Raw genomic sequence first — 144,179 nt, 5'->3', positions numbered from 1 at the left:
TAAGAGAGTTAATGCTTAGATCCCAAGTACCTACCGGTTATCATAACATTCATCATCAATCTGAGGTATTGATTAGACTAAAATATGTATTTGCTAAAATGAAAAATGAAATCTGTATATTATATTAATGGCAGTTAATATATATGAGCGATAGAGTATTGATATTAATTTCACGCACCCCACGATTTTAGTCTAATCGATACCTCTAACTGATGACGAATATCATGATGATTTGTAGGCACATGGAAATTCGATCAAGATAAATGTTTTTGAAGAGTGAAATGTGAAATGATCAAAATGAGTTCTCTAAAACGTTCATAGATATTTTTCATTTGTTGTTAAATAGAGATTGAACTGAAGAAAATATCAAGTTATGTAAAATAGAGAACGGCAATAAAATATCATGACCAATTTCGAAGATATGATTAAATTATGAAATGAAAATGTAAGTAGTTCTTGAACCCCAGTAGTATCAAGATTATTTTGAAAACAAATATATATAAGTATAAACAATACGTATGTCCCATGAAAATGTTCAATATGATGAAATAAGCAGATATTTTGAGTTTTACGTTTACGAGATAATTAGACTGAACTGAAGAACTCTGGAATCGAGAATTTCGGAAAGATTCGAAGCCCTAAATGAATTCGATTAGTTTAAAAATAATACATTTCGAGTATTTCGCAGCACAGAAAACAAGAAACAAAAAACGGGACTATGTGTATGACCAACAATTTTGGAAAATTGGCAAAACAATAGAATTATTTACTCCCATTTTGGAAACCGGACGCATCGGCACAGCGACGAAATTGGAAACCATTAGTCCAATTCACGTTGCCTCGATCCGATGCGGTGGTATTTCACCGGGCGATGCGAGTGGGTCACATCTACCACATCAATGGAGGATGAAAAGGAAATAATGGTATTGAAAAACACTCCGTAGAAAATTGGAAATTTCGAAATATGACAATTTATATGATATCCTGAAAACATGAATGAATAATAAAGAGAATTTTTTGTTTGCAGCACAGAAAAAAAAATGGTTATTTACGGTTTGCGTTCGTAAATCTGTTTTTATGAAATTATTTATTATATGTGATATTTTTGTGTTTAATTAGAAAATCCTTTCTCTTCAGTTTTACCAATTATATAATACACAACAGTGAATGAATGTTTTTTGACATTAAATCCCTCGATTTATCGGTATATAATAATCTCTGAAATGATGGAACAAATAATAAGAAATACTGAGAATCATAAATCTACTCTACTCTACTTATTTCTACTCTATTCTATTCTACTAACAAAAAAAACCAAAGTGGCAATCGTGTCCCCTAACTAGTCTCACCTATCCTGTACGGAGTGTGTACGAAAGTGAAGACCACATTCCAGTACGAAGTATATGCGAATGACAAGAATTTAAAATAATACAGGGTGTAGCTAGAAATTAGATACCAATGATTAATGTAGATGAATGAGGAATGAAACCACTCCTTGGGGACATGGGACACGATAGACGAATCAAAACAAAAAAATCTGAATTAATTGGAATGAAAAGATAAAATTATTCAGCTGAATGTTTGATCGAGAGGAAAGATGTAGTGCAGGTGATGGATGAAAAGCAGGTATAATCGGTGAAACCCCAGGTCCTAAGCTTCACAAAACTACCTCATCTATATAGTTCTTTTGATCAGACTAAAAAATGAGTCGTGGGGCGCGTGAAATTTCTATCAACAATCCCTTCCGCTCGTATATATTAACTGCTACTTTTAATTTTACGCCGATGTCCATTTTTAGTCTTTTCAAAAGGCTCTAAGATCGATGAGAGAGAAGTGTAAAACATAATACCTAGGACCAATTATCCATATTGCTTTTGTTACATCAATCCTACACGAATCACCAATCCGTATTCCCGATAAAAACAATCAACGTGAATATAATGGAGAAAATTTTGGGATTTACGTACTGGAAACGAATGAAAGATGATTTGAGGTGACCCACCAACACAATTGGTTTCAATATAATAGAGGAAATCTTGTGTTTTCCGCATGAGAAAAAAAGAGAGAAAAACAAACCTTAATTAACTACGTAAGTGAATAAGAAATTGAACCACTCCTAGGGACACAAATGACGAATCAAAGCGAGAAACAAACAACACCCTTAGTTGACTGCGTAGATGAATGAGAATGGAATCACTCCTAGACGACACAAAAGAGGGATCGAAACAGGAATGTTTGAATTAATTGAAGGGGAAATAGGAAAATTATTCAGCTGAATGTCTGATCGAGAGGAAAGATGTAGTGCAGGTGATGGATGAAAAGCAGGTATAATCGGTGAAACCCCAGGTATTAAGCCTCACAAAACTATCTCATCAATCGAGTTCTTTTGATCAGACTAAAAAATGAATCGTGGGGCGCGTGAAATTTCTATCAACAATCCCTTCCGCTCATATATATTAACTGCTATTTTTTTTTATTTTACGCCGAATTTTATTTTTAGTCTTTTCAAAAGGCTCTAAGATCGATGAAAGAGAAGTGTTAAACATAATACCTAGGACCAATTACCCATATTGCTTTTGTTACATCAATCCTACACGAATCACCAATCCTTTATCCCCATGGAAACGTTCAACGTGAATATAGAAGATGTTTTGAGTTCACTCCTCGGGGACACAAAAGACGAATCAAAACGAGAAACAATGAGAGAGAACAACCCTAAATTGACTTCGAAGATGAATGAGAAATTTAATCGCTCCTAAAGGACACAGAAGGCCTATCGCAACAGGAAAGTTTGAATTAATTGAAGTGAAAAGAAAAATATTCAGCTGAATGTTTAATCGAGAGGAAAGATATAGTGCAGGTGATGGATGAAAAGCAGGTATAATCGGTGAAACCCCAGGTATTAAGCCTCACAAAACTATCTCATCAATCGAGTTCTTTTGATCAGACTAAAAAATGAGTCGTGGGGCGCGTGAAGTTTCTATCAACAATCCCTTCCGCTCATATATATTAACTGCTATTTTTTATTTTACGCCGAATCTCATTTTTAGTCTTCAAAATCCTTGATTGATGGAAAGAAGTGTAAAACATAATACCTAGGACCAATTACCCATATTGCTTTTGTTACATCAATCCTACACGAAGCACCAATCCGTATTCCCGATAAAAACAATCAACGTGAATATAATGGAGAAAAATTTGGGATTTACGTACTGGGAACGAATGTCAAAGATGATTTGAGGTGACCCACCAACACAATTGGTTTCAATATAATAGAGAAAATCTTGTGTTTTCCGCACGAGAAAAGCAGAGAGGAAACAACCCTTAATTAACTGCATAGGTGAATAAGAAATTGAACCACTCCTTAAGGACACAAATGACGAATCAAAACGAGAAACAATGAGAGAGAACAACACCCTTAGTTGACTGCGTAGATTGATGAGAAATGGAATCACACCTAGAGGACACAAAAAACGAATCGAGACAGGAAAGTTTGAATTAATTAATGTGAATAGAAAAATTATTCAGCTGATTGTTTGATCGAGAGGAAAGATATAGTGCAGGTGATGGATGAAAAGCAGGTATAATCGGTGAAACCCCAGGTATTAAGCCTCACAAAACTATCTCATCAATCGAGTTCTTTTGATCAGACTAAAAAATGAATCGTGGGGCGCGTGAAATTTCTATCAACAATCCCTTCCGCTCATATATATTAACTGCTATTTTTTTTTATTTTACGCCGAATTTTATTTTTAGTCTTTTCAAAAGGCTCTAAGATCGATGAAAGAGAAGTGTTAAACATAATACCTAGGACCAATTACCCATATTGCTTTTGTTACATCAATCCTACACGAATCACCAATCCTTTATCCCGATGGAAACGTTCAACGTGAATATAGAAGATGTTTTGAGTTCACTCCTCGGGGACACAAAAGACGAATCAAAACCAGAAACAATGAGAGAGAACAACAACCCTAAATTGACTTCGAAGATGAATGAGAAATTTAATCGCTCCTAAAGGACACAGAAGGCCTATCGCAACAGGAAAGTTTGAATTATTTGAAGTAAAAAGAAAAATATTCAGCTGAATGCTCAATCGAGAGGAAAGATGTAGTGCAGGTGATGGATGAAAAGCAGGTATAATCGGTGAAACCCCAGGTACTAAGCCTCACAAAACTATCTCATCAATCGAGTTCTTTTGATCAGACTAAAAAATGAGTCGTGAGGCGCGTGAAATTTCTATCAACAATTCCTTCCGCTCATATATATTAACTGCTATTTTTTTTATTTTACGCCGAATTTCATTTTTAGTCTTTTCAAAATCCTTGATTGATGGAAAGAAGTGTGAATAATAGTACCTAGGACCAATTACCCATATTGCTTTTGTTACATCAATCCTACACGGATCACCAATCCGTATTCCCGATAAAAACAATCAACGTGAATATAATGGAGAAAACTTTGGGATTTACGTATTGGAAACTAATGTCAAAGATGATTTGAGGAGACCCACCAACACAATTGGTTTCAATAAAGAAAAACTTGTATTTTGTGTATGAGAAAAAGAGGTAGAACTACAACGCTTAGTTGACCGCGTAGGTGAATAAGAAATTGAACCACTCCTAGGGGACACAAATAACGAATCAAAACCAGAAACAATGAGAGAGAGAGCAAACAAAACCCTTAGTTGACTGCGTAGATGATTGAGAAATGGAATCACTCCTAGAGTGACACAAAACAGTGATCGAAACAGGAATGTTTCGAATTAATTGAACTGAAAAGAAAAATTATTCAGTTGAATGTTTGATCGAGAGGAAAGATGTAGTGCAGGTGATGGATGAAAAGCAGGTATAATCGGTGAAACCCCAGGTACTAAGCCTCACAAAACTATCTCATCAATCGAGTTCTTTTGATCAGACTAAAAAATGAGTCGTGGGGCGCGTGAAATTTCTATCAACAATCCCTTCCGCTCATATATATTAACTGCTATTTTTTATTTTACGCCGAATCTCATTTTTAGTCTTTTCAAAATCCTTGATTGATGGAAAGAAGTGTAAAACATAATACCTAGGACCAATTACCCATATTGCTTTTGTTACATCAGTCCTACACGAATCACCAATCCGTATTCCCGATAAAAACAATCAACGTGAATATAATGGACAAAATTTTGAGATTTTCTTACTGGAAAAGAATGTCAAAGATGATTTGAAGAGACACACCAACAATTGGTTCCAATATAATAGAGGAGATCTTTTGTTTTCCGCACCAGAAAAGCAGAGAGAAAAACAACCCTCAATTAACTACGTACGTGAATAAGAAATTGAACCACTCCTAGGGAACACAAATGAAGTAAAATGAGAAACAATGAGAGAGAACATTCTCAGGTGACTGAATGAGGAATGGAATCACTCCTAGTGGACACAAAAGAGGGAACGAAACAGGAATGTTTGAATTAATTGATGTGAAAAGAAAAATTATTCAGCTGAATGTTTGATCGAGAGGAAAGATGTAGTGCAGGTGATGGATGAAAAGCAGGTATAATCGGTAAAACCCCAGGTACTAAGGCTCACAAAACTATCTCATCAATCGAGTTGTTTTGATCAGACTAAAAAATGAATCGTGGGGCGCGTGAAATTTCTATCAACAATCCCTTCCGCTCATATATATTAACTGCTATTTTTTTTATTTTACGCCGAATTTCATTTTTAGTCTTTTCAAAAGGCTCTAAGATCGATGAAAGAGAAGTGTTAAACATAATACCTAGGACCAATTACCCATATTGCTTTTGTTACATCAATCCTACACGAATCACCAATCCTTTATCCCGATGGAAACGTTCAACGTGAATATAGAAGATGTTTTGAGTTCACTCCTCGGGGACACAAAAGACGAATCAAAACGAGAAACAATGAGAGAGAACAACAACCCTAAATTGACTTCGAAGATGAATGAGAAATTTAATCGCTCCTAAAGGACACAGAAGGCCTATCGCAACAGGAAAGTTTGAATTATTTGAAGTAAAAAGAAAAATATTCAGCTGAATGTTTAATCGAAAGGAAAGATGTAGTGCAGGTGATGGATGAAAAGCAGGTATAATCGGTAAAACCCCAGGTACTAAGGCTCACAAAACTATCTCATCAATCGAGTTCTTTTGATCAGACTAAAAAATGAATCGTGGGGCGCGTGAAATTTCTATCAACAATCCCTTCCGCTCATATATATTAACTGCTTTTTTTTTAATTTACGCCGAATTTCATTTTTAGTCTTTTCAAAATCCTTGATTGATGGAAAGAAGTGTAAAGCATAATACCTAGGACCAATTACCCATATTGCTTTTGTTACATCAATCCTACACGAATCACCAATCCGTATTCCCGATAAAAACAATCAACGTGAATATAATGGAGAAAATTTTGGGATTTTCGTACTGGAAACGAATGTCAAAGATGATTTGAGGTGACCCGCCAACAATTGGTTTCAATATAATGAAGAAAAACTTGTATTTTGCGTATGAGAAAAGGAGGGAGAACTACAACCCTTAATTGACTGCGTAGATTAATGAGAAATGAAATCACTCATAGAGGACACAAAAGAGGAGTCGAAAAAAAAAGTTTAGAATGTGAGACCCTGAATTTATCAGTAGTTTGATTCCTTATTTTTGACAATTCAATTACTGTACATATACAAATAATAAAGTTGAAGCAGGAAATTTCAAATAAATAAAAGTTGAAAGATAAACAAATCCGTTTGTTCAGACTAAAAATTTGTCTTTTGGCGCGTTATAATTTCATCATTCTGACCGCTCATAATATGAGTAAGTCATTTTTCATTTTATCGTAAGCCTAAATGGTGAAAAAAATATTGAAGGGTAGTACAAAGGACTAACTACCCATACATATTGCTTCTCTTTATTGACTATACATTAAAAAATTACCTGGTAGTTTTCCAATAATTTCAAGTGAAATGACGACGCATTTCTATTGAGAAGAAAAATCATTTTATTGAGTAATTAGTTCTGTAGATTCTACCTACCAATTTTGAAAATTTGATTACATACAATATATAATAAAATTCCAAGTCATTATTCTTAAACCCTAGTACTTAGTATTTAAATTATTTCGTATACATGTTTATTGACATTACTACAATCATCAATCATCCATATATTTCAAAGAATTGCTGTGATAATAATAATCAAGAATATTTTACCCTCAAATTAATAATTGAATATTTTTTATATGGTATTTGTAGTAGACTATTCACTGAAATTTAAATAATTACGTATTTGCTAGCTTTCGAATTTCATGAAGAAAAATTTCATGTTGTGATGAATTTGTTAATGACATTTTTTGGCATAAAATGCCTAATCCATTGATATTGTCTGAAATGTCGTTATTCAAATCGAGAGGTCCATATGAATTTTCAAAATATAATAACTGAAAATTAAGTGAAATTCCGTGGATATTGTTATCTAATGCATAAAAAAATAACTTGAAATTGTTCATTTTTTTTAAAATAGAGTAATTGAACAAAGATATTCCCTAGGTCCCGAGTGGGTACCTACCTACCGGTTATCATACCACTCAACATCAATTTAGGGTATTGATTAGACCAAAATATGAATTGGTTGAAATAAATAATGAAATCTGTGTATTATATAAATGGCAGTTAATATATATGAGCGATAAAATATTGATATTAATTTCACGCACCCCACCCCAGTCTAATCGATACCCCAAATTGATGACGAGTATTGTGATAACTTAGAATAGAATATCTATCAAGATTAGTTAGATATTAGATAAGTTTTTGAAGAAAAAAATGAACATAAGGGGCTAGCTAAAACTTTTATAGAAATTATTTTATTGGTTGTTGACTTAGAGAGATGGAGATGTAGGAAAAAATTTTTTTTCGACTGTACAAAAATTTGATAATTCAAAACAGTTTTCTATTGAGAAGAAAAATAATTTTATCGAGCAAAAAGATAATAGTTGGGTAAACTCTACGTGAGTACTAATGGCATGACTAATTTAGGAAATTTGATTAGAATATGAAATCCAAAATTTTTGCAAGTCGTTCTTCTTCACCACTACCATCCAAATTATTTTTAGTACTAATACTAATGTATATAATATTTTAATAGAATATCACGTGACTCTAGTGTTTAATTTTTAGTCTGATCGAAACGATGATTGTTATGAATGATTAAATACAATCCCCTTCCTTTCGATGATATACCTCTGGTGCTTTCATGTTTTTCTTGTTGTTCCTGCTGGTGTTTTCTTGTTTTTCTCACTGTTAATGCCACTAAACTACTTAAAATATCTACTAATTACCTTCCAGCTTTTAAATTTTAGGCTTGTGATTGGATGCTATTAACATCTGTATTCAAATTATGTGTATTACATTACATAGACGTAAATTATCAACTAAACCAACAATTAAAAGTTCAAAAATAGAGAAAATTATAAAAGAGTTAATTTTATTGAATAGAAAGTAGGATGTCGATTCAATTCTCAATTTTATAAAAAATTTGTTCAAGAGATTTTGGATTAATTAATTTTTATGAAGATTGATATTTTGTTTTCATAAGAAATTATTAGAATACAATGGTTAAAACTGAAAAAAGTGCACAACAGAAGATTATTGAACTTGATGTTGAAGTTGATTAATAATATTGGAAACCTGTCAATAATATTTTAAAAGCCAGAAAGTAATTTAATCCTAGCTACCAGTAATCATTAATCTTAAAATCTGAACTAAAAATTCATATCATGTGTGATAATAATTCTTAAATACTGTTGATATGTATATATATGATTTTATATGTGTGGATTGGCACACCGCGATTTATTTCTAATAGATGCCGGTTATTAGATTACTAATAACTAGGATTTAACTAATTTCCCAAGTTCAGCCAATTTCTGATAACACAAAGTTTTCATTTTTTATTTAATTGGTATAACTAATTGCACGTTAGCATTTTATTTTCAGGAGAAAGTTAAAGAAAACTACTTGTAGTCCAACGAATATAAGATGGAGGAAAATAAATAATTTCTGTAAATAAAATTAGCAAAAACAAAACGGAGGATTCTAATTGAAAAGCAAGACAAAAAGGATGTATAAAATAATGTGATAAATTCGAGAAAAAAATAAAAGTATATATGACCGTTTCATAGTTGATAGAATTTCCAAATTTCCCACGATTTAATTTATTGCCCTTATTAATGCATTGGAATGATTATGGGTATTTTCCAAAGAAATTTTGTTGATAGAGCTAAAAATTTCCAAGAATATTTTATTAACCGTAAGTTGTGTGTATGGGTATTGTATGGTTGTATGTAAAAAGAAAACTATAAAAATTAGTTAGAGAAAAAATAGAATTGAGCGGCTCTCTCTTTAAAATAATCATGTAGAAAGATAATAGTTTATTATTCGTTATCACTTATCTCATCACTCCTCATCAATCTAGCATATTGATTAGATTAAAATATGAAAAAGTCTTTATTATGGATTTTCAGCACAAATAATAAAGGAAAATGATGTTTTTCATAGAGTTGACAACTAATTATTATTAATTGAGAATAATTTGAAATATTTTATATAAATGGCAGTTAATATATACGAGCGATAGAGTATTGATATCAATTTCACGCACCCCACCCCATTTTAGTCTAATCAATACCCTAAATTGATGGGAGCATTGTGATAATTCGTATAACTGATTGATATTATCCAAATTAATGGACGCGAATAAAAGAAATTATTTATTCATTTTAAGATACACAACAACAAAAATTATTTAATTATATTGGCTTTTGTCTTGGAAACTATCAGATAGAGAGCTGTCCTTGCTATATATGAGCATAGGGATAGATAAGAAAAGAAACCCAAACAATTGAAACTTTTCTATATAAAAGGAGGATATAATGGACCAAATTAAATGAATATGAGACATTGATTCTTAATAGGAATTTCACGCCACCCCGACCCTGAAAATAATTGGTAGATATCTATCTATTACCTACGATTATGGTATGGCTGGAACTTGGGAAGTGTTGTGATGACTGATACCTAAGATTTACCTAATCATTTTCCAACTTTTAAATTTAGTAATATATATAAGTCTACGTAATTTTAAAGTTTTAACTAATTCGAGCTATTTTTAACAAGACAAGTCGGTTGACTTTTGTTTTTGATATAAAGTGGCTAGATCTAGTTATTTCTTAACGTTTTTGAGCGAATAAATATTCACTAATAATATTCATCTACATATTTAAGAAATATGCTATGCTTTCTAATAAAAAACTATTAAAATTAAACAGGTGAAAAGAATATAATAAAATAATATTAATTTCAAGTCAGAATATACTTGATTACCTTCTAGGTACTGATCATACCACGTCAACCTAAGGCATTGATTGGACAAAAAATAAAATGGCATTGAAATTTGAATATAAATCAAAAAAATGTAAATAGCAGTTAATTTGATATGAGCGTTTTTTTTCTTTCATGTAAAAATCAAGCACAAGAGGATAAACCCCATTACACTCGAGTAGTTCGAGTGTGGTGCGCGCCTCTCTTGTAGAGCTGATATTGGTTTGAATTTTAATGTAAATTGTATTATTCGGAAAAACGTGCCTTAGTAGCTGATTCCTCAGGCTTGCACTTCTCCAAAGAAATGAGCTCCGTTAAATTCCAAAGTTCCGGGCGTCTGCAGACGAGCTCGATATTCACGAGCCGCGTCCGTCGTCTTCTTCTTATCCAGTTTGATTATTGATAGAAATTTCACGCACCCAACGAATTATTTCAAGTCTAATTGATGTCTTGGATTGAGTGGTACAATGATGCAATTACTCAGAGATACAAACAGAGCCAAACCGTAATAAACTGCGAATAAATTTTTAAAAGAAAATACCCAATTGAATATCAATGATTGGATAATGTTAAACTTGAAAATATAACAAAGTGTCAAATCTATTGAAAAGAGGACAATCATTATGTAGATAATATACGGACGTTGGAAAATAATTAGCTAGCATTCAAGTACCAGTCTCATAAACAACAATGTATGATTCTATTTTATTCATAAAAAAATTATAAAGTTACCTAAAAAGTATTTTCCCGTTTTACAAAGAGGATGTGTTGAGAAGCAAAGGGAAAGGAGCCATTTCTCAATACGATAGAAAATATTGATAATGTCTCATAAATAATGTCCGTATCCAATATTCATTTCGTTTGTTAATAAATCATACTAAAAGAAAGCCTTAGTATTCAAAATTAGAGCCAATCGTACCTACTCTATGGTTTTAACCCAACATTCAGCAGGATCCTTGAGAACTTAACATAAAACCTCATACTCTTGAATCAGCTGTCCACTATATACCTCGGCATAGATAACTCCGCCGTCTGGAATAATTTCAAAGTACACTTATCATCTTTCATAATTCCATCAAACATACAACAAGGCTATTCGCTTGAATCGATCTCTTTCTCCAGCGGGATCTGGTAATTTTCCTTTGTCTAACCACTGATTTTCACGTTTTGGTTGTTTCGATAAATCCATTTTTCAATCGCAAGAGCAATGTGTCTAAATCTTTTGCCAAGATAAGGAGCTGTTTATACACATCTATTCGAAGTTTAGCTTGAATATCGGTTATACCTGTAGCATTATTCAATAACTTTCATAGATCCTAGCCAATGATTTCAAATGACGATATATGATACTAGCTTAATTTTCTCCTGCTTCTCTTGTAACCAGAATATTCCACGCAAGTGTACAACCTGAGCGCGATCCGATCGATCTTCAAGTATAAAATCGCCAATAAACAAAGAGAGAGTTATGGAAAAAACAAAAGTCGCATTTTTAAAAACTGTAACGTAGGAATTTTGATAAATGAAAACAGACTGACTACTGCCATTGGTCTGGTCCACTGGTCCATTTGTTACTATACTGACTAGAGCTTCCGGAGTTTGCCAATAGAAAGAAAATCAGGCCAGGCCTTACACCAGCATCCAAAATTAATCATTTGTTGCGTCGTATCGTATCAAATCGTACAGCCATGATACTGCAAAGTCTGACAAAAGACTCAATGTACAAAATAAAATCTCGTCGAAAATCATGACCTCAAATTTATTCCCACTCCGTCTCTGATATAAAAATAAATGTCCACAAATATCCAAGATAAGAAATGAAAGCGCCTATGTGCTTACATAGAGGAGAAGGGCAAAATACTTTTTAGATGACTTTATACATTTTTTCATAATCATGCGGATAACTCAAAAAAACTTACCTTTTGATCGGACTGCTAATATACGCCGTTGATATTCCTACTGACACATGTTGATCACGATAGTGTTCGCGGCACAACACTTAGTTCGATTACTCATTCACTCGATTGTGAATGAATCATGACCGGTACGCGGGTTGTAACTTATTATTTTGTTTTCCAATTTTATATAAATTATGTTGGTACCTACTTCATCAGATCTCCTCAATTATAATCAAGGTTTCAATTTATGTATGTCAAATAAGTTAAATGTTTATATCCAATTTTATTACATCTTGGAAAAGTGATCGATTTGCATTTCGTGTACAAATTTTCTAGAAAAATTTTTTTACCCCGAAAACTTGAAAATATAATCAACAGAAGAATGTTTGTTAACTTTATCAACTGAAAAATAGTGAAAATACTCCAACCTTGGTATCAGTTTTTACCTGAATTTATTTCCCAATGATTAAATAATGTCAAGTTTTTATATAATTTTGAAGTATTAAATGTTTGTGTATCCATGTGTAGCTAATTAAAAACCTAACTCGACCTAATAAAAAATGAATAGAGAAGACTAAATATATCAATAATTATATTATTGGTCAATTGTTACTAATTCCTAATCTGACTGATAAAATGGTGTACCCCACGATTCAATTTTTTGCCTTTATTCATGCACTAGAATGATGATGGATATTTTCCAAAGAAATTCTGTTGTGATTATAAAAAGTACTTGAATTGAGCGGCTCTCTCTTTAAAAGAATCATGTAGAAAGATAATAGTTTATTATTCGTTATCACTTATCTCATCACTCCTCATCAATCAAGGATATTGATTAGATTAAAATATGAAAAAGTCTTGGTTATGGATTTACAGCACAAAAAATGAACAAAAATAATGTTTTTCAGAGAGTTGTTGATAGATTGAAAAGGTACAATCTACAATAATAACAACTTATTATTATTAATTAAGAATAATTTGAAATATTTTATATAAATGGCAGTTAATATATACGAGCGATAGAGTATTGATATTAATTTCACGCACCCCACCCCATTTTAGTCTAATCAATACCCTAAATTGATGAGGAGTATTGTGATAATTCGTATAACCGATTAATATTATCCAATTAAATCGTCGCGAATAAAAGAAATTAATTATTTATTGTGAGGTGAACGAATAAAATTTTATTTATCGAGAGACACAATTAGATTCACCTTATCTTGGATGTTGTCAGATAGAGAACTTTGCTTGCTGTATGGATTCTGGGTATTGGAATTGATAAAGATAGAAACCTTAAAAATTGACCTTTTCTATTTAAAAGAGGGATATAATGGACCAAATTGAATAAATATGAATAAAAATTTCACGCCCCCAAGTCTAATACTATTGATAATGTGATTTTACTCCAAGATGCGTGTGACTATTACCTACAACTTGATTGAGCAGAGTGTCTTGAAATGTTAGGAATGAAAACCCCAATAAATTCAGATAAAAAGTGATAATTAATCTGAGATTCTTCAAATAATTAAGTAGTAGGTCATCATGAATTCTGATTACTATGTAAATAACAATGTGACCATAGGAACGGTCGACGACTACGCCCGAATAAACTTTCTGTTTCATTTCTACTATAAATCAAATCTTGAAATTCAATGTTTAATAAAGATAATTTAATTTATCCCTCCTTAGTGTCTGTATAATATTATCTTGTGTGTGTGTTTGTGTTGTTGGAGTTGAAACCTTACCACCTAACAAATTTTTAAAGAGTACGATTCATTACAAAAATTTATTAAGCGATCATATTTCCATGCCTTGAAAATATAAGGAAAAACTGAAAAGTTCCATTGAAAATAGAAAATAATCATGATGTGAAAAATGTGATGAAAGCCAGATAATAATTGAGTAGAAAGTAGATACAGTAAGTTTTCATAAATGCGACAGAGCATTAATAAATCTGTTTCAAGTCAAGAAATAGTTCTTTATAAAAATCTTTTTATTTATTTATAAATTTTTAGCTGCAAAATTTTCCATAGTGTGTTTAGTTCGATATCTAGCATCTAACCAATTATTTCTCGGTGAATGAATGTCTTGTGTACGAATCTTAAAAACTTGAATAAAATGATTTGAATTATTTAAGAATTATGTAAGAAACATATCGAGGTTGAAAAATAATTAGCTAGGGCCTAAGTAACTAGTCGAAATTTAACCCTTGATTAGACTAAACCGTAAGATAGTGCATATTTATTTAATATATATATGTATGCAGTTATTGAGGCCTCAAATTGAATATTGTAATTAATTATCATAACTGTATAGTTTTGCCATTGGTTGCTTCAGTGACAGATCCTAATGCCTTCTGAGTATATATTCCAATTCCATCAATTAATGGTTGTGTAATAATAAAATAATAATAAAAGTTTTGAAAATTAAAAATGAAAGATTAAATTTGCCAAATCTCTTGAAAAAGATAATTTTGATAATCAATAATAATCAATATTAACGAAATAGTAGGTCATAAAGAAATCTGTGTGTACTGTGTAAAAAATACCGGTGTGACCTAATACGAGCGGTTGGATTGTTGATAGAAATTTCATGCACCCCACGATTTATTCGTAGTCTAATCAAAGTCTTGATTGGAAAATTAGTGCAATGATTATTTATTACCAAAAGCAAACTACTAATTTGCCAAGTTGTTGAACATGTATTAGTTTTGGAAGGAACAACATTAACAAATATTACTCTGTCGCAATTATAAATATAGTGCGTGCATAAAAATATAGGACGTGCATCATTTATGATCTTTGTGAATATAAAACAAATTTTCATATTTATTTCAACATAATTTGAGAGGTTAATTGTTGATAGAAATTTAATCTGTCTAATATAAATCCCAAATTTCTCCAATATTTGAATTTATTTATCACTATTTATCGTCTTTATCTAATCTTTTAATTAATTCATTATCCTCATTTATATGAAAATTCGCGTAAAAAATGAATTAAACAGGTACACCCACCCTCACTCACGACATTTTTCATCCTTCGACCGTTTTCCAGTTTTTATTCCAAGATCCTAGTCACGTTTTTCACGCCCCGACATAATAAAAAACTCGTTTCACATGCTATGCCCTACGATAAATGTTACGAAAAATGATGATAAAAAAACTTCCATCATCTTCAAGTCCGCACAATAGAAAAATGGAAACTATAGACCGGCTGAAAACTGCTAACCGTCGAAACGAGACGTCACCAGACACAATTACCCGACTATGCACCTACAAATCAAACAAGTACCAGCACCAGCAGCTCAAAATCCAGAACGGCCTGTCAGTAAAGAAACGCAGTCAATGAACTTTTTTGCAGAGTATGATGCACCAGCCCAACCACAACAAGATGTCACCATTTTTTTCTCCAATATTTGAATAGCAAGTTCAGTTTTTTTTTAACGATAGATGGTTGTTTTTACTGCGATCCGTCATATTTCGTCCAAAGTTAATTCTCGGATTAATTTATCACAAGCCGCTATTTATCGTCATTATCTAGCCTTTTAATTAATTCATTCATTCATTCATTTATATAAAAATAAAACTTACTGCACCCCAATATTTTATGATATATCCCTAAATTTTTTATGTATAATAAAAATGGTTGACAAGAATTTCATAACACAAGTGAGACATTAATTTTTAAAATGGAAATACTAATCTAATAATAAAAAAAATATTCATTAATTCATAATACCTAGGACTTTTCAATAGTTCAATTATCCTTATTTTTATTGGCTAGCAGGTAGGTAATTTTATAAAGAAGCGGATAAAATCGGTAAATTTTATGGCCGAAAAAGTACCTGTACTATATTATTCAGAATAATAAACATAAAAATAACATTAAAAATTAGTATTTTGTTGAGTTTCGTAGTAAGCGGTTCTCTTCTGTTCCTAATGCAAAAAGGGAATATAAAGACGAAAGTGTCGAGTCAAACGCGCCACAGTTCATTTATGGTTAGGTTAGGTTAGATTTAAAAAACGTGAAATTATTTTTTTCAATAAATATTTTACAAATGAATATGATTCTGAAAATGTAACTTAAAAACTTAACTTAACTTAACGTAACTTAAATGTTACTATTATTTATTTTTTTCATATTTTCCATTTTGTCACAATATGCAATTCATTCTTGTGTTACTTCAAAAACATATTTTTTGTCGACCATTCTAATTATTCATATTCAGATAAATTTTAAACATTAGTAGAAAATAGAAACTATAGAAATTAAACTCAATATAGGGAATTTTTTTACCAATTAATCTTGGACGGAGAAAACTATAAAAATCAAATTTAACGTTTCTATAATAACCACCTCTCAAAAATAAAAAAAAAGATATTAAACATGCAGTATGAGACAATTACTGAATTATGAGAAAATTTTGAATTTGTGAATTTACTTCTGGATTTGGATACAAGAAAATAATAAATTTTAATAAACTCGAATGATGGTTTAGAAATTAAGAAATTTCATACAAATATTATAATGAAAAAAATTGTAAGAACTCAAAACGAAGATGACAAGATCTACGGCAAATAAAATTTATGCAAGAATACAGTAACAATGAAAAACTAATTTCAGAGTAACAATTGAAAATCTGGAATAATTATACAGTGAAAATTTAACATTTATCCACAAAATTACACTTGAAATTTAAAATATAAGAAAATAATTTAAGATTGAAAAAAAAATTAAAGAAGAAAAAAACAATTTTAAAATATCACAATTTCAGAAATGAAAAATGAAATGAGTCCAAAAGATAAAAATATACCCAGAATATAATTTGAAAAATAAATTAAAAAATAAAAATAAATAAATTTTATATTCACAAAAATATTAAACATCAATAAAACAAAAATGAAAATAGAAAAGACAGAAATTACTTACATTTGTAAATGATGCACTTCACAATTCACAAAACTATTCAAAAGGATTTTGAATAATAAGTTACAACGTAAGATAAGCGCCGCGAAAATCTAAAACGGTATGACCTATAACTGAGAGAAACGACGTATTTATAAGAGAGGCCCTTCTTCCTTCACCCAACTTTGTTCTCGGCCAATCGAAACAAGGGTTCGAAAGATGTAGCCAATCCCAACAAAGCGATCAGAACATGTGGGGTGGGGCATTTTTCATTCTTCTTAGTATTTTTGTGGTGAAAGGTTCAAAATTCTGAACACCAAGACCGTTTGTCCCAAAAATTAATAGAGAATATTAAAATTCTAACTTTCAAAAATTGACAAAAACAGTGTATAATAATTTTATCATTCAATTAAATGTTTTGGAGTTTACGATATTTATCATATGATTTTATATCTTCAAATTTCAATTTTTCAAGTCGATAACGGAAAAGAAGTATGAAAATTTATACAAATGAAGTAGCTGTCGATATGAAGATTGGGAAACTTAATTTTTCACACAAGTTAGCTTCCTATTTGATGGACTTTGGAAAATTTCCATTTCGCGAAAGGTATTTATTATTATTACATACATACTTTCTTCTGTTAAGTTCACCAGAGAATATTAAAAATGAATAGATTCAGTGTTTTTTTAATGATGAAAATTTTTCCAAGTGGCTCAATTAATAAAATAATCCAGAAAATGATTTTTGTTCAAATGATTATTAAAAACATGGAATTTTAGTTTCGAAAAATTCAATTTTATCAATTTCTGCATAAGAACAAAATAGTGTATAATAATTTTATCATTCAATTATTATCAAAGTAATTCACAGATCCGAAGTTTACAACATTTTATATTTTTAAATTTCAGGTCCAGTTTGGGAAAGAAAAACGAAAATTTATAACAAATGAAGTAGCCATCGATATGAAGATTGCAAAACGGAATTTTTTACACACGCATACAAGATACAATAATTATCACACACATACTTTCAATTTACTTAACTGAAAATACCAAACATAAAAAGACAAATTCATACGAATATTATTTTCCAGATATCTATAATTTTTTTTATATTTGTAAATTTAATTTGTTAAAAATTTAATTTGTTAAAAATTTATTACATAAGAATTTTTTTTTCAGACAGTTTAAGTTTTGGAAAGAAACGTGACACAGAAAAACGATAATAGAAAATAGAATTTTACATGTATTTATATATTCCTTATGCAGTAGCATTTCCAATTTAGAAACACATATATTTGTAGTTTGAAATACATATTTGTTATAAAAATTGAAGAAACATGTTTTTCTGTTATTTATTCAACAATCACCTACCTTTTGGCACACCGCTTTATCGATTCGCACACTATATATTTTTATCGCGCACAAACACCTGAAACAAAAAAAAAATAAATTCAAACCTTCCATTTTTTAAAATTGATTAAAAAATAACTTGAACGAAATCAAATAATTATAATACATAGATATTATATGTTTTTATTCAAAATCTCCGTTAAGCAATTTATTTAATCTATTTCGATGGATATTACTTTTTGTCATTAAAGTTTTTGTTGTAATGTCTAGTTGAATTAAGTACAGAGCGTTCTTTTATTTACCTACGATTATCATATAAATTTACCCACACCACTCAAAAAACTAAAAAAAAACCTCATCCTCATTTTTTTAAAATTATGTTCCGCATGTTCGAAATAATTTCAAATAATGGACCTCAAAGACATCTAATAAAAAATGTTTTTGATACGTTTCAAAATGAACCCCTAATATTCTAATTTTTAGCTGCATTGGCACACCCTGTATATCAATATAATTTTATATCGGATACAAAGAGAAGTAGGCACTTAAAAAAAATGAAATTATTACTGAAAAGTAATGAAATACAACTTTTGAATAAGAGGTGGCGCTATTGGGTTTTCGACCATCATCAACAGTTTGAAGTGTTTTTCAATTTTTTGATTTTTCTATTTATATCTTTTTCATAATTAACTCATTAACTCAATAAAAAATATGTTTCTACACTTCGATACAACTTTAGTTTTAATGAAAAAATGAATTAGTGTGAAAACAGCGGACGCCATCTTCCATTCAGTTTTGTAAATAGGTGACAAAAAGTCGAGAGCCGACACATACGAAACAGTAGAAATGAATATTAAAATAAGCTCAGTATGAGCTTCTCTGTAAAGATGGCGTTGCTAGTGTTAAAAATCTAACCAAAAATTATTTCTTTAAACTTCTCATAATAAGTAATTGGTTTGTGGTTTTGAAATTATAATATAATTTCATGTATCATCGTGTAGTTTAAAATAAGTGAAAAATTCGTCCCACTCTTGCTCGCTCGCCGAAAGGAAATTTCCATGATAAATAAAACAAGAAAAATTTCAATAATTTCATTATTTCTTGACAAATAAGACAATAAGAAAATCCTGTATACAATATAAACATCATAATCATTAGAAAATAATAAGTATTCTCAATATACACCTAATAAGTAACACAAATGAAATCATTTCAATGAAAACTACGAAACTAACTGAACTTTCATTTCCCAAAATTGAACTTTTGTCAAACTGTTGATGGGATGGGTATCTCAAATTTTTATTTTGCCTTTATAATTTATAACAATTTAATTTGGTGTAGAGGTTATAAATATTTAAATCCTTTCTTGGTATTCTATTGCAAATGAAATTTTTTTTACCGTATTTTTCAAATGATAAAGCTTTGCAGTAACATTGAAAATATGAAAGATACTGAAGAAAGTTCGTATGAAAGTTTTACATAAAAGAATGTTGTTGCAATCCAAATAGAGTGATAGAATTAATTGATATTTGAAATTGTCCGAAGGAATCTTGAATATTTGAAATAATTTAACTTCACCAAAGAATTTCTTATAGAATAACCATTGTTTTTCTGAACATATACCTATTGGCTAAAATTACTAATCAGTGAATAGGATTTCATATTATTACATTCATATTAATACATCTTGCGGGATTTTTTGAAAAAATTGAGAGAATGGAGCACGAAGAGTAAGTAACATTGGTGTTGCAGAATATACAGGATGATTAGCAATTATATTTCAAAACATAATAGTAAAAGAATGACAGTATAATGTGCTTTGAAAATTTTTCAAAAATATCATGTGGTCCTCGTCCCTATCTTAGTATCAGAAAAAAAAGTTTTCGCATCGTTTTTCTTTCAATAACTTACGAAAATATGGTAAAATTGTTCGAAAGACATTTATTGGGTCGACATGTATATTGGAAAATATCTGTAACAATTTTCATAAACGTGAATTTTCCGTGAAGCTCGTTTTAGTTGATTACCACTAAGATTACACCAAATTTGTTTTTCGCCCTACGCCGTATTTGAAACATCATAATGGGTTTCAGTTTTTATAAGTGAATTTACATTCAAATTATAGAAAAGGAAATGGTCATTGCAAATAGGAGAAAATAGATATTTTCCATATTAATGATTAGGGAAATTTGAGGAAACCCCGATTTACATCAAACTTTATCGGTATTGTTTGTACTTTAATATCTTAATTTTTCCTACTACTTTGTATTAAAGCCTTATTTTCAATTAATGATTACAAGTAATTTCAAATAAAGATATTATTTGCTTGGTGAAGTAGAATTTAGACACATTAGTATCGGGCTGTTATCGTTCTTAAATAACGATTGAGAGGATATAAAATTTTGTAAAATAATAAACATGAAAGGATCAAAAAGGTTCCATCGAACGTGATGTTTCTAGAAAATATATAATTTTACATTTCGGCAACAATAAAAGTATAATAAAGCTACATTCCCTCAAAATAATAAAAAGGAAGTCCATCATAAAATATTAAATTCTTTTAACTAAATACCGACATCTATAGAACGAACCTACCCGTATACTAAAAATAATTTTGGGTATTTTTGCAAACTGTGAAACGTGTATTTTTGAATAGGAAATTTTGTAAAATAATAAACATGAAAGGATCAAAAAAGGTTCCATTGAACGTAATGTTCCTCGAAAATAAATAATTTTACATTTGGGCAACAATAAAAGTATAATAAAGCTGCAATCCCTCAAAATAATAAAAAGGAAGTCCATCATAAAATATTAAATTCTTTTAACTAAATACCGACATCGATAGAATGAACCTATCGGTATACTAAAAATAATTTTGGGTATTTTTGCAAACTCTGAAATGTGTATTTTTGAAAAAAATGTACTTTTATTAAGGACTATTGAGAAATACCATTACTTGATCGTAATAAGAATACTTTTATTATTGATTTATTGGCAATTAATTTGATTTGATATGGACATTTTGGACAGCAGATCATGTGTATAGGGTGAGTTACATGTTATAATTCAGTTGTTTCTAGTGCACAAACTGTGTACAAATTCAGAGTTTATTCATAATACGGTATATACCAAAATTAGTTGAACAAATGAAACATATGAATCACATTTTTGAATTTTACACGGAAACTAAAGTCAACTTTGAGAAAAGTTTCATTTACCATCAAGTTTAAAAACAAAGAATTAAGAAATTTTTACCAATAGAACAAAAAAATCACGAGAGGACACAGTTAATTACAGAGTACTTTATATCAGGGACAACGAAAGAAGAGTCCTTAATTGATTCACAAGAAAAATTAAAAGATGGGCTAAATACTTTGAAGAAATTTTGAATGGAACAGGAAGAACATTGTGGATCTCGTGATGGAAACAACAATAAAGACATACCAGTGTGTGCAGTAGTACAGAAAAGAATAACATTCTAGCAGAAAAATAGCTAAGATGTGGTGGAATATGTCCAATATTAAAGAAGAAAGAAACCAGGTGTGATGAAACCGAATTTTCATTAATAGAAATATTCGAATAGTTGTTTAGCTGATATGCTCCACTCTTTGAATACAGAGTGTCCTTGTATGGACAATAATTAGAAGTTCAATGCTGCAATATACAAGAATTTTTGTTTCGAGATTACTTCTATTACTAATAACATTCATTATTTCAGCCATTCCAAAGTTTATCGTCACCCTGCAAATCTAAATAACCGACATATTTTCTAATTTATTCTAATATCGTATAACCAAGTTATCCTAGTTGTAAATAAGGCATACCTATCTCTCAATCGATACTCCCTGTATATCTATATTATCATTGTATGGAAAAAATCATTAATAAAACAATATAAAGCAAGAGATTTCTTAAATAATATTTCAAACGACGTTTTAAATAATTAGTGATAATTAATACTTATACTATTAAATGGCTATATAAGGAAATGTTTTGAGCAGTAAAGAATAGTAATTTCTTTTTAAAACAGTATGTATATTCTTTTAATTTTCCTACGACATATCTTCGTTTTTGGAATTAGTAAGTAAAAAAAGAACATAGAATTTATACAGTGTTAAATTTATTTCAAGTTTCAAAATTTCTGTTTCATTTTCTACGCAGTAATACATAAAGCTAAATTGCTAAATTTTGGATACATTTAGAATAGGAATAACAAAAGGAAACATCTAGAAGAGGTATATCAGTTTGCTTAAATAAACAAAAAAGGGTGGTTGGTTTTCGAAGAAATCTAATACCTAATTTCACTATCAATCCTTGGAACAAATAAAAAGTAGGTAGTAGAGGGTTATTTTTCAATAACACATTTATATTCTTGATATAACAAATGTAGCAAAAAAAAGTAAATTCTTTGAAGGATAAAGAAAGGGTCTGAGGGTCTGAGAAGGTTTCACAATTTATCAAAATATCAATCGTAAATATTACATTTGGATCATAAAATAAACATAAAATTTTAAAAATATCCCTCGAAAGATATTGAAATATCAACCCTAAAAACTATCTTCTACCTACCTACGAATTATTGTATCCCGAGGAACTCATACAAGAAATTAAATAATTAAAAAGTGAATATTGAAAGTTTTGACTGAACAGTTTTCAAAATGCAAATCAGTCACCTGAAAAACATTCTTGAAAACTTCATTAGCTCAAAATTTTTTCTATTTGAAAAAGATTGAAGCAGCTAAGCACTAAATTCAAACAACAAATTATTTTCTCTTTCCTATACCCACGAATTATTGAACAAGAGGAACAAATACCAAAAAAAAAATATTTGGAACCTTCACTCGGAAAGTTTTCTATGAAACAGAAAACTCAATTATTAGTTTAGTTACAATCCTTTAGCTAATTATGTATTGAGTATCTATCATTAAATACAAATATCTGAAAAACGATTAGATTAAGTTTGTTTTATTAAAAGATCCCCAGTTTAATGCACTTGAAATTTCAAAGTTCCAAAAGAAAGGCCGCATATTACCGATATATAAAAGAAAATAGTTTTCACTCCATAATCTGAGACCAAATGACAAGAAATATTTTAGGTAGTAAATTTAAAATCAAATTAATAAGACAAAAAATCACTCACCAATTCACAAATGAGGAAATGACCATCTTGGTAGTTAAGAATGTTCCGGGTATCCATAATTTTCACAACACAATATTGTATTAAAACACGGAAAATTCTTTATCGGATTGTTGTAAACACGCCACGAACACGAACATCGATCCGTTTCACGAAAATTTTAAAATAAAAACTATTTTCTATGGATATACTGAAAATTTCCAAAGTTTCCAATAAAAATTTTCAACATTAGTCACATTTTTAAAACTAGAAATCGAAAGATTTTTTTGTCGTTATTAAACAGATCCGGTATCTCTGTATTTTATTTATCTAATAATAACTATTTTGTACTACAATCAAAATAAGGTGTTTTAATATTAATATCTATATATATTTTTATATGAAAAAACACATTACAATTGAAAAGATTTGACGTGAACAATAATTGCGTCGACCTACAAAGATGGCCGACATGCTGTCCAGACAAACAAGGATAAACGAACTTTTTGATGCTATATTTTAGATTATCGTTTGTTTAATGTTTATAAGTAAATTAATGATTCACACAATTTCAAATTATCTGAAGAAAATGCTTAATTTTAATTACTTTGACAATATTAAAAAAAAAAAATTAATAAAACCTAAGCTTTCCATAAAATGTAATACACTGAATTCGTTCATTTTTCTGGAAACTTTAATTGGACAAATCTTGTTAATTATTACATAAAGACAATTATATCTTACCTATATCAATAAGAAAATAGTTTTCACTTCACAATCGAAAACAAAATTACACGAAATTTTACGAATAGAAAATTTAGCATCAAATATGTCTGCCCGAATTTGTAATACTGTCAAAGTTTCATTATCTAAATAATTAAATGCATTGTTTAAAGCTTGTGACTTCAACATTCACAGTGCGCAAGTCAAAAACAAGTCTAGACATTCGCAAAGAATTCGAAAGGGGTCAATGAACTGAGAAGATGTAAAGTTTTGATTTATTAAATAATAAGTAATTAAATATTACATATTTTGTTATATGATTTCCATATTGAATAAAATAGTGTTTTCAAAGATAAAATAAATAAAGCAATATAAAGCAAGATATATTTTTAATAATATTTCTAAGAAAGTTTTAAATAATTAGTGATAATAGATGTAATACATGGCATAGATTTAATTATTACAGTTCACAATAACTTTTTATTAAATGGCTATATAAGCAGAGGTTATGGGCAGCAAATAATAGTAATTTCCTTTTGGGAATCTGTATACTTTTAATGTTTTACGACATACCTTCGTTTTTCGAATTAGTACTTTCATTAGTGATTACAGGTACGATATCAGAAAATATTCTATTGAACGTTATTTTTCTCATGAATATCAAAAATAAATTCGAAATGTGAAGTAAATAAGAAATTCTTCCAACTATCGATTATTTATGTAGAATACTGTGATTTTAAAATTTCTCATAGTGTAGGGTGGTCCTTATCTCTCTAAGAATTTTGTTGAACGTAATCTCGTAAATATAAAAAAATATATATTCGAAACAAACAATTCTTGGAACAAAGACAAAGGCATCCAAGAAGTGGCTGCATGGTCAATTTTCGTTATCGGTATTAAACCCTCCATATAATGTAAACAAACTATTCTACAAACAGATAAAAAATGTCCCTAAACTGCACCGCACGTGTTGTTTTTCAAATATATTATACCTCTTGTAAATTCTCGATAACCAATGTAGAAAAATAAATGAAGGATACTTTTAACAAAAAAAAGGTCTAATAATGGTCAATAACAGAATATAATATAAACGAAAGATTTCTAAGATAAACACACCAGAATCCATTGTAAACCATTAAAAATATTGAATTATAAACACTCTACAAACACCATAACAATTTCTTATAGAATAACCATTGTTTTTCTGAACATATATTGGCTAAAATTACTAATCAGTGAAAAGGAATTCATTCAGATTATAAAAATCCTTTAGTAATTTTTTGAAACAATTGATGTATTATATAGGTTATCAATTATATATTTATTTCATAGCTATCCCGCCACCTTTGTACGAGTCAATTAATTGGCTCAACAGGCATGGGGGGTTGAGGCCAGTGTTTTGGACATGAGAAAAGAAGATTCCAATACGCGGCTTTTGTTAACAGGTTCTAATAAATACAAGTGGTGTTACATTAACAGATTAGTTTTATTTTAACAAAATAGCTCGGATCATGGAATAATACATGGTGTCAGGTGTAAAAACTTGATATAAAAGTTTGAGTAAATTTCGTACATTCGTACTTAGATATTAGTAAGCTGGACTTTGCTGCGTGATATAAGTAGAAGCCAATAGCAATGGAATCATACTTCAAAACTCCAGATCCATTGAAGGAAGCCTAGCTGATAACTGGCAAAAATTTGAACAAAAATTCCAAAATTTTCTGACTGCTACAAGTTTAAGCAATGAAAATGATGAAAAAAAGGTTGCAATTCTATTGAACTTAGTTTGTGATGATGGTCTTGATTTATTTAACTCTTTTGATCCGTTACCGGAGACCCAGAAAACTCTTGATAATGTCTTGAAAAAATTTAGAGATCACTATGAACCAAAGAGAAATGTTATATATGAAAGGTTCTTATTTAACAGTATAACACAAAAAGAGGGACAAAGTTTCGATAGTTTTCTGACAGAATTAAGAACAGCAGGAAAAACAACTGGTTATGGTAATTTATTAGAAGAATTCATAAGAGATAGGATAGTGATGGGCATCTACAATCAAAGCACTAGAGAAGAATTGTTAAGAAAATCTGATCTAAAGTTGACACAAGCAATAGACATCTGTAGAACAAGAGAAGTTAGTCAAAAACAGCTGAAGGCTTTGCAGAATGAAGCTAGTGTAAGATCTGTAAAATCTAAGCCTTTTTTGAAAGAAAAAAAAGAACATCGAGAGAAAAATTCATGTCCTGCTTGGAATAAAACGTGCGCAAAATGTCAGGAACTCAATCATTTTGCGAATGTGTGTAAAAAAGAGTATAATATTAATCAGTCTGAGAAGAAATGGGAAAAAAAAGAAGAGCTATAGAAGATCGGGCAGAAGAAAAGTGAATAAAGTAGAAACTGAAACTTTCAGTGATAGTGAATCAGAAAATATTGAGTGTGAGAGCAGTTCAAATGAGTTATATGTTCAGTCTATAAGAAAAGTTGGTTCTGTTAGTAGCGTAAAGAAACCATTGTTATGGTTGAAGAAAATTATTGTAGAAGGTCATAAGGTAACATTTAAGCTAGATACAGGATGCGAAGTAAGCATTTTGACTTTAAATATTGTTAAAAAACTAGGGCTTCTTGATAAAATGCAAAAATCTAAAGTCAAACTAGCTCTGTATGGCATTCGTGATTATGTATTCGCTCCATTAGGAGAAATCACTTTAAAATGTCAAGTTAATGACAATGTTAGAAACATATTCTTTGCAGTTTGTGATAATAACGAATTGCCACTACTGAGTTGTGCTGATTGCATTGATTTAAACTTAGTAAAAAGAGTAGACTCAATTGTTGACGATTCTGGTCAATTTATATCACTCGATCATGTTGTTAAAAGATACCCAGTAGTTTTTGAGGGTCTTGGTTCTTTTCCTAGAGAACATCACATTACTTTAAAAGAAGGTACAGTTTCGGTAGTTCAACCACTTAGACGGATTCCAATTGCACTGCATGATTGTTTAAAACTTAAGCTTGATGATCTTGAAAAACAAGGTATTATAAGGAAAATTGATAGGCCGACTGAATGGTTGAATCCTCTGGTGATAGTTGAAAAGAAAAACAAGGATTTACGCTTGTGTCTTGACCCAAAATATTTGAATTTAGCAATAAAACAAGAAAGATTTTTAATTCTTTCAACCGAGGTAATAGCTGTTAAACTTAATAATAAAGAATATTTCAGTTTTAGATATGAAAGACGGGTACTTTCAAATTCGAATTGATGAACAAAGTCAAGAATATTGTGTCTTTGGAACACCCTTTGGAAGGTATGCATTTTGTCGCCTACCTTTTGGAATTTGCTCAGCCCCTGAAGTCTTTCAAAAACAAAACTATGAAATATTTGGTGACATTGAAGGTATAGGTCTTTACTTTGATGATTTGATTATAACTGGCAGTAATGAAAAGGAACATGATAATAATTTACGGTTAGTTTTGGAAAGAGCACAAAAATATAATATAAAATTTAATAGAGACAAAATTCAATTTAAATCTAGAAGTGTTAAGTTTATGGGTCAAATATACTCAAAGGAAGGTGTCAAACTGATCAGAAATTATGTGAAACCGATTCTAGAGATGCCAAAACCCAAAGATAAAACTGAACTATTAAGAATATTAGGTATGGCCAAGTATTTAGGACAACATGTCGAAAATAACAGCTCCACTTAGAAATTTGACCAGGAATAATATTGATTGGCAATGGACTAAATTGCATGATGAATCTTTAACTAGACTTAAAGATACATTAACCAATACCCCAATTTTGTCATTTTTTGATTCAACAAAACCTATAGAAATAGACACTGACGCTTCCAAGGACAGTCTAGGTGCTTGTCTATCTCAAGAAGGTCACCCAATAGCTTTTGCATCCAGGAGCTTAACCCCATGCGAGCAAAAGTATGCGCAGATAGAGAAAGAGATGCTGGCGATTGTGTTTGCTACTCAAAAGTTTCATTATTTTATTTATGGATTTGATGTGAAAATCAACACTGATCATAAACCCTTGGAAGCGATCATGAAAAAAAATCCAGCATCTATTTCTTCCCGCCTCCAAAGGATGAGACTCCGCTTACTAAATTATAAAATAATTGTGAATTACAAACCTGGAAAATTTTTGTATGTGGCAGACACGCTGTCAAGAGCGTTTTTACCAGAAACTGGGCTAAAGTCTGATCAAGAATTTAATTTTGCAGTACACTCTTTATCAAAAAATTTAGCCATATCTGAGGAGCGGAAGGAACAATTCAGGCAGGAAATCGTGAAAGATGAGATTCTGAAACAAGTTATCAACTTCCATAGAAAAGGCTGGCCCAATAATAAACATCACATGTCTCCTTCTTTGAGGCATTACTTTAAAATCAAAGACAACCTCAGCTATGTTGATAAATTGCTGTTTTTTGGTGAGAAAATTGTTGTCCCATCTGCCATAAAGGGTGATATGCTCAAATTATTGCACGAGGGTCACTTTGGGATTGAAAAATGCAAAAATCGTGCAAGACGTATATTTTATTGGCCAGGGCAATCTGTTGATATTGAAGCCTACATAAAAAATGCAGTGTCTGCGAAACTTTTGCGAAGAAACAGCCAAAAGAGTCGCTATTACCATATGAATTACCGAATCGGCCATGGGAGAGATTGGGATTAGATATTTTTTCGCATGCAAACAAAATTTTTCTCATTGTGTTTGATTCATACTCCAATTGGTTGTTTCCAAGCATAGCTCTCCTAGATCTTACCTTGTGAAAGATTCCTTTGGTAATGTGATTAGGCGTAATCGCATTGACCTTAAGGAATCCCTAAATGAGTATGTGTCTAAAAGCAACGAGCCTGACATAGATGAGAGTAGTGGTGAACTTTTAGTTCAGCCTGCTGTGTCACTCAAGAATGAAAAACCTTGGCTGGAGGCTCCTCCAGAATGTTTATTATCCGGTCTAAAAGTTTTAGATCATGATATCAAAACCAGATGTGGTCGTGTGATAAAAAACCGGACAAACCAAACTTATAGGAGGATATGTATTATATAGGTTATCAATTATATATTTATTTCATAGCTATCCTGCCACCTTTGAAGGAGTCAAAAGTTACAATTAATTGGCTCAACAGGCATGGGGGGTTGAAGCCAGTGTTTTGGACTTGAGAAAAGACGATTTCAATACGCGGCTTTTGTTAACAGGTTCTAATAAATACACGTGGTGTTACATTAACAGATTAGTTTTATTTTAAAAAAATAGCTCGGATCATGGAATAATACAATTGAGAAAATGAGGTTTAATTTTACGATCTTTGAGTATAAATCTTGCTTGGATACTAATTATACAAAACGTTCATTACATTTCAATAATAATATTTGAAGATGGTAAAATTATAAAAAAAATTAGTAATTTGACTTACTTATGAAGTATATTATTGAAGTTTATAGTTTAGAGCGTAAAATGATTTGTACTCACATAACCAGGCCTAACCTAACCACAAGAAAGTTGTAAATTCAGAAATTCAGATACTTTTATATATGTATGGTTTTCAAATGATTCCTTTAATTTAAAGTTATAGATTGATTTAGAATAATCAATCTAAAGATATAATTTTTCCACACTGTCTCCTTTATATTTCGATTACATATTTCATTCCATTTCCCTAATTTTCACACGAAATTCTAATCACAACATGATCAATTCTATCGAGATTAACAACAACAAAATATTCTAATTTAACTTTATATTTTAAAAGATCCCTAAAGATTTCGAAAACATTGTTTTGTAAGTTTAATTGGATGTTTGTTAAAACTTTATGAATGTTAAAAAAGTTTTTCAAAAATAAATTCAAACTATTTTTCTTCAATAATTAAAATCTGTGAGTGTATTAATCTCAACAAAATAGTCATAGAATTCCCAAAAACACAAAAACCAACAACATCTGATCAAAGTTCTGCTCACTCAATAAATAACAAAAAAAATCATTTCAATCAAAATTTGATGCAATAATTCGGATCGAAAATTTTAGAAAAATTTGAATAAAAAGTTTTAATAACTGATTTTAGTATTTCCTTCATACGAGGTACACCCACAATGTATGTTCCTTTTCTAAGTTGCAATGAAAACCTATATTTCGAATAGTCATAGGGGATGAAATTTTGGTATCTTACGATACCCCTAAGCAAATTTCGACACCTCGACAACTCATTTCCACCGTTTGCTCCGACGTTTTGCCGCTTGATTTAGGTACATGCGTGGAAATTAAGAAACAGGGCAAACTCCGAGGATTACTGTCAAATGGTTTTTGTTTTTTTTTCACGATAATTCCCCATCTCACACTGTGTCGTGCTCCAAGAATTTGGCTGGGGTGTGTTTGATCATCCTCCGTATAGCTCGGACCTCGCTCGTAGCGACTTTCATCTCTTCTTACACCTGTAATCTTTCCTTTGATGATCAACACTTCAACTTTGACGAAGAGCTGAAAGAACATGTTACAATATGGTTCCAAACACATGCGGCAACCTTCTATGATGAAGGCATACAATAACTTGTGCTACGCCATGACAAGTGTCTCACTAAAACTAGTTAAATATTTTAAAATAAAATTCCGTCCGCTTTCGAATTCCAATTATACAAAAAATCCCTTTTTTGTTTTTTTGTATCAATACCTGATTTTATTAGTTGTTTACAACCAAAAATTTTACGATTTTTTGTTATTTAACAGAGGCTCATATTATTTTATTTCTGAAATTACTTTTATCAATTATGATATAAAAGGTTTTTCTCAACTATTTGTATTTTACAATATAAGAAAAATATTAATCATTTATATGTATCCTAGTAGTTTTCAAAAAAAATTCCTTAGAAACATTTTTTTGTAAATGCTTTGCAGATATATATATATACATATATATTTAGGTTGAGTCTTCTGTATTTGAGATTTAAAAAAATTCATTTTTGTAGCTATTTAAACATCAATTACGGTTACAATCTAAACTTATCTACAGGACGTCCCCAAAATAATCAATCAAACCAAATAGTCGATCTTTAACTAATTATTGAACCATTCTAAAAGGATTATGATATCTCATGATATCAAAGTAATTCTACCAATTCATGTATAAAACCATTTTATACCTAGTTATAACATAATATAGATGTTGAAAGAGTTACACAGAGTGTACCAAATAATAATTGATGTCATTAAAAATCATATTTTGAAATTATCTCGAACTATACAGAATATTGCAACTCCTTTACAAACCAAACATATTATTTTGTTGGATGGGAGCTCCTGTATAGTATACCGGATTGATCACATTTAAAAAAAAAATGGTAATAATTAAGGTTTACAATAAATTTTAGCAATTTTCTTATAAGTTTTCGTATAGGGAATACTAAAAAAATTTACACGAAGATAAATTACAGTGTGATACATTAGAAAGAAGAAATATAATGAGAATTTCAATTTGGGGTTCACTTTGTATATAAAATAACAAATAATTACTATTTAATCGACTACGATGATATTGCAGTCAGTTAGGTAAATTCTTTTACTTAACTTACAATAAGTTACAGAGGGTTCTTTTATTTACCTACCTCTCATATAAATTTGTATACACCTCTCAAAGGAGTCAAAAAATTTTAATCTCATTTTTACAAAATTATGTTTCGTTTGTTCGAGTTAATTTCAAAGTAAGGACTTCAAAGACCTCTAATAAAAAAATGTTTTTGACCCCCTAATACTCAACTTTTTAACAAAATTGGCGCACTCTGTATTTCAATATAATTTTCCATCGGATACAAAGAGAAGTAGGCACTTGAAAAAAAAATGTTTCCTAAAGAAATTAATACACAAAATTTATGTTATCCAGCTATTCAATAAGAGATGGCGCTATTGGGCATTCGACCATGAACCACTGTTCGAAGAGTATGGGATTCAATTTTTTAGAAGTTTCCATTCATATTTCCGTGATGGTGGACACATTATTCAATAAAAATATGTTTCTTCATTCTAACACAACTTTGGTCTCAATAAAAAAATAAATTGGTGTGAAAATAACGGACGCCATCTTCCTTTCAACTTTGTAAATAGGTGACAAAAAGTCAAGAGCTGAGACATACGAAATAGTAGAAACTAATATTGAAATGAGTTCAGTATGAGCTTCTGTACATAGATAGCGATGCTAGTACTAAAAATCTAAACCAAATTCACGTTTTGGAGTTTTTGTAAATAAAATAAGTGACGCAATTTGCTAATTTGGGTCCCGAGTAATACTATTGATTTCAAGATAAATTTGCGCCTTTCTATTTTGCAAATCCATTTTGGATTTTTTGGGTTCTTTAAAAAATCTGTAAAAGTCGTAAAAAGTAATTTATAGTCGTTTTGTGCTTTTTAAACTGTTTTATAGGTTTAATAGTTACTTCTCTCGTTCTAATTGCAGCTCTGAAGCACAGCTTAAATAGATAAAATCAGTTATTGATGAGAGTGAATTCTCTTTTCATATTGTAATCTATGGGTAGTTCTTCTTTTTTCAAAATCTCTCTCGCGATTGAACATAGAATATTGAAAAGTATAGAAATTATTCAATATTATCAAATTATCGATAATTTTATTCAAAAAACATATTAAAAATAAGCAATTGTTTTTTATTTGTATAAAAACAAACGTGGAGAACGAAATAAAAATCTTTGAGGTGAATAAATTAAGTTCATTATTCCAATTATATTTTAATCTGTGGTTAGGTATGAAATTCTTCTTTTTTAAAATCTTATGATTGAACATAGAATATTGAAAAGTATAGAAAACGATTCAGTGTACTTAATAAGCCAACTGCCTTTTATAAGAGTCATGATAATTTATAGTAGTTTGGATCAGAATTACTAATGATTTCAGTTTAAACTAGCTGCTATGATTGTTACGGGGTGTTGAAAATTTAGAAAAATAAACTTTGTCTCAGTATACCCAGCACCCAGTATAAGCCCAATTTAAAAATTGGTTAGGTCATCAAAATTTAATGAGTGGTTAGGTGCAGGAGGTTCCGTAGAAGCATCTTTGATATTGAGGCCAGTTTTTTGCCGAGATTAATGTGAAGAAGTTTCTAGATGTCGCTTTATTAATTTGTAATCTGGTTGATTGCCGGCACAAACTCGTAAAACATCACATACCCTAACGCCTTCTACATACGGAGCTACTCATTTGAAACTAATTAGAGACTGGATTCACCAACTAATCCCCGTTAAGTCACTACTAGTGTTTATAATTAGTTTCAAATGAGTAGCTACGTGCGTAAAAGAACTAAGTGCTGAAACAACTAACGTAACGAACACCTGGCATATACTGAATTAACTTCTACGAGGCTTGCTACTGAAGTTTTGAGATATGACAACACTGATTTGAATATGTGAAATTTCAAAGATTTCTTCACAGTTACATGTCATACAAATAAAACACTGAAAATTCATTTAAATCTTTCTGTATTTCAGCGAATATATTTGTTATAAGAACTGCCGGTTACTACGAGCTGCCCTGGTGGTCCTAATCTGAAATTTCTCATCGTCGACTCTTTTTTCTTCTGCACTTTCAACGGATATGTACCTCCTTTTATATAATTAGTTAAAGCTGTTTTTTTATACAATTTAATGCATTTCGGTTGTTGAAAATGGATTCCTTTCGGTTCCGACATCTTTTTTTCGTTAATCACAAACGAATCCGTATGTTTAAATAATTTTACGTCGTCGCTTTCGTCTTTGTTATCGAGAGAAATATGACTCGGTTGATCAGGGTTCAAAATTTCGGTGGATACGGAAGCAATAGGTCCATCGGCTTTCTTTGATGTTGGTTCGTTTATAGTTTCCGGTGGTTTTTCTACTTCTACGTCATCGTTCGCAATCGCAGGAAAAGATGTAATTTTTACCGTAGGCTTAGAAAATGACGTCATTTCGTATTGATTCGAAACTTCTTTCTCTTCTGTAACAAATTGTTAATAACTTTGCGTCACATACTATAAGGGAAAGGGAAGTTTCAAACACTCTTTTAAACTGTCCAATATGGCGCGCTTCACGGTTATGTTTCAAGGGTTTGCGTTTCGTTTTAGGAATCATTTTTATAACCTTTAAAAACACGTAGCTCGCTAGCTTATCTCAGAGTAACGTCTACACGCGAATTCACTTGATTAGTAGACAAAAAATATGAAATCAGCAGGCACTTATTTAGTGAGAGAAAGGGAGAGGTAAGCTATAGTTCAGATTAGTAAGAGTACGAAATATTAAACAAAAGTTTTACCTGATGCTGATCCATTGGTCGAAAAGTTTGGTTTATTGAAATACTGTATCAATTCTCCAGCTACATCCCCGTAAGGAGTATTATCCTTATCGTTTTTTTCTGTTTTTTCTTGTTTGCGATGAGTTTTGTGTGGCGTTTTCGGTTTTTCAATTTGTGCGTCTTTATTTTTGCTTTTATTCGGCTTCCAAGTAGCCCAAAACGTTTCTTCTATTCTATTCAACATTTTTCTGGGATGTTCATACTGTATAGATTTGACGAAATCATTTCTTCTAGTAACTAACCCCACGTTAACAAAATTTTCGTTAGCTACATTATTACTTGGGATTTTATTGTATTTATGTATGTATATAGGACAATCTGTATTAATTTTGGAGTCATGGTCATTTTTAAACAGATTAATACCATTGCGAATCCCGACTAATTTGCGGTAATCTGGAAAATTCTAAAAATGTATATCAATTAAAATAAAAATATATTTCATATGTTCAACTTTTGAATTTGAATTTTAATTACTTCAAAATAAATGCTGTTAACTCTCCTTTTTTTTTTGTTAATTTATAATATAATTTAAACTCACTTTATCATCTATAGGATGGTGCAACTTTTTATTCTTCTGCTCGTGGAATAAATACGCCATTACAACAAATTAATTTCTTTAAAGAGTTCTAGAAAATTAGTTGTCAAAAGATCTTGTCAAATCATTTTATTAAAATTATAAATCCACGAACCAATCCGTTCCAATGTGACTTAATGTTTTTTTAGAAATTAATCCTTCCAATAAAAAAAGAAGACGAATTATTGAAATTAAACATTGAATAAAAAGTAAAGGAAGAAGCGATAAGAAATTGGAGGGATAATGTACCCCCAAAATGGGTATTTTTGCGGTTTTAGTCAGTATAATAAAAAATACAATTCTTGTTATTATTTAATGATAATTTTATTTTACAATAAGAAAAATTGGTTAAAGTAAAATGAAAACCGAAAGAAATTAATGAAAAGTAAATCACAGACGTCGACGTTTGACTATCGTTAGACTACTCGACTCCCCAAAATCTTTTCGTAGTCTGTTAGAGTTAGAATTTCAAGCACTTAATACCAATCTTCCGATAACCGCAACCACCTGCACATCTCTTGTTATATTTGCAGGAAATTATAGAGAGAAGTGTCCGGGTATCTGGTTCTTTGGATGTAGCAACAGGATCAAAATCACACTTTGAAAGCTGCTGTTTCCAGTGGAACGGATCCACCTGATATCCCATACGTTTTCGAGCAATGCTGGTGGGCTGCTTCGGATCTTGGTGGTAAGGATGCTATGTTGTAGACTTCAGAAGGGATTTGGAAAACTGGTCAAACAGCCTCAGCATCTTCTTACACTACTTGAAGAGTGCAGACGTTGCGTCATATCCACTTATAACGAAGATTCAAATGGAATAAAGAAAAGTTCACTTTTGGCTTCATTCTACGCAGAATTTATTCCTCTTTAGCTCTTATTGTAACCACTTAATAAGGGTTGAATATTGTGTCTCATTTAAAGCAGAATTTGTTGCTGTAAAAGTTTTATAATAACCATGATTTCTACATTGCGTGTCCTTTAAGAGATATCGCGAAAATACCCCTAATGGGGGTACATTCCTTTCCATTTTAACACAACTCCGGCGAAAGGAAAAATTCTTGAGGTTTTAGGTTAAATAAAAAATCAAGCACAGTATAAAATATTTATTGGACCAAAAGATTTGATAAAAAACACTCAAAACTTAATAATTATAATATTAAATATAATGTGCGACAATAGGCATATAGAAATATTTGTTTAATTTTGGTAAAAAATATATTGAAACATTTTTATACAAAAATTATTATAAACACGCTATAATTCTAATCCCGATGTATTTAATTTTGTATATAAACAATGTATTCTTTATAAAAGTGTAATTTTTGTTTCATGAGATCCAATTGAAACATCTAGACATGTGCGCATGCTTAGAATCAAAATATTTTTTACCAAAATTCATACGTTCTCTTATATATTAAGTTCAAGGTACAAAGTTAATTTCTATATGACTATATTCATATCACAAATCAATTTTGCACGGTTACAAAACAACGTGCAAAGTCTTAGTTTCGCAATTTCTATACAATACGTAACAATTTTGAAGTTTGTTAGGCTGGGGTCACACTAGCGGTTAACGTCAATGCTCATTATTGACGATAAAAACTAGTGATTCGTTGCCAAGCATCACTACGCGTTCCACGATTAAATTATCGCGTTAAGTCGTGGCTACACCTACGGTTAATTTCTCGTTAGTGTGGTCCCAGCATTACTGATAAAATTTATTGAAATGTCCTACTAAAAATCGACATTCGAATTAAACCAAGTTGGAAAAATCATATCCCGCTCCTATATGAACAGTTGGTATGGGAAAAAAAGTCCCTACGTCGACAATATTCATTTTCTTTCTCGTTCGATATACTTTATCTATACAGCACATGCTGGAGAATGCGCGGAACCGAGCTGAAACCTCGTAAAATAAAGAGATAGTTATCATTCTGTCTTCCTTAGTCGGAACAGCTTTCAATTATAGAAACTGTGCATATTACATATATGGGAGGAATGATGAATCACAGAACTTCATTTTTCAGTAAGATAGCGTGTGCTATTTCACGTGGCATAACGATGTAATCGATTGGTTCGACGTCATTATACCCGATCACTATATTAATCGCAAAGGTCCTAATGACAGAGCTTGGTTTATATGGTTTCCACGATCACCAGATTAGACGCCGTGTGATTTCGTAGACGCAATGGCTACGAATTCATCCATTATAATAGCAACTGGGATGACATAATGCAGCTCGAAAAGTTCACCTTCTGTTGTACTGTTGAATTGTTTACTAAATCTCCAATTATCCACGTTGGTTTTCGTCATATTTACTGTCTGCCTAAACAAGAATAATTTCATTTTAAATGAACTCTTAGGCTTTCTATTGGTTACCCATGATAAGAAATGACGTCAACGTATCAAAGTTCAGTCCTTTAAAGGAAGAACTGGAATTAGTTGTTACAAATCCTGAATATGTAGTCGTTTGCAGGCAAGATTAGCGGTAGTCCATAGTTTCTTCTAATCACTTAAAGAATTGAATCAAATTTCGGATACTAGTTGCACTGGAAGTGAAACGTGGGTTTCAACAAAGGCAGAAGGAACAAAATTGGCCAAAGAAAAAATTGGTTGGCTGTAGTGTTAGAGCATTGTGGTGCAAAATGGTAACCTGTAGAAGCAGAAGACTTATGAGAAAATAGAAATGAATCGTGGGCCTTAAAGGTTTGATTTACTATTTGTGGAACCATTAAACTGAAGCCTTCCAAATTTCCAAGCCCATATCCACTTAAACGTATGAATTACCAAGACATGTCTCAACAGCCCTTAACTCGAGACCCACCAGAGGTGACAGGTTTTACAAGAGAGAAGAAAGATGCGAGATGTCAAATGACTTGTTGACGTGTTGAGGTTCTAGTTGCTATTTTGAAAAATTGGCATTAGCATATTATTGGACTGACTTTACCATTTTTGAAAAATCGATGATGACCAGTTTGGTTCATTTAACTTCTGAGTAATCTTCAGAATTCAGAATATATCTTCGTTTTGACCAAATATGTCATTTTTGACGTTTCACACTTTAGATAATATCAAAATTTGTTTCTCGGGACTCTTCTACGTTATATTTCATCTACGTACATGATAAACGATTTTACAAATAATTTTCACACTCATTTTGATTATGTTGTAACATTATAAGAGCATCTAACGAGTTATTTCAACTATTTAGGGTAGTTTTGAGGTTGTCACGGACTGGGAAATAATAAAGGACGAGACAAGATGAAGTAATTCCTTCAGGAAATATTGATCAATAGTGATTCAAATATTCGACTTGATAATAGTGTTATTTTGTCCATTGTAAATCGTATTAACTAATTTGGAAATTTATTTCCACGATTCGTTCAGCCCCCGAGATTGTTATAGTGAACTAAATCTATTTTAAAAACACCGAGATCTACCATTTCATATATATATATATATATATATATATATATATATATATATATATATATATATATATATATATATATATATAATATTCACAAAAGTACAAGATTTGTAAAAAAATATTTAAGTCATTTGTTTCACAATTGTCGAAAATACTTTCCAATTTCTTTTCTTTTTTTTTAATTTGATAATTATTTTTTTTTTGGAATTTTCGACGATTCTATATAAAAACGGTTTCTAATAGCTTCGATAAGAATTTTTTCTTCAGATACGTTTTCTCACGGACGAATAGAAAAAACCAAAAAAAAAATAGGAATCTTTATAACCGATTGCTCAATAAGTTTCGTTGTTCAATAAGAGATGACGCTATGAGATTTGTCCGAGAATAGCACGTACTCAAATTTATAGAAATATTTCGAAAATCCATTTTTATTTCAATCCATACGGAAGTTTTAGAATCATAATAAAACACGTTAATTTAGCGTTTTCGAGATGGATTAACTTCCGGTTCGATTTTACTGAATTTGATTTATAAATTAAACGAAGGTTTTTATTTTGAGGAGTTTATTTTAACGAGAGAAGGGTTTGGTTCAAAAGGAAAACCACGTACAGTAAAAAAAGGCAAAAATAATTGTTGTTCGCGTTTTTTTTTCAACTTTTACTTAATTTCGAATTGGGAACTGACTCTTGATGTTGTTAAGCAGACTGAGGAAGGGATCCATTTTCTGGTTTGGTTGGTTAGGTTAGGTATACTTTAGCTTAGATTAGATTAGGTATACTTTTCCGTGATAATTTGACTTGATTTGTCTTTTTTCTATGAAAATCACTTTTTACATGTTATTTTAAATTGATTTTCATAGAAAAAAGACCTAAAATAAAGACAAATTATCACAAAAAAACATATAAAAAGGTCTAAGAAGTAAAAAAGCTGAAGAAAAGTTAGGTATACTTTAGCTTAGGTTAGATTTACCTTATCTTCGATTAGACTAGGTTAACTTTAGTTTCTATTAGGTCAGGTTAGGTTTAGCTCCTCTTAGGTTAGGTTTACTTTAGCTTCGATCAGGTTAGGTTAACCTTAACTTACTTTAGGTTTGCTTTAGCTTTAATTTGGTTAGTTTAACTTTGGGTTACGTTGAGTGAGGGTTCGTCTAGCTTAGATTATCTTAATAGGCTGATTAGCCGGAAATTGCTGATATTTATATGGAGTGATTTATGAAGCCAATTCGAAAAACCGAACAGAAAATCATTCCAATTACTGGCAAAATTGGAAGTACTAATTTGCAACATATGGGATTTTGATAAATGGATTGTATGACATCTAAAACGTTAAATTAACGAGTTTATATGATGTAAAATCATGCTATTTACCAAAGAGTATTTTTTGGTAAGAGAAATGGCCTTGAATTTTTAATCGAATGACGAAAACTTATTGAACAAACAGGTATTATTTTTAACTTTTATTAATAAATTAAATTAGCAATGAAAATTACTAAAAAAAATATTAGAATCAACTCGAAATATCCAGTGGATATAATTTTTTTAAAAAAAAGTTATTGCTTAAATTTATAGTCACGAATCAGAATTTGTGACCAAATTTTTTTTAAACATCCATTCCGATAAAAATCAACTTTTATTATTACCTGTAATACAACCAGGATTTGATAAAAAGAAAATTATTTACAATAGAGATTTAAACAACCTACAAGTACGTTTAATCGTTAAATTTAATCGACTTTAAAAGACAAAATAACAAGTTTCAATAATGAGTTTTTTTTGTTAGTTATATTATAATCAACGTATGTTGATCAAATCAGAATTATGTATTCAATTATCAATTATAAAAATAATTTCGATAAACGGTGATCTATTAATTTGAGATAGTTTTATCGTTTACTACCATAGAAATTATAATATGAACTCCATTTTCGTATAAAACAAATATTTCCAACCAAATTTGAAATCAACTAAATTAATTTTATTTTTAACCATTGGTATAACTGATGAATCCGTTACAATTTTTTTGAATGTCATATCTGGTTGGATACTGTTGGTGATAAAGGCCAAAAATTCAACCAAGCAGTAATTCCGTCAAATTCAAATATTGCCTATTTGAATGGCTAAGAAAACAGCTGATCTACTTCAAAATGGCGACCGAGAAGTAAAGAAGTCTTCTCAAGTTTAAATTTAATTTAGGTCTGTTTTATCTACGTATGTTACGATTGGTACAACAATAAATTCCATTTCAATTTCTTTTGTGCTCAAGTACTATTAAGGTAAAGGCCAAAAATCTAAACCAAGAAGAAGTAATTCTGTCAAACAGTTATGAACAAATGGAGGAAAGTGGATAGTTTTTTCGAGTTTAAATTTGATTTCAGTTGGTTTTATCTACGTATTGGTACAAATCAATAAATTTCATTTCAATTTCTTTTGTACTTGAGTATTATTAAGGTAGAGGCCAAAAAACTAAACCATGAAGAAGTGATTCTATCAAACAGTTATGAACAAATATGGAGGAAAGTGGATATTTTTTTCAAATTTAAATTTTATTTCGGTTTGTTTTATATACGTAGTAACAGTTGGTACAACTGATCAATCCAATAATTTCATTGTTGGTGAAGTACTTCAAAAGTAGGTGCCGAACAACTAAACTAATAAATAGTAATTATGTCAATTTCATTTCGATTTCTTTTGCGCTCAAGTACCGTTAAGAAAGAGGCCAAAAAGGTAAAAAAAGAAGTAGTACTTCTGTCAAAAACAATCTATTGCGAGCTAGTAGTGAACAAACATGGAGGAAAGTATGTAATTTTTTTGTATTTGTTTTCGGTCTGTCTTTTCTATATAAGTGAATAGTGAAAATGATTTATGAAAGTTCTTGAAAGTGCTAGGTAAGTATTAGATATAGTTAATAGAATTAATACTAGAAATAAGATAAAAAAAGTAAAACGCAAAAAAAAACTAAATTTTCGAATTTTCAAATATATATGAGGAAAAAAAACATTTAAAATTCAAAAGATGAACAAACTCATAAAATATTGAACTTGTTAAACACCTTGGAAGGATCATGAAATAATAGATGTTAAAAAATAAGATTTTTCTTCAATTTTTCACTCCTTAGATAATTTTTTTTTGATAAATCGTTATAATTTGAAGTTTCTTTTGATAGAAAACAAGTTTCAGAAAACAGGTAAAAATTGACACTTTTTTTGAAACTAATTTTCTATTAAAAGGAACCTAAAATTAAGACAATTCATCAAGAAAAAATAAAATATTATTCATACTCTCAAGTTAACATTTTTACCCTTAGATGTCCCTTTAATTTATAAAATGGCAATTAAAGTATCAACCTTTTACTTAAGGAAAAATTTACGACGTTGCCAAGTTTCAAAAAAAATTCTGATTTGATGAACAAATTCATATTATTTAAATACATATATTATTAGTATAATTAATCGATTGAGATCGTTAATATGAACCCTTATTGAATCTTGTTATTATGAAAAAGTCGATTTTTTTTAAAAATTTTATATTTACATTATCAGTCATTACAAAATTTTCTAAAACTTTTTACAAAACTATATTATATAAACTTTGAAAAAATTTCGTGAAAAAAATTTGAAGAATGTTAATATCTTCTATACAACGTTCCAATTTTATACAGGATATCCCATAAAAATATTCCAATCAAACATTTTTTTCTGTACTATTTCCTATTCTCTATCTTACAAACTACCAAAGTTAGAGTTACACATTTGAGTCATTTACGTCAGTACTATCAAAATCCATCTCTATTAAACGCTCAAAACCAGTAGCAGCTCTTGATATAATTTTTTACATTTTCTAAAATGTTTCCAAATAAAGAACTTCCAAATTTTCAAAAATATCAAGAGCAATCCAGGCATTGATGGCCTATTATCCTAATTCCTTTCTCCTTACAAGGTTTTTTGGATTTTACTTTTCTTGTCCCATAAGTCTTTTGAAATTTCCAAGCCCCAACGGTCTTTAAGAAATCAGTCGCCATGGGGTGTTTCACTTGAATGTAGTAAAAGAATAAAACCTGAACTGAACCTAAGAAAACATCGACGTAGAGAAATAATCCGTTACGGAAAATACTACCAAGTATTTTCGTAAACTATCCAGAGCATTAAACACTCCAGATTAAGGTTATAGAAAAAAAATGACTCTACTAGTAGACAAAAACTCGTAAATGCATTTTACTTCATTTAACAATGATGAGGCTTACTTCCACATCAACAGGCAAAATTGTTTCTACTGTAGTATCGTAAATCGATAACGCAAACATCAAAGAATCTTACATAACCAAGAAAGTTACTTTAAACCAGTATGTTGATATTGAGTTGCAGAATTTTGCAAACTTCAATACTCGGACCTGGTTTTAATAAAATGGAGCAACTGCTCCTACCTCTAATACTATTTTCTGTCAATATTTTCTTAACAAAGTGATATCTCGAAGAAAATACATCCTCTAGCCACCATGAAGTCCGGATACGAATCCAATGGACTGTGTCTTATGGGGTTACTTTGAGACTAAAGTCTGTAATCAAATATTCTGAAACATTAGGTAAAACAAAAAGTATTTTTCAAGCAGAAACATATTATTTATGTTATCCGATACCCAAGCAACCATTAGAGCTCATAACTCCAAAGTCATAAGAGCTAGTTTGGAAATGTCTGCCTACCAACATGGTAACATTGAACATAATAGTTTTTGGGCATATTCGTTATCCCCTGTATAACGATTTTTTTGGCTCTTGCAAGAAACCAAAAATCGGCGATTATGTTACAAACGATTATATAAGCGACATATGAGATAAATAACAAAGTAACTTTGAGATATTCATCATTATACCAATCCCCACGAGTACAGTGTGATGCACGTTTCAATAACAAAAGTCAACATCTTCAGGGATTTTCTGTGTAATTATTGGTGATATGACAGAAATGACATAAAGAATGGAAAATTATTGGCCGAAATATGATTTTTATCATTATACTTGACATCCTTCAAATTTATTTTCACAATTAATGATTTATCTTTTTTTTATTTTTTCAAAAAATGTTAAATCAAATTCGTTTTATAAGAGATCTAGATATTTGTACCCGTTCAACCTACTTTTCTGATGTTTTTCCGCCTTCCTCTCCTTAAAAAAATTTTTTATTTGAACGTTAATTCTTAATACTAAAACTGTTTCGACGTCTCACTGTATATCTATTCCACCCTATTCGACACGTAAACTTTCGATAAGTTACCCTATAGAAAAACCCGTGGGTCTGTTAGTAGTTTTAGTACGGTTAAATTTATCCAATAAACTATGAAGTTGTATCGGGTCGTGAACAAGATGGAACATTGTCGACCTCTAAAGAGTATTCGGCTGAATCACAGGGCGATTTAGATCGCCCTTGAAGTTGATCTCACCAACAAAACACTGATAATTCGCCGGTATGATCGGTTGTATGACGCCATGCTGTCACAGACCTCGTCTTCATCTATAAAATAAAACATATTTATTACAAAATTATTTTTAATTATTACAATTAAAAAATTTGTGGGGATCTTCCGGTAAGCAAACGTCAAAAAGGGGGGTGCTATTTCAATCATACATATAGGGTAAAATATATTTTTAGAAAGAGGACCATCCCAGGATAGCATGGAGAGTCTTAGCCCCGATAAGATTGGTTTTGGTTTACCTCCTTGGTTATCAAAAGGAAACTTACCTGTTGCATTTTTTCGAAATCGAGGTAGGGCCTTTGGATATGTGCATGTTTCATATGTTTGGTTCTTTTTCTTGGGGAATCTTCGTAGTGTAGTAGCTTAGCGGGTGGGCTCGTCGAACGACCCTTACTTAGAACGATTGATCTTCGTTCGGGTTTAACAGCTTCCAGCGGAGGGGATGTTCGAAATTGTACAGGGGTGGTCCAAGTGTTCAAGAATTGGTGAACCTGGGAAATATCAACCGACAATTCTAATAAATTATAACCGGAAACGGACAATTATTGATTGTTGATATACAAGGCGTCCAAAAATAGCAGCGGGATTTTGGTTTTGTGTTGAAAATATGTTAAATTCCATAATTATCTGATCGCAAATGAGTCTCAAAGTATATGGATTACGTTTCTGTATTTTTCGATTGATAATCATAATGAAAACCGGTTTTGCCAATAATAGAATGAGTTGACATCTGACTGAATTTATAAATTTAATGAAAAGTTTTGTTGTGGGGGGATCTGGATTAACATTGGAGAGAAAAGTAAAAATGAGGTCAAAAATAATTGTTACTCGCGTTTTTATTTATTCAAGTTTTATTTACATTCGATTTAGGAAATGTCTATGGATGTTATCCATTTTTAGGTTCGGTTAGGTATATTTCAGCTTATGTTAGCTGTAATTAAGTTTACTATAACTTCGATTAAGTTTATTTTGGCATCGATTATATTACGTTAGGTTAGATTTGATTTGGTTTCAATTAGGTTAGGTTTACTTTACTTTGACTTCGATTAGTTTACGTTAGGTTAGGTTTACGTTGGCTTCGATTAGGTTAAGTTTACATTGGCTTCGATAAAGTTATGTTGTTTGATTTTGGCTTCGATTAGTTTACATTAGGTTAGGTTTACGTTGGATCCGATCGAGTTAGGTTGACTCTGGCTTTGATTAGGTTAGGTTTACTTTGACTTAGATTAGGTTACGTTAGGTTATATTAACTTTAGCTTCAATTAAGTTAGGTTTACAATACTTTGACTTCGCTTAAAATACGTTGGGCTAGGTTTACTTTGGCATCGATTAAGATAGGGTTGCTTTATCTTTGATTAGATTACTATAGGTTTACTTTTGTTTCAATAAGTTTAGGTTTACTCTAGTTTCAATTGGGTTCGAATTACTTTAGCACAGGTTCAGTTATCTTAATCAATTAATTAGTCAGAAATAAGATCTTCTTATAATACATAAATCTAGTTCAAAAAACCAAACCGGAAAACAACCAATCCAATTATTGATAAAACTGTCATCTAAAACTTCGATAAATGGATTCTGCGACATGGAAAACGTTAAACTAAAGGGTTTTTATTATGATTCTTATCCAGGCAGATATAGAATCTTATTCACAATTAATATTAGGTTTCTGATTATTTTCAATAATTACAGAAAGTTTATGAGTATTTCAAACCATTAAGTAACAGGAGATATTTTGTTATGCCAAAAGCCATAAGTTTGGCTGTAATGTGTAGCAGAAGACTAGATGTACAAATTTTAATCCCTTTGATTATTTTTTGTTGTATAATAACAGGAAAAAGAGGTGAAGGAAACAAAACAAAAAATTAGGTCAAAATATTACGTTGAACTAAAACCTCGATGCTTTTTTTGGACATACCGTAAAAAATGACGCATATTTAGAGTTCGAATAATGAAAGTACAGGTTATATATATCTGAAATAGAATGTTTTTGTGATTCCTATCGAATTTTAGGCTCACCTCATCGTCAGATGAACCCGAATGTTCAATAGGGTGGGCGCCGTCTTCGGAGCAGCTACAACGTTTGAGTTGATATGGCGAACATGGAGATGGTGATAAATTACTATAATGAGACATATTTTCTTCATTTTCAGGTGTATACCTGAAAAATATTGGAAAATACATTTCTAGGAAAGTGTTTTTACTATTTCAAATTAATACATCGTCGATTGTCTGCAGAGGGAGCTTTATATATTCCAAATCGATGAAAGGAGTGACTTTTTTAAAACCAAAAAACATCCAAATACTTGTCAGCAAATCAGCATTATAATGATCAATTATCGTTTCGAATTTTATGAAAGCGAGCTTTTGATAAGCATTAAGCAATCGTAGTACCCGCGAACTTTTATTCAACAATCTTTAAGTACAACGACTCGGATTTTATTAATTTTTTCTAAGTACAAATATTTCTATAGAACGAGGGCCTTTTAGTATAATATTTACGTAACTTTTACTACCGTTTTTTTACAGGAATAATTTTACAGTTTAATTAAGCTACAACCACTGTATAATCGTAAGATCTAATCTTATGGTTTTGTTTTTAAATACCTTCGATTTTGCGTGTCTCCTATTTGTGACCATTTTCTTTTTTCCGCCAAACACACGGAAGACGACCTCAAGGGTCTAGGAGGCGCCATTGATCGCCGCATTTTGCTATTGCTATTGATAACTTCCAATTCTTCTTCTGAACTATGAGCGTCGTGTTGATCGGGAGCGGGACTTTCCATCGAACATCCGGTATCTGTTGGTGATACGTTACATACTCGATCGGAGCAAGTACCTGTAATGATATTTTCTTCAGAAACAGAAAGCACCATACTACAAGAATTTGTAGCATTTGGCAATTGTATAATTGAAAGAACTAACCGCAAAGATGGCAGTATATTGAATAGTCTTAAACGACATTGGAAAGCATAGGCGAATAGCCAGAAACGAACTTGGAGTGTGAGGAACAATTCTCGCATTACATTCTACGCCATGCAGGCATCAATCTGTGTTGTACTACCTCGAATGGTACAGCAGCATTTGTTTGCTAAAAGTGACTAAAAAAATCAGAGATACCAATCGCAGATGACGAATCATTCTCCACCACGAGCTATCACATATCAATTCGAACTAAAACGTTTTTGAACAGTTCAAACTTCGAATTGATAGTTCATCCGACGTTTGGCACCTAATGATTTCTTCTTATCCTCGCAGATCAATGATAAATTGCGAGGTCAAAGTTTATCTACACCTGAAGAAGCGATTGACGCATTCAAATCACATATTTTGGAGCCTATGTACCTCAATCGGAATGGAAAAAGAGATTCGAAAATTGGTTCATACTCATGCAAAAGTTTTATCGGTGCCCCATTACCAAACACAACTATCATCCATTAATCGATCCGCGAAGTTAGTTAATACGAATTAGAAAGTGTGTAAAAAATTATTACAAATTACCGTTCACTGGGGCGTTAAATGCGAATATAAATAAATAAAATGGAAACTATGATAAATATTACTTAGCTTAAGCAATTATTATCAAGTAGGTGAAATTACAAATGCGAGAGAAAAATTTCTTAATAATACTGAACGTACACGAGCGAAAATATGACGCATCTTTAGTCACTGCCTGATTAATTTCATCGTCGCTGTTAATTATTTTACCCCTTTAACTCTGTCTTCAGCTTTGCGAACAAAAAATAGTCACAAAAGGCCAGATCAGGCCTATACGGTGGATGATCTGACCCCACATTAATGTACAGCAGTCTTGGAAAACGAAACAGTGCGAACTGGAGCATTGTCTTGGAGCAAGCGCACACCTCAGTTGATTTAGCCGCGACTTTTTTCCATAATTTTTTGACGTAACTGTCTTAGTAAGCCAGAATAATAGCCAGCGTTCATGGTTATATTTGATTCCTTAAATTCTTTTGTTTTGCTTTTAGTGACTGGTTGCGTCCATCTTCTTCCACTAATTTACGCAATGTTTTCTGGAATAATCACCGTCACAGAATCTACCGCTCGTGGATCATTTTCTAAAGAAATTTCTCAACGACTTGCTCATTTAATTAGCACTTAACTTTCCGCTTATTGTTTTTTCTCTCTGTCATATTGATTCGCTAACTTTAGTGACATCTTAATCTTATTACTTAAGTAATTTCTATCAGAGTCGAAGCGATTTCCATTTTCCTCAAAGAAGGTAATCAAGTCATATTTCTGTACAGTCGTCTTTCTGAACTTTATCTAGAGCATTTGATATTTGTTTTAAGTTTACTAACTAGTTCTGCGCATTCATTTCTAAGTTTAGATCAATAGATCTTTGATTAAATCAAAATTATTGAAAATTCAAAAAATTTGTAGGTAGTTTAAACATTTCAGTAAGGTCGCAGTATTGCGTGATGCCTTATGTATAAAATAGACACTGAATATATGATACAAATTAGAAATGGCAGTTATTCTAAAATAAGCGTTATTATTAAACTTCGATCGTGTTTTGTGCCAGGATGTAAAAATACCACGACTAATATACCTGATAGTTTTTTTTATATATAGAAAAATTTTTTTATTCATACGTAACTAATAAAAAACTGTATTATAACAGAACGCGCTACGTTGCCTGCAACGATAACCTCGTGATCATCAAGCAGACAACTGCTCAATTTTTATTAAACCTATGACGTAACAACTGAAAACCAATGAGAATTGTTTTCTTATGAAGTTGAAATTTTTGCGATTTTCAATTAAATATTTAGATATTATTTTTTCACTTTTAATTGAATATTAATGGGCACCAATTTGGTAAAAAATAATTTGTAATCATCAATTTTCTTACTTGACTGATTTTAACATGTTTTAGGCGCATTTATTTGCAAACAATTTTTAACAAAAACACTTTTTTTTTTTCATAAAAAACATTCAAAAGCCCCCTATCGACTTGGGGTCGTGGGGGTGTTAGAGGGAGGTAATTACAATATATGGAAGGTGGAATTAGCCGTCGGTCATTGTTTTTAAGTTAGGTTAGGTTTTACTCATACAACACCTTTCCTTGTTGTATTAACATGGTTACGTCAATTAACAATTACAATTGTTCATAATTCCACTGAATTAATTTCATATATTTTTCACATATTATTTTCACTATTTAGCTGTATTTTTTGTTTATATAATTTCGAATAAACTTTATAATTTGTTAACACACTTAATTCCGGAAACGTCAAATTTTTATTCTTTAACCCTCTCTATTCTTTTAACAAGGGATGACCGACGGCTGGAATATTTTTTTTTGTTTTCAGAACACTTTTCTTTATTACTCCCCACAACCTCAAGTCGATAGGGGGTGGGGGATGATTTTTAGATAATTAACTTTATTTCAATATAAAAATGATATCTTTACAAACACCCTATATAATTTAGTAAAAGTGCATATCGTATAAACTAGGATTATAAAAGAAATTCAATTGTACATGGTGTAAAAATAAAAAGTTTCTCGTCGCCTATCAATAAATTACGGAATTACCGACAATTATCACACCCTGTATATAAAAATTTCAGAATTACCATCTAGACTATAGAAAAACATTCCCGGAAATTATGGCTCACTTCTAAGGTTGAAATTAGATTAGAGATAAATATTTACGCTGAGTAATAAATTATAATAATAAAGAGCTAAGCTTACCCAGCTCTGGTTCATCAATTTCTTCATCGGATTCCGTACCTGAATCGTGGTCTTCATCGACCTATAATTAAAAAGAACTAAATAGAAAACAAAACTGACATTGATTGTTCATTGAGTAACCACCGGCAAATTTGAAATTGACAAATTTTATTATTGGATAATTATTTAGAATTCGACTCGTATATAACATAATTATATAAGATATACACACGTTACGATGATATTATAATAAATTTGTTAAATTTAACGCAAATACTAAAGCTACAACCGAAAAATTAAATTTCCTTTGTTCTCGAAGCAACACAGCAGCCATTTTTTACTTACGATGACCTTCAACGAGGTTAAAAAAAATACTATGTAATATATGTAAATAGAATATACAAACCTTTCCAACGTAATTATCTTCACTAATAGAATGAGTTCTTAGTTTATGCGTAAGAAATTTTAGCATATTTTCTTTTCGAGTTCGAGATCCCGTATATTCCGCCACTTTGAATTATGTTTTATAAACGAGTTTCACTGAAATTTATTACAAATTCACTTGTTCATGGTATAAACTTGATTAATTTTGAGAAAATATTTTTTTTTACCAACCGGTTGGTACACGAATTTGACGATGTATCTATTCCCACACCGGCTGTTCTACTACTCTTACTCGGAACTCACTACACGATGTCAGCTGAACTACACTATGGAACATCCAATTAATACTACTAGGGTGAAGTCGTTTAATTTAAAAACGAAAAATAATTCACTTCGTTATTACACACTAACAAAAATGTTTATTTTATATATTTATTCATCTGTTTAAATAAGATTTACCACAAAATACGCTGTTTATATATCAACAGTGTTAATTATTGTACATTATCGAAAGATCTTCACCCCTTGTAATCTAACGATGGACTCGTCCGCATCCCATTGATGACAAAGGAGGTAAGTCCCATGCCGTCTGTGATTGGCCCCTATACGTCTGTTATGTATTCATTCTCGCCCACCTAGGGAATCGCTATCTCACTTCAAACAGTTGCATAACTACTAGCCGTATCGCGTAGCACTTACGTATGCACGTACGTGAAAACAAATTATTGTTTTTGTACAGGGTGCTTGTCGAAAAGGTCAAGTCAAAGGTAAATCATAATCGCATTTGAGCGTTTGTGGTTATTATCTCGTTTTATTTATAAACTAGATGAATTTAAATATACAAAAACAGCTGGTAGTGAATTAATACTTTTCGATGATAAAGTTCAAGATAATTGAATTTTATATATACGAGGTTTTTTTAATGTTATGTCATCAGCGTATATTAGATTTAAATATGCAAATATAGTGTGATTAAGCGGGTGTAACCCTGAACTTCAAAAGTGTCTATACATTACAATTTCAAATTTACTTCAGTTTTATATTTATTTGACTTAATCCAAACAAAAAAATTTCAACCGATAATTTTTTTGTTTATATTTTCCACACAGTCTCAAATTGAACAAATTATTTCCTTTTCTACTTTGTACTAGTTATTTCACTATACACAGTTATACAGGGTGCTAGACAAATTATTTTCTACTGTTGAAAAAAAATTTAAACTCAATTATTATTTGATTTGTTATCTATACAGGGTGTCCCACGACGAGTTAAAACTATCTGCATATGGCAAAATATTTATAGTAAAAGCATGAAAATTTCTTTCTTTTGGGTTTTCGGATACGATTTTTTTAATTAAAATCTTTTCAAAGCTGACAGACTGTAACTTTGTTATTTTAAATGGAACGCCCTGTATATTAATACATTTTTGAAATCTACGTATAATTTTGGTATACTTTTGTCTGGAAACTATTTTCGAAAAATGCATATTTTTTGAGTTATTAATTTCTTTTTACAAAGATACCCTTAAAGATATGAAAATGGTTTCTGTTCGGTTGCTTTTAGCAAGGTAATTGTATTTGGATCTATGTTGAAAAATAATTCAATTTATGCATGGTGTGTATAAAAAGTGTTGAAAGTTTAACTTCATAAATATCAAATTTCTTTATTTTTTTCTCAACCCGTTTTTTTTTATTTTAAAGCATTCAGTGGTAAAAAATAAGGCAAATTCATGTATACTTTCCTATACCTAAGCCTTACCGTTATCCTATTTTATACAAATCCTGTATAGAATGAAAAATTTTTCAACATAGATTCAAATACGTCTGACCTTGCTAAAAGCAACCGAACAGAAACCATTTTCATATCTTTAAGGGTATCTTTGTAACAAAATAATTTATAAGGGTCTGCAACGGTTAAATTTTTTTCATAAAAATCAATAATTCAAAAAGTATGCTTTTTTCGGAAAAAGTTTTTAGATAGAAGTATACTAAAATTTTACGTAGATTTCAAAAATGTATTAATATACAGGATTCTGTTTAAAATAACAAAGCTACAGTCTATTTCTAGTAGAACCGGAAGTTGGCCATCTTTGAAGATTAGTTGAACAGATCGTATCTAAAAACCCAAAACTAGGAATTTCTATGATTTTACTATAAGAATTTTGCCATATACCTACCGATAGTTTTAACTCGTCGTGGGACACCCTGTATATTATAGTCTATTTATTTATGTACGAGGGTGGAGTAAAAACTAATTTCTAATGCGAAACTCTATGATCATGTAAGGGAAGGACCTAGGAAGGAAAATAAACCTCCAAAGCTAGGAAAACTACCAAAACAACAAAAACGAAAAATCAAGAAAATGGGGGCTTCATTATTTAGCGATAATGACAGAGCATACGATAACATAACTTTGTATAGTGACACGTTACCTGAAACTTTTACATCAGATGAAGAAAGGCAAATGGAAGGTAAGGAGGAAAAAATTAACAACAAGGAAGAAGATGAAGCTCAATAAGGAATCCTAGAACAAAAGGCACAGTCGGATAACAAAAAAAGTAAGGAAGATTTTACAAAACAACAGGACGACAATGAGAAGGAAATAGGACAGAAAAGGTAGAAAAAAAACATAATATAAGTTCTACAAAGATGTTAGAAACGCCCTATAAGGAACAAATGAAGAAAAAAAATAGAAAAAAGGTCATCAACAGCACAACCTTGGTGGTTAAGATTAAGATTAAGATATGTTTTCTACGAGAAAAAAAAAATAGAAAAGCCAAAAAGAGAAAATTTAGTGTAGACCAAACAATCACTGAAGAATAAAGACTCTTGGTACTGTTAACTTCGCGATGAAGATTAACAAAAAGATATGAAGTTGTGCACAGTTTGTTCACATAAAATGCGTCTTACCAAAAATGATAAAATTGAGTTTGTTTTTCCAGACTGTTCATAATAAGATCCGGTTACAGTTTAAAAAAAATTTCCACTTTCCTTTAAAGGAACCAAAAAATGTTTAGGTTCGTTTTGAAAATGTTATTTTTAGAGTTATATAATTTTTGTTTTATTTGCGTTTGAGTTGTTATAAATCATGAAGAACCATTTTTTTGTTACTAAGAATGGAGAATACATATTACCAACCTATGCTGGGAATATGCCTAGTTAGAAGATTTTATAGAGGGATCTTGTTAACGTACACATACACCTACCTTATATACTTAAACGTCGAATCACTGTTTCTTTTTGATCACACCTCGTATAAAAAAAGTAATTGAAACTAAAATAATTCGTATAAAATATTTATTTTACATTATTTGAGATCTGCTTACAAAATATTTACAAAATTCCAAAAAACAATACAAGACCCGATTGTACAGTCTACATAGTAACAAAAATATATACAGTTCTAAAAAAAATATAACAAAATTTTCAATGGTTACTTATATGAAGTAATTTTCACGAAAATACGATGCTTATCAATAATCACATTACAAAAAATTAAAAACTAAACGCCCCAATTAACGTTCGATTGGTCTATCCAATATACGTAATAATATTAAGGCATCTCTCTGTATAACTGAAAATAGTGGGAAGATTTAAATGTTTAGATCCATTAAGTGCGTCTAGAAAACCCCATACCCCATTAACCATGGTTCTTAATGGAGCCTTAACTTGGCTTGGCAATATTGTCTTATTATCGCGAGATCAGACATGCATCGAATTTCGTAAGAAAAATGATTCAACTATTCTTAAAATAATTAAAGTATAGAATATATCAAAATTTTATAAATAGTAATAATAATTTTGTATAATGGACGTTTGATCGTGTAGTAGAGCATGAAAAAATAACAGCCCCTGTGACGCTGGGGCTGTGATTTACAGTCTTGTGCACATAGTCCAAAGTATACAGCTCGCTCATTGGTGTGTTTGGTGATCAAAATGTCACTATAACGGTTATTGTCCGGGCATATTTCGAGGCATTTTGCCTTCTCGTACCCTACGACTTTAGTCTCAAACCTAACCTAACCGACCACTCTAATTACTACACCACTGAGCCACCCAAGAGCTAAATGTTTAAAACATTTATTTCTTAGCGGATTTAGTGGATCAGATCTGGTGTGCTTCCAGTTATTATTGGAGTCCAAGAGAGCCCATCTTTCATTATAAAAAAATTCAAAGAAAAATACTTATGGATTCCTCGAAGGTTATCTAACAACAGTGTTTTGGTTTCTTTGTAAATAACTCTACCTTTGGAGCGTTTCCTAACAATGATACAGTGTTCATCTACGGCCAGTTGCACCACTGGTAGTTTCGACTAGTTTTAAAAAACTGTAGCAAGGAAAAAATCGGCTATTAAAATTTAAAATGAAGATGAGAGATGTTTAATTATCTGTTGACATGATAAACAACGACTAGGATAACACTGCACCGCCAGACTATTTCAATATTTATTTTAAAATGTGACTTTCCACCTTTTATCACAATTCAAGCTTGGTTTGTGCCGTCAAAATTAAAACTAATATGTATAAATTTTAGCATTAAACCAAACTCATAACCTCAAGAAATCAAGGAATTAAACTAAGAAGTTGGCAGTGATAAGAACCCTTATGTGGTATCAGCTAGAGAACAATGGAAAAAGCACTGGAAAAGAAGGTAAACCAATTTTTAGAAAAACCTATAGATAGGCAAAGACTCTTCTGGGAAACAATAACCAGAAAAGATCTGCTGAATGTACCAACCTCAGTAAGAACAATCTACGAATACTAATAGGAGTTCTATGGGGGTACTGTTGCCTCAACAAACACCTGAAGGCGCTGGACTTAGCAGATAATGCAGAGTGGAGGTTTTGTTGCATAGACGACGAATCCTCCAGCCACATTATCTCGAGGAACTCCATAGCACTACACCTGGGAGCGCTTGAACTAGAAGACGAAGATCTCTGGTAATTAAACCCGTCCCAAATTGATGGATCAGCTGGAAACACTGGGTTCCCCAGTATCAGCAGCAAGAAGGGGGATGCAATAGATCATTTGGATCGCAGTGTATACGATATCCCATACGTACATACAATGGAGGTTAAAAGTTGGCGAACATTTATTTATCAAAAACGTATCAGAAACTTCACTAATTATCCAAATTTAAAGGCACTTTTACACTAAGACACAATTTTATTCAAATCAATATTACCTGTCGTAAATTTCCTTATCTAACTGATATTACTCATACCTGTACTATTTTCGATAGAATAAAGTCGTTTAGTGAATAATTAACAATTTTATTTAATCACATCGCTGTTTCTAGCGGTTGACTTCTACTTCGACTTGCGTCAGTGATAGGTTGGTTGAATTGAGGACTGCCACCTGGTGGCGTATAATCGAAATTAGTTTCCAATAAAACTTCACTTTTAGCTCTAGTTTTCGGCATGGGGGGAACGTTCCCCTCAAAATCCGGAGAATATGTCATATTATCGAGTTTTTCCGAATAAGTAGGGGAATATTTTCTCGGCGGAGTAGCCGGTTTCTTTTGAGGAAATTTATTTTTCAATTCTTCTATCAAACCGAAATCGTAGGGTTTGTTAGCTTCCTCGATACCCCGTTTCATATCCAACGTCGAATCAGATTTATTATGTAACGGTAGGGTGTCCGTGTTGTAGTACTGACTTGGAGGATAGGAGGTTACGTCACTGGATTTATCCATAATAGGACTCTCTTCGGTCGAATCATCTTGAACACTTTCAGCTCTCGATTGGTAATTCGAATTCGAAGCAAACGTTGAATTGTCTCGGAATCCTTCGTTTCTAAACGATAAATCGAAAGTTGGTTTCGCGTATTGATTCTCGAAGCGAGCCGGCGATTTGTGGTATTCAATTGTCGGGGAAAACGAAAACGAAGTTGGATTCGGATTATGAGATTCGTATACGTCGTACGATTGATTATCATCTATAGATGAACTATAATTTGATTTTTCAATGCTGTCGATTGATCCGTTCGTTATCATTTTCTTTGTAAGAGTATCCGTCGATCGAGTACTCTGAAAAAAACATGTAAATTTTTTATGTCATTTGTGATATATAAAACTAGGAACGGTAGTCGGCTGTATCTCAGAAACGGATTATATTACAGGGGAAAAAGTTGTAGCAGAAGGTGCCCCGAAAAACACCTAAAAATTATTTTTCAAATTTTTAGGACCACCACTAGAGGGTGGTGATTTGAAAATATAAAATTAAAAAGGCAAACATTTTTGGCACTTTATATACGATAATCAAGTTTTGTGGATTTTTATTTCATCAAATCGACGCGTTTTTCATAAAAAGTTCAGTTCAAAAAATGCTCAGAATTTTATAATCGTATGTAAAGTGCTACTTAATTTGGTAGATTTTCAAAAATTTCACTTTTTTAATTTCATATTTTCCAACACACCCACTAGTATTTGACCTATAACTCTTAAAATAATTTCTACGTGTTTATCGGAATCTCTTTTGTCATAATTGTTTTCCCTGTAGCTATAATATAATCCGTTCCTGAGATATAGCCGACGTCCTTTCTTAATTTCCCACCCGGTATAATAAATTAAATGCAATGAAAATATATCTACGCCACTATAATATTTCTTCGTTTTCTTGAAATTAATAGGCCTCTTCCACAAAGCCTATTCGGCTAACATTATACACAAACTTATACTAATAGAGGCATTCTTAATTCAAAAAAGAAGAAGAAATAAATAAGTTTTACATAGCGGCAGTGTCAATAATAAAAAAATTGGAATGTAATTATTTTTGATAAAAATTTAGTGAATAGAGATATTGTCAAATTAATTTCATGGTTTTTCTAATTTCCATTATTACATAATATTTTATGAAGAATTTAGAAAATACATTTTTTGCTATTTGTGTAGTTAGAGTTAGTTTACAATTTTTTCATTTGTCAAGGTAAAGGCCGAAAAATTGGAGAAAAAGAAGACGAATTTTTCAGTCAAATAGAAAAATGGTGCAAATTAAATATCTACAATATTTTCCCGTTATTTCGAAGAATATTCAAACCGTACGTTTAGTAATCGCAAAATCGTATTGTAAGGGTAGAAACGTGAAAATTTCTGATAGTGAAAAACTAAAAAATCCGCAAATAGAATCAATACTTTTCAAAAGCGATGAAGAACGCGGAGTCCCCGAAAGAGAAAAAGAAGCAGCCATAACTAGTAGATTATCAAAAGAATATGATCAATTAAATTCAAATAAACTTTTGTTGAGATTAACCGATGGATTTAAATTAACCCTCGACGATGACCAGAAACCGAATATACCACCGAATCAACCTTTAGACGAAACTATTAGTAAATTGAAAGATGCCGTTGCCGATCTTCCCTCTGACGATCTACCTCCAAAAGAACCTTCTATTAAAAAATTATCTCTCACCAGACAAGAACCAGGACCAGTTATTTGGGGATTTGTACCGAAAGAATGGGTCACATTCTTTTATCCTAAAACTGGAGTCTGCGGATTTTATACATTCCTATTTACCACTGTAACTTATTTAGTTAGTAAAGAGATTTACGTCCTTGAACACAATTACTACAGTGGACTTTCTGTGGCTGTAATGGTTTGGGCTGCTGTTCACTACATAGGACCACCTCTAGCGAAATGGTTGGACAAGGAAATTGATGATTACGAAAATGCGTGGAAGAAGAGCAGAGAAGATAGAATTCAAGGTCTAAAAGAAGGTATTCATATAATTAAGTATATATTTAATTTTATATTTACTTAGTGATGCAATGAAACCAACCCCACCCCTTCTCCTCGTGACAAAATAGGGAATTGAAAGTAACCCCGTTTTTGAATTGGCCCAATATCTTGTTGTACCAAAGTCCGTATAAACAGCGACGCGAGCGGCGATGTCTACTGTCAAATTTGTATAAAATATGACATCTCTACAACTGTCAAAGCAGACGCACTTGGATTTATGGAAACTCGTACAATCTGGAGGGTTTCCAATCTATGTGAAATCACATTTGTATACAGCATCGAAGCAGCGTGGACTGGAACATTGTCATTAATCAAACGCACGTCTCGTATGATTTTGCAGCGTTCTTTTTCGTACTTTTCGAAATCTTTGCCTTTTTTGTAAGCGCTCTCCTAACCTATGCCCTTCCATGGAACATTTTTTGTATGTCAGTTCATAGTAGAAGATTAAAGAACATTATACTCGACGCTGCTTTTGCACAGCGTTGGAAATTGTTGCATCGAAGAATTTCTCGCGCACAAACTCCTCAACCTCGTCGTCGGTTTTGAATTTTTAACCTCCGACGGCCTCTTTCAGTAGTCCAAACATGTGGTAGTCGCAGGGTAGAAGTTCTAGTATATCTCCTCTCCATAGTTCTGTTATGGTATCCAGGGTAAGACGCGCGACAAGGTACGGCACTTCCCGTTCTTCCCAGAATACAGTACACATCATCTTATCCGCGAATCTCGATTTCTTCGCTTTGACGAGGTGTATACAAGTGTATTCATGGATGATAAATTCCCAATATTTATCTTACGGTCCTCCAAAATGAATTTTACGCGGCGAATGTTGTTTGATGTAATGCTGGTTCGCGTTCGACAATCATGCGGTACATTATCGACTGTTTCGCGGCCATTTGTTCATTTAAATACAGCAGACCTTTTCAGGTATTCATTACCGAATTGATTTCGTAAACGCCGAAGAATTACCATGTTTTTAATGCCTTCCCACACCGAAAAATGTTGCGCGGCGGTCCGCACTTGTCGCTTATTCATAGTCGTAACGCGCGTGTGAAGCATGCGTTCGCAACGAAAACTGTAACATATTGTTAGAATAGGATCCAGCTAACAAATGATCAAGCCGCGACTTTAAAAACGCCATCTACAGCGTTAGTCTTAGTCATAATTGAATCTCTCAACGCGAAACGAAAATGGATCGAAGCAGCACGATGAAATTTCGTGTCACTAACGCGTCCATAAATATTTTTGCGAACGCACTCTATTTCCTTTATGTTATAGAGATAGATATGTGTCATATGTCATAGAGATTGATCATATTAGTATTAGATATTTCTAGTGTTACGTACCACGGTAACTTTAGATAAAATTAATAAATTGAATGATTTTATTCTTTATCTACAGAATTAGCTCACGAAAAGTACCTCCAATACCAAGCAGAAGGACAACTGTTATTAGTTGAAGCTAAAAGGGAAAACGTGGCTTTGCAGTACGAGGACGAATTTCGTAAAAGGCAAATGCATGTTTACGCAGATGTAAAACGTATTTTGAATTATCAAGTAGCCACCGGAGACGTTTTTAGAAAAATCCAACAAAGAAATTTGGTGCAATACGTTGAAGCGGAAGTACGGAAATCAGTTACGCCCGAAATGCAAAATAAACTTATCGACGGTTCGATCGAGATGCTGGTTGGCGAACTATCCAAAACGATAGTTTCTGTGAAGAAAGAAGAAGTTATGGCACCGGTGAAACCCCCAACAGACGGAAAATCTGATGAAGGTGGTAAAGATGATAAAAATAAAAAGTGAAAATTGTACGCCTATTAAAAATTCAGTTAATTCTAAGTATGTAGATTTATATTTTTCGAAAAATTTGAGTTTGGAAATAAAATAATTTTGCTTACTTGTTGATTCGCTTTACGTCTATATCCAGGATCGGCGAAACTGCTCTGCGACAATCCGATGGATCGAAGCGAATGTAAACTTTGCCTGATACTGTTTCTTCTTTCCAATCTTTGGGCTTTCCTAACCTTTGATTTAGTCCACCAACATGCAACGACGATTATTATTAAAATAACTGCTAGAACTAAACTACTTATCACAGATATAGTTATCATATCGTCAGCTAGCGGAAGGATTCTGATCTGAACTTTTGGATCTAAAAAAATTATTAGTATCAGTTGAACAATGACAAAAAACAACAAACAATCAGAGGCACCCACAGGTTAATCCAGGCCGAAAAATTGAAGTCAGGGAATCTGACAGATCACCTGAAGATTCCAAAAAGGAATTCGGAGGCATCTACAGCTAATCAAGTGGAAAAATTGAAGCCAGGAAATCCGGCAGATGCCAGATAGTCACTAATTGTCTCAACGCGTGAGTGCATGAAACTTTTATAGAAAACTATTTAACGTATATGGTATGGTCAAAAATCGAAATTTCCGGAATTATTGGTCAAACCTGGCAGCTCCGATGCCTCGAGGTTTAATTATAACACATATACACAAAAGAGTTTTGCTTTCTTTTGAAAAAAACTCACCAATTTCACAAATAAAAGGACTCTTCTTTTCGCAATCTTCAATTTCAACAGTTTGGTAAGCAAATATGGTACATTCGTTGATTCTGTCGATATGTTGTACCCAAACTTTTTCAGAATAATAATACCATTCGTCTTGTCGTCGCAGGAAATTGTAGAGCGGTAGGTAGTTTATATTCCCCAGCAAATAGGGCATTGAGGCATTGTCTTCCTGCAAATATAAGTTTACAAACAACTATTATTCAATTGTGACAATTTAAATTATGAAATTTGGCAACGTTGTAATTTATTCTACGAATAATGAGCACTGAAGTTTGTCTAAGATGTACAAAAACACAACTAGATGCAATGTTAGGCTTAAAATCATCAGCAGATGAAGCTCAGCTGATAGATTCGAACGAGATTTTTTACTTTATTGACTCGGCCATCAAAAACTCCAGCTTAGTCAATCAAAGGAAGACCTCCAGGCGCCATCGAGGAGATAGTATGAAAGCTGGATAATGTCCTTAAATAAGAATCGAAAGAGGAAGTTTTGGATAGGGTGCGTGAATCATTGTTTAGTTCTTATAACCAAGTTATCATCTTCAGAGACCGTTGGTAAAAGTTAACTTTCGTTCTCTGAAGACGATAACTTGGTAATCGAAACGCAGTGTGTTCAGTATAAATATCAATAACTAATACAAAAGAAGACCTGCAGGTACCTCTGAGTAGATGATACCTAAGCTGGATCATGACGCGCGTTTTTACAACTAAGTTATCTTCTACAGAAATCGTTGGTGTGTTGATCCTCGTTCTTTGATGACGATAACTTGGCAATCGAAAAGCACATCAAGCTGTGTAATCGTGTGTTAGTTGCAATGGTAGTAGATAGTGTTTATCATACAAAATTTCCAGCCGCAACCAAGGAGATGGTACTAAAGCTGAATAATGCCTCAAAAAAAGGGGCAAATGATGAAGAAATATTGCATTTTCTTCTCAAAAAGACGTACGAACTAGGTAATGGAAACGCGGTTCAGACTGTACGATTGTAAATGTAAAATAAGGAGAAGAAGAAGAAGTACCCAGAAGAAATGGTGATTGGATGTTTCTCACGAATAAAAAGCAAGTTCCATCACAGAATCTTCAGAATATTGAACAAAAGAATCAACCTCTAGATAGTCTAGTGTCTTTTGGTCCTTTTTCAGATTAAAAATACTGTTAAAAGGACACATATCGGAAAACGACTGCTTCAGAAAGTGAAAATAAGTTTTATTTCAAGGATATCACTCACAGGATGATATGGAATAGCACCAATGTGGTGATATGTAGGTAGGATCGATAGTTTTGGTATAAACCTAATATTATCGATAAAATAGAAAAAATTGGGGTTATCTAACCTGGCAGAAAGCTTTAGCTTCCCAAAAAGTCATCGGGGCACCTATGTACATATAACACGTTTCTCCAACCAGTTCCCATCCAGGAGGACATTTTCCATCGAGAATCGTTAGATTATTCATATAAAACGGTTCGAAAATTACTTCCAGTAATCTCGGATCGTCGCTTTGATCCTTAATTCGTCCTCTTACCGCTAATGTTGTATTGAAACCCCAATAATTGTTTGCTGCATTTATTCTAACGTCCCACATCGGAATTGAACTGAAAACATAAAGAAAATTCTTCATTATGTTACAGTTTACATTTGAAGTATTAGTTGAATTCAATTCTTACCTGTTCAATTCAAATCTTCATGCAACATGCAACAAAAAAAATTTAATTAATATTTCTAGAACTAAATTACGTAAAATCAATATGATATAGTTATTCTTACTTGAAGGGCCATAAAAAATTCCGAACTCAAAACTAATGATCTGCGACGAATTTTGAAAATATTTTACCAATCCCGCTCCTATATGAACAGTTGGTATGGTAAAAAATGCGCAGAACCGACCTGGAACCTCGGAAGATAGAGAAATCATTGTCATTCTGATTTTCTTAGTCGGATCAGCTTTCAAAAACATTAAATAAGTGTTCAATAGTAAAAAGCTATCAACTTTCTCGAAATAGTCTTTTTTGTCTTTCATAACAACTTTCTTTTCTGTATATGCTTCTAATTTTTTAATTGCAATATTTAATATTTACAATGAGGTGGTAGGTCTTTGGGAAAAGTGCGAATTTCTTCTTTAACTGACTCAATTTGAAACTCACAAGAATTTACAATAATTCTGAGTACTTTTGATTGAAATTGCTTTACTTGAGTTGGATGCAGTGCCCCATGGTTGAATACCATAACTCCAGATGGGTTTCAGCATGACTTTGTATATTAATAGCTTGTTGTTGGGATCTTCGACCTATTAAACATCACTGAGTTTCAGACCCAATTGCTATCTCTTGGTTAGTATGAGTGTGCTCCAGGTTAGTCTTCGGCCCAGATGAATTCCAAGGTATTTCGCTGCAGAAGACGTCCGTTTAATATTACAGTCGGTACAGTAACCTCTCCGTTGGGTGTAGGTGACATGAACAGATTTATTTTCGATTACTTTCATTCTCCAAGTTTTTCTCCAATATATGAGAGGCCATAGTTGGGTCCTGGGTATCGTCTGAATATGTTGAGGTTGTGGATTTCCTGACATGATTAGATGTAAAGTGGTGATTTAATCTTGGATTTTGACTTGAAAGTGAATGTTTTGCAGGTAAGATTTTAGTATTTGGAAAAGTTTGTGCGGGAGGTAGCCGAACAGTATTCTTCATCTTCAAAAGATCGGTAAACTTTTTATGTGACTCGATGAATTTGTTCTGTTGTCCTCCAAATCCAAACTAGTCGTTAGGTATTAGTCTGCTGGCTTCTATTTTCTCAATCACTAGTTTTTCTAGTTTTGACATAACTGGTAATAGATTAATTGGTTTATAAGATGTAGTGTCTTCAAGAAATTTCCCTGGCACTAATTACGTCATATCCAGGATTCAATCGCTGTATTGATTTTTTGACCTGGTTAACGGTGATTTTTTCTATGGGAGGCTCTAGTTGATATGGAGATTCCAGAAATTCTTTGACTTCGGCCTCAATATTGAAGATGGGGTTGGGACTGAAGATTTGTTTGGCAAACTCATTGGCTTTATCTTGGCTGCTTTTTGCCCATTGATCTTCAGTAGTTGTTTTTCGTTAGTCATAATCAGTTGCTTGTAAATAAAAACATTCTTTTTCCTTCATACAAACTTTTTTGAACACACCTCTTGGTGATGAAGTTTCAGTATATCTAAACAATTCCAAGATCGCCATCGCCAGACAGAGCAAAATGTTCATCTCTTTTCTGTCGTTTTATGCTTCTATTGAAGATGTGGCTGTAGTTAACAATTATGATAAGAGGTTAATTAACCGTCATAGGTTTAAGAAATCTTTGTGCTGGTACCTTACAGTCATGATACAGATGGACTGGAAGGAATTTCTAACAGCTGGGTTCAAAATTGTTTCAATTTCCAATTCTGACGTACCATTTAGAATTGACCTTTCTACGTTGGCCTAATTTGTTTCGAAGTGCGAAGAACAAATTTTTGACAGCCAAATTTTCATCAATATTGAATATATGTGAGTGGAACTAATGCCTCAATCTTACGGTATGTCACATGACGATCTTTAAATATCATTTGACACACATCATCGAAGTTTTCTGGCACAACAGCCGATTTTGAACGACCTTCACGATATTTCATCCTGTAGCGAAGTGCGACCCCGATTGAATTTGGAAAATTAGCTAAATACGGTGGCTTGGGATGGTGTTTCATCACCAAAAGTCGAAGCGAGTTGAAAGGCACATTTTTGTTGATTTAATCCACGTCGAAAGTCGTAGAAAATCATCGCAATGTTTGTAATATCTGTAAAAAACTCGAATAGCCCTCGTATGACAATACGTTTAGAGTACGTTCATCATTAAATACGTCAAATTTTATAATGTCAATGACAGATTTGACAAATTTACATCAGTGTTGCCATATCTCAAAAGTTGATACATTATAATAGATGTGGGTTATTTCAACAATTTGTTAGTTTTGATTTTAACCCTTTTTTTTCTTCCTCCTTCAAGTAAGAACAGAACAGAAATTTAGTGAATGTAAATTTATATTTTTTTTTATATAAAAATGATCAACTTACAACGATCGATTCACTGCAATTATTTCGTAATCATTGTCCGGATCGAAGAAGATATTGTCTACGTAATGTTGGCCTGCAGTACCTGCTACTATAGTCGATCTACTGTCTCGTTGTACAGCAAAATTACTGCAAAAAGAATTTTTAATGTGAACAGTACTTCATTTTATTTGTGCATCGAGAATTGATTGTTTCCAGTATAATTTTAATGTAAATGACGCAACATTTGTCCCCCTAGACAATATGGCGGCTCGTTATGACGTCATCCCAAAATATGTAAATAAAAAATAGGGGCGGACTTACTCACACTGATAAGATTTAAAAATTTCAGTTACAAACTTTATTTTATACACGTATGAGATTATAAACAAAATATATATGTATAAATATGTTCATGTAGAAAAAAAAAAAGAAAATCCCGTATTAATATACAGGGTGTAGTACGAAAAATTTTGATGAAAATAGTAATATATAAAATTATACTTACTTATAAAATCCGTTATGACTCGTACTTTGATAAGTATTCAAACTACCCCCATCGAATCCGGATATTTCTAAATTTTGAAGTCCGGTATTCCGCTTCAAATAATTATAAGTGAAGTTCGATACCACTTCTTTCAGTACAATATTATTATGATACTGAGCTCGGTTTCTACTGAAATAATTTCTATATATGGTCACCGCTTGGTATGAAGTCGATTTACCTTCGACGTATAAAGTAGGAAGATTCGTATTGTTGACAAATAGGTTATTGTGGATGTAGCCTCTAAGGGAAGTCGCGAAACCGTTCGAATCCGCTTTTATATATAAACCACCTTGATTTTCTTCGACTAGGTTGCTCTAAAATCGAAAAATTAGACTCGAATTAACAAAAACAAGTTCAGAATAGGCCCTCGACTCGATTCAACATCCAAGCATTTTAACACCTATTAAACGCCATACCCTCAATGGATTCATGGCGCGTTCCACGAAACAGTTATTTAGATTCAAAGAGAGGAAAAAGTCACAGGGAGTTAAATCTGACCGAGCGACAATTCTTGTTTCGTGTTTTACATGCTGGAATGTGATGGCGCATTATTATTGTGAGAAATCTATGAATTATCTGCCTTCACCTTCGATAGACACCTCAAAACTTTCTGGAAGGAATTCTTGATTTGTGCTCATTTTTAAAGCGTTTCGTCACCAATAATCATGCTTTTTATGAATGCGGTATTGATAATTTCTTCTGGAACCTCTACTCGACATTTTTCTTACAAAATATTCGATAAATGGATTCTGCGACCTCAAAAACGCCAAATTAGCATGCTTTTAATTTGATTCTAAGCTAAACTATTTCCAAAATACCAATTTACGGTGATAAAATTTGTAGTCGCCTTTATTACGGTCCTATTGCGAGGGTTGTACCAAAAGCAAGCCTCTCATATTTTTGACAAATAGAAAACATCATTTATTGTTATCAATTTATACATAATTTAAAAGCTTCAAATGTTGACTGGTATTTAACAGTTATTTTTCAACACACTTTTGTAGATGGTGCTCTAACTTTTGTATTAAAAGTCTACCACGAATCCGTTGACCACCGCTTGAATATCGTTACTGTTGAAGCGTTTATCACTCAAGCATTCTTTTAGCTTGATAATCGCTGAAGGAAATAGGGCTTAATAGTCAACACAAATTTCTTCAAAAGCTCGGGGACGAGCGTTGTGAACAGGCACTATTTCATTCGTCGGCTTGCTGGAGTTTCACAATATCTGTCTGAGTTTATCGCCGTCCCAAATTGCATAAAATCGATGTGAACTATAGAGTCCATCAAGTCCTCCTGGTTGCCAACTTTCTGATGTCGAAGAAAATTGCGAGCGGGGGATCTAACGAGTACTTACTAAACCGAACGTTTTTTCAATTCTGCTATGGAAAGCTTCAGGAATGCGTTCAACAAGTTCATAGATAGAGTTTGCTAATTTTTGAGCAGCTCACTGAACAATCCGAACATCCGAAACCAACGGTCTTCTAGTCCATGCTTTTTACCTTCAACCTCAGAGATTGGGAAGCTACTGCACTGTTGTCGGATTTAGCCAAGCACCTTCCTTCAAAGCTGTAGCTCATTGGGGAACTCATTTTTGGTACAACCTTCGTAATTTGCTTAACCTAAAATGTTCTGACTTACTCTGAAATAGAGAGTCTCAGTGTTCTGCACGTCTATCTGTAATCCAGATTTACACGTCGTGAAATTTCCGTATAATTTTCTGCAGTTTCCTTTAAACTGATTCTTTTCTAGAGTTAATATTGGATTAACCTCTCCGGAAGCCATATATAGAAAACCACTTTCACCATTGTTCTTAATAACAGATCTTGTGATGTTGTGTCTAGCGTCACGATCTAAAAAAATAATAATAAAAACATAAATTCGCGTTTTGGGGAATCGGTATTCATAAGAATAGAAGAATGTGTCTTCTGTGCTTTCCAGGAAGTTTATAGTTAAATTATTTCTCCCGACCTGGAGGTACTCATCACTGGAGCAGTGGACTGGTGACTCCAGCCCCGCTATATTGAATAATGAAGCCACCTGGTACACATAAGGCTCCAGGAAGAATGGCTTGGCTGGAGCAGGAGTAGGACAACCCTTAATAAGCGAAGCTTTTTCGCTTGGGGAACACGTTACCGTCTTCAAAGACAATGTATTCGCTGCGATGATGTGCTCTAGGCTAGTACTGGAGTTCTACGAACTCTGGTAAGTAATTGCCTCAAGATCCAGTTCGTTTGGGTGCGCGGTCACTCGGAGAACGACGAGGCGGACTCACTCGCCAGACTAGAATCGGCGAACTGACCGATAAACCCGAACAAATTCTTGGTGTGGCTAACGCATCTCTTAACGGTCTACTCGCAAGGCGGGCTCAGTAGAGATGGATAGAGACACCTGGAATGTCACCAAACAAGTACTCCAACTAAACAGACGCGAAATCCGGAAATTGCTATCTAAGACGCCATCTCCACATCATGGGCATAACAGACGATCCGGTGTGCAGCTGACCACGTCGTCTGTGGGAGCACTCGTACGTGCGCAGTTTAAACAGTTGGGTGATCATAACAGCTTGCCTAAAGACATTAAAGGGTTCAAGTCAAAGCGCCTGATCGGCTCCTCAAAGAATGTGCAAAGGAATTGAAAGTGGAGGACATAGGAATTGGTTAGGAACGCGGAGAATCCGGGGAACACTGGGCAAAATTTGTTCAATAAAATTAGATGGTATATTCCAGAAATGGATACTTACTAAATCCAATTGCAGAAATCGGCAACGTAATTACTTCAGCTATGAATCCGTGAATAGAAGAAGCTCCATTAGCAAATAATTTAACGCTCAAACTTGGCCATGTGGACTTGAATAATCTTTTATGATTTTTAGAAGTCATCGTCACCGTATCGATGACCGTGGAAGAAATATTGTATATATCACCATTGTAAATTTCCAAAGAATCAGGTATACCATACTTAACAGAAGAATTGAATAAATCGAATTGCAATAACCTCAATCCTAGAGGTTTAAAATCGTAAACGCTCCTGAATATTTTAATGCAATTCACAGGATAATTGTCGTATTTATAATAAACTAAAACTCTTTCTTGTACTCGAATTTCCTTGTGAGTATCGCATATATCTATAAGACTGAAGAGGTTGTAAGGCACGTGGAGGTCTCTTAAAGGCGTAAAACTAGATTGCTCCGAATCTCTTCCCTCTCCCGATAAGGAAATTATATTCAAACCCACCCCCAATGAGTTCTGTATCGTATTTTGGAGGAGAATCATCGTATTCGAAGGAGAAATCAAATCTATACCGTGAGCAGCTGAATCTTCTACATCGATATAATTAATTTTAGGACTCCTTATAACAGATTGGATAGCGGAAGATTTTTCGTTATGTAAAATCCCAGCTTTTTGAATTTTCACGTATTCCAAAACCGATTCATGAAATTGTACCGAAGATGGCGATCGGATATCGTGGATTCTATTATTATAAGTTGTTCGTTCGAATTCCGCGTCTGCAAATCTGATTCCACCCCAATAATTCGGTATCCTTTCGTTTATATCGCAATGAATGAAAACGAATTTCGAATTCCATTCGCATTTATGTCTATGTCCGAATTGTTGTCCATTCAATCTAATCGGACAATCCTCGTATTTATTTTCCGTACCTTTGCATTGTAAAGGTTCCGGCCACGTCCAGATTCTCGATAACGAATTACTGTGAAAATCGATTCGTTCGCCGAAATCGAAAAACGCGTTTAAAGGATCGAAACCTAATTCGCGGCATACGACTTGAGCGTTTCTTTCCGTGAACCTAGAATCGCACATCGGGATCCATTGTAAGGTGGTGCCGTTGAAATATTCCAAGAATCCTTCGTTCGTCGGGGTTTCGTCACTTTCTACGCAGCTACTACTTTTACATAACCTACAAAATAAATTGTAAATAAGAAACAATTAATACTAAAGGAAATAAGGAATGTAATTTTGAGATATGGCAACATCGCTGTCAATATGTCAAATTTGACATCGCCATCATAAAGTTTGACATTTTTAATGGTGAACGTAGTCAGAACGTGTTGTCCAGGTTCTTGAAACATTCATCTTGATCAAAAAATAATTTCTTGCGATGATTTTCTATTACTTTCGATGTTTGCGAAATATAAAAAGCCTAACAAAAACGGGACACCGTTTAATACAAAAGAAATGTTTGTCCAAGATCCTAGGTTTTCAGAGTCAACCCACAAGAGGACACCCCTCGACACGATAACTCCACATTTCATGAGCAAGTGCAGAGTTAACAGCTGTAAGGAAGGCGAAGGACCACTCGGATTATACGAAGGCCGTTTTTTTTCAGCCTCCCATAGGCTATAAATAAAAGACAAGTTCATATAAAACAATAATTGTACATATTACCAAAAGGTTGCTACACTATACCGAAGAGATTCAGACATTTGTCTGTGGACGAGCTTCTCAATACCCTCTTCAACGAAAGTTGCCGGCAATGAATTCAGGTAGAGACAAAACAGATCTTGAAACTTCTGGAAATTCCGTAGACAGAGCAGTAATGGTGAACTCGTTGATCCAGATCGTCTAAAATTACAGATTTGCGGCCTTGGCTCTTTTCATCATGCCATCTTTAAGCTTTCGACATCATTCACGTACAACACCATCACACATAAAGTTTTTCCCATACAAACGACTCATTTTTCGATGGATTTCTGCAGTACTATGGCCTTCAGCCTTTAGAAAACGAATCAACAATGGCGGAGTGTGTAGTGCGAGAGCTTCGAAGCGTGTAGCGTTTCTACGGAGCGATCGAAGTTTGAAAAAAACAGCTCTCGTATCTTTTCTGGCCAAAAAATGTTGGAAAGGGTTTACCCGAGACAACTAAAACACACACACACACACAATAAAACGTCCAGACCAAGAAGCCAAGAGTGTATAGCCAACAGGCTAATTTATTAACAAAAAGATAAGACTTCCCAGAATCTCCCTTAGAACTTAAGGGAAAGAAAGTAGTCTACGCGCGAAACTGAGACGGGATTGAAGATGAGGATCTGTCGAAATGACAGAGGGTTGGTGGAATGTCCTTCTTCACATCCAATGTATATGAATGGGGTCAATAAACTATCTACCAATAGGGACCAGAAGTCAAGAACCGATACGAATGAAAAAAAAAGAAATTACTCACCTAATTCCGCTTTGTCCGTAAAATTCTTCAATAGCGCGTTTATCTCTGATTTTTGCTCCGTTTCCAGCTTGTCTAAGATTACCAGCTTTAGTGATCGGTCTCATTAAAATTTCACTTCCTGGGTATCCGTTCGCTTTCAGCGCCCCCAAAACGAGTATCCCTATATTTGGTGCAAATTCTATAACCACCCCGGGTGATATAGTAAGAGTGACGTTAGGCATGACTGTGATATCAGATTTTACTGTGTAAGGTCTCTCCCTATTTGTCAATCGTAAATCTTCGTATATCCTTCCTCCTAAGGAATCTAAATCTATCGTAGTGTTTGTTTTGAAGGAAACGGAGTAGCTGGCTTGGAAGTTATCCTCCAAGAGATACGGTTGATATTTGGCGATGGCGTGGTCGTTCCAATCGTCGAAATCGAAAATTTTTCTCTTGATTTCATTCTCATTATCGGTACCCCACCAATTTTCAGCTACGTCGAGATAATTATCGATTTTAGCAGTTTTTATACCAGCTAATAATTGATAATCGAGAAAATTATCGGAAAATAAATTTCTGTTCACTTTAACTTTTTGTATACCGCTAAAACCTACTACGCACGTTGGGTCTATGCTCGGTTGTAAGATTCCGCTCCGGCCTTTTATGAAACGTTTGTTGTTTCTTAGTTCGTTATACATGAAAACTGCGGGTACGTCTCCGATTATTTCCGATTGGCTGTTCGAACTGAATTTTACGACGTACTGTCCGTTATTGCTTTCGAATTTGTTATTAACTATTTTCAGCTTCTTTTCCATTCCTTTTAAAGCGATTAGACCAGTTTGACATTGGTTGTCTTTGAAAACGTTGTTGGTAATATTTATAACCGCAAAATGTCCGTCGATGGTTATACCGAATTTTTTATTATTTATCCAAGTATTGTTGTCCATGTACACGGAATGCGTGAAATTTTCGTTGTATTGCCAGACATATGGTAAAGATAAGTCCAGACCACCTCCTGCCAAAAAAAAAAATGAAAAAGAAATTACAAAAAATGTTTTCTATGAATAATTTCATCTAGGGCTAAAGTGTTTAAAAATGTCTTTACGTATCTCATAAACTGAGAAGAACTAAACACACAATTACTGTTAATCAGTGTCCCTCCATCAACGTATAGTCTCGGATTACCTAATTTTTGTCTTATATGTGACTGCGAAGGATGATGAATGTCCCTTGTCTACATTAACAACTCCTAATGTAACATATGAAATGATTTACTTTTGGCTTGTGTGTAAAAATGAAAATTATGTTACTTACCTTCGTTGCTATCAATCGTATTATCTTGAAACACATAATGGAACAAATTGTTTGAGGATCTCATATCCCTGGAAAAGTGGAAAAGTCCTTTGCCGTTGCTGGTAATTAAACTTTTATTAAACATTATGGTCGTTTCGGAAACGTTGCTATTATGTAAATCCCAATAAGGCGAATGAACGAAAACCGCTTCGTGTACGTTTTTAGTAATATCGCAATTAAAAAATTTCATACTTTCATTCGCTTTTCTTAGAAAATGATTTCCCAATTCGTCCAAATAACGGTTATAATAAGAAGCGTGTACGCCGAACATGTTGTTTCTTATAGTACTCCTGCTTACAGTTAAAGTAGGTACTGGTCCTTTTACTATCCTATTATAGATATTTTGTACGGGCGCTTTTACGGTATTTATAATTAAAACGGTACCACCAAAAGCGTTGGAACCGCTAGTATAATCTAGTACTACGCCGTGGCTACTGGAAGTCATAGGAAAAACGGTCAAATCCCTTCTTAAATTGTAATATTGACCATTCGTAGTTGTAGTAAGCCCATCGTGGATTATAATATTTTCAGTACTTCGATTTTCGATAGGATTTATTAACTGTATACCGAGGACCCAACCAGGATTGCACCTGATTTTATATAAACGAGAAATACCGTCACCGATGATTTTCGTAGTGACAAAATATTCGGTTTCTCCTAATTGTAAATCTATAACATCGTCATCTGAATATTCCGGTATCTTAATTGGGTTGTAATAATTCTCGTCGTCGTTCTTGATGAACCAACCTGCAATTTCTCTCTGTTGAAGTCCTGTCAGTATAGAATTACGTTCAATACCGACGAAGTTATTTTCTATCTTGCTGTTATATAAATTCAAACCGAGTTGTTTAAGATTAATTCCCGCACCTCTGTTATTAGAAAACTCGGAATTTTTAATAATATTAACCGATTCTGAAAATATATCCGAATAAACAATACCCAAACCGTGGTAATCGTTATTAATAATTTTCAAATTTTCGAAATTCTGTCGGGCGAAATCTAATTGTACCGCCGGTTTGAACGAGTTTGTAGCGTAATCTAACAGCCCGGATTTTTCGATTGTCACGAATTGTAGATCGGTTCTTTCGGCTAAAGAACTGAACCTCAGTCCGGCCCATGAAGTTTTGTAACATCTCACTCCGACGTCGTTCTCGTGTCCGCAGGAATTTTCGAAATCGTTCAATCGTTCGGATTTGCATTTCAAAATGTCCAAATCGAAATCGTCGCATTGGACGTTGGAGAGAACCACTTTTTCGGTGTTACCAGCCGAAGGGATTTCGTTCCTTTCCAAGTACCTGAAAATAAACATATTAAATAAAGCACGCACGTTCCGAATTTTAGTTCGACTAGCTATCTAACTGTGTACGTCGTATTGTCTAGAAAGCGTGTTTTTATGGTGTTTTTTTTTCGACATTAACGGTATACTGATGACTGAATGGGTTCCAGAGGGTCAGACTGTCAAACAGACTTACTATGTGTCAGTTTTGGTAACACTGCGGGAACGAGTTCGTAAAAAACTGCCCGATTTTGCACCAGGACAACGCACCTGCCCATAACGTGGTATCTGTGAAGCAGTATTTGGCCAGTAAGCGCCGTACTCACCAGATTTGGCACTCTGTGACTTTTTTGTGTCCGAAGATAAAATCTGCTTTGAAAGAAATCCGATTTGAGTCGATGGAAGCGGTAAAGCAAAAAACGGCAGAGCTCTTATTCGATCAACGGAAAAAACGTATGGAAAGGTGTGTGGCATGGGGAAGGGGGAGTATTCGAATTTAAAATAATTTTTATAATAAAATCCTTTTTCGTAACCAGTTATTTAGTAGCCAGACTTGTACTAGATCACACAAAATTTGTATCAATTTCCTCGTCAATAATAATCTTCGTCATTGTTGACATATTTAGTTTCTACTTCGGTATTCCAAATTTCGATAAAATTTTACCGTCTCATGGTTTCTCTACCCTTGTCCAAAGTGCTTCGTTAGTAGTTTAGCAACATCAATTATTTTCGCAGCTTTATGACTTTTGTGTTTGTATGAGACATATTGAACTTTCATTTTGCGACAGATTTTCCTTGACAAGTTTCATTTCTATCTCTCTGGACCAGAATGTTATTTTTCTTCCTATTCGGCATAATCCTTTTTGATGGATTGAACTTGAAGTACCACAAGTTCGTTTTTTTTTGCACTTTTTCAAATTCAGACCTCGAATCTTTAACCGGGACAGTGACTCCAACGGTTCCATGTTTCCCCGGAACTTCTTCATATTCTTCTGGCTTATGAATAGTGTCTTTCTTTTTCAAATTTTTCTCAATCAATCCAAGCTCCCCGTGGAAAATATAGGATAAAAGGTAAACAACTCGTAGGGGATATTTTGGCGGATATTGCGACTAAACCTTAACTCTGATCTAAAAAAACACCGGGATGTGGCGGGATTTGCTACAAAATAATAGTTGTATTGAATTCAGCATGGAAATATCTATAAGAAACAATATCAAACTCAACTTCGAAGAAATGGATTGAACAGATAGACTAAAAGTTGTAAAATGAAAAAGAATTCGATTATTGTATATGTCACTTAATTGGGTAAATTTTGCTTCTTCAATTTTAAATTTTCAATTACGCCCTCTCTACAATTTTCGAAAATGGTTTCGACGTGCTTTCGAGACCCATTTTGTTTTATTTTCCCCGAAACTATAGCATATGACGTACGTATATAAAAATCTGTCAAAATTGACGTTCGTAATACATAATTATTCACTTACCAATCATCTGGGTTAAGTACATATCCCAATTGGTGACATACCAATGCAGCGTTCTTTATCGTCCAACCGTAGTTGCAAACGGTTCCCCATTGGTTATTAACTTTAATTTGAAGTCGCCCTTCGGTTTCCGTATTACCTCCAAGAAGTCTAATCGGTACTTTAGGTTCGATTTCGAAAACTTCTGCTTGCGTTTCCAAATTTTCCGTATTAACGTCGTAAGTAACATTATCAGGGGCGTGAAGAATTTCTTCTTTTATAGTAAATTTGATACTATCCGGTTCTATACCTTTAGCCTCCAAACGACCTCCTATCATCATACCTATAGACGGGGGGAATCTCAAAGTCACTCCTGGTTCTATGGTAAGTTTTCCACCAGGTCTTATACTAATATCTCTTACTACAACGAATTCTCCTCTAGTTATAATCTCTTCGCCTTCTATTTCACCACCTAGTTTATCAGATCCGTCTGCTAGAAATTTCGGTACGTAAAATTGATTAGCGTTGATCCTAGTAGTAAGAGGATTCGTATTATGTAAAAGAAAAGGTATAAAAACGATCCTAGCTAGATTATATCTATCGTATCTATGGAAAATTCTGTGGAAAATCTTTTCGTCGTTACCGTATCCCAACCAATTAAAAGTGCAGTTGATAGTTTTGCTTTGATCTTCTAAATGGCTTCCGATTTCGTATTTAGAATCCGGGTTTTCTATGATGTTTCTAAAAACTTCTACGTTATTTGAACCGATTACCACTGGAGCTGCTACTCTACTTCTCGGATACAAATTTGTACCGTCTTCCATTTGGAAAGGTTCCGATATTTTATTCCCTTTCACGAAATTTCTTGTAAAAAGTAAATATTGATTTTCGGAGTAAGGAGATAGGGCTAAATTCACGACGAACGTACCGGTGTTGTTGAGAAAATAATTTTGTTGTACGAGGATATTACTTTTTAAAAGGGAATATTCTTCTAAAGGTTTAGTTTTGATAAGCATACCTCCAAAAGTACCTTGTCTAAAATGGTTGTATTCAATAACAGCGTTTAAATTAACAGCGGGGTAAATTTTTAACGACAATTTTTCGTTTCCGTAAAATCTATTATAACCTATTTGTAATTTAGTTAAAGTATTTGTTGGTTTTAAACACGAAATTATCTCCAACGCGTCGTTTAAACAATTTTTAAAAGAATTTTCAGTAAAATTGAATAAAGCTCGTCCGCAGTAGTTTCCATGTAAAACCCCTACGTCCAAATTTTTATATATTTCAGAATATTGTACAACGCTCGTTTGATTTACCACAATATACTCAGTTTCTTTGGTATTATTCAACCAAATAGCTACGCCGTATCCTCGATTCGAACTAATAGAACATCTGGAAATATTTCTGCTACCTCCGGTGTAAGTTATATTAATACCGTCACCGTCGTTGAAAGATACGCGGGTTTCTGTTATATTAACATCTCCTACTCCACTCGTAACTTGTATACCTGCCACGTGTTCGTTTTTTGACACCGAACTTTTGTGGACGTGTATCTGCGATCTCAAATTATCGATTATTATGCCTCTTCCAATATTTTCCGATACATCCGAATTACTAACATTCAAATCGAACGATTTTTTCAAACCGGACGTTATTCTCAAAAATATCACCATATCTGTCATGGGGTTCGCTCTAAATTTAATATACATTTGATTGCCGATGCTAGTTACAGCTTGAGGTCTCGTATTATTCCTTATCGGGAATGAATTAATGATTCTGTTATTTAAATTAGAACCGTCGTAGATTTCCAAAGAAGCGGTATCGTTTCTATCGGTTACTGCTCGTATAAAATGTAAGGTTAATACGTGGCCGTAACGAGTTTTGAAGGTTTTTTCGCAATCGATTTCTTTCGTTATAAAAATAGTTTGTTGAGCGTAAAGTTGTATTGGAAAGGTTTGACTTGAAGCTAAAGCTAGTTGACAGAAATCTTTGTAGCCTTTTCTATCGGCTTTTTCGTCGGGTCGTTCTTCCGATCTTACGAATCTTATACCGTCTCCACCATTTGCGGTGATAACACATCCATCTATGTGTGCTAAACCGTAACTAGAATTGATGAAAATTCCGTAGCCTCTGTTGTTTCGTATTTTGCAATTGTTGATTGTTATCGGGGCTTCTGGATTGGTAACGTTTAACCCGTTGTAAGCTGAATTTATAATCTCTACGTAATCCATTACAGGCGGTACGCCTGTTATTTGTAAAGCGCTGGTTGCATTTTGATCCCTACCGGCGCCTGCGTAGTAAATATTAACGTATTTCAACTTCGATAATGAAGTAGGTACATACAAAGTATTGTATAAAGTTAATTTCTTTTCGTTGATTGCGTTTTCGAATTTGATACCTCTCCAGAATGGTAATGGTGTATCATGGTATGGTAGACATTCTATACCGAGATCCGGGTGGTAATCGCATACACCAGAGCCCATTTGTCTCTTTTGCCATTGGCAATCGAATATCGAATTCTCGGTACCTATGCATTTTGGTTCTTCTAATAAAATACGTGGTTTCAAAGGCTTCTGGCGGTTGTACCAGCTGTGAAATACTCCACCTTGGAATCCAAGCTGTCGGCAAGCTGTGGCCATATCGAAACTGGTCCAACTGGAAAATATTAAATATAAATCAGGCATTTTTCATAATATTTTGAGAGAAAATGTTCAATTCAATATAAATGGTACCTGGCCGAACCTAGAGTTGGCAGTAGTTACTACCACTATTAGAAAAGACAAAATCTATACAAGTTTGAAGACGCTACGTTGTTTGGTAGTTTGGGTTAGTGAATTTGTAAACATGGAAAAAATTGAGACCGAACACACGCAGACCTGTAGGCAGACCACCAAAGATGTGATATGAGAGTTGAACGGAAGAGGAAGAACCGACTCCAAAGAAGACATAGACCGTTCCATCTTCAAGCAAGGTCATGGTGTTGGTGTTTTGAGATACGCGTGGAATGATTTTCTTGAAAAATGAAAAAATATTAACGGCGAGTTTTATGCGAACTTATTGGAACGTTTGAATGAAGAAATTAAGCATTTTGCTAAGAAAAAAATGTCGTTTCATCAAGACAATGCACCAGCTCACACATTCGTTATTGCAATGACCAAAATTAATGAATGAACGTGCACGCCTATCCGCAAAGTCAAATAACTCTAACTATGGCCTCATTCTTTTCGAAAAAAGTTCTGAATATAGAGGAATCTGGTGGATAAGGTGATGTGGTCGCATTATTCTCTAATATATAGGGTGTCTCATATATAATGTCGGTTTTAAATGTTCAGATAATCACACAAAAGGAAATCTTATTATATGGTGGTTTAAATCAACGTTCAGCAATCTCTTTAAGACATTGTTGCAGTGCATTTTCATTGTAATATTTTCTTTAAGATAAAATACCATCTAGCGGTAATAATAAATTTTTAATTTCCGTTTGGGCGCACCAGCCCAATAGACGTTTGAAGAAAAACCCTCGACGTTTATACATTTGTTAAGATATCTCGTTTCTATTAATATTTTCAAGAATAGTATTTGGAAAATCTTACTTACTTTCTGGAATTCGTACAAACACTTCTCCAATGTCCGTTGTGTTTAACTTGGACACGTCCCGCCAAAATAGAAGGACCATCAACCAACCGGATGTCGCCATAATTAATATTCTTCGAGGTGTTTTCGTCGGTTGTTGTTAACGTAATACGTTCGCTTTCAGTTCCCTGTAAAATAACAGATTTTTCAATGTATAATGTACACAATATATACGGGGTATTTAATAAACTCCATCAGCTAGAAAACTCAAAATTAATTGGGGTTTATATTGCATACGGTTGTCGTAAAGGCCGCTTGATATAATGCAGTACAACGTGCAAGAAATTGCATGCAAATCTCTGTAAACAAATTCCTAACCTCAAATTTTTACTAATATTTTGTACATAGTTAAACAGTGAAAATAACGAAGCTAAATTTTACGAAAGTCAGCTGATTTGCATGCTTCATGTAAAGCGGCCTTTACGAAATTTTTCAACTAACCAAAACCCCCCTTAATTTTTCAGTTTAATGAAAAAAAAATGGCAATATTTAAAACAGGAAGGTGTATATGGTTTGTGAACTTGCGGGCCAAAAGAAACGGAATTTCTTTCCGCTCCAGTGAATTTTCATACCGTTTCTTCGTTCCATACAAAGATTTTTACAATTTATCAAATAACGTGATTAGATTCGTGAATTACGAAAGTGTCCTATTTATAAAAGCGTAATACGCACAAAATAGATTATTCGAAATCCTGTAATGAAAAATAATTTATAACTAAAACTGGGTTAGATCCCATTCCCATTTAGAAGAGTAAATTTAAATTTCGTACAAGATAAAGTATACAATTAGTAATGGCTTGTGTATTATTGCACTTTTTTAAATCCATTATTTTGATAAATAATGGCACAAAGGATTATTCTACAAATTGAAAATACTTCTACCAAGACAATATTCCCAAATCCTATAGTCTAACTTGTCAGATAGATATTTCAGAATAAAGGAATTCTGATTTAGAAGAAATCAAAGCAGGAGTACCTCAGGATAGCTTACTTAGTCCAGTGCTTTATCTGTTGTACTCTAGTGACATCCCTTAGACATAATAGCTATTTTACCTGATGATACGGCAATTATGGCCGTGGGAGTTACCCACGAAGAAAGTTACAAACATCCATTGACTAAATTATAGAATGGACCAGGAGGTGGCGTGTCAACTATATGATTAAAAAAGACTTTTCTATTAGAATGAACAATGTTATGCTAATACAGCAAAATATCTGGGTATGACTCTCGATGTGGAACTTCGCTGGATATGATAAATTAAGGAACGTTATCGATGCACCCTGGTACCGCCGAAACAGTGACATCCATCGGGATCTTCGGACAATCAAATTTGCCGGTAGCCATGAACATCGGTTGCTTCTAATCCAGCTTCTAGACAACACAGACATGTCCAGAGACTCAAGAAGATTAAACTCTTCGAGTTAGTACACGTTGGTTTTAGTGTTATTGAAACTTTAGATTCTAAAGTCCAATAGTGAGTAGAAATCTTAAAAAATTAGGTTAGAATAATATTGCTTATCGATTTCTTTCTGATCAGATTGTTATATCACAAAACATTACTCTCTGGGGGTTTTTATATATAAAAATATTGCGGGCCTTTAATTGTAGATTACATCCCGCAGCTTTATTTTTCTTGTGAATTTCATCAGCTCCGACACTGTATCTTTCCTGTAGTTCTTTGCCAATTGGTTTTTCATTTCTAGTACTTAGAGCCAGCGATTTCAGTTTCAAGTCAAACACATCCATCTAAAAACCTTCTCTAGTCCGTGTTTACTTTTATAATGTTTTTTTATCTCTTATTTTTCTTATTTTCTTCATCCCATTACTCTGATTTTGTTCTAAAAGCTTCTGTTATTGTATTTATAATTGTTTCATAAGTTTCGGTATGTCTATTTCATTTCTAATATAATTGTTTTATTTTGCCTTTTTCTGCTAAATAATTTTTCTCATTTCTTCTGTTCACCGTCTAATTTTGTCTACCTTTTTTTATCTATATTTTCTCCCGTTATTATATAATTTAATTTTTTTAATTTATATCAATTTTTATATTTTTAACGAACCTCGTATACGAATTAGGAAATTTAGAATTTGATGATTGCATTTTAGGTTTCAAAATATCTAGAATTTTTTAACAAGAATATATTTTTCCTCTAAGATTGATAATAAGAGAGATTTCTTTGTCATTTACGAGGACGTATTGTATAATAATAATAATAATAATAAAAAACAGAAATCGATCACCAGAACTCTTACAACGGCATCAAAATGTAGGTAATTCTATATATACAATATAAAATCGACCATAGACTATAAACGCCACTGCGTTCCAGGTCAATGGCACGCTATAGTGAACGTTAAATGTAATCGCAAGTATTAAGTCATGTCTTTGTGTTAACGTTAACCTTCTTTAGTCATAAAATGTAGTCACAAAGTATCAGATTTTATAGCAATTTAAACAAGATGGCGCGTAGAAATAGTACGAGATTTGATATAAAGTATGTGACATTTTTACATTGAAATAAAAAGAAGAAGAATGCTTATGTCTCTGCCTACACCACCTCTTCATTTTTCAAGACTAGGAACAGAAAATAATCCGAACGGGCTAAATCTGGCGAATAGGGAGCATGAGAGGTGTGAGCTCAACAACACTTTCTTTGTAGCCAAACGCGGCCATCTTATCCTAGTAAAAAGAACACTTTAATGACATCTCTTAGGCGCATGTTTCTTAGAAGCATTTGAAAAATATATCTCGGATTCCTATGTTTCACCATTAATCAGCATGTGACTTTTTTCTGCGGAGGTACCTTAAGAGTTTTATCTACAACCACAAACCATGGTACTTGGACGTGTTGATGGATGCAATCATTCAAGAAATTGCTGACTTTTATAGATATTAGACCATAATTTCAAATGGCTATGTGTGGTATCTTTAGAAGGACCAAAAGGAGTCGGATAATAGGTTGGTTTTCAACGTTGTAACGTCAATATCCCACGCAGCGGAAGCTTATACGATCTCCAGGCGTCCAATTTCCAATATTAAAACGATTAAACCAACGCTGCGCCGTTTGCTTATCAACTGTGTCATTTCCTTAAATTTTACATGTTTCTTTTACTGTCACAACTCGTCAAGCTCCTCAATACCTATAGCAATTAACTGACGACATCACCTCTTCATTGTTGGAAAATCTGAGAAGAGAAAGTAATCCTTTAAATCTGGTCGATAGGGTGCACGTTAATTCATTAATTTTGGCCATTGCAATAACGAATGTGTGAGCTGGTGCATTGTCTTGATGAAACGACAATTTCTTCTTAGCAAAATGCGGCACTTTTTTCTTGATTTCTTCGCCAAAAGTTCTCATAAAACTCACTGTTGATAGTTTTTCCTTATTTAAGAAAATTATTCCACGTGCAACCCAAAACACAACAACGCCATGACCTTACTTGTAGATAGAACGGTCTTTGTCTTGTTTGGAGCGGGTTCTTCCTTTTCAGTCTATAGACCCACGTTTCGTCCATAGTTATGACACCTAACCTCACCTAACCAAACACTCGAATGAAACATCTTCACGATGCTGTTTTTTGTTCTATTGTCAGCAAACGCGGCACCCATCTTGCACACTGCTTTCTCATGTCCAAATTTTCAGTTAATAACGCACTTTTTGAAATGCTTTGATTTTCTTCAACATTTCTCATTTGGTCGACCACTCCGATTCTGGTCTTTGCAGGTCGTTCGGACTCGTTTAAACTCTGCTACCCAATATTTCACTATTGCTAACGATGGAGCAATCTCACCCAGAGAAGAATTGGGCTAATACGTTTCAAATTAAAAAACGATGATTAATTTTCACTATAGATGGCCGCCCAACAAATATTAAACAACGTGGCGTCTTCAAACTTGAATCATATGATGTATACATTCTACCACCATCTCTAGGTCAGACTAGGTCCTTCTGGGACCATCTTCGTAATACAATTTCATGCAAAATAGAAACATTCTAATATCTATCTGAAACTCAGTGTAGTTTCATCTTACATGTAGGTATGATTGATTTGCCTTTCCTTTGTAAATAAGGGTTGCAAATCCATCTATTCGAATCTTAATTTTCCTCCCTATTGTTATAATTTCAAATTAAATTACCAGATACTTTCATGCACGAATGACTTTGTTTTGTAATTAAGTAGTTTTAAAATGATATCGTATCACTAAACATATGTAAAAAGATATATAAATTAAAATAATTAAAGTTATATTTCTAGTATCTACTTTTCATTATGTAAACAATGTTTGCATGGCAATTAAAATGATAAATTCCACAATGATAAATATTAACTTTATCAAATTCGGTTATGTGACTAATTTATTTTCACCACAGTTTATTTATTATATTTTTTTTCTAATTCATTATACTAACTGGCCATCAAGTTCGGTCCTCTCAATACCTGTACACCGTACTACAAGAAACAGCCGTATAAACTTCTCAATAGGTTCATTATCAGAGATAAACAGGTGATGAATAACAGACCTGTCCTGGTGGTTGCTAGAGAAATCAATTCAGTGTTTATCGACGTAGCACAACATTCTTTAAAAACACTAGGAGAAACTGACCAAATACGTAGTAATCGTCAGTAACCGGCGCCGTGCCTAAGAACCTGCACGTCCAGAATGCTGGTTCTAACATTGGGCTCCATTTACATTCTTCCAGACAGATAACCCCATACAATACAGACCTATAACGTGCCTTCCTACTGTATAAATGATAATTACAGCTTTTCTCGATAAAAGAATTTATAGACAAGTTGAGGAAAATGACATGAAGATATAGCAAAGGATGCACACAAGCACAGAAACAGCACCGGAATATACATACTGCTTGCTTTCGTAGATTACAAGAAAGCGTTTGATAGTGTAATCATTCCTGAATTTTGGAGATCTTGTAGATTTACATAGTAGAACCTTCCTTCCTTCCCCATTACTAAGGGAATATACTTCTTGAGCCTATTGTAGTTCAGTCTATCCGCCATGCTCAATGATTTTGACATCAAAGCTAACAGAAACACCAACTCTATCATGTTTCATCTTTTCTACATGGATGACATCTAGCTGTACGCAGCTAATGAGTGTCGAATCAATAATTTTGATTGTTGTTACACATCGATTCTCCATTGATATAAATAAGTTTATACTGTGTAAGTGCATGACCATTCACATCGATAAAGGTATTATCATATAGATACCGGGAATTTCATTGGACCAGAAGCAGGCAAAGTAAGAATCCAGGATCAATACATGCAAGCAACACATATACCATGCCTGTTTTAACTTACTCTCTTGAAGTGAACGAAAACAGAGCTAGAAAGTATGTTAACACGAACAATTATTGAAAAACCACTATTATCCCGAAAAGAGAGTGGAGAGGTGTTAACCTACATTTTCGATGAAACTACGTGAATTCCTGTAATCGGAGCAGACGCAAGAGCTTTTAGGTCAGGGTCAGATGTGTTATTCCTCGTATAAAACTTTTCTAACCGTCACTGTTGAAACAGTCACAGGGCGATCTCGGCGCTGGGTCATCTTCAATGCTGTCTCGGTCTTTACTAAAGCACTTAAACCACTCAAGAGAATTGTCCCCACATGCCTCTTGCAACTATAGATTGTTCGGTCGGAGTTTTTTTCAATTTAACGAGAAATTTGGGACGTGCATAGACAAGATATCTACTCGTTTTTTAACCTACCCGTCTAGGGCGCCCTCTAGGCACGCAGTCTCGTTATTTAGTTTGTTGGTATTAAGACGCGGAAAAACTGGAAAATGGTCGTATTTGCCTCAAATCAGAAAATTTTAAACATCTGTATCAATAGTATATAAAATTAGTTATAAATAGAAATTTATTCTCAATGAAAACTGGTTATTTTTTTATTCAATTACATCCTATTAGGTATATCTCACAAAACATCTCAACTACATTCGTAATATACCATTTATGTATCATGTTTATCCATTTTTGTTTTAATTAGGTACACTTTAAAAAATATGTTATAAATTACTTAAATATTGATTTTCTCGTAAACGTGTTTCATTTATCAAAGTACGATGATTCATTTGTTAATAATTTTATACATTAGTCATTCTGTGACGTATTGTTCTTGAAAACATTCTCATTTTCAATCGTAAGAAAATTTACCGTAAACCAGTAGATTATACAACCGTATAAAGGGAGCATCCAAAAAGTTTATGCAAAATATCAAAAATTATTATTTACTATCCGTATATGTTCAAATAAAGCGATTAATTGACATGCGTTCGAAAAATTAAATAAATATATTTGTGGAACCAGATTTATGTTTCAAGAATACTTGAGACTACTCCCAAAGGAGGCTATTCTTCTGAGGTTTTTACCCTTTACTATCTTCCAACGATGTAGTGAAATCTTTGGATGGAATAATTGGTAGGAAAATTTGCAGTTATCGTGGCAAGGCAGTCTAGTATCTACAAAATGTTTTTCCTCGTTGTATAGGTCCAAAAATTTCTAATCCATCGCTTTGTACTAGCTTCGAACCATCTGTATACCAGTGAGATGTTTATTTATCAATAATTGGCGTTCGTTGTCAACCACTTCGAATGGGATGTCTGCGCCAATCATCTGATGCATTTGGGCCTTTACTTGGTATATCCTTTCTAGTTTTATTTATTCTTGAATCCTTAGGTGACTTGTCTGATACATCGACTTCTGAATTACCTTGTGGGCGCTACTAAGTGACTCTTGTTTCCCTCTAAAGTGTTGATACTTAAAAAAAAGATCTTATTTTTTTTAACAAATGGTAAATCGTCGTGTGGCATATTAAACAGATTGACGGTCCGGGAGTTTCTTTGAAGTTATATCATCTTCCAAAGATTTTTTTAATTTTTTTATTAATCTTTATTTTCTTAAAATGAAAATTGTAGTTTGAAATAAAAACATCAAGCAGCATTTGGTTTCTTTCATTTTCAGATAATTATTCCCTAATTAAAACCATCAAATCCTTCGAGTTCTTAATTATTAAGACAAAAGAAAAAAAATCCAAGTAAGTTTACTTTGTATAGTAAGGGCTGAGAAGCCCTAATTATTAAAAAAATAGCGTTTGGATGAATTTATGAAGTCTCATTGGAACAAATGAGAAAATTGAATGTTTGCCCTTTATTTAACTGAAAATTTTTGTCAATCGTTATATTTTATTAATGTCATTGAACGATATAAAGAAAATGATGACTTAAATGACGGTAATCAAAAGGTTAATTGGACATGTGCAGATGACGTATTTTGAAATACTCGCGTAGGTTGTGATAAAGATTTTATTCATTATACAGAGTTGTCCACAGTTCACAATAAGATAAATTTTAAAATGGACTTTCAAAGGTAAAAACGCTGAAACACCTGAATACATTTTACAAACTGAAGTTTTTTCAATCCCTTAAATAAAACCCCACCCAACTTTTTAAAGGCAAAAGTTAAGGAAAAACAACTCTAGTATCTCGTATATCTCACACGCACACACGCATTTAATTTAATTCACTACTTAAACAGCTGATAGTTATATGAACATTCCTCAAATAATACCTCGTCTACCGAACATCCTTTCAAGCACTTCTAATAAGTCGAAATTCCTATTGTGTTGAATCACCTGATAAACGCAAAGCAGGTAGGTTAGAATATCTACAGCAGGTGCATCAACCAATCCAAACCCTTGGGGTGAGTGAACCGTGAAATAGTTATTTGAAGGAAGTTGAAAGAACGTTAGATACATAACAAATAGAAAAATCTTTAAAAATAACACAAAAATAAAATGTTTTGAATGAGATTATTAACAACTCGACACAAATTATAAGTTTGACTTTTTTATGTTTGGTTCTGATTAAGTTCAACCACTGGCGGATCCAGGGTCTTGACAAAGGGGGGGTCAATAGTATTAGGACGAGTCCTCCTCCAAAGATATGGCATTTTAAGCCTTTTACCCACAAAATATTAAAGTTAATTACGTTGTTTTTGACACCATAATGACGAATTTTACGCAATGTTTACTTTAAATTCCTCATCGACTTTGAAACAAAAAAAAAACAAGTTAATTAATCATGATTTAGGGGCGGTCATCACTCCCCCACTTGGATCCGCGTTTGTGGCGGATCTACGGGAAACTTTTGAGCTGACGCTCGCCCCCTAATGACTCTAAAAAATTTTGTAGGAACGTGAATTTTAGTGACAAGATTCATTTTCCTAGTTACAGTTACTGTAAAGTTGAAGATTCAATGTTGAACTGAATATTTTTAACGTATTCAATTATGTGAATTAATGAATAAAACATTCTGATCACCTTTAAAGCGACAAAAACGTTTTTACGAAAAATTTTTCGAAGAAATCTACTTTTAGCTCCATACCCTTTTCTCAGCGATGTTCAATAAGTTCAATACCATTTTTATAATAAGAATCAAGCTCCTCAAAATAGCTGTTAATTGCAAATTTTTTTAAAGTTCGGGAACGGAAAATAATCCGAGGGGGCTAAATCTAGCAAACAGAGTGCATGAGGTAGCAACTCGGCAAATTTAATTGTCTTGATGAAACAACACTTTCTTCTTAGCCAAATGCGGCCAGTTTTGCTTGATTTCTTCGCTCAAATGTTGAAATAAGTTTGCATAATACTTGCGGATGATAGTTTTCCCCTTTTAAAATTATCCCACGCGCATCCCAAAAAACCGACGCCATGATCTTGTCTGCAGATGGAACGTGCTTTGCCTTCTTTGAAGTTTTTGCACATTTTGATCAATCATCTTAAGGCTTAGACAATGATTTGAAGAATTTTGTAATTCTCTCTTGGTTGGCAGTTTTTAAAAACTCCTTCAATTAAATCAGACACGTAGCAGTCGCATTAGCAATTGAAAAATCTTTTAGATAAAAAGAAAGTTTCCATCATAATAACAATAATGGAGTGTCTCCTTTAGTCAAATCGCCCTGTACAGAAGTACAAAAAACTCATGGTGTTTATTCATTGATACTATTAATTGCGCAAAAGTAATTGAATAATTGATTTATAAATCAACGTATTACTTTATAGACAATTAATTTTTTTCAACTATCCCAAGATATTTTATTTATTTGTCATAGGTTAGTATGAAATACAAAATATAAAAAAAAATTATCTACTTAGTGACATTGATACCACAACGTGTAATATATTTATTTTAGCAATAATTAAACAAACAAATGATAATGTTCAATAAATAATCTATTGACAAGAACTATGTACCTGTTACAGAAACAGATTCTCCTTATCAAAAGGAATGTAAATATAACAAAAAAGATGTCAAATCTTATCAATTTAGCCTAATTTTTAATTGAAGTTGTGAAACATACTATGTATTAAAAATGAGTTATCGAATGAAATATTTTATAAACATCGTCTAACTGTTATGGCCGGTATACACGGCAACGATAAAACTGCACAGTTCATTTGGGCAGTTTATTGAATCTACGATATCTGAGTCGAACGTCAATTCTCGGAAGAAATTGAAGAAAAACACGTCATTCGTAATGAAAGACGCTTGCACTAGCCTGGCTTGTTTGTTGGAGTATGCCCTGATGTAGGAATAGCTCCTCTGCAGGGCTGGGGTTGTGGTGGTTACGTGGGGTTGTGTTTGTCTAACTATTTCTGAAGGTAGATTTTTGGCCTTCTCGGTTTGGATTTTTTTATTTCATTTTTTGAGGAATTATCGTTGGCCATTTGGCAGGAGAACCGGTTTACCAGGTCAACATACAGTGAAATCCCGCAATAGACTTTGAACTTTTTGAATTTTTAAACTTAATAATTTTGGAAAGCTCGTATATGATTTCACTTTCTTTAATGTAATTGTCAAATTAATAACTTTATACAAAATAAATGAAAAAATTGTTAATTATACTTGAATCATTAAAAGGAAATTAAGAAGTTTCTATTAGTATATACAGATTGTCTCTAAAAATAACATTCTATTAAAACCAAACAGTAATTATAAAGCAATTTATTAAAGATATTTAAATCATATTACTACTACTTATTACAAACACGATGTAGAATATTTTTAGTATGATATTCAATAATTCATATGACTCACACAAAGGTGGCGCTGCCATTGGCAAATCCATATGATTTTTATGAGGAAATGCGTGCATCGAGCGCATAGATTATATAAAAGAGTGCATCGAACATTTGTTCATCTTGGAAAATCGTAGATGTTGCTGATGGTTTTTCGTTTTGTCTTAATGATAATAATTATTAAAAAGTTCGTATGTTTGTCCATCTCTAGGACACACTTCGGCAGATCAAATTTGAGAGAAATTGCAGAAAATCGTGGTATCACGGTAGTTAAATTTTCACCATACTATTGTAAACTACAGCCTATTGAACTGATATAGGTACAGATAAAGGGAGAAGTTTCAAGATAAAAATATTTCGTTCAAAATGAGTGATGTTCAACAGTTTTTTAGAGGCTATAGATAATATGAAACCTGAAAACTGGAAAAAGATAGTTAATTATATGTTTAAAGAAGAAGGGAAAATGTGGAAGACAATATTGTGAATATTAGTTGTGACAGTGCATCCTCTGATTTCTATTTTGATTTGAGTTTGTAAGAAGTAGCGCTTTGTATACTTTTTGGAAAAAATACTCGAGATATATGTTGTTATGTCTGGTATACATTTTCCACTAGCAATATTCGGTACTCTAAACTCAGAACAATCATTACAGATAATGTAACAAGACAAAGTACAACTAAAAACCCGGTTAGGAAGATAATTTGATACAGAACAGTTGGATTGGAGGTTAAAAAAATGATATACTACGGTCAATAACGATTTTTCACCAGCACCCGATGATCTACTGAACACCAAGTTTATGGCGGCAAATGTGAATGCAAAAAAATTGGATTGACGTGTTAAAGTTTATGAACATTGACGTGCTTAAACAAAGGGTCAGCATATGATGGAAATCAAGAAATTAGGTCCCTCGACGTTTTGTCAGCAACTATTACTAATAAAGAAACTGAAGATATCGATAATGAATAAGAAAATGATATATACTGAAGTTTTCACAACTTCATTACAACTCCTTAATAAAGGTTTATACAAAAATTCAGCTCACTAAGAATTATTCCGCAGATAAAACATAAAATGACTGTACTATAAGTAACCACAATAAATTCTCATCCCATTTCCCATTGAAGATGAAGTTTTATCGAAACGATTTTTTAAATTAACCGTTCTTGTTTTTAGTAAAGAATAGTAAAAGCGAAGAATTTTTATTTTTTTATAAATTCGTGATACATTTCTTGAAACAAAGAAACATTTTCTCATAATATATACACACTTTCACTTAAAAAAAAACACTCAATATTAACCTTAAAATATTTACCTCTGCTGTTAAGATTCCTCGAACTGTAATCCCAACTTGAGGTTCAACTTTTATCGTAACACCAGGTTCAATCACTAATTGAGCTTGATAATCAACTATGATATCATTTCTTAACCTATACGGACTTAGCGATTTAGAAAAAGTGAATTTATTAAATATCGTCCCGCCTGAATGCTCGGTTAAACTTTTCCCAGAACTGTCACCAGATTCTTCGTTACTTTCTTGTAAGTAAACGAATTTTACGATAGACAACAAAGCTAATAAGGACAAAGAAGTCCTTTTAAAATCACACATATTGAATCACTACCATGTCACTTTTTATTATAAAAATATTAGTGTTATAACGAATCACAGATATTTGAACACAAACGATGCCTCGTAATTTCGTTTCGAAATACTTGCATTCTTCGCAGCGTTAATTTCGTTTCGTCATATTACAAACAAAAATCGATTTTGAAACTATATGAGTAATTAAATAAATTCCGTTTATTAATAACGAAAAGACCGTTTATTATGCATTTTTTTTCTACGAGGACGTTGAGGGAGGACGGAAGGTGCGGTTATACTAGTTTTTTTTATGTTAAAACTCACTGTCACGTGACGTAATGCAACCGAGAATCTCCCCACTCACCTGCGAGCCAGGTAAGAGTGGTAAAACAGGTGCGATTGTCGGATTTCTCCACTAGATAGCGATGTTTACCAAGCGGAATTAAAGCGAACTGTAAAATTTAAATTTCGAACTTTCTTTAAATAATTTCACTAGCGCGTTGGCCCTGCACGTAACTTGAGCGTAGGTAGATTTAATAATGAAGGTAATTGGGTGTCATTAAATACTTTTTTCTAGAAATTATTCCTTATCTTTTTATCTACGTAAGATACTTTATTAGCTTTTATTTTATATTTTATCGATCAATATTTGACGCGATATTATTTATCAAACTAATTACGATAACGGGGCGTAATATAAAGGTTGTCCTAATTCATAATCATCGCTTTAAATTTATTTTTTACTGCGTTTAAATATATTTGGTTGCGACAAAGTAATTTCGGTTTTGTAGTTTTTAATCATTTAAAAATTTTCCAATTTGCGTAATGATCTTTTGTCATCTTTCGTTTAGCTTCATGATTCCGCTGAACCAGGTGCGATTGAAGGTCATCGTCGTTTGTAAAAGTCAGATGGTGCTAGATCAGGAATGTATGGGGGATGTGTCACTTCCCAGCTAATCTCCAATAGTTTCCCACGAGTTGCCAAAGATATGAAGGCCTTGCTGTATCATTTGATTGCTTCATCCAGTTTCATTAATTGTTGAAAGTAAATATCAGAATCGATCGTTTGGTTCCTTGGAAGCAGTTCAAAAAACAACTAACACTTGTTTTTCATCTTTCGATTTGGTTTGTGCTGGTTCATTGTGTTTGTTCCTTGATCGTTTTCAAATTATGTTACCGTACAGGATCCATGTTTTATCACCAGTGATGATTCTTTTTAGGAAAGGTTCAGTTTCATTTCGTTTAAGGTGATTATCGCAAATGTTGATTCTTTGTGTTAAATTAATATGTTTCCAATTCGTGAGGTTACTAAATATCAAGCTTATTAACTAGAGACGCAGCCTCTAGAACAGTTATGTGACGTCCAACTTCAGTAAGCCGACCAAAAGAGTTTCTATATGCGAAATTAAATACAAGAAATACCGACAAAAGTTGTTTTTCATTTTGATTCATCCTGTATCAGATTTAACAAACGAACTACGCGAAACTAATAATTAACACATTTTTAAAAAAACTACTACTACAACAAGAAAGATTTTAAATTTGCATCGAAATCAATTGAACAAAAAAAAATAAAAACAAAAAAACAAGTATTTATATTTTGACTCACCCTGTATCAAACTTGACGAATAGTAACAAAATCGATATTTTTCATTAATTTTGGCACCACTTATAACACTATTATTTCAATAGATAATTTCAATTGTGGTAAATTTTTTTAATTACACGGGGTCTTAGATTAATCAACAATTTTGGTTACAACTTTCGAAATACCTCGTATAACACATTACATTCAATCTAACGTTGTCGATACACTGAAATAAAAGAGTTTCCAAATGCGAAATTCGAAATTAAATACGGGGCGGTCCGTTCAAGAAATACCAAAAAAATTGTTTTTGCATTTTGGCTCATCCTGTATTAGATTTAACCAACGTACAACGTAAAACAGTTACAAAATCGATTATTTCCAGAAATTTTGACACTGCTTATTGTTTTAATAGATATTTACACTCGTACACTTTTTTCAATTATACAGGGTGCAGCACTTCTAACAGATTTTGTAATAAAATAATAAGTTACTCCACTAATTAAAATTTTTTATTAGTTTTCAAATATACAAGGCACTTAATTTAATCTTATAAAACTATCACAATAAATTCCTAATTCGAATACTACAACTTCTCAAACAATATTTTTAGTAATACCATTCACGCCATCGGGAGTCACGACGCAACTTTCCTCCTTCCCGTTCTTAACGATCAATTTAGTTTTATCAACCGTAAATTGAATAGGTTTAGCAGCCGGTTTCGTTCTCAAATAATACATCCCGGTCTTGAGCCCTTTACGCCAGCCATAGAAATGAATTGACGACAAAACTCCGTAATTAGGTTTCTCGACGTGTATATTTAAACTCTGACTTTGATCTATAAACGCCCCCCTATCGGCGGCCATGTTAAGTATCACTTTCTGCGAAATTTCCCAAACGGTTTTATAAATCGCTTTGAGATCGTCCGGTATCGTAGGTATATTTTGTATCGAACCGAGGTTAGCTAAAATCTGATTTTTCATAGAATCATCCCACAAACCTCTTTCGGTTAAATCGTTTATTAAATGTTGATTAACTACTTGAAATTCCCCTGATAACACCCTTCTTGTATAAATATTCGAAGTATATGGTTCTATAGATTCGTTATTTCCCAAAATTTGAGCTGTTGAAGCTGTCGGCATCGGCGCCAAAAGCAACGAATTCCTGATACCGTGTTTGGATATTTTTTCTTTTAAAATTTCCCAATTCCATAGATCAGTAGGGGTAACGTCCCACATATCGTACTGTAGAATACCTTTACTAGCAGGACTACCTTCGTACGTGGAATAAGGACCTTCTTTTTCGGCTAATTCGCAACTGGCTTCCAAAGCTCCGTAGTAAATAGTTTCGAATATCTTCCTATTTAGTAAACTGGCTTCTTTGCTATCAAAAGGTAGTTTCATTAATATAAAAGCGTCTGCTAGTCCTTGTACACCGATCCCGATGGGTCTATGACGCATATTGGAAGTTTTAGCTTCTTGCACGGGATAATAATTCACATCGATTATCTTGTTGAGATTTTTCGTAACGACTTTAGTGATTTCTTTAAGTTTAACGAAATCGTATGTAGTTCTATCTGGGTTAACGAACATATTAACCGCTATCGATGCTAAATTACAAACCGCTATTTCATCTGGGGAGGTATATTCCACTATTTCCGTACATAAATTACTACTTTTGATAACCCCTAGATTCTTCTGGTTACTTTTCTTGTTACACGCGTCTTTATATAGCATGTAAGGCGTACCGGTTTCGACTTGAGATACGATGATGGCTTTCCATACTTCTTGAGCGGGGAGTTGTTTCACGAATTTTCCTTCGGCTTCATATTTCTGATATAATTGTTCGAATTCGTTTCCGTAGCAATCGGAAAGACCTGGGGATAAATAGGGACACATCAACGACCAAGTTTCGTTAGCTTCCACTCTTTTCATGAACAAATCCGGTATCCAAAGAGCGTAAAATAAATCTCGGGCTCGTATTTTTTCTTTACCTGTGTTTTTTTTGAGATTTAAGAAATCTAGTATATCAGCGTGCCATGGTTCGAGGTATACTGCAAAAGCACCGGGTCTTTTATTACCTCCTTGATCCACGTATCTTGCGGTGTTATTAAATACTCTTAATAAAGGTACTAGACCTTTAGCTTCACCACTAATGCCTTTAATTGGAGTTCCTTTCGCCCTAGCGTTGTGCACGTGGAAACCTATACCTCCAGCGGATTTAGAAATGTACGCACAACGCGTTAGAAGCGTAGTGAAACCTTCTACGCTGTCTTCAGGTAACATAAGTAAAAAGCATGATGATAATTGAGGTTTGGGAGTAGCGGCTGAAAATAAAGTTGGGCTGGCGTGTGTAAAATACTTTTCTGATAATAAATTATAAGTGTTAATAGCGGATTCGATGTCTTCTCCATGAATTCCAACGGCAACTCTCATTAGCATATGTTGTGGGCGTTCCACTATTTTACCATTAATTTTTAATAAATACGATCTTTCCAATGTTTTCAAACCGAAATAGCTGTAGGAAAAATCTCTATCGTAAATAATACAGGAATTTAGACGTTCTGCGTTCTTCATTATGACACCGTAATGGTAATCTGATATCATGGGTGTACGACGATTTGTTATAGAATCAACCATATTATATAGATCGTTGATAACTTCTGTAATCAAAGAATAAAACTATTAGAGTCAATTGGGGTAAATGTAAACTGGGGTAATTGTAAACGCACCTAAAGGAATACGACACGTTTAAATTCAAAGTATGCCTACTTTATTTGTATTTTGATTCACCCTGTATAAGATTTAATTAGATTCGAATGATTATCGTTTCAACACATATTTGCGCCCGTACACTTTTTTTATTACACATATTTATAAACAATTTTTATTACAACTTTTTAAACGCCCATTATAACTCATTACTTAAAACTTTATATTTGTTGTAACGTTGAGATAAAACAGATTTTAAATTCTCTATAAAATACTGGGAGATGAAATAAAAAAGTAAAAGAGAAATTGTATTTGAATTTTGATTTACCCTGTATACGGTTTAAGGAACAATATTAAATTGATTATTTTCATAATTTTTTAAATCATTGAAAAATTATCGTTTCAACACATATTTGCGCCTGTACAGTTTTTTAATTATACAGGGTGTTGCACTTCTGATTTTTATCAACACTTTTGGTTACAACTTTTTAAATACCCTGTATAACTCGTTACTTAGATCTTTACGTTGTTGTAACCTTTAAATATAACGGATTTTGAATTCTTAATAAAATACTGAGAGATAAAATAAATAGGTAAAGAAAAAATTATATTTGTTTTTGCTTCACCCTGTATACGATTTAAGGAACAATATTAGAATTGATAATTTTCATAATTTTATTAAATCATTCTAAAATCATTGTTTCAACAGATATTTGTGCTCGTACACTCTGTGATTTCTACAGGGTGTGGCACTTATTATTTTTATTAACACTTTTGGTTACAATTTGTTAAATACTCTGTATAAATCTTTACTTACAGCTTTATGTTTGTTGTAACGTTGAGATAAAACAGATTTTAAATTCTCTATAAAATACTGGGAGATAAAATGAAGAAGTAAAGGAAAAAATTGTATTTGTATTTTGATTCACTCTGTATACGATTTAAGGAACAGTATCAGAAATTATTTTCTTTATAAATTTTTGAAATTATTTAAAATCACACTCAGATACCCTCCTATAGTCGAGCTAGTAAGGCTTTTCCAGAGAGCTTCGCCCCACATTAGTAGATCTATATGAATGTTCCTCAAGTTTTTCAACATTAAACTGCTGCAACTGACTAAAACACTCTCATAAAAAGGATTTCTTTACAAAGTCAACCCTTCAATAGTATTAGAAATACTCTAGATACTCTAAACTATAGACTGCTAATTCAAATATTTAAAATATTGCGAAAAGTTCACGAAAATCATTAAAGGATCAAAAACATGAAATATTGTCCACAATTACCCCAATTGACCCTATAATCTTTTTAATTTAAGACGTTAAAACTTGTTTTTGTACTAAAATTGATATAATTAATTCTTACCACTGAATTGTTTTTTTGTTTCTTTGTGTAAATTTGACATAGAAATTCTAGCAGCAAGTGTAGCATAATCTGGATGATCTATGGTTTTCATAGCAGCTGTTTCGGCAGCTAATATATCAAGTTCGACAGTAGTCACTCCCGGATAAAGACCACTGATGACTTTTAGAGTTATAGACACCTAGATAAAAGATAAATATGAGTTTATGGTCAATATTATTTATTGAATATTTTATATTTGAATTTACTCACGGGGTCTACAAAGTCCATATTCAGTCCGTAGCATAACTTTTGAATTCTTGATGTAATTTTATCTACATGAACTCGCTCCTTTCTCCCATCTAAATAAAAAAATAAAGTACGATTTCGATCAATATATTCTAAAATGTTGTGTTACCTCTTTTTACAACATAAAACTTGGTTGGTGTTTTTGCCACCATTATAATATACAATCTATCTATAAATAAAATTCAAACTTTATAGTTGAGGACAATGGTATTGAACTACAGACTTGGGAATCTAATAAAAACATTTACGCGCCAAAACTCGCAGATATTTTCTGCTACTTTTTTAGGTAATAGGAATATATTTTTAAGAAAACTGTTCAGCTACATTTATGAGAAATGTGAAATTTTAATAATTTCAATTAAGTGAAATTATTACAATTTCAATAATATATTTAAAATATTATATATGATGTTAACTTTATTCTAATTGATTTAGCATTATTATTATATACTTAACGTAGTGAGCCTTATTGAAGTTGAGTCCTAATATAAAATGAAGAAAAGAGCGTGAATTTAACCTTTTAAGTTAAAAAAATCCGATCATATTGGCGGGAATTAAAGTTCCGACAAAATAGGAAACCATACAATATCTAATTATTATAAGTTTACAAAAATGGTTAAACCCTTAAATAAGTTTTATGTCTTAAAGAGAGGTAAATATATATTGCAACTTGTGAATTAATTTTTTATATTTAATGTGTTTAGGAGGCCGAAAAGAAGAAGTTCATATTGATAAAATTACGTCTCGTATACAAAAATTATGCTATGGGTTAAATGTGGATTACGTTGACCCTGTAAGTACATTTTAAGTTCGTTAGAATTCACTTGATTTTGCAATATTTATTAGTCGGTGTCAATTTAGTGGTTATAATGATAGTAAATCCGCGTTGAATCATTATGGTGATACTTGTTGATAAAAAAGTGGTAAATAAATAGAGTTTGTTGGATTCTGCTCATTTTATAGGTTTCAATCACTCTTAAAGTGGTAAATGCGTTATATCCTGGAGTAACCACTGCGGAACTAGATGCCTTAGCAGCGGAAACAGCAGCCGCTCTTAGTGGCGACCATCCTGATTATGCAACTTTAGCAGCTCGTATAGCTATATCTAATCTACAGAAAGAAACTAAGAAACAATTTAGTGGTATGAAATATTTATTATTATATTTCTATTTAATTTTTTTCATTTATTTCTACAAATTTATTTTAGACGTAATCGAAGATCTGTATAATGCATATGATGAAAAAACTAATGAAAAAACTCCGTTAATATCATCAGAATGTTATGAAATAATAAAACAAAATGCAGAACGTCTTAATTCATGTATAATTTATGATAGAGATTTTTCTTATGATTACTTCGCTTTTAAGGAACTAGAAAAGTGCTATTTGCTTCGAATTAAGGGCAAAGTTGTCGAAAGACCTCAACATATGTTAATGAGAGTAGCAGTGGGTATTAACAGAAATAACATAGAAGATGCGATTACCACTTACAATTTACTTTCCGAACGGTTTTACATACATTCAACAAATACTCTACTTTCAGCAGCTAGTACTACACCCCAACTCTGTTCTAGTAGCGCTATGATGATGCCGGATGATAGTATAGAAGGAATATTCAGTTGTATACGTCTCTGTAGTATACTATCCAAATATGCGGGTACGATAGGGCTAAATATACAGAACATCAGGGCTAAAGGTACTTATATAGCCGGCACAAACGGTGTATCTAATGGATTAGTACCGTTGTTAAGGGTATTTGATAGTGCTGCTTGTTATATTGATCAACGTAATACCAAAAAAGCATCAGATATCGTCGTCTACATAGAACCGTGGCATTCTGATATACTAGAATTTTTAAATTTGAGCAAACCCAATGGAAAAGAAGAAGTACGAACTAGAGATATATCTTATGCACTTTGGGTACCGGATTTATTTATGAAGAGGGTGGAATCGAATGGGAAATGGTCTTTGATGTGTCCACACAAATCTCCAGGGTTAGTGGATTGTTATGGAGAAGAATTTGAAAAACTTTATGAAAAATACGAGTCTGAAGGTAGATATATTAAGCAAATTTCAGCGCAGGACTTGTGGAGAGCTATTATTGTATTACAAGCAGAAACTGGAGGTCCTTTAATTATGTATAAAGATATCTGCAATAAGAAGAGTAATCAGAATCATATAGGAACTCTTAGGGTGAGTTCATATGCATTTTAATCAATTTTTATGTATGTATACAAATATGAGGTGTTTCAAGTAAATCTGATGATATCTTCACTGTTTTTGGAATTGGAGATACAATTTTGGTTTCCTCCACAATTTGTCTTTAGATCTTAGTACTCCATTAGTTGTTCCTTACAAAATAACTGTGGTTGTCTTAGTAGTATAAATTTTCACTTTAAGGATTTTCTTTGGTATTCTGCGACTTTCCAACATCATTATTCTTTGGGATTTTACGAATTTTACAGTTTCCTTGTCATTTACTATGCTCAATTCTAAAATTTGCCATTCTCGACTTTAGAGTACCCAGTAGTTGGTTCTGCAAAAGCTGGAATATTCTTTTTTTCTGTTAGCTCAAATTTTTTATTTTAGGATTTTCTTAGACATTCAGGTCTCTCCCATCCTCTAAACAAGCTCAAACCAATACAATATTTGAGTTTTTATAAATATTACAATATTTAAACCATTAAGTATATCAATGTTGAAACCATGAGGTTTCTAACCTTAGTAACCCAGACACTGACGTCAAATTACCCCATAATTGATTCTTCCAAAGGAGCCGTGGTCTTCTTCTTTTCTAGGTAGCTCGAATTTTGGCTCTTAGGATTGTCTTAGACATTCAGGTCTCTTCCACCAACACCATATTACAATTATTTATTTATATTATTTATATTATTATTTATATAAATATTACAATATTCCCATTATTCAGTGTGTCAATTTTCAAAACATGAGGTTCTTAATCTTTTACCCCATAATTGATTCTTCCAAAGGAGTTGTGGTCTAGGCTAAAGATGACCAGATCCATATCAGCTTTCACTGGTTGATCCAGCAACTTGTAGAATTTCAGCTTTGCATCTTTCGGAATCAACTTTCATCTATTTGAAGGATCTGAAGTGTTCATTGCTCTTCTCACACTGACACTTTCATCTTAAATTTATTGGAAGACGTCCCACTATATCTTTTGGTCATAAACAATGAAAAAAAATATATCTAACCCCATTGTAATTAGATTAAATTTTAGGGTGGAAGTTTTAGTGGAGAAGTAGTAGCTTTTACATCACCAGATGAGATTGTAGCGTGTCCTCAAGCATCTATAGCTTTGAACATGTTTGTAAATACCGATAGAAAAACGTTCGATTTCGAAAAATTGAAAGACGTTTCTAAAGTACTTACCAAAAATTTAGACAAAATAATCGATGCAAATTTCTATCCTGTAAATGAGCAAAAAACTTCATGTTTGAAACATAGACCGATAGGAGTTTCTGTCCAAGGATTAGCGGATACTTTTATATTAATGCGGATACCATATGACAGCGAGGATGCCAGGAATCTCAACAAGAAAATATTCGAAACTATTTATTATGGAGCGTTAGAAGCAAGTTCTGAACTAGCTCAATTAAATGGGCCTTATCCTACCTATCAAGACAGTCCTGTAAGCAAAGGTTCGTAGTATTATAGTTTCAAACCAAATTAGACAACAATTTTTGACACAAAAAATCTCAACTACAAAACTCCATAACTCGAGAATATACAAAAAGTAATTATTTGGTATTTTACTAATGAATTACTACTACTAATGTATTACTTATTGAAATGCTTCAATCAGCTTCCATTTTGGAAATAAACTTTTTGTTTTTTTATCTTAGATGAGAAGAATACGAAGTTCTATGTTATACGGGGTATTTAAAAAATTATAATCGAAATGGTTGATAAAAATCTTATCGTGTATAGTGTATAATTGAAAAATTGTACAAGAGCAACGATGTATTGGAGTCGTAGTTTTTCAATTATTATTGAAATTCATTAAAACAATTTGATATTGATCCTAATATAGGTTGAGCCTAAATCAAATACATATTTTTATTACTGTTTTTAAACGGATCGCCCTGTATTTTATTCCAGTTTTAATTTACTTCACTTATGAATCACCCTGTATTACCTATTGAAATGCTTCAATCAGCGCTTCCATTTTGAATATATACTTTTTGTTTTATTGTTATGGATCATATAAATCAGATTTAGAAATGATTCACTATACAGGGTGATCAATTTTGGTGTATACACTGCTCCACATTGAAATTATGTTTTTCTCTAAATGTAACACTTTAAATTTTGTAATTTCTTCTATTTTCTCTTTACAATAATATAAAGGATATTAACAAAAATATATATGAAACGTCGTTAGAAGTACAAACTGTATAATTTAAAAAGTATGTGAAAGTAATGATCTATTAAAGCCGTAGTTTGTTAAAATAATTGTTAAAATTCATAAAAATTATTGATTTTGTTATTATTTGTCAAATATGATACAGAGTGAGTCAAGATACGAATATAACTTTTTCTCAGTATTTGATAGTCTAGCCTGTATTTTAGTTTTCATTTAGATTCTCCTTTATTTCACTATTGCGACGATGAAAAGTTGTATGTAACATCTTATACAGGGTATTTAAAAAGTTATAATAACAAAAATTGTCTTATGAAAATCGTTATAATTGAATCGTTCTGAATAATTGAAAAGGTATGAAAGAGAAATGATAGATTGAAACCGTAGTTTCTCAAAATGATTATCAACATTTATAAATATTATTGATTTTGTTAATATTCGTTAAATCTAATACAGGGCTAGCTGAAACTTTGATGTAAAATTGTTGATAAAAACCAAATCAACTTCAACACCCTGTATAATTGGCAAGTTGTATAAGAGCATCGACCTATTGATGATGTAGCTTTTCAATGATTGTGGAAATTCATTAAAATTATTGGCTTAGTTAATATTCGTTAAATATAATACGAAAAAGAATATTAATAATTTTATTCTCAATTTTTTCTGAATTGATCTATCTATATGCAAAAGAAATGATATATTGAAGATGTAAGTTATTAAAATTTCAAAAAAATGGAACATTTTTATTTTTTGTCGAGTCTAATACAGGGCGAGTCAGAACACAATTTTTTTTCCTAAATTCTTCCTCTTTTTTTCTTTCCCAAAATTATAGATAAAATAAACTATTAACAAAAGTTGATTTTTTCTTTTAATATTGTTATCTTTTCAGGTATTCTACAGTTCGATATGTGGGGTGTTACCCCATCCGACTTATGGGATTGGTCGTCGTTAAAAGAAAAAATTAACAAAACGGGAATTCGTAATTCGTTACTTACCGCCCAAATGTCGTCACCTATCCTTTCTAGATTATTTGGCAACAGCGAATCAACAGATCTGTACAGATCTTACTTGTACACGAGACGATTATCGTCAGGAGATTTTCAAGTCGTCAACCCTTATCTGTTACGTGATTTAACTGAAAGGGATATATGGGACGACAAAATGAAAGAAACCATAATAAATAACGGTGGTTCCATACAAAGTATTTCGGAAATCCCCGAAGATTTAAAATCGATATACAAAACCACCTGGGAAATCTCACAGAAAATCGTCATAAATATGGCGGTAGATCGAGGAGCTTTTATCGACCAAAGCCAAAGTTTGAATATACACATGACGAATCCTAATTACGGAAGCTTGAGCTCCATGCATTTCTACGGTTGGAAGAATGGTCTTAAAACTGGAATTAACAGATTAAGAACGAAATCCGCTCCGAAAAACCACTACAAAACCATTCAACAAGATAAAGAAGATGTTAAGAATAAAGAAAACGATCTCGAAGAAATTAAGTTGAAACAACGACAAGAAGAAGAAAAAAATTTGGCCAGTTTGGTTTGTTCCTTACAGAATCGCGAAGGTTGTGAAATGTGCGGCGCTTGAATTTAATTTTACTATAAATTTTTTTTTTAATACACACTGTTGTTATTTCTCTATTCAAAATTCTTCTCCTTCCTTATTTCCTCATTTTATCGGAAGTTGCCATGATTTTTGCGTTTTTTTGTTCGAAATTTGTGAATACATTCAAAGTACACGTCAATAAGACATGGATCATTACTCTCCTCTCCAACTATGGGGTTTAGCTCGCCGTTTAGAAGAGTCTCGGATAAAACGAGATGTTGTCAAGTTTGGACGCCCCCTTAGGAACAATCTTGGAAATAATATCACGGTTGCGACCGAAGATGTTGTAGAAGACCACTTCGTATCTATATCTCAAGCAATCGGAGTATAATTTCAACGAAAGACTTGAGCGTTAAATTAACGCCATTATAAATCTCGATTTATTATTGGGCGACGATGCTCGTTTCTATCTCTATGCAGGAACAGGATTATTTGGCGCTGAGAGCCGGGAAACCATTACACCCGCTTAAATTTATTGTATGTCGTGGTGTTTAGGTTAGAGGGTTCGTGGGAGTTTATTTCTTACAAAAACTGGACGAAATCGGACCGGAGAATCTGTAGTTCCCACAGGATTGAGCAATAGCGCATGTTGCACTATCTACCACACCAGTTAAACAGTTTTAAGGAGCAATTAAAAACAAGTGTCGATATTTTTACAGTTTGCTTTTCCTATTTTCACAACTTTGTTAATTCAAATACACGACCGTTCCTAAAACAACTATTTTTCTGATTAATGCCTCGACATCTTCTCTAATGCAACTTTTTCTCAAAATCAACATCTTTAATGGATCGCAGTTGCAGGGGGAGTGGTATGATTCGTTGACCGGTTTTTATTTTGTTGGATTTCTTCAGAACATGGTAACTCGTTCGGAAGCTTATAACCAGTATTGACGTCAATACGAGCTAGCGCAGTTATTCGGTTCGTGTATAACAACATTGGAACCGATAAATTCCTCTTCTATATTCCATTCCGAGCCTTAGTGAATAGAACAATCACTTTCCTGGCTACTGTGTTCAAAAAACATGTCGATCGATTTTTTCCCGATAATTACATCATTTATGATTCGCAATTGCAATATAATCCGTTGACCTGTTTTTATATTGTTGGATCCCTTCAGAACGGGGTAATACTAACTCGTTCGTGAGCTTTTAAGCCGGATTGAATACAAAACGAGCTCGAGCTTCTATACCAAAATAAGAATCGATCGTAGATGCCGAGTACGCACGATTGAAGCGACATCTTTGATAGCGTAACTTCTTTTACAGTAACTGGACTCTTCCATTGGGGACATTTACTCCCAATTACACTGTCTACGCGTTTTGTTAACCAAGTTACCGTCTTCAGAGACTGAAGTTGAAGTACTAAATCTACATTCAGAATTACATTGTCTGGTCCTTCGAGCGGGATATGAAGCGAGCAGCTCACTGTTGATTTTCTGGACAATCGTTTTTAGTCGAAATATGCCGGAGTAGAAGAAGACCAGCGATTTCTTCGGCAACAACTGTTCGATTTAATCGATGATGTTCATAAAATTGAAAATACGTTTAATGATAATAACGAGGTTACGGAAACGCGTAATTATGAATCGGTACTAGTGAATAGTGTCAAAATCCAACGAAAGTTCAGTTCTTTTTAAACTTTTCAGGAACTTTAAACATAGCACCATGTCCAGGTACTATATAATCCGCAATATCCAATATTTTTCTCCTATTTTCTCTCTGCAACGTCTCCGAATCGCTACCGGCATTTAACCACACGCAATCATCATCGAGATCTTCATATTTTTCAAATAAATCTCCCGTAACCGCTATTAACCCGTCTACGGTTTCGACGAGAACGGTTACGTCTTGTAAAGTATGCCCCGGTGTAGGAACAACTTTAACGTGTTCGTTAATAACGTATTCTTCGTTATTTCTGAAATCCGGTTCTGTAAAATATTCGTCCCTGTGTGAAACGCTGTAACCTACGATGTGAGTAGCCGATTTGAACAAATGGTTGCAACCAATATGATCAGAATGTCCGTGAGTGGAAATTACGAATTTTATATCGTTCGCATATATCCCTTCTTCATTCAATGCGTTCAATAATTTTTCTTCGTCCCACGACGTCATCGTATCGATAATTATACAGGGTGTAGTTTTTATTAAAACGCAAGAACAATTGGCGAAGTAATTACCATTTTCGAATTTGGAATAACCGTTGAATAATACTTTCATATTTTCTCTGTTCATGTTGAAAATTTCTTTTAATCTGGTATTAATTTACTCACAATTGGTTTCCTGAAACAAATTTATTAATTAGTAAAAGTTGTTCAAAAATTTAATAAAACGTTGGAATGTATTCGAAATCGTCCTTTACCTATCACATCACTCAATAAATCGTGTGATTAACTAAGAAAATCGCATTTTTTTGTCAAAATTTGATTTTATTTTTCATTCAAGAGCAATATAATAATTCCAACGCTTCTCTAACCTCTCGATGCCGTGCTTGTACTAGGATTTGTCATTTGCCTCAATATAGGCTTCAGTTTCAGCAATTATTTCTTCATTTAAGCTGAATTTCTTACTGGCGAGCATTTTTTTGAGATCAGCGAATAGCCAGTAGTCACTGAGGTCCAGATCTGGATTATACGGTGGATTAGAAAGCGATTCGTTCAATTTAACCATCGTTGCCATCGACTTGGTAGTTTTTTCTCCGACATATGAAGCCGTAAATGTTTTCAGGAGTAACCACCTAGATTGGATGAATTTTCGATTAAGCAGAGTCCGGATAATACTTTGGAAGACATTGCTGAGCTTGTACAGTATTTTTTTCATCATCAAACAATGATAAATTAACACACGAAATTGTTTTGAAAATAACAAAAGTAGCTTCACTTAAAAGGCTATCAATTTTTTCTGACCAATGGAAATGTCACGAAATTTGACACATAGTCTTTTGAAAGTTGGTATTTTATAAACGTCATATGGATTCGACAATGGCAGCGCCATCTGTATGTCAGTCGTACGAGTTATTGAGTGATGTTATATTTACACTCAAGCATTTAAATGAAAGAAAATTTTAGTAAACTCAAAACTGACTGAAGTCACTAACATGTCTCTGTACACACAGCAGGCTCAATGGCGACCGAAACCTGACTGAATCAAAAGTAAACAATTTTGGTTTTATAATAATAAATGAAAATAAAGTTCAAACCTTCGCTTCGAAGTGGTTTTTATTTATTACACGGGACTTACCAGATGACAGACATGATCATAGACATCAAGGAACAGTTTACAGATGGCGGACACGATTATAGACAAAAGAGTACAGACGAAATATGACAAATGAGGGATGGATCATAGAAAACAGGACATGTACGATCAAAGACAACACATACGACAATTACCAAATGGCGGACTTGATCATAGACATCCCAGAACATTTGACAGATGGTGGACATGATTATAGATATCACAGAATAGTTGACAGATGGCGGACACGATTATAGACGAAAGAGTACAGACGAAATATGACAAATGACGGATGGATCATAAAAAACAGGACAGATAGGATCAAAGACAACATATACGACAGGATATGATCATAGAAATAACAGAACAGTTCGATAGATGGCGGAAATGATAGATGACACAGAAAAAACGACAATGGCGGACATGATGTATGACGTTACTTCCGTTTCAGAACCGGTATAACTGATGTATTCCCGTAACTGCAGGTTTTCTCGAGAACCTATTTTTGTATACACAGAGACATTTCAAAAATCGTCACATCATTTGATCGACCAACGCGATGCTGGTCTTCTCAGGTCGTACGTAGAATCTAGTTCAGATTTCATATTGGTTGTGCTAATGCCTTTCAAATAAAAGTATTGTATCACATAATGATGACCAATTTTTGCCATGTCTTTTTTTACTTTGTCAATAATATACGAGCAATACTTATTCGTAAGTCCTGGCACACACGTTCCGGTTTTGTGTCACGAAAACGCATAGTCACATATTTTTATCTTGAAATTGGATATTCTCACTATTCGTCTAATTTGGCCACGTGATTTATGGTTATTCTTCAACTTTACCTAGTGGATGTTTGTACGATGGAGGATAAGATAGTTGAAACTATTAATGACGGCATCCCAAAAGAAACTGCAGTTAATCTCGGTAAAGGGTTGGAAATTCACATTTCAGTCCATTATAAAAACGATTATCAATAATATTCACAGTTTACATAAAATATGCGGCATATTTTTAGTTATTCCTTCATCTATTATAAATCCGTTTTCTAGTTGAAGTGTGTCTTTTATTGCATCATTTCGGAATTATCGATTGGTTGCCGCGAGCCAAGGGAAGAAACGTAACGTAGCGGTCTTTCAAACAATTAACCCTGCCAATAGTGTGGGATCATATTTGTGCCCCAGACTTTCTATGAAATATTATATATCACTGGCATTTCTTGTTTCTTTGACATTAGAAATTATCACCCGAAAGTTGAACATTAATGGTTGTTGAATCGTAATTTTCGCTCCATTTAATGTCAGATCAAATAGGTCTATCACTTATATACATTTCTTTTTTTTGAAAAAAAAAATATTATAATTCCTTTTTTTGAATTCGGAAATGTTTTAATCGTATGAAGAAAATTTAACAATAATAAACAGGCAAGACGTTTTATTATCGACCTTCACAATGGTCTCCTTTTAGTTTACCAGAGGCCGATGTTATTGGAAAGTTAATCGAGTTACTTGGTTAGAGTTTGAGCCCTCACTGATAACTTGGTCTGCAGTTTTTCCCTCCTCCAATCACCAGCTACATTATGGATTGTCTCTGATGTTTGTCGCATTGGAAATGACATCTTAGACGACCAGTGACCAGCTGTATTTTGGGCCATCCATCTCCATCTTGCAAGTAAACTTCTCAGATATGTTAGAGCTACCCTTTTAGCTACACAATGCTCTCTCTCTCTCTCATTATTCAAAACGTCGTTGGTTATGCCAAACATTTTGGAAAGTGGATCAATGAGATGTGAAGTCATTCACGAAATATTACATAAAAACATAGTCTTTAAAAAAATTTAAAAATACTTAATATATGTACACATTTTCCCGAACAACTTTGTCAATAATCTTTCCATCTCTGACTGGCCAACACCTGACCCATGGAATTCCAAGTTACCTTCTGTTTTGGAATCTCAAGTTTAATTTCTTTTATCACATTCTTAATGTTTTAACAGCATGCGATTAACTTAATCTTCTCCTTTATACCTGGTACACGTTTCAGGAAAAACCAACACACTTACACGAACCCAGACGTGACGTTTTAGAACAAAGAGAAGCTCATCCTGTCTCGAAATAGCGAAGCTATCAGATCTCGAACGCCTAGGTATCAGCGGAGTTACGCAGCTTCTTGAGATTCGGAATGCGTACGTGTTTTAGGAAAAAGTCGAAATACTTAATGTCCTAACTACATGTGATAAATTGCTCTAACAGTATGCGGTAAACTCAATCTTCTCCTCTTATATACTTGGCACACCTTCTAGGAAAAACCAACATTCTTAATGTCCTTACATCATGCCATAAACTGAATCTTCTCCTCCTATATACCTGGTACACGTTTTAGGAAAAATCAGCACACTTCACGAATCCAGACGAGACGTTTTAGATCGAAGCGAAGCTATCAGATCTCGAACGCTTAGAAGTCAGCGGAGCTACGCAGCTCCTAGAGATTCAGCACGCGCGACTTTAGTTTTCGTTGTGTATATAATTGCCTCTTTGCAATCCTCGACCGTAAGACTAGCCCATATAAGGTTACAACTTGTAAAAAACCTTCAGAAAAATAGCATCGTTTGGGGGGAGTTTATGTATTTTGGAGGCAGAACAATGAGATGAGGAGATATGAAATATCATGCGAAAACATAGATTTAAAAAAATTCATTTGAATCGGATGATTTTTCGATTTCTAGAGCAAAAAAATGGAGGGACCGCAGTACTATAAAATTACCCTTTGGATTTAATTATTAAATATCAAGAAAATATCCTAACCTAAAATATAGTACACTATTATTTTCAAAAATTAATGTGTTAATATTAACAATTAACTTTTTTTCATACTGTTATAAATAATTCCTATACTAATACATTTAATTATTGGTCAATTCCTTAGAGTTTGTTATTTTACATTTTATAACGTATTGTAGTTGTTTTTTGTAAGTTTTTCGGGGTAATCATACTGAAATCAAGCGAAAAATCAATTTTTTTTATTGTTTTACATGCATCAATGAATGAAAAAATAAGCATAAGTACGTTCAGGATACATTATTTTATCCAGATTTCCCAGTAAATCATTTATCGCTTCAATAAATAAGAAACAATAAAAAATCTATGAAAAATAATTGATATTCCAGGGATATTTAACTACATTTGTCAATATTCAAGAAACTCATCACAAATTTGTTTAAAAAGTACTGAATTGTCTGTTTATATAAAATACAAAGTGGTAATTCACTAATTAAATGTTTCGATATTACAATTAGCATATAAAAAAGGGGTGAAACCCTTTTTTATATAAGGACTGCCTTACTAGTAATCGAAAATAAGGGTTGAACCCTTCTAAAAAACTCTTTCTGAGAGCAGGTCTGGTTGCGATGTAGCTATTCGAACCCCTCTCTCCATGAGGAGTATTCGAAATATTCTGCGTATAAACTTAGTTTAAATCTTAGTATGGATGTTGTGCTCCACGTATGCTCCACCCCTTTAAAAATGAAGTTTCCAGGTCTACTGGAGAATCGTTTAAAGAGTTTCAGTTGACAAGTGGATGTTAAAAAGTAAATAAAAATGATGAATTATTTTACTTTGACGTGAAAGGTAGTTTTATTGAGAAAAAATTGAGTTAACATTATTGATATAATTCAGGTAAGTGTTTTATTATCGTTTAAAGTATTTTGAAACTAGAATTTCCAATAGAATTGAAAATTTTTATAAAATCTTCAGATTTAGCACTACTTAAGGAATAAGGAAATTGGTATATCAATGTGTGTACTATTATAAAAAACAAATTAATAACTTCTGTAACCACTCGTTGTTTCAAATTGTTGAATTTTTAAATTATAACAAACATAAAAAACTTTATGTATAAAAGCATTGAAAAACAATAAATTTTATAAAATAAACCAGTGAATATATCAAAATATTCCTTACCTTTGAGTTTTTCATAAAGTGATTAACAGTTTCGATATATTCTTTAAATGAAAATAACGTTTTCACAATTTTTTCAACTGTACTTATGTACGAAAAATATTTATCAATAATTTGAGGTTATGAACACGAAATATAGTATGAAGTATGAAACAAACGTAAAAGATAAATGTAAAATTAGTTGCCTATAAGTAGGTATGCACAATACACTAAAAATATATTATTTATTAGAAATAAATAAAAAATAAAATTGAATTAAAAGTTTATCAATATTAAGACATACGTTTTATTACTTTCCTAACGGATTTACGATTATTTAGTAAAACTGATTAAATCTGTACATAAGTAATTGAAGGATATGATGAAAACAATGTTTTTTTTCGCGTTTATATAATACATAACTGTGTTGATTACTAAATTTGTAATAAAAGCGTCCTTTTACCTACCACCCCTTTTAAAACCCTTTCAGCAGATGCTGTCGTTTTTTATGTCGATGAACCCTTTTTATACGATTATTGATTTTTTATAAATCTCCTACACACACATATTTAACACGTAATGATATCGAAATTATATATACGAGGTTTTTCTAAAGTAATGTTAAATGTGAAGATTGAAGAAATTCATGTTCAATTTCATCATACACTAATTGAAGATCATGAATAACTAATTCATGTAAAAGATCCGTATATTGAATAAATAGATAATTATAATTATAACAGACGAAATAAAAGTTATTATAACGAGGAAATAAACAAAAAAATACATTCTGGTTTCGGTTAGGCGTCTAATCAAAAATCCATTTCTAAGGGAAAAACAAAAGGAAATACATTTTCTAGAGCTCATACAGTATTCAACGTGGTAGATATTCTTTAACGCCAACACCACATTCTTTGGAATTGGAATATGTATGTAACAGAGACGGACTAGGGTTGTTGTTTAAAATTTTCGTTCGCAAATATTCATATTTTCCCATTGGATGATTTTGCCAATGATCAACCTAATTGACGTAATAAGTTATTTCACAGAAAGTTTGATTTGTTCATCAAGATATAATATTTATACCAGCTACAGGCCTGTACAACGTAAAGTTTCATTAAAATAATTAGAAATAAAATCAGTAATTCTTTCATATTATATACCATTGTTTGGTTTTTATTTTTTAAAAACGAAAAATTAAATAGAACTTTGATACAAAAGATAAAATAAGGCATCGAATTTATAACTTTCACTCATGAATATTTTATTTCGATGCATCGTGCAGAATGGGAGACAAATAATTAAAAATATTGTGTTATGTTGCTGGTGGGGTACTAGTGGCAAAGAAAGAAGACCTAAAATATAAGTTGAAGACAACGGCAGAGTCAAAGATCTGACTGGATGTAAACTATTACATCACTCAATAAGTCGTGTGACTGGCATACAGATGGCGCGGCTATTGTCAAATTTATATGACGTTTATGGAGTACTAACTTTTAAAAGACTATTTGTCAAATTTCGTGACGTTTCGATTAGTCAGAAAAAAGCTACTTTTGTTATTTTTAAAATAAAATTTTGTATGTTAATTTATCATTGGTTCTTGATTAAAAAAATACTGTACAAGCTCAGCAATGGCTTCAAAAGTGACTGCTACATCGAAAAGAACCATTTCTTAGTGGTTTGATGAATTCGAACTTGGTCGTACAGACATCGATGATGATGAAGGTTCTGGTCGTCCAATCGAGGTGGTTACTCCAGAAAACATCAAAAAATCCACAAATTGGTTAAATCTGATCGTAAATTGAAATTGCGTGAGTTAGCTGAGGTTGTCAAGATGTCATAAGATTTGATCATGAGAAAGCTTTTTTCAAAGTGGGTGCCGCGTTTACTCACACTCGATCAAAAACAACAACGTTTTGATGATTCAGAGCAGTGTTTGGGCATGCAATAAATTAGATTTTTTGCATCGATATCAATCAAAACGATCATCATCCGAGTGGACTGAGGCACATCCTAAACGTCCAAAGGCACAACATTTAGCAGGGAAGGTTATGGCTTCATTATTTTGGGATGTGTATAGAATATAGTTCATCAACTATCTCCAAAAGAAAGTTACAGTCAATAACGAATACAATATAGAGTTTTTGGAACGTTTGAATGCAAAAATCAAGGAAAAACCGCCTCGTATGTCGAAGAGAAAACCAAAACAATGCATCGATTCACAAGTCGATGGCTTTCAGCATTTATTATTTAATTACGTAGAAAATAAATCTCGATTCTTATTGTTATGAATGAATTTTTTTATATAAATTATTATTCCTATGAAGTTTCGGTTCGGATCTGTTATAAAACGTAGTTTGTTGTAGGAACTTGAGCCTGATCTCAGTCAAATACTCCGTGGGATTTCGAGAAGCCATCAAAATGGCCGTATTATAGTTTTACTGCTAAATTATACCTTGTCATTTGCTTTCATACATTTTCGAAGAAAGAAATGTTTCAAGTGATTCGTTTTTTTATAATGTTTTGGAATTCAAAGTATTTTGTTTAATTCCGAAAGGGTTTTTGAATTATAATTCTCTCCAAAATATTGTTTTGTAGGTTATGTGATTACTACAATACAGAAAGCTCGCAAAATTTGTCACCTTACCGTTAATTTCATCCCCAATTATTAATTTTTCTTCATTTTCTATAATATCGTCTATTCCTTCTTTGACATCTTTTTCATCCTGTCTCTTTCGTGTTCTACCTCTACTTGGTGCTCCAATTCAAAATTCATCCCTTGCTGTTGCTACCAGTCTGTCGTCTGTCATTCGAATTAGGTATATGTTGGTACCATTGTGACTAATTTTATCTACGTCACAAGGATCGCTTAATGTAGTTTTTTTCCTAAGATTCTCCTGAGGTTTTTCATATCTTTTATCTCCAAGAGTTGTTTCGTTTTAGATGCTTCTGATCTTTTTAATTATGCATAGGTCTGATTGTGACTTTGTCTCAGGTGTTTGCTTCGCCATAATACGTTCTGGAGATATCCAGTGACCATCTTACTTCGTCTGGTAACTGGTTATGTCAATTCCAAGGTTCATGAATTTCATTATCTAAACTTCTTTCTCTACTTTATACATAGTGTTCATGGACTTGATGCAAATATTTCGGGAGTGAGTAGATGACGTGAAAATAATGCTGTGATATTTATGGTAATTTTTTTCAGAATGTCTCTTTATGGCAAACGATTTACTTGGCATGTACAACGATCTAAAAATCTACTACATATCTACTAAACCATAAATTTTATCCAGTTAGACAAAGAGTAACTTTTTGTTGACAAATCCTTTTATCTTTAGATTGTACAGGTTGTCCTTGATGTATTGTTAACCAATACGTATGAGCCGCTCCTGGCTCTATTATCTATTAAAAATTCATAATGTTCGAATGTATAATTTAGAAAATATACTTAAATTTACGATTAAGTTATGATTTCGTAACATTAAAGGCCTCTAACTCATAAACGAGTGATGGTACGAGAAATTTTTTTATGTGATTATTTTGCTTTATATTATACAAATATAAAGTCAAAGAAATCCCCTTTTATATCCCTTTCTGACCTCTCTGTTCCCTACTACCAGCATCTCGATGCTATTAGCCCTAATGCCAACTGCTACTAAGTTTTCTACATTAGAAAGCGTGCCTATTATGATGATTTTAGAGAACTAAATTAAATTGTATAAATTTATGGGCACGCGTGGCTTTTTTATGTTTTTTTTTTCAAATAAAGTTTGTTATGGTATATTAGACAACTGGTTTGGTACCATATGTTTGAAATTTACCTTATGATATTTCTCAATTATTGACTTTAAACAAAGTGATTAGTAATAATTATAAAGTACGTATCTTTAAGATGAAATGACATAGATTATTCAATAAAAATATTGGTAATTATTTAGAATTGGGGCTCCGGGCAAAAATCGTTCCATAAAATTTTTCACGCATTTGTGGTTGTTTCTGGGGGTACAAATAGTAAATTATAGTACAATTTACATATGATAAATCAATGAAACCTAACTTAACCTAACCAAGATGGTAATTATTTAGAATCTTAAATGCCCCGATTCACAAGTCGATGGTTAAATTGAACGAATTGCTTCCCAATCCACCGTATAGTCCAGATCTGGTCCTCACTGATTACTGACTATTCGCTGATCCCAAAAAAATGCTCACCGATAAGAAATTAAGCTTAAATGAAAAAGAAATTGTTGAAACTGGAGCCTATTTTAAGGCAAAAGACAAATTCTTCTACAAGCACGACATCGTTGGAATGATTGTATCGATGGATTAAATTGATTTTTGGTATGTTTTTCTTAGTTAGTCACACGACTTATTGAGTGATGTGTTAGCAGCAGACAATTACATAACAAACAATGAAATTCAGTTACCTTGTGGTAGCAATATCAAGTGAGACGGATATTTTGAAGGATCTTCAAATATCAATTAAATAAGTGTATTAAAAAATGAATGGGAATTCAAGATGTGATGAGATTGATTAGAGAACGAGGTTGCAGAGATTAATAACAGAAAACAAATGAGAGTATGAGATATGGAGCCCAATGTTTCGAGGAGAGCTCAGGAGGGCTTGTAGCATTGAAAAAATATTAACCTCCCTCAAATACCCCTTGATCCGTCTTTTTTTCCATAGATTATACCACAAATCTAATTATGAACAGATATCACCTCATAAAACTAAAAATTTTTGCGTTTTTTCAAATTTATCGGAGTAATTTTTAGTATGAAGTAGTATTTACCTTCCTTCGAGCCGGTTCTCCTTTTTGCATTTATTGAACCCACGTTCCAGCCATGGTTGTGGAATGGTGATAAAATTCGAGTTTATTTCTGTGGAACAAAACACTCGATGGAAACTTCTTCACGACGTCGTTTTTGTTTCCTTGTGAGCAAACGCGGCATCCATCTTGTGCACAGCTTTCTCATGTCCAAATTTTCAATTAATATGTTTTTTGAAATGACTACTATGTCTGCTAGCTCACCCATTTTCAGTCGACGATCTTCGAGTCTGCCATCTCTAGGTCAGTCCATGTACTTTTGGGATCATCTCGTAAACTATAAATACTTTTCGTACCTCAACTCTTCTGGCAGTAATTTTCAATCTTGCTTTCAATTATTTTTTGCAATAATTGTAACTAAACATCATTCAAAGTTTTAGAAAGAAAAATATCAATTATGAAGATACATACAAAATTATTTCATTTTGCAGTCTTTCCATCTCCGAAATTAAGTATCAAAAAAGTTAACTTTCCCATAGAAAATAGGTACTTCCTGGAAAGTTGTATTATTTTGTTTATAAAGCAAATCATCAATGCGTAGTTGAATTTTTCCTAAATCATTTTTTTATTATAATAGATCGTAAAATATAAGCCACTGTTAACGTCGACTTCCTATTTTTGCTGAATAATACCGATTTCCACAAAATTTAAAACATAAATAAGGAAACGGAAAATGTGAAACTGAGTAATAAATAACGAAATTATAGACCTTATCGGAGTATAAGAAATAAAAAAAAAACTAAGTTGCTAAGGGATGAGTCCTACTCATAAATATATTAAATTATTTCGGGGATTCAAGCAATCATAACTCATGATTTTATAAAGCATTTCACTTAAAATACAGTCATTCTCCCCTAGATAATTTGAAAAACCGGAAGAACAGCTAAAGGGAGAGGTGGCCAACTCTGTGTGTAATTCTTTATATATATATATATATATATATATATATATATATATATACACGAAGAAGCTTAAAAATTCATGCCTTATCGCTTAAATATGAATAAAAGGAACAAACCCTCAAAGTTAACATTAAGTTTAAATATATCTATGGGAAGATATGAATGTAGATTTTCTACGACGTGTGGTTAACTCTTGGAAAGATATTAATAAATGATTTTCTCGTTTTTTCAAGATTTCTTATCATTTAGACCTCGAGTAAAATTTTTCTTACCACATCCTGTACGCGCAATTCTTCTCTTATGCGGTCCCTGAGGGTAATTCCTTTGATGTTTCGCAGTATTTTCATCTTTGTGGTTCTCATTATTCGACTCTGGTTTCTGAGGTCTCACACGCGTTTTATAGATTCTGGTCTTGCTCTGTGAGCTTATCGCTTTGTTTCTCCACACTATATCTCTCAGACAGCCGCCGACTTTTGCTGCTTTCATCGTTTGTGTTGGTGCCTCCTCTGTCAGGTTTCTTTCTTTGCTATCGACTGCCAATTTGCGTCTAATAGGATTTTTTGGTTTCAATATGATCCTTTTATTTAATATCATTACATCCTTTGATAATTATTGGCCACATTACATGGTAAACTTGGTGAACCAGAAGAGCTTTTAAAAACTTTGTTAAGTATTACAACGTCAAGTCAAAGCAATTTTTAATCAAAATAAGGAATTATAACTTCAGAAAATCAGTTTTCATGATTTTTCCATTCTAAATAACATTACATTCACAATGAAATTCCCTTGCCTGAGAAAAGGAACCAAGTCCAAAAGTTTACCGACGATTTTTAAAAAATCATTGAACAGATTGTAATATATATATATGATGCCCGTTTAAGGGTATTTTTCAGTGTTTTAAGAATACCCATAATCAACAACACTCTTCTACTAAAGAAAGAAAGGTTAAAGAAATCATACCAAGAGAACGTGGTTTAAAATCGAGAGGTTCAATTTATGGTAATGAACATCATAAGAGTACAACATAAAACTTATGGTGAGATTTAGTAAAGAACTTTAAAGCGTATGTAAATTACTAAAAGGGTAGGCAAGAGAATATGGCTCAGGGATCAACGGGAAACAATTTTATTATAAACTGAATAAGGAGATTTTGTACTGCCTCAATCGATAAATAAAAGATCCAAACTGAAAATAAACACAAATCTCATAATTTTTCATGCGCGAAACTGGCCTTGCGATTTATTTATGGTCATTGCAAAGTTCCGACGAATGGTCGGATTGAGATCCTCGCCATCTTTATTTTTGCTCGATCATCCAGCCCTTCACAGTTATTGAACTGTTGCGCTATATCTTGGAAAACACGATGAAGAAGCTCCTCTTTTGAGTCTATGATGTGATAAAAATCTGTGGGTAATGGTTGGAAAAATTACAGTAGATGTTTAAAACGAGAACTGAAAAGTGAAGAAAATAAGAAAACAGGAGAGGAAAACCAAAAAAAAAATAGTTGCTGGAGGACAGAAGAGATTTGAGAACAGGGATTGGTAAAATGAGGCAAAGAACAGAAAAAAAATGGAAATAACTAACACTAACAAACCCAATTGTTTCATTTAGAAAAGGTTAGGTTTTACTTCCTTTTCATATTAAATTTTGCTCCATACTATTTTACAACTAATATAACTGAAAAGTTTCGTTAAAAACTTTATTTCATCATCAGGAATGAATATTTATCCGAAGCTATGTTTGATACGCTTAGATTGATATCATTTGGTTTTAGTTGAATCTACATCAATTAGATTGTTTAAAATCTTGTAAAATCGATGTTTTCGGTGAAAGAATTTTCATTTTGTTTCCGCCATTTTGAGATTCTAAGTAAAAGGACGCAAAGAAAAATGAGACAAGAGGTAGCGTTATCAGCGAATGCACACACTATAGGATAATGCGAAAGATCAAAATAAAAGACTAAAAAGAAGTCCTTTCTATGTCCTCGAGCCTAGTTAAGTTGAAAAACTCTGCCCGGGCGCGATAAGAGCTACAACTCGTGAATCGGATGAGATTCCACCCCCGGAATCTTTGTTACTTTTTAAGGGTATATCGTACTGAACGCTGGACATTTTAGAAAATTACGAGAAGGATAAAGGACTTGAATAAGGGGTGTATTAAATATACTTCAATTGTTTCTTGATTATATAGAATTTATATAATATTCGACGATTAAGTATTTGGTTGTTTCGTCAACTTTTATCTTTTTATCTTCTTTCTGTTAATTTTCTTTCGTTTTAGTGCACGATCCCCACTTATACAACGAAAGTGGATGTTTTTGTCTCTGGTGGTATGAATTTATTTTCCTGGAGGTTTATCACCCAACAAGCTCTTGAAAAAAGACGAAAAAATCCAAACCAAATTATGGGAGGCACCAGAGTTGATGAAATTGATTGTAATCAGCCAAGTACAAGTAGTAATCTTCGAGTAATAAATTTCATCCTCGGGAGGAGAGTAGCACCAATTATTGCAATATTTTCACTTACCATAGTAGTACTAACTTCAGCATTAAACTCCTTAATTGCTACGAAATGTTCAGCATAAAAAATTGCCGCTTCCAACCAAGTCTCCAATAAGTAAACACCAGTTCGGGAGGTAAGGTTCCAAGAATGGAAAATAATAACAAAATCAACCAAAACAAACGACAAACTATAAAGAAAATAAAAATTAGACAACGAGGAGTAATCCACCTAAAAAAAAAGGATTTAAAGCTCCAGAAGCGATAGCCATAATTCACAAGGGATTGAGAGGCTTGATGATGATGATAATAATAAATCATCAACACCGATGTCTCAGATCTCCTTTAACTATTTTCAGAAAGAAAATTTCTGTATACTGATGCATCATTTGGTAAACTATATTCAACTATTGTATGTCGAAGAAAATATATTAAATAGCTTGAGTTTGCAGACTTTTCCGGAATCCCTTTCGAATCTGTCGCTTAAACAAAGAGTAGCAAACAAAACGTAAAGACGAGACTCGACGGACGGACTGTCATTGTAGGAATGCAATAGCAAATCAAGATTGGATTTCAACCCCTGCCCCTCCTAGGGGTCGAAGTCGCTAGTCTAATCTCGACCTCGCACTCAGCTAACCCCCTCACCTCCTAGAACTACCTCCAGGCAGCAGTGGCGTTCTCAAATCTATAATTTTTTTTAAAAAAAAAAAAGAAAACTTGATGATATTTTGCATAAAAATATGAGATGAAAATATTCGAATTGGAATATCACGAAATATATACAGGGTGTTTCTATATTTGACCGACAACAATCTACCACAGAGAAATCACACAATAAATGATTTATTTTGATATAGGTATACGCACAATTAGTTGCTGAGATATACGGTGTTCAAAATTTTGAATCAAAATCAAAAATTTCCCATAAATCAAGAATATTTAATAAATTAATATTTTAACATAAACAAACTTTGGAAAAATGTAACAGTGGCGCGCTGTCAGGGTTAGTTGTTATTTCTATCCTTCTATTTTTTACGCCACTGGTGCAAATTTTTTCAATTTTGTTTTAAATTGCCTGATTATTTTTAGTTACAAAACTAATAATCTTTTTTGGAGCTAAAATGAACGGTGTTGTAGAAATTTGCCTCTTGATTTATGGGAAATGTATGATTTAAAATTTTGAGCACCCTATATCTCAGCAACTAGGCCCCTTAAGTGTTCGTATTTCTATATCAAAATGAATCATATATTGAGATCTCTTTGCGGTAGAGCGTTGTCGGTTGATTATAGAAACACCCTTTATATAAATAGACTGAAAACATTGTAGATGTGAATTTAAGGGGGTTTGATTTAGTCCCAAAAGATTCAAGAATATGTAAAAACAGGAAAAATGATTTATGGGTAGTTTATAATTGCGCGAAATTTCAACTTGAGTTGAAAAATAGGTTTTAATAATCAAAATGGTTTTGTAAACAAAAAATTATTCATTTTTTTGATATTAGTACAAGTCCTTTTATATGTTAGTCTGATAGATTCCTAGGTCTAGCTGTTTTCTTAACCAAAATATTTAACGCAGAAACATTTACCATTTTATAGCTTAATTTGAAGATGGAATACTATTTTCTAAGCTTCCGAAAAAGTAAAAAACCAAAAATCTTTACACGGGAAAGAGCAGAAAGATTGGCAAGAAGATAAATACTGAAAATGATGAAAGTGTCTTCAATATACACCATTCGACAACTAAGGCGGATACATTTTGTGAAAAAGAAAGTGATATTTGTGGACAATAAAAAAATTTTGACACTAGCAATATAACATATGAAGAAAAAGCAAAATTCGCTGATAACGTTCTGGTTTGGTGTCCGATTTTGACAAAACGGTTATCCACATTTAATGTCGGTCGACTAAGAAGAAAAGCTGTAGCGTCTAATATTTTTTCAGCGTCATGCTATTAAGCAAAGGCAAGTAAAAATTGGATACAGAACCTCCAAATTGAAGATTATTGAGACTTACTTAACAAATTGTATCATGGAGGGTGCCAAGCCGAAGAGTGAGCAGCAATGTCAGCGTAGAATTTTTAGAAGAAGTCGTCCAAGAAAAATGTTTGCAGAAAATTACGCCTAGGTGAAGAGAACGAACTCCTCCATTTACTTAACCAATAATTACCGCAAATGAAAGTTTCATTGAAGATAGTTAAGAAAAAAATATATAGTTAAATATTTTGAACTAAAATTCCTGTTTTGCTTTTAATCCGGTTAATTTTGACATTCGAAATTACATAAATTCCCATCAAGCTGAAAATCAGTGAAATTGTTTAAAATACAATTGAACATAGATTTTGAATGTTCCCCATCATTTCCGTGTATAGAAAAAATTTTATTCAAGGTCAAAGGTAAAAAAATTGAGTTTTTCGCAATTTTCAGCATTTTATGATAAAACGGCGAGTTTTATCATGAAAATACCTTAGATAAAAATTGTACATCATAAAATTATTTAAAAAAATGTATCAATACTTTTTTTCCTACGAGCCACCGTTTCTGAGATATAATGATCCACAAATTTGTCGTATTTAATGGTTGAATTGAAACTTTTACAACTTTTTGAATCGCTATATCTCAGAAACGGTGGCTCGTAGAAAAAAAAGTATCGATACATTTTTTGTACATGATCTACAATTTTTGTCTCGAGCATTTTCTTGATAAAATTCACCATTTTGCTGATAACCGCGAAAAATATAGCTTCACTCTTAGTTTTTGGTCTAATTTGACCGGACTATTTAAACTAGATCTAAATGGACTCACTTGAAGTGAAAGTCAAGAACAATGAGCAATATACAAAAATAGGTTTCTTATTATTCCAGAATAAATCTGGATAATATTATGTATGAAATACCAATTCGTAGCTTGATTCATGATAGTTTGTTATGAAAATTGTTTCCTTACATTATCCCGATGTAAAGGACTTTTTTTTGCCTGAATCCTCTCAAAAATTTGATCAAATAAGTTGACATATCTTTATCACTGAGAGATGTAGCTTGTTCAAATTTTGAGAGAAATGAAATGATTTTTGATAGAAATAGTCACAAGATTATTGACTTTTTATCGTATAGGAAAAATATGAATAACAAGTTACATGCGAAGAATTTCTGAAGGACATTTTTAAAACAATACCATTGTATCTAATATCATAAACATGTATCAGCATTTATTCTATTTTTGTATGAAATAACGTAAACATGTATCAGCACTATTTTACTATAAATAAGATGTTTGTAAACAATTCGATGATATTTAATGTTTATAATTAGTTCGATCTTGAGATTAATTGTATTCATATAAATATTCAAAAATAAAGTTTTTTAAAAATATATTTCGAAACCCGAAATATATAATTGGCGCAGTCATTCGGATTAGTGCGGTCGCGAGTTTACGCAAAGTGCGATAAAGTTCCGGCTAAGTACTCCAGTACCTCAGCACTAGATCTACGTACTCAACGAGGGACAGGACTTCAGATAGCTGTAAGTGCCAAGTCTCCTTATTATTTTGATTCCTTATTATCCATCCTTATCAGAACTTTGAATAGGGTAGAGATAATTTAATAATTTTAAATATATTATTCTATGAACGATTTTGATAAAGTATTAAATACATTCAGTGAATTAAACTTAAAAGATAATCCAGAATATATAAAAATGGCAACGTCAAATCCAAAAACCCTAAATTGGGATTTATTTAAATTAAAATTAGAAAATATTAAACCTTATGATGGAAATAAAAATACATTAAATAAATTTATAAATCGATGTGAGAACCTTATAGAGACGTATTCAGTCTATAATGATCAAGATATTAATAATCACGTATTAGAATGCATACAAGAAAAATTAATAGATAAAGCCGAGTTAATGGTGGGAAATAGAATTGAGTTGAATACATGGTTTAAATTAAAAGAAGCCTTGATTCAATGTTTTGCAGATAGGCGTGATTTGGATTGTATTTTACAAGAATTAACAAGAACACGACCATTTAAAAATGAAAATTTGATAGCATTTGGTAACAGATTGCAATTATTAAAAAGTCAGACTATACAAATTATAAGTAATAATTTAAACTTGGGAGAAATCGATAAAAGATGTCAAATTAATCACTGTGAGAAAACAGCTTTGAACACCTTTATTGCGGGATGTTCAGGCGTTAGACGTAACAATATGTACTTAAAAAAGCCTAATTCTCTGGAAGACGCTATGGCTTATGTAGACGAGTTTGAAAATTTCGAAAAACTTTATGGTCAATTTTACGAACCTAAAGTTAAATATAATAATAATAATACTAATGTTCAAATGAATCCATCAAGAAATAATAGAAACAATCAACATAACAATTATAATTCTTTCTACCGACAACCTAATAATAACAATTATAATAGATATAATAATTATGATAGAAATAATAATAACTATTATAATGAAAGATACAATAATAATAACAATAATAATTTCCCTAGTCAACCTATAAACGTAAATCCAATACCGCAAAGAAGACAAAATTACCCAACGAATGCGCAAGTATTTGGTCCTAGGAAAAATGTTTTCCACCCGAACCAAATACCTGTAAATCGTTTACCTAGACCTGAACCGATGTCAACGACATCAAGAAATTTTTCTGACAGACCAAGTAGACGTATAAATAATAATAATAATTATAATAATAATAATACAAATAATAACAAATATATTAAATCACGAAATGAACCGAATTTTACTTCTGAAGAACTATATAATAATAATTACAAAAATAAAGAAGAAGAAGAAGAAATAATTGATTTTCACCATTTGTTTGAACACGACGAAGATAATGATCGAATCGTAAATTTTCGGAAAGAGCCTCGGAAAAAGAATCAAACATAGAAGAAATAAATTTTACTCCTAATGATGCTTTAACATATTTTGAAAATTTTATAGAAATTAACGAATCAAAACCCAGTGAACAAGTAATTGAAATAAATTTCACATCTAATAATTCCTCACCAGAAATTAAAAAATTAATAAAAATCAAAGAATCAGAATTAAATCATTGTAAAAAAATAAATGAACAAGTAGAACTAGATCTTAGTAAAATATTTGATAAAGAAGAAAAAGAGAAATTAAATGTAACAGACAAGAATTCAGAAGAAAATATTATAATGGTAGAACAAATGAATAATGATACAAAAGGAGAATTAGAATTATTTGATAAAGTGGAATTAAACAATACAGGATTAGATAAAATAAAAATGAATGAAAAGGATAATGAAATTGAAGTAAACGAAAATGTAATAGAATTAAACAGAGAAATAAAAGAAATAAATAATGATATGACAAAGGACGAAAAAGATATAAATGATGTTATGAAAATAGATAATGATATATTAGAAAAAGAATGTTATCTTATAAAACCTGAATTAAATACAAATATATTGAATATACAAAATAAAAATAATATGATTAATAAAAGAGACTTGAATAATGAAAATGAGAAAATGGTTATTAATTATGAAACAATTAACAAAGAATTTGATAAAAATAATAATGAAATAAGTTCAAAATATTTCAATAGAAAATTAGATGCTAAACTAAATGAAAGTTTAATAGAAGAACAATTTTGGAAAAATAGATATTATCATTCGTTGAAATGGTACGCAATTCAAGAAATTATAAAATGGATTTTTATACAAAGACTTTTCTTTCTTTTTTATTATTATGTTATAAGAATAGATAAGATTTAGAATTAATGGATAAAAAATATGTAAAACATAAAAATTAAATATTAGTAAACTTTTAGAAACTATAATAATAAAAAGTTATTATTAATAAGAATATATATATAAGAAATTTAATAATATAATCCATAACTTTGTTTATTCAACTAATGGGAAAAGAAAATAATATAAAAATTCAAATTATAATCAGTATAACACAAATGAATCATTTAAAACAATACCTATAACTTTGAATGAACCCCTTAAAGCTCAACCATTTGAAATAAATCAATACGAAATTCACAATTTTAATTATTCAAAAGAAGATAAAAAACTAATTAACGAAAATTATAATTGGGCACGAAACTTATAATTGGCGCAAATATAAAATAGATATAAATCAATTAATTAAAACAAACCTATGAGTTCAGAAGACGTAGAAAACTTTATTAATAATTGTGAAATGTGTTAAATGAATAAATATAATATAAACCCTTCAATTAAATTTGATTTGATATGTCAATGTTATTAAGATAGTAGATCTTTCATATTCAACAATAACGAGAAAATGTATCTATTTCTCTTACAGTCAAGCTTATTCAATGTCAAGTATGAATGGAACTTCAGTTGTTGATAATATATTAAATTACGTTACTCATCATGGGTTACCTTATAAAATAACAGCTGATTGTGGTTCAGAATTTAAAAATAATGACCTACAAGATTTTTGCAAATTACACAAAATTGAGTTACATTATACCACGTCTAAAAATAGCAATTCTAATTCACCTGTTGAACGTTTTCATTCCAGTTTAATCGAACATTTTAGGTGCATAAAAGAAAATAATAATGATTGGACTCCCGATCAATTGATAAAACATTCAATATTAGCATATAATAATTCAATTCATTCCGTAACGCAATTTACGCCATTTGAAATTATTAAAGGCCATATAAATAACCCTGATCCATTCGATTTAGACGATCATTTAATAATATCTAATTACATACAAAATCACAAAGAAACCTCCAAATTATTATATGAAAAAATTAAAGATAGAAATGCTAACATTAAAGAAAAAATAATCAATAAGAGAAATGAAAACAGAAACGATCCCCTATCCTATGAAAATCAAAACATAGCCTACATTAAAACAAAATTTCGAGACAAAAAACTACCTAAATTCAAAAAAGCCGAAATTGTAAAAGATTCTGGCATATTATTAGAAACAAACAAAGGGACATTTCATAAAAATATAATTAGAAAACCAAAAAACTAAAACAAAAATTGTTACAGATAATGAAGCTGACAATAGTATTAACGTTACTATTACTTTTCAAGATGACCAAAACAGAAGACATAACAGTTTCGAACGTAAATAATTTATTATTATAATTTATTATTACCTATCAATTTAGGAACCAGTAATCTTATACATAGTAAACATATTTTCATCTACTATATAGATTTAGAATTCATTCATAAACAAATCAATAATTTAAAACAATATTATTATAACCTAAGAAATAATTTATCTCAAGCGAACGCAACAAATCCTATTTCATACCATAACTTAGCTGAACAATCATTGAGTAGAACAGAAATTTTAATTAACACATTAGATAAAAAATCAGAAAATATTTACCCACATTTAAGATTGAAAAGAGGATTAATAAATGCTGTAGGCAAAATAGATAAATGGCTTTTTGGAAATTTAGATTCGGACGATGAAGAAAGATATAATAACGCTATAAATGTCCTACAACAAAATCAGAAACAAATAATTCACGAAGTTAATTTACAAATATCACTACATAAAAAATTAATTGATCATTATAACAAATCGATTACGACTCTATGGGATAATCAACGGAAACTTTTTGATAATATAGAGAAATTTCACATTTCAATTGAAAACAAAATAATAACTTTAAATAATTTTATAACATTTCAAAGTACAATTTCACAAATTAATCTGGATTGTCAGAGTTTAATTACACTAATTGATAATATTGAAAATGCAATAACTTTTTCTAAATTAAATACAATTCACAGTTCAATTATATCAAGCCAAGAAATTTTAGAAATGATAAAATATTTAAGCACCATTTACAATGAAAAACAAATACCAAAATTTATTAATATTTTGACATATTATCTCTTTCTTGGTTCACAAGTAACCTTTTCCAAATCCAAAATAATATTTGCTACCCATGTTCCTATCCTAAAACCTGAAACCTATGAATTCTTTCATTTATACCCCGTAATTCAAAACCATACAATATTTATCCCTCCGCAACCTTACTTGGCCAGAAGTCAAAATGAAGTTACTTTCATCAAAGAAGAATGCCCCGAATTAGAAGGAAAATATTATTGTAAAGAAACTTTCAAATTACAAGATAACTGTACTGTTGAACTTTTAAATGGACATTCCGGTAAAAATTGTGTAATTAGTGAAATTAATCTTCAAGAAACAATATTGGAACAAGTAACAAATGATGAACTTTTAGTGATTCCAAATTTTGAAACTGATGTAATTTCTAAATGTGTATCAGACCGCTATTTTAAATTAATGTATCCATCACTTATAAAAATTCCAAAAAATTGTAATATTCAAGTAGGAAGTGAAATTTTCTCAACCAATGTACAAATTAAAAAAGGGAAATCAATAATACTACCGAAATTAAACTTTAAATTTTTGAATAAAGAAATTTATAAATCCCCTAATTTAATTAATATAGATTTTAATAAATTGTATGAAATTAAAAACATCGCTAAGAATATAAAACCAATTCATGAAATTTATAATCCACAAAGTCATGTATCGATAGGACTATTTACTGTAATAATAATAATTTGTATAATTTTCATAATATTTTGGATAATTCGAAAATATAAATATAAGTTTGTAAGAAAACATAAAATAGAAGAAATGAAGAAAGAAGACATCGAATTAGAAGAGGAAAGACAACAAAGGATGAAAAATACCTCCGTCATTTTTCATTCTTAGGGATGGAGGAGTTACATGCGAAGAATTTCTGAAGGACATTTTTAAAACAATACCATTGTATCTAATATCATAAACATGTATCAGCATTTATTCTATTTTTGTATGAAATAACGTAAACATGTATCAGCACTATTTTACTATAAATAAGATGTTTGTAAACAATTCGATGATATTTAATGTTTATAATTAGTTCGATCTTGAGATTAATTGTATTCATATAAATATTCAAAAATAAAGTTTTTTAAAAATATATTTCGAAACCCGAAATATATAATTAACAAGATGTTTTTATACAAGCACACAGCCTGGTTTTTTTTATCAAAAGTACCTAATAGAACAATTAAACTAAACTCATAATCAACGACATCCTACAAAACTCAAAGTTACCTACAACAGTTGAAAATCTCATTTCACAAATTTAGGTTTTCATTCAAAACCTAGAAATGTGGTCACAAAACCTGGTTTTCCTCTTTCAATCCGAAAGAGTTAGATAAACTATATAATGCAATACACTAATTATAAGCTGCAATCATCATAATTAGAAATCTTCTAGTTTGCAACAAACAACTAAATGAATGAAAAACGGGCAAAGAATGGAATGCAATTTGACATACATTAATAATACTGTACCAAAATATCATTCATTCAAAACTAGACTAGAAATAAACATCTTCTAAAAAACTTCAGTCTTACGTTTGATAATGAATTCAAAACACCTAGAAAGTCTGTACTGTGAATGAAAAGAACCATCATTAGGAAACAGAAGAATGTAGTTGAGTCTTAGGTATTTAGCCACATTAAGATCCAATCCTCTTAATCCTAGCTGTCTTGCTTGTCTAAGAAATTCCCAAATCTTTTATCACCCAGAACCGCCGAATCTTTCTATGCTAGAATCTATTGATACTTTATTGACATACTTGTTATATACATCTTGTACATCCAAATCTCAAGAAAGTACGGGTATATATATATATATATATATATATATATATATATATATGCTCAAAACTCCTCCAGCTCCATCTACTTCCTGCCCTTCGACGAACCCACCTAATCGCTAAGGAAGTTGTGATTAGTGATAATCCAGAGTGGGTTAACTTTCTAGATAGATCCGATATCAAATCACCTCATACAGATTCCTTTAGACCAATCCAAATTCTTCAAAAAATGCACACCACAAATTCCTTGCGAAACAAAATCAACCTTAAAACAAACAAAAACAATATTTGAAATTTTAGGCCCTAGGTACAACATAATCAACCTCAAAAATTATCTAAGCTAATGTAGTAGCTGTAAATGGTTAATGGGAATTTGAAGATGTTTCTATTATTGTCAATATTGTGATGAAATGTGAAGCAAAAATTGATCTATATATTCCTAATCTTCAACTTTTAACTTCTTAGCCCTTTTACAATGTTTTTATTGATGATTTATCTTGATGTTAGTTCTGTTTTGACACAAAATCATTTTAAAATAACTTGAACGATAATTTCCAACGTCTTCAGTCTTTACCAAAATATTTTGATGAGGTCGATCTGATTAATGTTTAGAATTTTTATTTCGACGTCTATGGGATTTGAAAAACTGAAGCGTGGACTTGCTTCATAGCCAGATGCAGCACAATGAGGCGTTCGAATCAAAGAGAAGTTCCAATTCGACAAATTGAAAAATACTCATTAGTTGGATGTTTCACACTCACCTTTTTTTCCTTCTATCCCGATACAATAATCTCTGTTTTTGGAAATTAAAGCGAGGAGCTGAATAACTGCCATCGAATGATGAAATCCAATCATTTATATTGTAAATGTTGAATATTGATTCTAATCAACATATCTAGTTGATGTAAAAATATTCACATTAATCCGAAATTTTCATTAACAGATATTTTCCTCCAATAAAAAAAACACGTTTTGAAAGAATCGTAGACATTTGGAATATTATTTTATTATGAAATAATCAAGCTCTATTTACATTGTAATGTTTTTCGTATTTATTTACACTTTTTCTATACGTGGTGTAAATTAATAAACAACGTCTCTTACGTTCTTAATTAATTTAAATACTTTACACTACACTAACTAGTACTACACTTATAACTTAACTAACTTGAATAATTTATTTAAATTGTTCGATTATTTTGCTAATTCGATCTATTCACTACGACTATTTATTATAAACTAACTAAACTTCGCTACATAAAAACGTTATATATACGAAATAAGGAACAAAACAAATAAATAAATAGACCTTCCTAGAAATTTTTCAAAAGAAACAATGTAAATAAACCTGCTATAATAAAAAGATATATAAACATCAAATGAATTCAGCGGGATTCTGGGTGACTTCGTCGCATTTTAGAATTCCACTACATCTAAGCAGGACCGGCTTCAGGGCGGAGACTATACGCAACAGAAAATTGAAACAACAAATACATGCAATGGAAATGAAATACCAAATACGAGGGTTATCTCAAAAGTTCCATAGCTTAACAAATAAGTTAGCTCTTATCAATAAACACATTAAAGACATTTTGAACGCTCACTGTCTGTTTGACATTCTTATCAGCTAAACCGACGGAATTTAATCTGTCTGTAGCTGTAATCATTTAGCTAGATTGAAGAGGCTAGCAGTTTATCAAAAGAACGCATTTACCATATACTAATTGAAGAGGCAGACAGAGAGCACCAAAATCGCATTCAAATGAGCATTTCCCAGGTCTCATTGACGCGATTTGAGCAAATCTGAATCCACCATCAAGACAGTGGATTAACCTGCTCAAACATTATTTGCTGAGGTATAGGAAAGGAAGTACAAAAAAGTGACCACATTTGAAGATGGATGGATGGCTTTTTTACCAGGAGAATGCACATTCTCACGCTTCTGTGATCACTATGGCTGAAATTAACGAATTGCATTTGGAATTAGTTTACCTCCCACTGTATTTACCAGGTCTCGTCTCCAGCGACTTTTTCCTGTTTCTTCACCTCAAATATCTATTTGCAGGAGAGATATCACCGACAGAACTTTACGTAAAATGATTATATAGATTAATTCATCCATGAAACTGTCTTCACTTGGCTTGAACATTAATAAAGAAACTGGTACCGAAGGAATACCATAAATTATATTGACGAAATGCGCAGTTGAACTAGGTAATCCACTATACCAAGAAAAAACGAAAAGAAAAGATTTCCAACATCTCATTACAATTTATATCTAGTCGATCTAAATCAACTTTAAAATTCATGTAAACTTCTTTAACATGATCTCGAGACTTATATTTAGTTAGGTCTTCACCCCCTATACAAAAAAAAATACGCAGAATTATGTTTTATTCCGCTTCGCTTATTAAATTCAAATGCTTTTACTCTTCTTTTGATCGGTTTTAAATGAATTCGTAGGGGAGTTGAAATTCTGAATAAAAAAAAAACGTTTATGGTATAAAATCGAATAACTTCAGGTTTATTTACTCAGCATTGAGAGATTCCACCCCGATGTCGCAAAACCGCGGAGTTTCATGTTGGGGTGGATTTAAAATAACATCGTGAAAACATGTAGACGATAAAAAAATATGTTTTAACTTTGTTACGTTCGCAAATTTAAACAGGGACAGGTTTATAACTTTTTTATACTATTGACTGCGCCAGTTAGAGAAAACATTTTTGTTAAGAACAAATGTATTTACCTATTTACCCCCAAATAAAATATAATCAAGTTTTATTTACAAATACTACTTCATCTTCTAAACAGCGCGAATTTAAAATCTTAAAACCAGGAAAAGCTCAACATCAATCGGACAAAAATTGTTCCTAGAGTCCTCAAAATCACGTAATATTTTTGTTGAAGAGCTAAAGCAATAGTTTTTAAATTGTTTTAAACACAAGATTTTGTCATCATCAACGGAATTCGCTATCTTATTTCTATGTACGAACGAACCAAGTTCAAGAGTGTCTTGGTTATCAACTACACTCTACGGAGTAGACACAATTTTTCGCAACTGCAATGCAGTGCTAAATGTGGTTGCAAAAAAGTCAGTTTCAGTTTCTGGAAAGAACAAATTGTCAAGGTCGATCGTACTCTAATGTTGAATCATCGCATCGATGTTGATGCAAGTTATTTGCCCTCAGAATGAAGAAGAATAGAAAGAACAATAGGAAGAACCAGAAGAAGCCACATCATAGGTGAGGTGGAAACGTGTGCCCATTACGAGGATTACAATTTTCAGCAGGTCTTCATGTTAAAACCGATTTATGATATAATTAATGGAGATAATATGGAATCTCGAAGAAATTGGGGCTAATCAGAATGACTTTAGGCAGTTCAAACAGTAGAGTAATAAGTTACGGAACTGTTTCGTATAAATTTGGGATTAAAACGGAGGAGATCGCAGATGTAGATGATTTCGTTTTGATAACCAAAACAAAAAAGGAAATGGAAAGAGAATTTCGTAAACTAAGAGAGGCTACAAAAATTATCAACTACGAATAAACAATATATATATATATATATATATATATATATATATATATATATATATATATATATATAAATACATATATTTATGATATTAAATTATATGATCATTATAATTCAATCTTATATGATAAAGCGTTTCAAGGTATGAAATACTGTTATCATCAATTAATTGAAATACGAATATCAATATACCAAAGCTCAAATGAACAAAAAATTTGAGGCATTCGAGATGTGACTCTATAGATGGATCCTGGAGATACCCTGGACTGGCAGTATCACCAACGACGAAGTACAGAGACGCAATTGAAAGCTGTTGACAATTATTAAGATAAGAAAAACATCTTACGAAACGACAAATACCTGCTACCGAACATAATGCCAAGCAGAGTAAAGGGAAAGAAAGGAATCGAGAGGAAGACGAAATCCTGGTTCCTCATCGTCGGAGAATTGTTTCATGTTGCGAGGAACAGAGACGCGTTTAAAAACATGATGAGATTGAATGATTGGATTCATTACACAGTATTGCTAGCCTATTGACTGCGCCAGTTATACATTGAATAAAACATTTTGATCACAAAATAAAGAGAAATATCATATTTCAGAATGTAATTATTTAATAAAGCAAGTGAAAACATATTCGAGAGCGAGGACAGTGATGGTGGAAAAATTATAAACTTCAGTGATAACGACGTTACGAAACAATAATTTTGGAATTACTTTTTCCAGAATATTCGGTTGTTATCGATTCCATCTAGATCTACATTTTATACGACACAAGAGACAACTAGCCTGTCCACCAATGTCTTCCGAAGTTAAAATAATCCCCTGCCGAGTTGAGATAATGCCTGCCATTTTTCTAGACACCAACGGCATTATTTTAAAAAGTTTTTATATCCCTCCTCGGATGTTGAGAGTGCGAGCTTTATGGAGAAACCATCAATAACAGGAGACGAACCGCGATGAAATAAATACAGTGGCGGCTACCATTTGTTTTTATACAAAAATGTACAGGAATTTTTCTAATTTTTATTAGATTTAAACGTGACGAAATAAGTATGTCGGATTTGAAGATTGAATTTGCAATGTTTATCGTAAAATATCGAACAACATTATTATTAATTTTGACAACGCGTCTCGGTTTTTTGAATCACGAGGTTTTGTTCTTTAAAAACTTTCCTGTCTGTATACAAATGACTTAAGTTAGGTTGAGATAATTTACGATACGCTAGGACAAAGGAACAAAGGAAAGAAGAAGATATAAAATTAAGTAGAAAAAAAAAACGAAAAAAATAAGAACCGGCTGCAGCAGCTGTAGGAAAAATCAACGAGGACGTTTGCAGCTTCTGCAGTAAAAGAGACAAGAGGTGAGGTTTAGTGTGTGATGCTCTTCACAAATCCGTTCTAATATATTTGTTCTGTTCGCCATATAAATAGAAAATATGAATTTACACGGAAACTATTATACAAAATAGTCGAGATAAATTGAGACAGCAACAAGTTAAAATGTTAAAATTTAATCTGTCTTCAAAAAATTATAAAAAAAAACTGATTTTAAATCAGAAGAGACAATCAAAATATTGTGGGATTGCAGCAAATTTTGGAAAATGAGAACTTTTTATTAAACTATAAATTCAGCTTTCGGGAAGTGTATTTTGAGTTGACTATCTGTCGCTCACCAACTCAAAAACAATAATTGGGATACAAAATATTCGTTGCCAGAATGGACGTTTTTGTAGTATAATTAATAGATATATATCTTGCTCAGTGATTCAACATCAGATCTGTCAATTTCTCGGATTGGTTTATATGATATGATACATCTCCAAGAATTTTCTTTTGTTATAATTTCTTTTATTGTCTAGAATTTTTCTATTACGTGTTAAAATTTTGTTTTTTCTTAACTTTGCATCGCTCTTATGTTGAATGCATTGTGATTTCAAATTTTGGGATGTCATCCCTACATATAACTCACAGGGAATACCATTTATATTTGTCAAGGGATCTTATGGTTGTTTTAATTTAATGAAAAGTGTTTGTAGGGGTTTCGCAGTTCTATGTTTGTTTACCCTTTGAATTCCTCACTAATTTCTAAGATTTATCGTATGGAATAGAACCAAAAACTATCCTTTGGGTATATGGGATGTTTTGTTCATTATCATCACTGCCTACCTCATCATGGGTTTGTTTTCTAACATAACCTTTTAATAGTTTCATAGGATATCCCTTTTTTTTTGTAGTATCTATGAGTATTTTATAGTTTTTTCGAAGTAAGGCTGAGTGTGAAATTTTTGTGATTCTGTTTTTTATTTCTAGGACTAAATTCACCTTCATTTTGTATAGGTGATTTGATTTAGCAGCTTTAAAAGGATATAAGACAAATTTACTAGCGAATAAAAAGATTAATATCATTACAAATTTCACTAAATATACTTTGATTCAAATACTTTTATACTGTGGGTAGTTAGAGGACGATTTAGCAACGAACTGGAGTTTTATTGAATTCTTCGATTGGATTGGTAGGATGATAATGAATTAATTTCCTAAAAAAACTCGAATTTTAGAGTTAAAATAATAGTGACTACTGATCCAAAATACGTGAACCAAGGAATATTCAAAATGTTTAAAGAAAAACGTAACCAGCCGAATGGGATTAATGTTTATAAATAATGATTGTTCAATACTGATAATAAAAATTTGCAATTCGTATAATTAATTGTATAATTTTATCTCATTTCTTACCTAACCTAACCAACTTTTGGTCGTCTCTAAAAGTGTCACTTTCAAGGGCATGAATCAATTTCTACGATAAAGTTCAATCAGAATAAACTCATAGTGGAAAACCCTGTATATTAGGAAATAAAGTAAATTTAGTATAAATGGATATGAAACAATCTTGCTCGAAGCAAAAATGTCATTTCACAAACTATATATTGTAAAATCGCATTTTTCCTTACATCATTTTACTTTGTATAACTGTCAATGATTACAGTTTCATTTTTCCCATGAAGTATATAGTTAATTTATGTTCGCATTGTATTTTTCGTTTATTTCTTCTTGTATAATAATTGATACGTTTCTAAAGTCGAAAAAAATATTTTTGGTGTTTGTTGAATGTACCCAAGGTGGTAGGCGGTGAGAATTATTCGATATGGAATATGGTATTTTCACTTTTGTTTATTTTGGTCACGCTTTACGCATCTACCGATTCCAAAATGCTTTGACATATTTCAACGAAGAATCGTGAATGATCAAACAATTATTCTTGTCAAAATAACGATAACTTCGCTTTGAATGAGATTCCCGAACGAAAATCATTTCTCACCGCAATGTTTATTAAAACGATAGATAAAAAAAACTATAATTTTGTACTGTATCAACACAACCTCAGATTTAAGTCGAAAATATGACAGATTTTTTTAAAAATTACGAGGTGTCTGGAGGAGGGTATGAGTGACACCCAATTTGGTTTTGGTACTCCAGTTTCAATGTATTAATCCAACGCTGCCTTGATATTATCAGAGAAGCTTTATTGATTGCGAAAAGGCTTTTGATAGAGTTCTACATGTACAATAGATACAGATAATACAAATAGATTATAGAGACCACAAAATAATACAAATACTTTATCATAATCAAACAGCAAAGATGAATATAGAGGGTGAACTAACAGAAGAAATACAAATAAAACGTGAAGTAAGACAGGGTTGCATATTATCACCAATACTTTTTGATATATATTCAGAAGTTATTATCCAGGAAGCGCTAGCAGAAAAGGAAGCGGAGATTCGAATAAATGGAATCCCAGTTAATAATATTTGCTGATGAAACTGTCTTAATAGCGAAAAATATAGAAGATCTTGAAAGAAATTGTCCACACAAACTCTAGTTCTTTATTATACAGTCCCATAGATGTGCTTTTAGTTACGTATTCTGGTCTGTTTGATATTTTGATTATTTTTGTATATTTTGAGTCCCACACTTTACTAGTCTTGAATCTTCCATTCTTTGTGAATGATTCCACCAATTTAACTGTCTTTGATGAGCCGTGAACTACATATTTTGCTGTATACATCTGCGTATCGATTGCCTGTATTTGAATATTGAAATATGATCAACATGTTCATGGTTTGACATAACTGCAATCTTTCCTACATTTATTCTCATATTGTGTTGTTCCTGATGCCAGGAATTTCCTATACGTCTCAAATGTTTCCTACAATAAGAACTATATCATCAGCATTCCCTTTTCCATAGTTTAGCCATTTGATCGCTTCTGTATCTTCTTATTTCGTTATCATTTCTTTGTAGTCATCGTGGTCGTCTCCATTATTAATGTTTCAATTTCTTTATTATGTTCATTATTATCATCTTTTGTACTTATCTATTATTGTTTTGTGGAATAATTTCTGGTTTCCTTTGCTTGCACTTGCCAGTTTGTTACTTCTTGTTTGTCTTTCTTTCTTATTTCATCCTTTATTTGTGTAGACCACCATGATGTCAATTTTTTATTGGTAGTTGTTTCGCATATGCCGTATACTTATTTGGTGCTTTGTTTATTGAAGATATTCCACGTTCTTTCCAAACTTTTTCCAGTTCCATTTCTTCTCTTTCAAATTATTTGTCCTTATAGTTTCAAAATTAACTTTTATACCAATTATTTTTCACGAATGAAATTTATATTTCTTGAAAATCTGCTGAACAATACTTTTTGATAAATTAGATTGGAAAATAATCTAGAATAATGATATTTCTTATAGGATGTTCTTGAACATGATTTTGTATGAAACGGAGACAATTTTTTGAAAATTTTTAAGTAATAGCAATTTCAAAAACCCAAGTTCTCATAGTTTTTTATTTTGCACCAAGAGATTATTTGAAATACCTAAAGGACTTTTTGTTCTGCTGTTCTGCTTGTTAATTTTTTCGAAATTTTCACAAAATCTTGTTGGGACATATATCGAAAAATACGACGATATATCCAAAAATGTATTGGATCATCTTCGGAATATGAAAAAACATAAAGTACAATGTCCAATTTAGTCGAAGTTGGAGTTCACGGTTGAGATCGAACGGACGGATGTTCGGACCCTCATCAAATCAGCTATAAACCGCGAACAATTTTTGACATATCGGAGGGTAAATCCCCGGATTTAGAATAAAATTCACATTTCACACAACGACGTCAGACCGCCGCCATATGAATAAAAAATGTAACTACCTACGGAGTTTCTTCTATCGAACTGGATTATATTTTATTTTTGTTTGAAATAAATCCAATTATACGATATATTTCACATATTAAATAGCTAGCGTTTGTAAGATATTTTATTTTTCACTTGCAGTTAGTTACTTTATTCGATATTCGGAAGATACATTGAAAAAAAAGTACTTTGGTTAGGTTAGGTTAGGAAGACAACTTTTGATTCACCTCAAAGGGATCTAATTTCACAGGGTAAGACTTGGTTTTCGCTGTAATTTTATATGCTTGGTAAACGGTGACATTATTCATTTTTTTCCCTATAGAACAAAGGTCAATTATGAATAAGGTTCCATACACCTGTTCATGCTGCTCGCTGACTCTTCTTACCTCTTTATCAGTATATTATGCCCTTATTGAGTCGCATCTCCGATATGCCCTTCCCTTCTGGTACGATCCAATTTGAGAGAATCTTCAAACAATAAAATAGACCTGTTAGATATTTACTCGGACTAAACAGCAGGGATTTCATTTAACTATTGCAAATTCTGACTTTTCCTTATTCATCATTGAATCCGATTGTCTAATTCCACTCGGAGCACGACCTTTACCTATCTACTCCAGGTTCAGAATTAGTTAAGGGCTCAATATTTTACAATGAAAAAAATGCATAATAATTTGCCATTTGAAATCAAACGTCATAATCCCAAAGAAAACTTCCTCCTAATCTTATTTACCATTTTTCGTTTTAATCATTCAAATATTTCTTTTATGTGATTTAATTCATAAGATTGAGTTTTGCATACAACGCCCTTCACATATTTCCATAGAAATAAGTCTAATAAAGTAAGATCAGTTAATCGCGCTGGCCATTCTATCGATCCGTAGTTTGGGAAATATTATAGTGCCATATATACCGGTAACAATCAGGAACGTATTGAGGGTTCGCTGTCAAACCTTTTTTGTTTTCTGTGTATTTTGAAACGAAGTAAACAAGTGTTAATACTTTGTATAGTTGCTAAAAATTGATCCTAGAACACAAATTAAAAGCGCTTCGAAACATGGCGTTCGCTCCAGAAAGTGTTTACTCCATATATGCCACCAAACAACTCCGCCAGTTGCACAACGATTTCGTTTGGTGAATGCGACCATTGTTGTTTTCTTTGTTTTTAGGACAGTCGTACTGTGAATGAACACTATGTGATATTAATTTGACCAGAATGGTTCGAATTTCAACTGGGATCTCAAAATGTGGGTCTCTTGTAAACCCCAAAAATGTTCAAACTACTAATGGACTAAAAAAAACATTGTGAAGGATGTTAATAAGGAAGTTGAAGACAGTACCTACGAAAAGTCTTTCTCCAATCAATTTATAGGAACGTTTTTTTATTGAGCTATGAATTAGAAATGAGAAAAGCTCACCACCAAATTTTGAGCTTGGAACTGTAAGTTCCAGCTGTAAGTGTTGTGAGGGAATTTTTGAGCTGCAAAGCAAGAGCAGCTGGTTAATGAGCTTTTAGATCCCTATAAATCATTTTTTTATAGATTTTGGAAGCTCTGAGTGACAAGTAGGATGAAAGGCTCCACCGAGATATTAGAAAATTGAAATTCGATACTAAAGGCAATGGAATCAAATCATGATGGGCGATTATGACTGGTTTTTGAAGGAAGTTATCAACTTAATTGTTCTGTAAGTGGATTTTTTTATGTAGAAGCTTTTATCTGGTCATTTTCTTGGATAGGATTTTATTGTTTTCCCAAATATTTTCCATTAAGATCAAGACAACATGTGATTTGAACGCATCAAACGCTTCTTCAGATGTAGAAAAAGAAATCAATGAGTGCCAAACAGTCAGTCAATACATCAATTTGATGTATTGATTGTTCAAAAACTTTTCTGTTTGAACTAATGTGCGAAAGCTCGCATTGTCGTGGTGGAGGATGATTCGTTTTCCTCAATTGGTTCACCTGATTCCGAAAACGTAGTCGACCATTTGCTTCTGAGTGCTTCGTGCGCTAACAACTTTTGTTGGATTTGAGTCGTCTTGAAAGACCCATACCCCCTCGTACATTAGTTCATTCTACCACAACAGCTTTATGTTTATTGGATAACAAACTGTGATAAATAACAGTTTGTAGTTTAACAAATTTTGAACGTTGTAAACTTAGAATCTGCTTGAATTAAGTATACTACACAGTTAAATTATATTTTTTCATATTTTAATAACAAATTTTATGTATTACTATGCGTGTTATAACAATTTCCGTCCTATTAGAATAATTATATCGCAAACAGTAAAAAACTGATTATTGGGAAGTGGTTCTTTTGATCATGTGGCATTAGATTTTTGTCGAACGTCACGGCAGCAGACGCTGCCCTAAGGGTTTCGGCCCTTAGTTATAAATATTACAGTCCAATAAAAGTTGTTACTTAGAATTCACGTCAGAGGACATCAAAGCGTTTGACCAACGTCGGCGTTTTCGGAGTCGAAAATGAGGGTGAGAATAAATAAAGCGAATCCATCATTTCGGAGTTATGCATTACATCCCCTAAAGTCACTAATCCATAATAAATGAAACAAAAATTACAAAAATTCAGACAAAAACTCAAGTTTATAAATGTATAGTTTTTTTTATGAAATTTCATCGATTATAATTATGAAATTTCCTTCTCACAACTGGTGAAAACTAGATTTGTACACATTAATTTGGTTAGGTTATGTAAGGTTAGGTTAAGTTAGGGTTAGGCTAGGTAAGGTTAGGTTAGGTTAGGTTAGGTTAGGTTAGGTTAGATTAGGTTAGGTTAGGTTTGGTTAGGTTAGGTTAGGTTAGGTTAGGTTAGGTTTTTTCCTCAAGTCTAATATGGTTACATTTTAATTTTTTGTATGATGATTTGGGCAAAAAATGGTCTTTCAAGTCTAATTTGGTCTAAAATTAGCTTTTCAAAGCGTTATCTGGTCAAAAAATGGATTTTCTTGAATTTATTTGGCTTTTCAAGTTTTTCCTGACATAATTGATTTGGTGAAAAATGATTTTCCAAGTTCGAAAATAGTATTTTTGACATTATAAATTTAATCTTGTTAAAAATCGTAAATTAACTTTTTGAAGTCGAAAATTGACTTCTAAAAATTACTTTAAAATGTTTACTTTAACGAAAAACTGTATACTTAGTCAAAAATTATATTTCTTGATAATAATTTGATGGGAAATTAGCACAGTTTCAAAATATTGGAGGCATTACTTTTAATGGTGCTTTTTGTGACCCTTGCTTTGTTGGTCCCCGCTGTGAAGCTCTAAAAAACGCTCACAACACTCGACGATGCTAATGCACTGAACTGAGAATCCGACTCACCCACTTTGCACTCATTTTTGACATATTCAATTGCTCATGTGAGATCCTTAAAACAATTCTTTCGGAAATGCCGGTCTTAGCTGCAATTTTTTGTTTGTTTTCAGTTTCTGGTCCCACAGGACAATTTCTTCTACCAATTTAATGTTTTTTTGAGTTGTCACTGTCTAAGGACCTCCCCCACGTGGGACATCTTCTAATGATTCCCCAACAAGACCAATTTTTGATTGTTGAAAATTATGAACATAACCTCCATCATGTTTTTTACCTGGACCTCACCAAGTACTAAGTGAAAGTGTCTAAGTAGAGTACAGCGACAAGATAAAGTTCCCAGATAAAAACTGGGTGATACCAATGGATTAACGCGAACTAAACTTCGTGTTTAAATATAAATATCTCGCAGAATCTCACCAACTTTCCAATAAATTCACAACCTTTGTTCTTCTGTATTTGATTGATATACTACAAATTAACGAATTGGTACTGGGTTAATTAATTATCAGGTATCAAAATCAACTTGAATTATGAATGACAGTGTATATGTTAAAGGTGCAGGATTGAGGTAGATCTAAATAAAAGTGAGATGAGCATTGGCAACGTTGTTCAATATTGTACTAATAGGTATAGTCTCTCTCTCACACACACACACACACACACACACACACACACACACACACACATACACACAATCTCGAAGCATTCGCATTGATTAATAAACCACGCCCCTCCTCGCGTTCCCCGCGGGATTGTATGAGTTACAATGTGCCGCCGTTCACGACTGCTCTCGTATTCCTCATTATTTTAGTATCCAAGAAGAACGGCCGTAGCTTTTATATAGAACACAACAAGAAATAAAAGAAAATTTTACTACTACCACATAATATATTCAAATATCAAAAAAAAAGAAAAATTTGAAAAAAAATCTGTTATACATCGTAACCGAGAAGAATTTGGTATATATGAAATTAGCCGATTATGACTGGAAGTATATTGGACAGACTAAGAAATATGCTAATGTCAGGTTTAAAGTTGGATGCATTTGTAACAATTAAATTTATTAAATGTAACAATGATTTGCATAGGATATAAGGGCCAATTTCTTAAAGTCCACTCTATAATTTAATAGTTAAGGAATAAATGAAAATCCCAGCCAAGAAGGTTTTTCCTCTGGGATTAATTATGGCGGGAGAAGGTTCATTGATAGAAAAGTTTAGTATGAAATAGATAAGACAAGTCAATAAGTATCAATACGATTGTATCATAAAAGATAAGTAATAGGATAAGATAAGATAATAAGATAAGAAAAATAATGTTTACTTCTCGATGAACATTTAATAAACCGTCAGTCCACATGGACTCTCATCTCCGCTGTTTACCAATGAAAACATCGAATCGTTAACATAAATGCATTTCTATTGGCCGAAGCTTTAAGCACGTTATTTTAAATATATTGTCACATATCGAAAATATATCAAAATATAAACGTTTTGGTTTTGTATTATCAATCCGAATAGTATCTATTTATTTTCTGCATTGAATAACGATTTCGTTACGATATATTTTCCATGAAAAATCCATTTTCCTAAAGTTTTCCCCTCTTTGAAAATATATCTTTATTCGGATACATCCCCACGTATGCGTCTGTGGCGCGATGTAGTTGACTGGTAGCCACCTGCGCTCGTAGTATAATAATCATGTCACATAAAACAGCGGAAAAATATCGGAAAGTGCGTCATCCCTTGGTGGGATGTGGACAGTATCCCGTAGGGTACAGTTTGGCCATCCTATTAAAATGTCTTGTTTTTTTATTTATGTTTTTCATGTAGACTAACGAGGCGTACGTAGGTTTCTAAAGATAATTTGTTTGTCAGTACAGATTTACTTTTTTTCAATCACAAAACGAAATCCATAATTTTACTCCATATTGAGCTACAAAATTCACAATTCCTTCATTTTTACTATCTACAAAATGTCTAATTTTTCCAATATTCCTGCTTACTAACTCTCAAAATTCATCATCTATTCAGTTTTACTGCATATAAATCTACAAAATCCAAAATTCCTTCAATTTTACTGCATATTGAGATCCAAAATTTCTCAATTTCACTATTCATTCAGCTACAAAATGTCTAATTTTCCCAATATTCCTGCTTACTAACTCTCAAAATTCATCATCTATTCAGTTTTACTGCATATAGAGCTACAAAATCCAAAATTCCTTCAATTTTACTGCATATTGAGCTACAAAATTTCTCAATTTCACTATTCATTCAGCTACAAAATGTCTAATTTTTCCAATATTCCTGCTTACTAACTCTCAAAATTCATCATCTATTCAGTTTTACTGCATATAAAGCTACAAAATCCAAAATTCCTTCAATTTTACTGCATATTGAGATCCAAAATTTCTCAATTTCACTATTCATTCAGCTACAAAATATCTAATTTTCCCAATATTCCTGCTTACTAACTCTCAAAATTCATCATCTATTCAGTTTTACTGCATATAAAGCTACAAAATACAAAATTCCTTCAATTTTACTGCATATTGAGGTACAAAATTTCTCAATTTCACTATTCATTCAGCTACAAAATGTCTAATTTTCCCAATATTCCTGCTTACTAACTCTCAAAATTCATTAACTATTCAGTTTTACTGCATATAAAGCTACAAAATACAAAATTCCTTCAATTTTATTGCATATTGAGGTACAAAATCCCTCAATTTCACTATTCATTCAGCTACAAAATGTCTAATTTTCCCAATATTCCTGCTTACTAACTCTCAAAATTCATCATCTATTCAGTTTTACTGCATATAAAGCTACAAAATCCAAAATTCCTTCAATTTTACTGCATATTGAGATCCAAAATTTCTCAATTTCACTATTCATTCAGCTACAAAATGTCTAATTTTCCCAATATTCCTGCTTACTAACTCTCAAAATTCATCATCTATTCAGTTTTACTGCATATAGAGCTACAAAATCCAAAATTCCTTCAATTTTACTGCATATTGAGCTACAAAATTTCTCAATTTCACTATTCATTCAGCTACAAAATGTCTAATTTTCCCAATATTCCTGCTTACTAACTCTCAAAATTCATCATCTATTCAGTTTTACTGCATATAGAGCTACAAAATCCAAAATTCCTTCAATTTTACTGCATATTGAGCTACAAAATTTCTCAATTTCACTATTCATTCAGCTACAAAATGTCTAATTTTCCCAATATTCCTGCTTACTAACTCTCAAAATTCATCATCTATTCAGTTTTACTGCATATAAAGCTACAAAATCCAAAATTCCTTCAATTTTACTGCATATTGAGATCCAAAATTTCTCAATTTCACTATTCATTCAGCTACAAAATGTCTAATTTTCCCAATATTCCTGCTTACTAACTCTCAAAATTCATCATCTATTCAGTTTTACTGCATATAGAGCTACAAAATCCAAAATTCCTTCAATTTTACTGCATATTGAGCTACAAAATTTCTCAATTTCACTATTCATTCAGCTACAAAATGTCTAATTTTCCCAATATTCCTGCTTACTAACTCTCAAAATTCATCATCTATTCAGTTTTACTGCATATAGAGCTACAAAATCCAAAATTCCTTCAATTTTACTGCATATTGAGCTACAAAATTTCTCAATTTCACTATTCATTCAGCTACAAAATGTCTAATTTTCCCAATATTCCTGCTTACTAACTCTCAAAATTCATTAACTATTCAGTTTTACTGCATATAAAGCTACAAAATACAAAATTCCTTCAATTTTATTGCATATTGAGGTACAAAATCCCTCAATTTCACTATTCATTCAGCTACAAAATGTCTAATTTTCCCAATATTCCTGCTTACTAACTCTCAAAATTCATCATCTATTCAGTTTTACTGCATATAAAGCTACAAAATCCAAAATTCCTTCAATTTTACTGCATATTGAAGTACAAAATCCCTCAATTTCACTATTCATTCAGCTACAAAATGTCTAATTTTCCCAATATTCCTGCTTACTAACTCTCAAAATTCATTAACTATTCAGTTTTACTGCATATAAAGCTACAAAATCCAAAATTCCTTCAATTTTACTGCATATTGAGATCCAAAATTTCTCAATTTCACTATTCATTCAGCTACAAAATGTCTAATTTTCCCAATATTCCTGCTTACTAACTCTCAAAATTCATCATCTATTCAGTTTTACTGCATATAAAGCTACAAAATACAAAATTCCTTCAATTTTACTGCATATTGAGGTACAAAATCCCTCAATTTCACTATTCATTCAGCTACAAAATGTCTAATTTTCCCAATATTCCTGCTTACTAACTCTCAAAATTCATTAACTATTCAGTTTTACTGCATATAAAGCTACAAAATACAAAATTCCTTCAATTTTATTGCATATTGAGGTACAAAATCCCTCAATTTCACTATTCATTCAGCTACAAAATGTCTAATTTTCCCAATATTCCTGCTTACTAACTCTCAAAATTCATCATCTATTCAGTTTTACTGCATATAAAGCTACAAAATCCAAAATTCCTTCAATTTTACTGCATATTGAGATCCAAAATTTCTCAATTTCACTATTCATTCAGCTACAAAATGTCTAATTTTCCCAATATTCCTGCTTACTAACTCTCAAAATTCATCATCTATTCAGTTTTACTGCATATAGAGCTACAAAATCCAAAATTCCTTCAATTTTACTGCATATTGAGCTACAAAATTTCTCAATTTCACTATTCATTCAGCTACAAAATGTCTAATTTTCCCAATATTCCTGCTTACTAACTCTCAAAATTCATCATCTATTCAGTTTTACTGCATATAGAGCTACAAAATCCAAAATTCCTTCAATTTTACTGCATATTGAGCTACAAAATTTCTCAATTTCACTATTCATTCAGCTACAAAATGTCTAATTTTCCCAATATTCCTGCTTACTAACTCTCAAAATTCATCATCTATTCAGTTTTACTGCATATAAAGCTACAAAATCCAAAATTCCTTCAATTTTACTGCATATTGAGATCCAAAATTTCTCAATTTCACTATTCATTCAGCTACAAAATGTCTAATTTTCCCAATATTCCTGCTTACTAACTCTCAAAATTCATCATCTATTCAGTTTTACTGCATATAAAGCTACAAAATCCAAAATTCCTTCAATTTTACTGCATATTGAGCTACAAAATTTCTCAATTCCACTATTCATTCAGCTACAAAATGTCTAATTTTCCCAATATTCCTGCTTACTAACTCTCAAAATTCATCATCTATTCAGTTTTACTGCATATAGAGCTACAAAAT

At 32.1% G+C, this 144,179-nt stretch overlaps 7 protein-coding genes across 7 annotated transcripts; 3 read left to right on the top strand and 4 right to left on the bottom strand.

Moving 5' to 3' along the window:
* The first annotated feature begins 26,664 nt into the window (after window positions 1-26,664).
* On the top strand, window positions 26,665-27,643 carry LOC130447174 (uncharacterized). The gene has a single exon (XM_056783866.1). It carries the CDS (start codon window positions 26,673-26,675, stop codon window positions 27,636-27,638), a length of 966 nt encoding a protein of 321 aa, XP_056639844.1. The 5' UTR covers window positions 26,665-26,672; the 3' UTR covers window positions 27,639-27,643.
* Window positions 27,644-38,814: 11,171 nt separating this feature from the next.
* Window positions 38,815-59,893, top strand: LOC130447172 (ATP synthase subunit b, mitochondrial-like). Its single transcript, XM_056783864.1, has 3 exons — window positions 38,815-41,599; window positions 57,182-57,969; window positions 59,390-59,893. The coding sequence occupies exons 2-3, from the start codon at window positions 57,237-57,239 to the stop codon at window positions 59,791-59,793; spliced, it is 1,137 nt and encodes a 378-aa protein (XP_056639842.1). The 5' UTR covers window positions 38,815-41,599; window positions 57,182-57,236; the 3' UTR covers window positions 59,794-59,893.
* On the bottom strand, window positions 41,537-50,803 carry LOC130447173 (uncharacterized). The gene is made up of 6 exons (XM_056783865.1): window positions 50,280-50,803; window positions 49,895-49,955; window positions 46,786-47,017; window positions 46,198-46,339; window positions 44,448-44,672; window positions 41,537-44,219 (listed from the first exon to the last, which is right to left on the bottom strand). Exons 1-6 carry the CDS (start codon window positions 50,343-50,345, stop codon window positions 44,145-44,147), a joined length of 801 nt encoding a protein of 266 aa, XP_056639843.1. The 5' UTR covers window positions 50,346-50,803; the 3' UTR covers window positions 41,537-44,144.
* On the bottom strand, window positions 53,537-90,207 carry LOC130447170 (protein bark beetle). The gene is made up of 13 exons (XM_056783862.1): window positions 89,468-90,207; window positions 78,017-78,180; window positions 74,444-77,074; window positions 71,644-72,977; window positions 70,351-71,344; window positions 67,910-69,084; window positions 66,808-67,019; window positions 65,131-65,483; window positions 64,647-64,772; window positions 61,897-62,155; window positions 60,524-60,731; window positions 59,889-60,142; window positions 53,537-56,283 (listed from the first exon to the last, which is right to left on the bottom strand). The coding sequence occupies exons 1-13, from the start codon at window positions 89,759-89,761 to the stop codon at window positions 55,537-55,539; spliced, it is 8,751 nt and encodes a 2,916-aa protein (XP_056639840.1). The 5' UTR covers window positions 89,762-90,207; the 3' UTR covers window positions 53,537-55,536.
* Window positions 90,208-91,809: 1,602 nt separating this feature from the next.
* On the bottom strand, window positions 91,810-95,961 carry LOC130447171 (ribonucleoside-diphosphate reductase large subunit). The gene is made up of 4 exons (XM_056783863.1): window positions 95,790-95,961; window positions 95,645-95,733; window positions 95,396-95,573; window positions 91,810-93,981 (listed from the first exon to the last, which is right to left on the bottom strand). The coding sequence occupies exons 1-4, from the start codon at window positions 95,830-95,832 to the stop codon at window positions 91,916-91,918; spliced, it is 2,376 nt and encodes a 791-aa protein (XP_056639841.1). The 5' UTR covers window positions 95,833-95,961; the 3' UTR covers window positions 91,810-91,915.
* Window positions 95,962-96,157: 196 nt separating this feature from the next.
* Window positions 96,158-101,726, top strand: LOC130447169 (ribonucleoside-diphosphate reductase large subunit-like). Its single transcript, XM_056783860.1, has 6 exons — window positions 96,158-96,332; window positions 96,385-96,473; window positions 96,644-96,821; window positions 96,888-97,873; window positions 98,922-99,342; window positions 100,954-101,726. Exons 1-6 carry the CDS (start codon window positions 96,293-96,295, stop codon window positions 101,661-101,663), a joined length of 2,424 nt encoding a protein of 807 aa, XP_056639838.1. The 5' UTR covers window positions 96,158-96,292; the 3' UTR covers window positions 101,664-101,726.
* A 599-nt stretch (window positions 101,727-102,325) lies between these two features.
* Window positions 102,326-109,001, bottom strand: LOC130447168 (metallo-beta-lactamase domain-containing protein 1). Its single transcript, XM_056783859.1, has 2 exons — window positions 108,875-109,001; window positions 102,326-103,961 (listed from the first exon to the last, which is right to left on the bottom strand). Exon 2 carries the CDS (start codon window positions 103,911-103,913, stop codon window positions 103,305-103,307), a length of 609 nt encoding a protein of 202 aa, XP_056639837.1. The 5' UTR covers window positions 103,914-103,961; window positions 108,875-109,001; the 3' UTR covers window positions 102,326-103,304.
* Between the last annotated feature and the right edge of the window lie 35,178 nt (window positions 109,002-144,179).

The sequence above is a fragment of the Diorhabda sublineata genome, chromosome 7 (genome assembly GCF_026230105.1).
Source record: "Diorhabda sublineata isolate icDioSubl1.1 chromosome 7, icDioSubl1.1, whole genome shotgun sequence".
In the NCBI taxonomy this organism is placed as follows: Eukaryota; Metazoa; Arthropoda; class Insecta; order Coleoptera; family Chrysomelidae; genus Diorhabda; species Diorhabda sublineata.
This window is presented reverse-complemented; position numbering and strand designations above follow the sequence as displayed.

What these genes read in the sequence shown, in the direction of transcription:
- LOC130447174 (XM_056783866.1), top strand. Translation starts at nt 26,673, where the DNA reads ATGTGTGTAAAAAAGAGTATAATATTAATCAGTCTGAGAAGAAATGGG.
- LOC130447169 (XM_056783860.1), top strand. Translation starts at nt 96,293, where the DNA reads ATGGTTAAACCCTTAAATAAGTTTTATGTCTTAAAGAGAG. An exon ending in AACTAAGAAACAATTTAGTG is followed by an intron (nt 96,822 to 96,887) that starts GTATGAAATATT and finishes AATTTATTTTAG; the next exon opens with ACGTAATCGAAGATCTGTAT. An exon ending in AGACAGTCCTGTAAGCAAAG is followed by an intron (nt 99,343 to 100,953) that starts GTTCGTAGTATT and finishes TTATCTTTTCAG; the next exon opens with GTATTCTACAGTTCGATATG.
- LOC130447168 (XM_056783859.1), bottom strand. Translation starts at nt 103,913, where the DNA reads ATGAACAGAGAAAATATGAAAGTATTATTCAACGGTTATTCCAAATTC.
- LOC130447173 (XM_056783865.1), bottom strand. Translation starts at nt 50,345, where the DNA reads ATGCTAAAATTTCTTACGCATAAACTAAGAACTCATTCTATTAGTGAA. An exon ending in AATTGATGAACCAGAGCTGG is followed by an intron (nt 47,018 to 49,894) that starts GTAAGCTTAGCT and finishes ATATCATTACAG; the next exon opens with GTACTTGCTCCGATCGAGTA. An exon ending in CGGGTTCATCTGACGATGAG is followed by an intron (nt 44,673 to 46,197) that starts GTGAGCCTAAAA and finishes GATATTTCCCAG; the next exon opens with GTTCACCAATTCTTGAACAC.
- LOC130447170 (XM_056783862.1), bottom strand. Translation starts at nt 89,761, where the DNA reads ATGTGTGATTTTAAAAGGACTTCTTTGTCCTTATTAGCTTTGTTGTCT. An exon ending in GTTTGTACGAATTCCAGAAA is followed by an intron (nt 77,075 to 78,016) that starts GTAAGTAAGATT and finishes AATATTTTCCAG; the next exon opens with TTGGACCAGTTTCGATATGG. An exon ending in ATTGCAGTGAATCGATCGTT is followed by an intron (nt 62,156 to 64,646) that starts GTAAGTTGATCA and finishes TTATGTTTTCAG; the next exon opens with TTCAATTCCGATGTGGGACG.
- LOC130447172 (XM_056783864.1), top strand. Translation starts at nt 57,237, where the DNA reads ATGGTGCAAATTAAATATCTACAATATTTTCCCGTTATTTCGAAGAAT. An exon ending in AATTCAAGGTCTAAAAGAAG is followed by an intron (nt 57,970 to 59,389) that starts GTATTCATATAA and finishes CTTTATCTACAG; the next exon opens with AATTAGCTCACGAAAAGTAC.
- LOC130447171 (XM_056783863.1), bottom strand. Translation starts at nt 95,832, where the DNA reads ATGGTGGCAAAAACACCAACCAAGTTTTATGTTGTAAAAAGAG. An exon ending in GTTTTATGTTGTAAAAAGAG is followed by an intron (nt 95,734 to 95,789) that starts GTAACACAACAT and finishes TTTTTTATTTAG; the next exon opens with ATGGGAGAAAGGAGCGAGTT. An exon ending in ATATGGACTTTGTAGACCCC is followed by an intron (nt 95,574 to 95,644) that starts GTGAGTAAATTC and finishes TCTTTTATCTAG; the next exon opens with GTGTCTATAACTCTAAAAGT.